Source organism: Lytechinus variegatus, chromosome 6 (genome assembly GCF_018143015.1).
Source record: "Lytechinus variegatus isolate NC3 chromosome 6, Lvar_3.0, whole genome shotgun sequence".
NCBI classification, from domain to species: Eukaryota; Metazoa; Echinodermata; class Echinoidea; order Temnopleuroida; family Toxopneustidae; genus Lytechinus; species Lytechinus variegatus.
Window position 1 is genome coordinate 15,404,502 of NC_054745.1, and position 144,179 is coordinate 15,548,680.

At 36.8% G+C, this 144,179-nt stretch overlaps 6 protein-coding genes and 1 long non-coding RNA gene across 7 annotated transcripts; 3 read left to right on the plus strand and 4 right to left on the minus strand.

Annotated features, from left to right (window-relative positions):
- Positions 1-15,025: 15,025 nt before the first annotated feature.
- Positions 15,026-20,581, minus strand: LOC121417082. The gene is made up of 4 exons (XR_005970308.1): positions 19,283-20,581; positions 18,486-18,642; positions 16,666-16,791; positions 15,026-15,126 (listed from the first exon to the last, which is right to left on the minus strand). It is a non-coding gene; the product is annotated as an uncharacterized LOC121417082 (long non-coding RNA).
- A 3,294-nt stretch (positions 20,582-23,875) lies between these two features.
- On the plus strand, positions 23,876-42,105 carry LOC121417083. Its single transcript, XM_041610648.1, has 6 exons — positions 23,876-23,984; positions 36,791-36,947; positions 38,053-38,109; positions 39,751-40,446; positions 41,767-41,842; positions 41,900-42,105. The coding sequence occupies exons 2-5, from the start codon at positions 36,792-36,794 to the stop codon at positions 41,839-41,841; spliced, it is 984 nt and encodes a 327-aa protein (XP_041466582.1). The 5' UTR covers positions 23,876-23,984; position 36,791; the 3' UTR covers position 41,842; positions 41,900-42,105.
- Positions 42,106-67,784: 25,679 nt separating this feature from the next.
- Positions 67,785-69,071, plus strand: LOC121417084 (somatostatin receptor type 5-like). Its single transcript, XM_041610649.1, has one exon. The coding sequence runs from the start codon at positions 68,094-68,096 to the stop codon at positions 69,000-69,002; it is 909 nt and encodes a 302-aa protein (XP_041466583.1). The 5' UTR covers positions 67,785-68,093; the 3' UTR covers positions 69,003-69,071.
- A 306-nt stretch (positions 69,072-69,377) lies between these two features.
- LOC121417574 lies at positions 69,378-79,241 on the minus strand. The gene is made up of 5 exons (XM_041611309.1): positions 79,224-79,241; positions 75,400-75,709; positions 74,620-74,864; positions 72,129-72,261; positions 69,378-69,464 (listed from the first exon to the last, which is right to left on the minus strand). Exons 1-4 carry the CDS (start codon positions 79,239-79,241, stop codon positions 72,157-72,159), a joined length of 678 nt encoding a protein of 225 aa, XP_041467243.1. The 3' UTR covers positions 69,378-69,464; positions 72,129-72,156.
- Positions 79,242-83,428: 4,187 nt separating this feature from the next.
- LOC121417085 (BET1-like protein) lies at positions 83,429-89,702 on the minus strand. The gene is made up of 4 exons (XM_041610650.1): positions 89,594-89,702; positions 87,419-87,525; positions 85,764-85,820; positions 83,429-84,913 (listed from the first exon to the last, which is right to left on the minus strand). The coding sequence occupies exons 1-4, from the start codon at positions 89,625-89,627 to the stop codon at positions 84,743-84,745; spliced, it is 369 nt and encodes a 122-aa protein (XP_041466584.1). The 5' UTR covers positions 89,628-89,702; the 3' UTR covers positions 83,429-84,742.
- Positions 89,703-119,672: 29,970 nt separating this feature from the next.
- Positions 119,673-124,072, plus strand: LOC121416529 (delta-like protein B). Its single transcript, XM_041610020.1, has 3 exons — positions 119,673-119,883; positions 121,341-121,436; positions 123,529-124,072. Exons 1-3 carry the CDS (start codon positions 119,721-119,723, stop codon positions 123,678-123,680), a joined length of 411 nt encoding a protein of 136 aa, XP_041465954.1. The 5' UTR covers positions 119,673-119,720; the 3' UTR covers positions 123,681-124,072.
- A 15,935-nt stretch (positions 124,073-140,007) lies between these two features.
- Positions 140,008-141,932, minus strand: LOC121417575. The gene is made up of 2 exons (XM_041611310.1): positions 141,354-141,932; positions 140,008-140,061 (listed from the first exon to the last, which is right to left on the minus strand). The coding sequence occupies exons 1-2, from the start codon at positions 141,786-141,788 to the stop codon at positions 140,008-140,010; spliced, it is 489 nt and encodes a 162-aa protein (XP_041467244.1). The 5' UTR covers positions 141,789-141,932.
- Between the last annotated feature and the right edge of the window lie 2,247 nt (positions 141,933-144,179).

A 144,179-nucleotide genomic window follows, 5' to 3' on the forward strand; every position in this document is an offset into this window, starting at 1 on the left:
CGGATTAATCCACGGAGTTTGTTGAGTCCACCTTTGTGAATTCGGGCCAATGTGATTAACATAGCATACCAACATCAACATATTACAAGGCGTAATATATGATATAGAAATAACGAACACGATTACACAATGAATAAGAATATTGCATTCAAAAGTAAAACGGAAGTGCTTGCTGAAAAAAGGCAAAGCTTGGCAATGTATGTATTAAAGGCTAGCCCCTAAACTTAGATAGGTAAGAAAACAGACAAAAAGATGAAAGTCGCAATTATGTAGGTGCAATTTGCAAAACATCGGTAACTGAAGGAACCTGAGTTGTAGGGCTATCGTTCACCATTTTTTATTTCGATTGTTTGAGGGTGTTCGATTTTTCCCTCAATTTTGTGAGCGAAATTCGACTCTCTTTCCCTTCCGCTCCACGACCGCTCCAACAACGCTCGGGCGGTGTGACCATATAGTGTACCGATATCTCAATATTTTAAGGTCAAGTCCACTCCAGAAAAAATATTGATTTGAATAAATAGAGAAAAATCAAACTAGCATAACGCTGAAAATATTATCTCAATCAGATGTAAAATAAGTAAGTTATGGCATTTAATGTGTCTGTCGATGATGTCCATCACTCATTTATTTTGTTTTTTGTTGTTTGAATTATACAATATTTTTTATATAGATTTGACAACAAGGACCAACTTGACTGAACAATGCTAATTCCACATGTTCAGTGAGGAAATCGTTGTATCATTTTACAATGAGGAGAAAATTAACCTGTTTCATATAATAAAATACAAAAGAAATAGTGAGTGGATGACGTCATAGTCTCCTCGTTCGCATACCAGCCAGGATGTGCATATAATTGTTTTATGAAATTAAGCGAAAGTTTAAAATGTTATAACTTTTTTATCTTACATTTTCAGTGTTATGCTTGTTGGATTTTTCTCTTTTTATTCAAATCAACTTTTGTTGGGGTATATAGACTTGACCTTTAACCATGGATGATACCCTCGCTCGCTCACACACTGAAGTTGAATTTCCAACTTCTTGAAACTTTTAGGTTTAAATTTTCTGATCCATTAATGAAAGGCATGGAATATGTATACTGTGTTCCCATTAAGATTTTTTTTTTCAAATCACAAAAGAGAGTTATTCGCATTTCTTTGTGCAGGATATCGCATTTCTTAATTGGCTCACATCGTTCCTATATATTTATCACAAAAAATCTAAAAGTTGCCGACTTGTATACTCTTCAAGTAGCTATCATTGTGTTTAAAGGTCAAGCCCCCCAGAAAAAAAAATATTGATTTGAATCAATAGAGAAAAATCAGACAAGCATAATGCTGACAATTTCAGCAAACGGGTGTAAAATAAGAAAGTTATGACATTTTAAAGTTTCGCTTATTTTTCACGAAAAGTTATATGCGCAATCTAGTCACATGCAAATGAGAGATTCGATGATGTCTCACACTCAATATTTCTTTTGTTTTTTATTGTCTCACCTGCGAAGCAAAGTGAGACTATAGGCGCCGCTTTTCCGACGGCGACGGCGGCGGCGGCGGCGTCAACATCAAATCTTAACCTGAGGTTAAGTTTTTGAAATGACGTCATAACTTAGAAAGTATATGGACCTAGTTAATAAAACTTGGCCATAAGGTTAATCAAGTATTACTGAACATCCTATCAGAGTTTCATGTCACATGACCAAGGTCAAAGGTCATTTAGGGTCAATGAACTTAGACCATGTTGGAGGATTCAACATCGAAATCTTAACCTGAGGTTAAGTTTTTGAAATGTCATCATAACTTAGAAAATATATGGACCTAGTTCATGAAACTTGGACATAAGGTTAATCAAGTATCACTGAACATCCTGCCTGAGTTTCACGTCACATGACCAAGGTCAAAGGTCATTTAGGGTCAATGAACTTTGGCCGAATCGGGGTATCTGTTGAATTACCATCATAACTTTGAAAGTTTATTGGTCTAGTTCGTTAAACTTGGACATTAGAGTAATCAAGTATCACTGAACATCCTGTGCGCGTTTCAGGTCACATGACCAAGGTCAAAGGTCAATGAACCTTGGCCGAATTGGGTGTATCTGTTGAATTACCATCATATCTCTGTAAGTTTATTGGTCTAGTTCATAAAAAGTGGACATAAGAGTAACCATGTATCACTGAACATCTTGTGCAAGTTAGAGTAGTATTCAAAGTCAGCACTGCTGCTATATTGAACTGCGTGATGCAGGTGAGACGGCCAGAGGCATTCCACTTGTTTATTGTTTAAACTACACAATATTTCAATTTTTACAGATTTGACAATAAGGACCAACGTGACTGAATCATAAGATGTTAAACAATGGTAACTCTACATGTTGAGGGTGAAATAAAACTTTTTTTCACAGAACAATGAGGAGAAAATTTTAAAATTTGATATTTCCTACAAATGAAATACAAAAGAAATAGTGAGTGAGTGATCAGTTCCTTCTTTTGCATACTGACCCGGATGTGCATATAACTATTTTGTGAAATTATGTGAAAGTTTTAGAATGTCATAACTTTTTTATTTAACATCCGATTTTGGTGAAATTTTTTAGTGATGTGCTTGTTGAATTTTTCTCTTTTTACTCGAATCAACTTTATGTTGGGGTGGACTTGTCCTTTAAATATATCAATAATCTATTAACTTCGCCATTTGATGACATGTTTAAGTTCAATATAAGTCTGTCCATAACCTATTTACACAAACTCGTCCATTTGGAACTTTCGTCTCACAAAATTATATATATATATTTTTTTTTCTGGCCTTGCCAATTTTTCCAAAGGGCAGATAGGTCTGGAGAAAAACTACGCCTACCATTTTTCTCTTCATCCATTTCTTTCACAAAATATTTATATAAAAGAGTGCCAAAGCTGTTTTTTTTTTTTTTTTTTTTTTTTAAATTCCCAATTGTCGGTATGGGTCAATTAATCCTTAAAACAAATTATCACGCACAATTTTTTTTTTTTTTTGCACACCTAGTACCAACAATGCATACAGCATTTCCATTTATTTGAAAGCAGGATAAAAGAGCATTGTAGATTAAATGCCTTGCTCACGGGCATAGGTGCCGCGGCCGGGATCGAACCCCGGACTCTCCATGTATAGCCAGGCGCCTTAGACCACTCGGCCACGGCACCTCCACTTGTACATGTACATGTATAATTTCACACACACACACACACACACACACCCTCACACACACACACACACATATATATATATATATATATATATTCTACTGTTCCCTGCATCACCCGCAACATTACTGCACCTGCATTGCACCCACTTGACGTAAATAGAAATCTTAGTCACGAACCCTAATGAGGCTGCCATGAATTTAAAGGTGAATGCCAGTTTTGGTAATGATATCAAAATGAGTTCGCACAGAATCCAATGAAATGACCACCAGAGTGTCTGTTTTTATAAATAAAGGATATGTGCCAAAGGATTCTGGAAGAAATTGTGTAATTGCTGAGAAATTAACAAATAAGCACAGGATTCGGGTCAAGCGTCCGACACGACATTCGTGCGCTTATCTGTATTGGTGATCTTCAGTGTGAATATTTTTCAGCGTAGATTTCAAGATTTCACAAAGTTCAGTTTATGTGACTGTACCAGATCTAGATCCTCGATGATATACTGACAATTAATTAGCCTGGTTTTACAGACTTTCTCATGAAATCAGTGTTTACTGCAACTACTGGCATTTCTCTTTATTTATAACCGCTCACGATGGCGGTCTCCTGCGTTCCTTAATCAATATTTGATTATTGTTATTATTATTATCAATAAGGGAAGTACAATTATGCTCACATATTTTTTTTGTTCTGATTATGTTTTTTTTTATCTGATTATATTGTATACATTAATTATGGATTAACTTGTATACTGCAAAGAATGTTAACACTTTTGATAATGTGAAGACAGGAACAATAAAACAAACAAATAAACAAACACACCTGAACATCTACGTTCTTCATCTGTATAATTCTTGATAAATAATCAAACATTGATGTAATAATTATATAGCATATACTTTCGAGACTCTCACTTTGGTTCTCAAAGACGTTTAGATTCTATGCTCACAATACATGTAGATTCACGATTTCGGCACAAAGAAATTCGACCTGCATGTTGACACTTTTTATAGTTTACTTTGGGGCTTTTCTTTTAGTACTTCATATACACATTCGATTACTAATAAACTTTAAAATGTGAAGAAACTCCATCACTGGACTCTCTAGTTAACAATAGAAGTGCAGTGCAAAGCTCATGATCAAGGCAAAAAAAAAATCCCTAAAGGGGGTACGTGAAAAGGCGGGAAAGAATTAGCCAATGAGCAGAGAGGGAAATAGTAAAGGCAAATTTGGCTTTAGTAGAGAGGGCGAAGACTTCTGTTTATATAGAAAGTTGGCAGAAGTAACAAGTGAAACAGATACATTATGTACATTGTACTGAGAAAAAATTGCAATATACAGAAGTGGGTAATTAGAATTTCAAAATGAAATATATACACTCGTAATTATGACTTCAGTAAAAACTTGTATTACAATATCGGACAAGTACAAAAATAAGACTCATGTCACATATACACAGCAAAAACTGTGGTGTTAACCGGTGTACATAGAGGACCACACCAGTCATTTTACACAGGTGTTAAATTGGTGATGTTAGTTTTACACCTATAGGTGTTATTACAACACCTTTGGTTGTTATATTTGCACTCTATGGTGTTATGTTCAATCTTTAGGGTGTAATTTTAACACCTCTGCTGCAGGATGTGGTCCTCTATTAACACCAATTGGTGTCTGTTTTAACACCACAGTTTTTAAAGTGTACTTTCGGTAAATACTTATATACGATATAATAATATAATATATGTGATTTGTAATGCGCCAAATCCAATAGTAGTAGATTCAGGAACAGAGTAGGAATATACCAGCCCAGTAACACAAGTCCAAGAATACACACGACAAGATTTATATATATATATATGACTCATGAGATAGAGACACATATCTCACCGACAAATTAATGCGAGCGCGAAGCGCGAGCTGAACTTTTTAATGTGTACTGACCTGAAAACAGGGAAAAGGTGCTTGTTTAGGACTGTTTGTAGTAACTCATGTGGAGGATTATGTCACTACACAGATAATGCGAGTGCCGAGGGCGTGCTGAAATTTCTTAATATTCTGACCGGAAAGCTTGATATTCTAAGCTTTTTTGGTACCAATGATTAAGATGGGTATCTAAAAAAAAAAATAGATGCGAGCGCGAAGCGCGAGCTTAATATTTTGATATTTCGATCTGTAAAAATGACAGTTTAATGGACGTTTTTAATAAAGAACAGTTCCTTTGAGGTTCAGAACTGAAAATGGGACATTCTATGCACCTATTTAATGATGAAAAGTATGGGGTTTTGCTACAGAAATTCTTGACCGGCACCGATTTAAATCTAGGTGGTGCCGGTTAAGACAAACTGAAGGCAGCGCCGATTTGTCTTGACCGGCGCCGATTTAAACACGTAGTGCTGATTATTTTTACCGACGTCCCGTAAGATTCAGGCAGCGGCAATTCATAATCGATTTAGAACCAGGAGGCGCCGATTATTCTTGACAGTGCTGATTATTCTTGACCAGCCCCGATTTAGATAATAGGTGGCGCTGATTATCCTTGATCGACGCCGGTTAAGAACTCAGGCAGCGCCGAATTTTCTTTACCGGCGCCGATTTATAACCAGATGGCGCCGATTATTCTTGTCCGGCGCCGATTTAGATTTAGGTGGCGCTAATAATTATCTTTGATCGGCGCCGGTTAAGACTCTGCATGGCAGTGCCGATTTTTCTTGACTGCATGGCGCCGATTTTTCTTGACTGCATGGCGCCGATTTATAACCAAATAGCGCTGATTATTCTTGTCCGGCGCCGATTTAGATTAAGGTGGAGCTTATTATTCTTGATTGGCGCCAGTGAGATGCAGGCAGCGCATTGCTACCGGCGAAGTTGTTGGGGAAAAGGTAGTTAAAAGAAAAGATAAGGAAGATGATATAATTGTGCTTTGCTGAGGGGTGGTCTTTCCTTTATTGTTGCTAATGTTATATCAGTGTATAATTTTTTCAAGCGGCGCCTTTTCTTTCTTTTATTTTTCTTTTATTTTTTATTTTTTTCAAATATTTTTGGGGGGCCCCCTGCGCCACCCCCTGGATCCGCCGATGTATTCAACTCCAATAATAATCATACACGAGCAGATGCTCCTTTAATTTTCATTCATATTTGATTTAATTTTTTCTCAAAATTCACACCCATTCCTGATACGTCTGATCTTTTTTTTTTGCCCTGCTATCTAAAAATATTCTTCAGTTTGATATAAAGAAGATTTCCTATTATTTTCATCATATAAATTGCCGACTCCCTATACACTTCCCAAAGAGAATAGACATTCCAATTGGTCTATTTATGGGAATCATGGTAATTCTATCCAATCATTGAGCTTGTAACATTGCCCGCAATTGTCGAGATGGGAATGGGATCTTACTAAAAGACCCGGTTACGATACATACAAACACCTTACGGAAATCGGGATGTGTGAAGGCGTAGATAATTGGGTTCATTGTAGAGTTGCTCCACAAAATACAGAATCCAACGGTGATATGAAACGGGTTTGAACTGTTGATCAAGACGAAAAAGGGAAGGAAACAGCAGACAAATACGATGGTAATCAGTGCCAGATTCTTTGTGACCTTGATTTCACGAGCCCTGAATCGGTTAGCCGGGATTTGATGAGGTGGGCGAACTGGTCTTGCAGGTGGTACTTGGTTCTCTGGTCCTCGGATTGGTCGGGACTCGTTCCGATTTCCTAGCGCCACTCGTGCCTGAATCGGTGGGGGCTCGTTCTCATTTGCCATTTCTCGAATTGGTGGGGTTACATCTCCAGCAAAATCTGCCACCCTTCGCGTGCTAGCTCTAACATATATAATTATTTTGATATAGGAGACCAAAATAAGCAAACTCGAGGAGACTACCAACGTTCCGTCAACTACCTGGTAAGAAAATGCGTAGAAGTTCAATTTATTGTACATATATAACTTAGCTCCTGGATCATAAATAACGAAATTATCGGATCCCGTCAAGTACAAAGCAATGTTTATCATAACCGGCAAGGCCCATGCACCCAAAATGAAGAGTGCTATTTTCGGCCCTGCGAAAAAATTGTCGAAGGTTGTCGAGGTTTGAGTGATCTTAATACATCGAATAAATGCGATCGTGGCCAATGTAAGAATTGTAGTGTAAGTTGAAACTGCGATCACAAATCCCAAAGCGGCTACATAAGCTTTTGATAGTGACGGTTCATTGGATGATAGTAGAGTCGTAACTTCGAGAGGAATAACCAGACAGGTCACCACATCACAGAATGCCAAGTTAACCACGAATGCATTGGTTTTGGTTTGTAGTTTAGTTGACAGGAATACCGAGATGACCGTCAAGCTATTCCCCACTAGACCAGTAACCAATATCAAGATCAGAAATGACGCGGTGACAATGTACCAAGCGCTGTGTACTGATGCCAAATCTCCTGAAGTTATATTCGATTTGAATATACCATCCATGATTGCTGAAATTAGGCGAATCTTTAGTAAGGCTACTCTTTTTTTCTAGATTTCAATATAAATGTGTGATCAGTTATTACAACAAGCAAGCAAACAACCAGGCGTGTGTGTTCCTCAACGATCCGAAGGCAGCCTACAAATGAAATATTGTCAAAGAAAGTGTTGGAAAGGTACCGCTTTTATACATTCAGAAAGGTATCAGTATAAATAAGTCACCGTGCTATACACTTTTTTCACTAAGAAGTAGCATCATGTGACAAATGTTTTCTCCTCTGAAACTGAGAAAAAGAAATCGGTGCATCCCAGCTTGGGCGCTAATTGCCAAACGGCTAGGTCAACATAGATGCATTAATGAAACATGATTATGATAATTTACCTGAAGTTTTCAATTTTCTTTTGAATATAAATGTTGTTTTCGAAAGACCTTCTTGTCGACAAATTTGCCACTGCAGTTTATAACAAAGAGAGATAAAGAGGGAAGAAGATATTAGAAGAGAAAAACATCAAATAGAAAAAAAAGGAAAAGATAAGCTACGAAGAGAAAATAGATGGTTTTCTTCATCACCTTGTCTATTCCGTTGCTTCCCTGTTTTTCTTTTCAAATTGATGCTAACGGTGAGGTCAAATGCATTTTAAAGAAACATGATATGATCATTTATTATTTACCTCAGGTTTTCAATTATAAGTGTTTTTTCGAAAGACCTTCTTGTCGGCAAATTTGCCACTGCAGTTTATAACAAAGAGAGATAAAGAGGGAAAAAGATATTAGAAAAGGAAAACATAGACACCCACCTCCAAAAACAGAGAGAGGGAAAAAAAAGATAAGCTAAGAAGAGAAATGAGGTTATATCTTTTCTTTATTTCATCACCTTTTCTATTCCGCTGTCTCCCTGTTTTTCTTTTCAAATGCATCCCGGCCAGCTTGGACAAACGTTGGCCAACGGCGAGGTCAAAATATACGTATTAATGAAACATGATATGACCATTAATTCAATTTCACCTCAGGTTTTCAATTATAAGTGTTGTTTTAGAAAGACCTCCTCGTCGGCAAATTTGCCACTGCAGTTTATAACAAAGAGAGATAAAGAGGGAAGAAGATATTTGAACAGGAAAAGGTAGACAAAAGGAAATAAAGCTATATAAGCTAAGAAGAAAAATGAGATGATTTTGTTTCATCACCTTTTCTTTTCCGCTGAGCACTTCCCTGTTTTTCTTTTAAAATTGATGCATCCTAGTTTGGATAAACATGATAAACGTTGTTAAACGGCGAGGTCAAAATATATGTATTAATTAAACATGATGATTGATCATCAGCTATTTGAAAGAATATGCCCATTCTGCTTTATCAATGTTAAAAATGTATTAATTCAATTAGTATAAGTTTGGGATTGTCATTTTTTTCAAGCAATCTGCTTATGATGAAAATCCTTCTCCTGCAAATTGTGAACATCATATAGTTAATCATTTTTGTCTGGAATTATATTTTTAGTAATCTTTATTTACAATTTATGCCAAAAATGCTAACATATTATGTTTATTATGTTATGAAAAATGTATTATACAAATGTTACGGATGCAGAAGAAAACAATAAATCAAATCAAATAAGTGTTGTTTTAGAAAGACCTCCTCGTCGGCAAATTTGCCACTGCAGTTTATAACAAAGAGAGATAAAGAGGGAAGAAGATATTTGAACAGGAAAAGGTAGACAAAAGGAAATAAAGCTATATAAGCTAAGAAGAAAAATGAGATGATTTTGTTTCATCACCTTTTCTTTTCCGCTGAGCACTTCCCTGTTTTTCTTTTAAAATTGATGCATCCTAGTTTGGATAAACATGATAAACGTTGTTAAACGGCGAGGTCAAAATATATGTATTAATTAAACATGATGATTGATCATAAGTGTTGTTTTAGAAAGACCTTCTTGTCGGCAAATTTGCCACTGCAGTTTATAACAGAGACATAAAGAGGGAAGAAGATATTTGAACAGGAAAACGTAGACAAAAGGAAATAACGCTATATAAGCTAAGAAGAGAAATGAGATGATTTTTCATCTCCCTTATGTGTTCTGGTGATTCCCTGTTTTTTTCTTTCAATTTTTACCACTTCTCTCATTTTTGCCCATATAAGTTAAATTAAGAATAAATATTATACATATTTTGAACTCTACACAGAAAAAACAAAATTATACAACCTGTATAAAATTTTATACAACCGCTGTTTACTATATGAACCTTACAACTGTTGTTTGAAAATTATACAACCCTCGGTTGTTCAAAATTTAAACAGCAGGTTGTATAAATTTTTTATACAAATTATGTTTAAAACTTGGTTTTATACAGCGGGTTGTAAAAAGATTTTTATGCAATACTGATTAAATTTTGTGCAACTGTATAAACTATGGTTGTATAAAAAAAAACTGTTCAAAAATGGTTGTATAAAAGAAGGAGGCAAAGAAGAAGGCAAAGGAGAAACTTTTATGCTTTCAGTTTCATTCAAGATATTTATTCTTGCATTTCACACATGCACAGTAAAGTATGCATGTTTTACATTACATACATAGGAGGCAATACTCCCAAAACTTTTTTTTACAAGGTATCACTTAAAACACTATGTAACACTGTGGAAGACTCTGACATACTATATCGGAACACGGACGAGTAGATTCAATCCTGCACAGGGAAAGGTAGAAAATTTTGAAATGTGTACAAAATATGAAGAAATGTCCATAACTTATCATTGACGTATTTGCTGCCCTCTTGTTATCAATATATATTTTTAAAAAGCAGAAATGTTATTACTTGTTTCAGTAACAGTAATTTATTTTATTCCCCCCCCCCCGCTTTTTTTACAAGAAAATCAGACACCTGTGTGCTTTCACAAATGCGAAAGATTAACATTATCCTAAAAAGATGGGGATCCTTGTAGTGATCTTAAGTATGCAGAAAATCTCAATCCAGGCATTATATCTAAGAAGTACTCTGATAACTAACTTGCAACAGTGAAGAATTCACATTTTTTCATATTTCAAATAGCTATTTGATACATAAATTAATGAAAATTACATTGAATATTGGCATGATAACTTTAGACAAAAATGTCATTACAATTTCATGAAACATTGCAAATAACAAGACTCATAAATATTACATCTATTTCAACCTATTTTGATGCCTAAGACTGGGGGGGGGGGGGCTGATAGTCTGATACAGCCCCTCTTATGATCTCGATCGCAACAAAACTTGGTACGAGTGTTACCCGTCACATAATCTACAAAACTACAAGATCATTTTCTGCGAACAAGCTCATTGCTAATTAATTATGCTAATTTATGCGTAGAATCAAAATTTTGCTTTAACTAACTAAATAATGCCCCTAAAATGCAAATTTGGGGTACACAGACACTTTATATGAATCTGATCAAATGTACAAAAAAAAATTCAAAATCACATTTAATTTTTTTTATGTATTTTATTGTTTTCTAAATTTCTTATGTATTTCTCAATTTTTTATTGTTTTTCAATGGAAATTGTCGGGGACTTATTTGGACCATAAATAAGATGGAATTAATAAATTTCAATCAGTAAAAGGAAAAATAATGATACATTTGCCTAAAAACTCTATTTGCATTGGATTTGTACACAAATTCACATTTTTGTTAAATTTTGGGTCTGCAAGCACTTACGAAATGCGTTATTTCGGAACCGCGTATCCGGGGGTCGGAAATTTGGTCTCAAAAGTTGCGCGAGACTTGAATGTAAAGAGTCGGTGAGCGACGCGGTCAAAAAACTTTACACGGCAGCTTTATTACGAAAAAAATGTCGAGGGGGGGACCGATTCAGCTCCCCTCAAAATTTTTTGACCATGTCGCTCACTAACTTTTTACTTTCAAGTCTGGCGCAACTCTTGAGACCAAAATTGTGACCCCCGGGTACGCCGTTCCGAAATTACGCAACATTTCGTAAGTGCATGCAGACCCAAAATTAATCAAAAACGTGAATTTGTGTACAAATCCAATGCAAATAGTGTTTTTAGCCAAAATTCATAAATGTATCAATATTTTTCCTTTTACTGCTTAAAACCTATTAATTTTATCTTTTTTATGGTCAAAGTCTCCTACAATTTCCATTGAAAAAAGTAGATAAACAAAGAAAAACAAAAGAAATTTAGAAAACAATAGAACACATAAGAAAATAAATGTGATGTTGAAATTTTTTAAAAATAAATTTGATCAGATGCCTATCTAGAGTATGTGAAACAAAAATTAGCAATTCAGGGGCATTATTTTATTAATTAGAGCAATCTATGATTTTACGCATAAATTAGCATAATTAATGAGACATGCAATTTTTTGCAGAATTTGATGTTATAGTTTTGTGATAATGCCATGGGTAACACGTGTGCCAATTTTCGTCTCGATCGCGCCATCCACGGCGGAGATCGTAGGGGGGCTGAATTAGCCCCCCCCCCTCCCCGTCTTCTTAGGCGTCGAAATAGCCCAGTCTATTTAGGGTGTAGCCACTGAATACTATGTGAGCAAAGCAAATATGAAATATATGTCCTATTACAGACCCAAGCTCAGCATTACTGCAGGCCAAAGTGAAATAAGTGTGCAATGGATGAAAAATTAGAGGGTGGTATCCAATTATGGTACAAAAGATCCTTCGGTTTTAATGCATTGAGCAAATGTTCAGTTGCTGAATATTTAAAGGACAAGTCCACCCCAACAAAAACTTGATTTGAATAAAAAGAGAAAAATTCAAAAAGCATAACACTGAAAATTTCAACAAAATCTGATGTAAAATAAGAAAGTTATGGCATTTTAAAGTTTCAACAAAATAGTTATATGAACGAGCTAGTTGCATCCAAATGAGAGTTGATGACATCACTCACTCACTATTTCTTTTGTATTTTATTATATGAAATATTTCATTTTCTCATCATTGTCATGTGAAATGAAGTTTCATTCCTCCCTGAACACGTGGAATTCCATTATTTTAACATTTTGTGCTTCAGGCAAGGAGGTCCTAATTGCCAAATTCGTAAAAATTGACATATTGTATAATTCAAACAATAAAAACAAAAGAAATAGTGAGTGACATCATCGACTCTCTCATTTGGATTTTACTGGCTCGTTCATATAACTATTTTGTTGAAAATAAGCGAAACTTTGAAGTGTCATAATTTTCCTATTTTACATCTGATTTTGATGAAATTTTCAGCATTGTGCTTGTCTGATTTTTCTTTATTGATTCAAATCAACATTTTTCTGAGGTGGACTTGACCTTTAAATAAATTCAACGATGGAACATTATAATTAGCATTGAGAAAGTATCGAAATGAGTCAAATTTATCCTGGCACAAGTTGGAATAAAGATTGTCATCTAAATGTTTCAGACATGCCTTAGAAGATTCTTTCTTGTATTTGCATGAAATCTGGAAAGATGATGTGTACTGGACTTAAAGTTCTTACAACAAAGATAACAAGAACTGTTCTTCTGCACCAAAAGGTGAAATTATTCAAACAACTCTTTAAATTAGCCAACCGTCATAAAAAATGCCATTTGACCTAAAAATATTTACATGTGATCAATAGAATAACAAACGAGCACTCCTCTTAACCCCAACTAGACCAGGCTTTTTTGGCTGCTCTGTGGGGGGGGGGTGCCCCGGGAGCCACTTACATTGACGAGTGGATACCATGCGCGACCTAAAAAACAGGTAAAAAGGATGTCTTTTTAATGACATGGCACGTTGCGTACGTAACGTGATAATGGTGTAAAAAACACAAATATAATGAAAAAAGGGTATCTATTTCGCTAGGAAAATCATGTGTTTAGGGTCAAATTTGCGGGGACGATAAAACAAAATAAAAATGTTTCATAAAGGATGTCCTTTTTGCCCTAACACTTCGTGTTTAGAGTCTGATTTGCACGTAGAGTAGAAGATGGGGTCGTACCAAACCAACTAAGGTAAAGCAGACAACCGAAGGACCCGTAACAATAAAACATTCCTGTACTTGTTTAGGGGTTCATTTCAGGGAATATTTGCCAAGAGTATCGTTTTGTTTCCAATAGTTGTTAAGGGTAGGGTTTCACACGCCAATACTTGTTAAGGGGTGCATGTTCCGAATATGGAAATTACGTGTTTAGGGTGCTTTTCGAGACCCCATGGTCGCGCATGGTATCCACTCGTGAATGGAAGTGCCCCCCCTGCCGATCACGCGAGCAATTTGCACGCTGGTAGTGTGCGATGTAATCTACAAGGCTGTATGGTAAAATTTTCCAAATAATGATATTATTTTATATGAATTAATTTATGGGTAAATCATATTTTTTTGCTCTAATTCACTTCATACCATAAAGCTCCCAGAATGCTAATTTTTGGTAAAAATATTCTTTGTAGCATTCTTAACAATCGCAATTGAAAAAAACTTCAGTTTGGAAATCAATTTCTTATGTATTTTATTGTTTTTCAACCTTTTTTCACCAGATTTATATTATAGCACAGCCTGTTTGAAGCATATAATTATGCTAAAATCAATTGACTTCTGCTGTTTAAAGTAAAAATCATAGCTTTATGAATAAGATGAGAAAACTCAATTTGCATTGACTTTGTGGACGAAATCACGTTTTGGAACAATTTTTGGTCAGACATGAACTTACGAAATGTTGCATAATTTCGGGACAACGTACCTGGGCATCGTAAATTTGGTCTCAAAAGATGCGCGAGACTTAGTATAAACTCTGAGAGTGGCAGGGTCAACAAATCTCCCGCGGAGGAATGATCGCAGATAATGTTGGGGGAAGGTTGTTTTAAACCCCCCCCCCTGCCTGTTTAGGGTTAAGAAGGGGAAGTAGGTGTTAATTAGCACCTTTTTCATATACTTGCTCACAAAACCTAAAATACTGTATGTAAATGTCAATGAAAGGCTGCCAATATAAGGTTTAAAGGCAAGGTTCATCCTGACATTGCATGTTAGTTGGTGAAAATCCACCAAGAATAAGAGTTATGAAGTTTTAAATTTGTGACTTCACATGCGAGCAGCTCCCCATATTTTATGTGATATCAATTCTATACAAGTGCCTTTTCTAGGGAAATTGGAAAATGATTTTACCTGTGGATTCAATGTTATCAGAAACATTATTTCATACAAGCTCCTGATAAAAACCCATTTAATTATCATGAAAACCATTAAAAAATGGCAATTTATGGAATTTATATTACATGATTGACATATTGGGAGCTGCTCGCATGTCATGTCACAAATTTAAAACTTTGAAGCCTCATAACTCTGTTATTCTTTGATATTCAGCAAACTTTAATTTATTAATTTCTCTCATGGTTCTCCTTAAAACCAACTTGATGTCAGGGTGAAATTAGGTCCGGGTGAAATTAGGTCCAAGGGTGCCACTGTGCAATCACTCCCAGGTATGGAACGCGCCATTGTCAATTCCTGTTCATCTTCTTTTTCTTCATGCTCCTTCCTAAATAAAGTGCAAAACAAAGAATCGAAGGGGGTAGAAGACCAATCACACAGACATCTAGTTGGATAATCTGTATTATACCTTACATACTAAGAGCAGGGTTGGTAATACAGGAGTGGGAAATACAAGATATTTCGAAAATCATAATGACAAGGGTTCACAAAACATGACAATTACATCATTCTACCAAAAAAAAGAAATATCCAATACAATGACACTTTGGCTATATCACTGAAATTAAAGATCTAAATTGTTCTATTCTTTTTGGGCCATCATGTATAATGAAATGGGCAAGTGAATCTGGTCAACTTACGATTTTCAGCATGGGAAATCATGCAGCTCAGATTTTTTAATTGTGGTATTGTTAGCCAATATCTTCAAAGGGATGGTCAAAAGCTGAAAATATTCATGTCTTAAATACATAGAGTAGAATTCACTGAACAAAATGCCGAAAATTTCATCAAAATCGGATAACAAATAATAAAGTTATTGAAGTTTAGCAATATTTTGTGAAAACAGTCGTCATGAATATTCATTAGGTGGGCTGATGATGTCACATCTCCACTTTCTGTTTTCTTATGTTATTACATAAAACCATATTTTTTCATTATTTCATACTTGTGTGAATAATACAATGTATGTCTCCTTTATAATGAAATAAGTTGCAGCAATCAATATCTAATGCACTAAATGAAATGTCAATCCAATTTTTCTAGTTCTTGGAAGAAAAAAATTGAATAAACCTATTTTCATACAATAAAATACAAAAGAACAAGTGGAGATGTGACGTCATTAGCCCACTTAATGAATATTCATGACGACTATTTTCACAAAATATTGCTAAACTTTAAAATTCAATAACTTTGTTATCCAATTTGATGAAATTTTTGGCAGTTTGCTCAGTGAATTCTACTCTATAAATATTTTCAGCCCGGACCATCCCTTTAAGAAGGACTTCTATTGCTCCCCCCCACAAAATAAATAACATGAATCAGCGTTGATCTCATTACATTATTGAGGTAAAACCATAGGAGGTATTTTTCTGAGTTTAGAGAACTGCATTTAAGGAGATTTCAAGTCTTCGCAAGATGTGCAGTTTTGCATAGACATCCAACAACCATGACATACATGCAGAATAGGTATTGACTAAGTCATTGTGTGAACTTATTCCGTTGTTATGATTTGCGCTACAGAATTGAGATACTTAATTTAGTATCAGGATTATTAGATAGAACAAATACAGTCAGATAGCTGCCCTGAACAGATTTCAATGTTGGGGTCAAAATTTTACTTGCCCACATTAATTTTTTTTTTTTACCTTTTTGGGTAAGCAACTTAAGCACTTTGATATTTTCACTTGCCTTGGTCAAGTGAGCATGCGCTACAGTCAAACCTAAGTGCTCTCAAAGATTGCCAACAGTAACGTTCTAATATTGTTCAGGAAAATCAGAGCTTTAACCTAAATTGGCCAAAAAATAAATAAATATATAAATAAATAAATAAAAACTTTGAAAAAGTAAGATGATAATCAATACTTACTAATTGGAGATTGATGAAAGATTCAAGACTTTGAAGTACGGCACATTTAATTTGCCTCATTCCCCTTTCGTTCTGCCGATCAAAATCCCAGGAAGTACTGAAAGCCAAATTTTCTTCATTGTTGACCTGTATAAATGAAAATACGGTTTGAGCAAAGAAGTGACCGGTGCAGGGAAAACAAAATAAGAATGGGAGCAAAGAAAATAGGAAAGAAAGATGAAGGTGAGGAGATATCAGCATTTTCAAACTAAATGTGTTTGCCTGCAAGTGAGATTCAATCTTACAAGTGGAATGGGTACAAGTATATAATTGAGATATTTGAAGGTAATAAAGGGATTCACCATGGTGATTTCAGCCAAAATGTGTATCACCCATTAATATACAACAAAATCATTTTATATTCAAAAGGCTTGTTGACCCCTGCCTGTGACCTTGGAACTGGAGGTGACCTTCAAATCTCTGAAGAACATCATCTCTCTTAGATTGGTAACAATTTATGAGTGATGATAGAAATTTAAACAAACAAACAAACCAAAATCCTAACAATGAGCTCCAAAAGTTCTTCAACCCCTGCTGTAACATTTGACCTGGAGGTGACCTTCAACCCCCCCCCACTCCCCCGGGGACATCTACCATCCAAGTTTGGTAAAAAAAAATGGGCATACACTGTACATGGATCAAACGTTATGAGCTGTAATACAAAACTTGCCCTAATAGGCTTAACTTTGACCCATGCTCATCATCAGCCTGACCCATGAGGTGACCCTCATGTTTGGTAAAATTGAAATAAATTTGCATATAACCATGCTTCTCTCCAAGTTTGATTAAAAGCCTTGAGTACAAAGTTATTCATGTTATGTCAGTGTTCCCATTTGAAATTCCTGCAATGCATTACTGCTACACAATCCGGGGGGGGGGGGGGGGGGGGGGCACTCGACCCAAAAATTGGTGGGGGTGTGCCGCGGGCGAGACAAAAAACGGGGGCCTTGGAGTGGGCTAATTGTAAAAAGGAGGGTCCTCGGAACGGGCTTCAGAACTACAAATGTTTGTGAAATCGGGGGTCCTTGGAACGAGTCGCCTGCATGTGAGTGCCTTCATGCATCCCTATGGAACGGGCATACGTGCATGCAGCTAGACCGGCAGCATGGGCGGCAGGTGCGCTAGCACAGAGGCAATGGTCAGACAGCGTTCATTGCAGCGGCTGCTTTTTCAAAATTACGACTCATTGTAGCAGATCGATCGAACGGCATAACAGAAAATATGCGAAGCTTTGGAGCGGATTCCTTTTTCACGAGAAGAAAATAATATGCCTTGGAGTGGCTTTCTTTGTTCTTTTTCTTAATAGGCTAAAAATGCTATGCCTTGGAACGGAAATTTGAGTGTAAGAATGAGTGCCCCCCCCCCCTACACAATAATGCAATAATGGTGAATAATGCTGATAATGCTGTGCGCAGTGTTCAGCTGGTATTATGTTGAGAGTCAATTATCTCTCTTTAATGGCTTGTGCAACACGATAGTAAAAAAAAAGGGTCTGTGTTACTTCCTCTTCAGAAATCATTACTCTGAATTGGTGTATGTTACTGTAGAACATCACTTGCTTGTTTCGATGAGGTCCATTAACTATACTAATTATGTTGGACAGGATTCGGTGTACATAAGAACACTGATTTCACTTTAAATTGTAAGCATTGTTATTCTTACACACCTGGAGAGGAAATATCCTCTTTTGCAGTTTAAATGCTACTTGATGCAGCTTTGTAAAAGTCTTCGCACTGCTACTGTAAGTTTGAATTGAGTATAACTATAAGACTAAAACTTACTCTGCGTCATTTTCTGGTCCACTCCAGCCCCTAGGATCTTTCTATACCCTGGATTAATCTTCTCCGCAAATTCCAAAGTCTGCCTGGACAACTTTGGCCACATGGTGAAAAGGGCACCAGGAGCTGCATCAATTGTTAAATCAAAGTCTTGATCAATCTGAAAATGAAATAAGTATTTATATATAAGCTGTATAACACATAATACAATTACCAGCAATACCATGTTTTCATACATTACCGGTACATTGTAATTAAAGTCATGCTAAATATTGCTCATTAAATAAAAAAATAAAACTTATCAATGTTTGTAACAAAAACCCTAGGTCACATGCACACACTGCACAAATCAAGTAAAGTCTAGTGAGCTTTGACATTGACCTTTCTATTTCTAACCATTTATCACATTTCAATCACTATTGGAGTAATTAACCACTGGAGAAAAATACTTAGTATTTGCAAAATGAGGGGGGGGGGGGAGTTAGGTGGGGAAATTAATATCCTCCCCCCCCCCGCCAGAGATTGACATTCATGGGAAGAAGACATAACTTAATCTTTCCAATCGGATTTCAGAACAACTTTTCCACTAATCATAGAATTATGACAACTAAGATGCAACTGAATTTTTAACACTGAGGCAGAGTAAGTGATCCTATGATCTTGCACTATATTCTCAAGCAAGAAAGAGAATAATTTTGGAAATTCATAACCAAAAATGCTTCGTTCAACTTCGAACAATTAAATTTAATTTTTTTTTTCATAATGCGAATCCACTGCACTAAGTAATCAAGTTATTTTACCATTCCCAAAAGCTGTAGATATTTGTCAAGAATTTCTGCTGTGCTTGGTCGCGGGTTTCCTCTAGTCAACTCATATCTCGGTACCGAGGTTCGTCACATTAACAACAATGTTGTCAGGTGATGAGTAATATTGCATCCAGTAGGTGTCTTCTTCGTGCTCATTTTCTGCAACATTTAACTGTGATAAACATGAATCAAAGATCAAGAATAGTAACATTAATTATTACACAAGTTATCTGACTATTCTATAGAGAACTGATGGAATAAGTGGATAAATTGTAGAAATTCTCAATAAAAAATTCCCCTGTGCACAGTGGGGAATTTACATGAAGTCAACCTAAATGTAATTCCTGTATCTCAGATTCAAAATTAGTTTCTGATCATTCACAAACTGTACATACATCTGCAATTACAATGTAACATTTAGATCTGTTGCTATTTGCATGTAGGCCTGTCCTCGCTAGGCTGGCCAATAATAAGGGACTATTGGCCAAGCTAGGCCAGGATTTAGATCTAGGTTTGGACCTATAGTATAGACCTAGATTTTAATGGGGTTTAACATACACATATGTAGACGTACAAAATTGAATAAAGTTGACTAGAAATAGATCTAGCCAGGCCTACATTACACGTAGGCTATGTGCTTGAGGACGGCCCGGTCCGAGCTTGTACCGGACCCGGTACCTCGCGCATATCGCATCCGCATGCGATCATCGGCAGTGAATTATTTATGTGTGAGGATCTTCATCACAGTTCATGTAGGCTATAATTCAAATCACCAATTTTGAGACTAATACTAATAGAAGCATGGAAAGAAGTGAAACTTTGTGTAAAGATCGTGATGTTGCATGAATTTCATATTTCACCCCCATAAAATCCCACCTTTTGTCACTCAGAATATCAGATCGAGTTCATGGTCTCGAAGTTCGTGTAAGTGGAGCATGGTGTAGGCCCTAGTGGTAATTAAGTGGAGTGGATCCTGCACGAACTTCGCTCAAGGTACCATAGTCTGCGCACATGCGTATCTGCGCAATTCTAGTAGAATCTATAAGATACGCAATGCAAACTTTACACATCTAATGCATAGACAGATATTTATTGCAAAATCCGACTCACAAAGGTGGAAAAATAATGAAATTTGGGTATTTCTTATGACAGCCTCAAAATGCAGCCTTTCTCATCAAAATCTCCAAATCACGTGCAAAAGTGAATGGGTGCGCAGACTGGGGCACCATTTTTTTTTCAATCTCAAAATGACTGCCGGCCGAGCCGAGGTTTTTCCAATAAAATCATAGGCCTATATTTCTGACTTGGCGACCATCATATAGAGTTACACACGTACATGCACACAATAAAACCACTGCAACAACGGTAACAATGCATCGACTTTTGAGATTATTCATGAACATTCACTCGAAATCAAGCACTGAATTTACCTCTAAAGATTGGAACTAAATGTGGGAAGTCCCACTCCTGAAGCAGGTTTGTCACCCCCAAATCTTTCATTTTCTAAAACGGAGATTAAACACGATTTTTCCAGTGCACTGCAGCAGTCTCCGAGTCGAACATACTCAACGCCATCTTCCGACCACTAGCAAAGCACTGCGCACGCGTACGCATGCGCTTTACATGTGCCGGTATCTTGTACAACCCCCTGTTCAAGCCTTCTGTCTACGGACCTTAAACAGGTCAATTCGCCGTGTTTTATACCGATATTTATCAAAGCTTAAACATGTGCTGTTCAAAAAATTATACAGCACCTCTTATACAGCGATATTTTGTACAGCGTTTTTACTGTGTAATTACTACAAGGTGGCTCAATAAAAATTAATGCCGGCCATGATTATGCTGACTTATTTACTATAATTATACTTCCCGCTATTGTTTGCCACTTTGTCATCTTTTAATTTATTTCCCATCATGCTATTGCATTACATAGGCCTATTTTGGAATGATTTTTCTTTCTCAAATGTAATTCTTTCGTTCCTTTTCCCGCTTAATTCCTTCCTTTTTTCATTAAATTTATATTTTTCTTCGTTTTCTTTTCACTTTTCTCTTTCCTTTTCCTCCTTTCCTTCCCCTTTCCGTTTCTTTCTCCCTCCCTTTTCTCTTTTCCCGTTTTTTCATTTTCCCCGGGTGAAATCCGCCAGGGTGCAGAGTGCCCCCCCCCTGCACCCCGCCTGTACGCCACTGAAGCGGGTGAAAAGGTCAGGAAAAATTAAAAATAGATGGATTAAAAAAATCATGAAATAAGATGAAAAATTTTAAAGAAATTTATGAATTTTTATAGTGTATTATGTGTGGAATTAGTTCGAATTTAATTAGGTATCTTGAAGAACAATTTGGAGCATATATGATTATTCTTTTTTAACAAAGGGAAGGTACATCCAATGAAAAATGTAGGTTACTAAGTTTAGGACCAAGTGGATTACTCTACAACTACTACTACTACTTCTACTACTACTACTACTGCTACTACTGCTGCTGCTGCTGCTTCTACTTCAACAACTACTACTACTACTATTTCTTGTTCAACTACTACTACTACTAATATTACTACTACTACTACTACTACTACTACTACTATTACTACTACTACTACTACTACTACTACAACTACTACTAATACTCTACTACTACTACTACTACTACTACTACTACTACTACTACTACTAATACTAATACTCTACTACTACTACGACTACGACTACTACTACTACTGTACTACATCTACTACTACTACTAGTAGTAGTACTACTACTACCGTATTACTTCTACTTCTACTACTACTTCTACTAATAATAATGATGATAATAATGATAAATAGAATTGCAGATACACAACATGTAATATATATTTATTGTTTTTCTGTTTTTTATTTTACATCAGATCATAAAATTTTCAGCGTTATGCTTGTTTGATTTTTCTCCGTTCGTTGAGATCAACATTTTTTCTTAGGTAGACTTAACTTTTATAAAAGTAAACATACACACATTATGATTGAATGGAAAAGTAAACTAACATGGACTTGATCTTACTAAAATAATTTAACTTGATCTTGTCTTAATCTACTGAATAACTTTCCTCGGTGAGCTAGTATCGTTATGAACTGATATCAAACCCCATTCTCATAGATAGGTCCTATATGTCAAATCTGACACGACGTCACAAAAAAAGCTGCACTATATGACTGAAGCCAGTGTGGAAAATACTCCATATATGTAACAATTAAAGACCTTGTATAGGTGTGTGTGGGTGTACCCAGTACCGGTAAAAAAGCCAACAAGCATGACACCGAAATTTTTTATCAAAATCAGATGAAAAATAATCAAGTTATGACATTTTTAAAGATCAAGTCCACCCCAGCAAAATGTTGATTTGAATAAGTAGAGGAAATCAAATTAGCATAATACTGAAAATTTCATCATAATCGGATGTAGAATAAGAAAGTTATGGCATTTCACAGTTTCGCTTATTTTTCACAACAAAAAAGTTATATGCATGCACAACTCAGCGACATGCAAATGAGTCAGTGATATGGACAACTAGGTGAGTCAGTCGATGATGTCCATCACTCACTATTTCTTTTGTTTTTTATTGTTTGAATTATACAATATTCAACTTTTTTGTAGATTTTACCAACTTGACTGAACCGTATAGTATTGCTAATTCCACATATTCAGGGAGGAATTTTTCGTTGTATCACTTGTCAATTAGGAGAAAACCCATATTTCATATAATAAAATACAAAAGAAATAGTGAGTGGCTGACGTCATAGTCTCCTCATTTGCATACCACCCAGGATGTGCAGATAACTGTTTTGAGAAATTAAGCGAAACTTTAAAATTTCAAAAAAAAAATATATATTTAACATCCAATTATGATGAAAATTTTCAGTGTTATGCTTGTTGTATTTTTCTCTTTTTATTCAAGTCAACTTTTTGTTGGGGTAGACTTGTCCTTTAATCTGTTCTTTGCGTATAAAATAGAAACTTTACCAAATGGAGGCAGCACTAAGGGGGGGGGCACGGGGGACTTTGTCCTCCCCGTCAGGCCAGGATCGTTGTCCCCCACTTTCCCCCAGAAATTTGGAAAAACTTTAATAAAAAAAATGTATACATGTAGTAAATGTAGCTGAATAAGCATAGGCCTACATCAATACCACATTTTCACTCTTCAAATTGTAAACATTTTCTCATCCATGCAGTCACTGTTGGCACAAATCTTTCGAGTCATTCAAAATTTAGCTTGCGCTTCGCGCTGGCAGTGGCTGTTAATAATAGCTAATCTGTTCCATTGGATAACACGGGGCTAAAAATGGTACGTGTTTTAGCTCAATATATGCACAAATTATTCTTCCCGTGATTCGAGTTTTCATTATTTTTTAGTGAAATACGCACCCTGCTTACTGACAAAGAAATTAGTGATAACGGAATATTCTAACTCGAGCTACGCCTCGCATCAATTGTTTAGATAGACACCCAATTTATGGTTAAAAACGTGATAAAAAAATCATCATCATCGAGCAGGCCTTAAAATAGTGATAGGCATCCATTATTGTAACCACTCGTCCGTGAAAACCCTTCCATATCAGCGCACTAATTCCACGTATGCAGACAAGGGGTGAGGTATTACTGTCGTGTGTAGGTCTACCACTCCTGCTTCTATTCCAGCATATAGACTAGCTAGACACATATACTGAGTAAGTCTTGAACTCATTCATAGATTTTAATTGTAACTCTTATTGCCCATATTATTATATTCATGTTTAATAGTAATCCAGTACTCCTGTACTGTAGAAAAGCTGCTAAAAATTTCATACAGCGCTGTTTATACTAACTTTACAGTATAGTTAAACAGTTTAAACAACTATGACTAATTTATTGAGAATTGAATATTGAAATTGAACTTTGTTTTCTTAAGATTTTAAGCACTTTTTTAACCGTTTAAACAACTCCTGTAACTTCATTTAGTAAACTGCGTTGAATTAACATTTTAAACAGAGTTTTACGGGAAATATTAAAAATACGGATATGTTTCCAAACTAACTTTCACAAAAATGCTTGCATGGTAATAAGGTCAGGGATTTGTTATTCCCTTCCAAGAGTACAAATACGATAGTAGACGATGTCTGAAATTACCGTTAAAATGATATTACTATTATTTTTTTTGTATTATAATAATACTTAACCGAAACCTAAAAGAAAATAGTGATATTATAAAGATTTTTGTTTGTTTGGCCTTCTATACATGATTTTGGTTTTGAGAAATCATTTTCAGTACATTCATTTCATATTCGTTAAAATAACATTTTGGTTGACGGATATGGTTCACTTTAGAAAGTGGGAAAAATAAAACACAGTGAAAATGTGTTTTGACAATTGAAATTAGAGGATTTTTGCATACTTTGGTGAATTTTTGGTGGAAAATTTTCAGTAAAAACACACGCATAACACCTGCAGGTCCCTTTATGCACGTGAGGATAGAATACACTACCGATTGATGTATTCCCATCGATAAAGAAGGCAGAAACATAAACTTAATAAATGCCCATGCAGCTAACACTAACATGATTAATACAATATAGTAATTAACTAAAACTACGAGAAAAAAAGTGATTTGATCATCTGAAAATAAGTCGGTTAATTTATACCCAAAACGGGCAAAAAGAAAAATGGGCAGTTGTTTGTTCACGCTTAAATGTAGAACTAAATTTTTATCAACATTTTAATTCAAATTCACCTCTTTTTGTATTCATAGATCAATTTATTCAAAGGAAATGGCCTATAGATCCTTTTAATTAGCCTTTGAACTAAGTGATGTCTGCTGTAAAAAATATTTTAAGAAGGAAGTGTGAAAAAATAGTGTGATGGAATATGGGCAGTATCCTCAGATAAATATTTTTCATACAATTAAAATTGAATTCATTCTGTCAATTTTACCAAATTATTGCTATCAATACATTCAATAACTGTAATGCCCTTTTCATTACAGCTCCATGTACTATACTATTGGCATGCTGTTTACACTATAAATGCTCTACTTTGAGACCTACCTTTATAGGGACCTTAGGCAACCGAAACTTTCAAACTTTTCATTTGAACACAATAGACGCTCTATACCAAAACGACAATTTTGTATACGCTATTGTAGTAATTTACAAGAGTTTGACTATTTTCTTAAGAAATCTGGCATAATCCTCAATGCAATGGTGAAAGGGGCAGATCTCCATTGACTTGCAAAATACAGATTTTAATCTGGGAATACTAAGGGTTGTTACGTAACTAGTGATAATAGTTCAATGCACTCCTTAATAAGTGAAAGTATATTAAGGTATGGATAATGTGGCTGGCTCCCGTCTTACAAAGTGTCCCGCCAAAGTGTGTCACTTGATCCAATCAACCACAACTATGGAAAGCCAGCAATATCTAAAAGACATGTTTGTTCAAAAATATTTTCTAGATATTGTGCTTGCCAACAAATATTGGAATAGATTACCCCATAAACTTAGACAATGTTCTTCTACTGATGTGTTTAAGAAGATGCTTAAATCTCATTTGTTTTAACATATTGCAAGTTGTGTTTCATTTTTCAAGTTTTCACCGATTGTATTTGTTTTGTCGTTTGTAGCGCTTTTTGACAAAGTGCTTAATAAGAAGGAATTATTATTATTATTATATTATGTATATATATTCATACTTTCACTGAAGATTTCTTCTAGAATTCCAATTAAATCAAAAGTGACATAAAAATGACTTATAGGGAGGAAGGAGTGTTGCGGAAGAGAGTAACTATAAGTGTTAGTCACAATTATAATATGGAAATTCAAACGACTCCAGTGATAATTATTCCAAAATGTGATCATGAAATCAGAGTTTTGTTTGAATTTAATCGTGCGAGTGGGATGCGACTGAACGGTGCAATTGTAAATTATCATGACTCTGTACCATATGCTTCAGAGGCTTCAAGATTATTTGGTGGAATATATCAATATAAAACTTCAATACAATAGTTTGTTTTATTTCACTGGGCCTTGAATTGGTGGAATTTGCTTTCTATTTCAAATATGAATTATCAATTACACTCTAAAAAACGAAGTGCTAATTCAGCTCTTAAAGAGCGTGTATAGTGACTGCACTTGTCTCGTTCAAATTTGAACTAGACAAATCAGCACTCCGAAGCGCAGTCACTATTGTACCGGCCGTCACCGTCGCCCTCTACGGTTTCGACCACACCACCCCCACTCCCTTTCACTCTTGACCGGGTATTGGTGGCCATATCACCCCTTAGCAGAAAATAAGATGTTTAATATTTTCAGGATAGTCCGAGCGGTAAGACAGTTAAAAAGGGTGAGGTGGAGGGGAGAGATGAAGAGAGAAAAATAGATGGAAATATGAAAGGAGGTGGTGTTTGTGATAAATTATTTTTGTTCGTTTCAATCAAAGTATATGATTTTAGAATTACAGGCAATGGAACACTTAAGAAAAGAAGACACAATGGTTTGGAGACAAGATTTCAGGTTCAACAAGAAAAACAAAAATTATAATTTTAATAATTCATCATTCTGTACATCAAACAATTATTTCGCCACTGTTACAAATTGTTATTTCAGATTTATGTATTATCATTAATCAACTCTAATACATGTATTTCATTCTTTATTAATTCTTTAAGATAGGGGACTAATATTTCTATATTTCAAATAAACTTGATAATAAATATCGTTGTTGGTGATTAATCAATAGTTCAATATTCGAATGATTTATTCGGGTATATTCTTAGTTGTTAAAAAGTACTTGGGAATTAGTTAATTACCTAATTTGTTTAGGCAATAATAAAGAAACAAGAGTTCCGTCTGGCTAGTTTGAGTTGAGTTGTGTACAAAGGTACGTTGGCCAGTTTAAGTAGTTGGGGCCGTGTCAGAAACTAGTCTGCCCGAATTATGAAAATTCACTTCTATATATGCGCTCAATGCGTACGTGGGGGAAAGCTCCAAACTATGCGTACGTGGGGGAAAGCCTATGCGCGTAGCCGCAGTGCGATGCTGTACAGGAGAGCGGCGCGCCTATAGAACCAACGGACCTCGAAAGTTACAAAATCCAATTAAAATGCTTATTTATACAAAAACTGTAACTGCTATAGTAATAAAAACATAGCAAAAGTTTGCATTATTATTTTATACAATGTAATAAGACATTTTTATTTCAATCTCTTATTTGTAAAGACATTTAATTATAATAAACAATTATTTAAAGAACAATATGAGGATCCGTAGTCATCTTTCTTAGTTTGCGCGTGCGCTGTTTGAACTAACAATCCGATCCTAAGTTAACGGCAAAAGAAGTGTAAATTCAACTATTTCGACTTCTTAAGTAATCACAAGTGAGGGATAGCATAATGAAGGTAAGTAATTTGTTCTCATTTCTGATACTATACATTTATCATAGGCACATATATTTTATAATAATTCTTTTTGAAGTATTTTTTACGATTTATAGTTAGATTATGTGAACCGGAACGGCGCGTCGTTCCGCGTCCGCTTTGTTTACATATAAGAGTGTTCATACAGTGTTTCCAAAACCAAGCCTTTTTGCACTAAGCAAACACGGCTGAATAAAATTATACACACAATCCAGACCATAGTTCGTGTTCATACTCCAGACATAAAGATAATCAGAATCTCAATTTGGTTACCTTGAAAATATAACTTACAAAGTGAAACTGGTATAGCACAATAGTGAATTACTCGAGTGAGCAGGAAGAGAAAGAGAGAGGGAGACAGACAAGATAAAAAGGTAAATAGAAGTAGAGATATAGAGGGACTCGAGTTGATTCTTAATATAAAATTAGGTAAACTTCAAATCCTAGTTTGAATCAGGGAGAGGCCCGTTACACAGCCTCCTTCCCTCTAAAAATGCGTCCTCGCATTTTAAAACGTACTTGTATATAGAATGCTCACATAATAGAGACTTCATATATAAAAAAAAAAAAAAAAAAAAAACCTTACAGACAAAACTTTCATTTTTGGCAATTAACAAACTCGAATCGCCAAGAATTCCAAATGGCATATTGAACAGTCTATTTGGCAGATACAAGAGATGCTTTTAAGTACAACTTCTTAATTTCCTTATATACAAACTTACATATAACATCACCCGATAGGAACCGTCCTATCATCATCATTTCATCAATCAATCACCGCCTCACAATCAATCAATCATTTATTCAAATACTCATTAGCATTTCTTCTTCTGCCAAATGTTGACCAATATTCTCTGAGGTGTCAATTCACCTCGAAAAATTATGTCTAATATTTTCGGCCTCCCAATGAAGTCTTTATCAAAGTGTGCAATAAACTTAGAAATAACATTTATCATCACATTCCTATCAGTGGCGTTACAAAGTTTTAGTTTTGTTTGAGAAAGGAAAGGAAAGAATTAAGAGAACAGCAGGAAGAAGGTGATAGGAAAAGAAGATGACAGAGAGAGCAGAAAACATTCATATATATATATTTAAATGTACATAATAAAATTGACATGTAAAAACTTCACTCGAATTATTGAAACGGAGAGAAAAGAACGAAAGGACAGAGATAGCGTGCGAGAGTGCAAGGAGGAAACGTTAGAGATAGGTTGGAGGAGGCTTCAGAATTTGCGTACCTTATACTCAAAACGAGTATAAAAGCCTCCTCCGGGAAGATGAAGGGTTTCAACAACCCGAGTGACGCTTTCTTTATTCTGTAAGTTATGAAAATAGCTCTGGGACTCGCCGCAAGAGTGGGAACTATTAGGGTTCTTGGACAAAGAAATCCGACACTTTTCCATGAGCTTAGAAATGTGATCTTCAGGGTCGGTAGTTTGCGTGCTCACATCTTCGAAGACCTCCTCCCACTCGGTCTGTGCTACGAGGCTGATGGCGTCTTCTTCGCGGGCTGGGGTCGGATTCAAGTTAGTGGACTTGGCGACTGCTGGAACATCAGGGAGAGAGGGAGTCGGATTAGTGGATTTGGCGACTGCTGGAACATCAGGGAGAGAGGGAGTCGGATTAGTGGATTTGGCGACTGCTGGAACATCAGGGAGAGAGGGAGTCGGAGCGTCTTTCTCGGGTTCTGCGGGGGTAGGAGCATGGGTGTTGGTGGGTTCAGGAGCTGGAGTGTCAATATGAATGGACATGCTATCGTCGTCGGAGTCATCTAAGGAAACCGGATCTTTGATGGGGGAAATCATCCTGGGAGGGGTTAATGAGGGGAGACGGAGGGCTCTTCGGAACTTTGGGAGGGTGGGACGAGTGGGGTGGCGTACTGTAGGATCTGGACTCAAGCTGGTTAAGCGGTTTACTCTTGTAAAGGATCTGGACGTGTGAGGAGGTGTCTTCCTGTGTGGGGATCGGCTCCTGTGATGACGGCTAGCCTTGCTGCCTTTTACTACTTGTCGTTCATGTTTCCTCATCATGTGCCTTCCCAGGACTTCTTTGTGGGCTGTTTTGTAACTGCAAAATTCGCAATCAAACGTCATGACGATCTAAGGTAATGACACAAAGATTTATTCAGTGTTTAATAATATTTTAGTAAAAATAATCTGGGGGTTGTCTGTTTCTTTGTGGGTAACGCCTATTTCCGTCCAAAGTTCCTTGTCGGGGGTATCTGTAGCGACAGAGTTCTGAGTGAGAGTTCTTGGGGTTCTTGGTTTCTTCCAAGCGTCGAGTTCAGGTCCATTGTAGGGTTTCAGTCGATCATAGTGTACGATCTTCTGAGGGGTTCGTGGAGATCGCTGAATTCGATAAGTCACATCCGATAGTTTGGTCATAATCCGAAACGGTCCGTCCCACCGGTTTGTTAGTTTCGGACTTATGCCTTTCTTTCGAGAATCATGTCTAAGCCAAACGAATTGGCCAACGGTGTATGTTGCACTATCAGTTCGCCTGTCATAATTTCTCTTTTGTCGTCGCAGGTTTTTGTCACTTTGTTCTGTTACCCTAACGTACATACTGTCCATTCTATTCCTTAGATCATGAGCGTAATCAGTGTGTAGTTCTGAATCAGGTTGCTCAAACGAAAGATCTACAGGATGGGTAACTTCACGTCCAAACATCATCATGTTTGGGGTTTCTTGTATTGTTTCATGTACAGTGCTACGATACGCGGCAGCAGCAAAAGGAATATATCTATCCCAGTCTTGCTGGTGTTTGTCAGGGTCTATCATTGTTACTAGCATGTTAAGCAGGGTTCTATTGAAGCGTTCGACCATCCCATCCGATTTAGGATTGTACGCAGTTGTCCTAGTTTTCCTAACACCTAGAATCTTACAAACCTCCTTGAATAGGTTCGATTCAAAGTTTCGACCTTGATCCGTGTGTATCTCTATTGGTACACCGTATCGGCAAACAAATTCTTCTACCAATTTCTGAGCCACCGTGTGGGCTTGTTCATCACGAATTGCATATGCTTCTACAAATTTTGTGTAATAATCCGCTATTACCAAAATATATCTGTTTCCATCCTCGGTGATGGGAAGTGGACCTAGAATGTCCAACGCAATCCGTTCCATTGGGCTACCACAGCGTCGTTGCTGTAGAGGTGCTTTTCGTTTCGGTCCGTGCGACTTTCTTCTATTACATGCCAAACATTCACGAATAAAGGACCTAACATCCGCCTTCATTCCTACCCAGTAATAGCGCAACTGAGCGTTCTTCAAAGTTCTGGTGGACCCCAAATGTCCACCAAATACACCCGAGTGCAGTTCCTCTAACACTTCACGAATACTCTTACTTGGCAATACTAGTCGCTTCCTAACAGTTCTACCATTATCCGACTCCCATCTTCGGAAGAGAATCCCGTCGTGGATCTCTAACTGTTCCCAGTGTCCTAATAACACCTTCGTTTTGTACGAAAGAGGCGACATTTCCTCTTTAGTCGGTTTTGTACTTTGTTCTAGAGCTTCGATTACCGGCTTGATATATGGGTCTTCAAGTTGAGCCTTTCTAATCTCAACGTTACTTGTGTTTGTCAATTCAATAACGCAAGTCCGACCGATATCCGTATCCGTTTTCACAAGTTCTACATTACAATCCGATTCCCTACCGCATTGTTTACAAGGTCGTCGCGAAAGTGCATCTGCGTTTGCATGGCTTCTACCAGCCCTATGTACTATTTCAATGTCATATGCACATACAACTTCTAACCAACGCGCGAGTTGACCTTCCGGTTGTTTGAAGTTAGTTAGCCATCTTAAGGCTCCGTGATCTGTTCTAACAGTTACATGTCTCCCGTAGAGGTACTGTTTGAAGTGTTTCAAGTAAGTAACTACTGCCAAAAGTTCCCTCCTAGTTACACAATAGTTTCTTTCTGACTTGCTAAGGACTTTGCTTCCGTAAGCTATCACCCGTACATACCCGTCTTGGACTTGAGATAGTACCCCACCGATGCCGTCGTTACTAGCATCTGTGTCTAAGATAAATTCTCCATCCGAGCGAGGATATGCCAAAATCGGGGCAGACGTTAATCTAAGTTTCAGTTCATCAAAAGCATTTTGACAGGCGGGACTCCATCCGAACCGCCCGGCACGGTGCTTCTCAGTAAGTTGATGAAGCGGTTTCGCAATTGATCCGAAGTCTTTCACAAAACGCCTGTAATATGAAGCCAATCCGAGAAAGCTTCTTACTTCTTTCACATTTGTGGGAGTAGGCCAGTTCTTTATAGCCTCGGTTTTTTCTGTCTGAGTAGATATTCCAAACTGGGACACTTCGTGTCCAAGATAGGAGACTTTGGTTTTGAACAAATGGCACTTTTTCGGTTTCAGTTTCAAGTTTGCTTGCCTAAGTCGGTGAAACACCTGTTTAAGCCTAGCGAGTTCTTCAGGTATTGAACTGCCAAAGACGATCACGTCGTCTAAGTATACCAGGAGTGTTTCCCAGTGCAAACCGGCTAGTACCTTGTCCATTAACCGTTCAAAGGTGGCGGGAGCGTTACATAATCCGAAAGGCATAACGTTCCAAGCGTAAAGACCGCCACCCGCTAAGAAAGCGGACTTTTCTTTTGCGTCGGGGTCGAGTCCAACTTGCCAATATCCGCTGGCCAAGTCAAGTGTTGAGAACCAACGAGCACCTGATAATGCATCAAGTGTCTCGTCGATGCGTGGTAATGGGTACGCGTCTTTGATGGTTGCAGCGTTAAGTTGACGATAGTCGACGCAAAACCTCTGTGTACCATCTTTCTTCCTAACAAGAACTATGTTGGAGGCCCAGGGACTATCCGTAGGTTCAATTAGACCTTTGTCTAATAGTTCTGATACTTGTTCGTTAATCTCAGTTCTCTGACCTAAAGGATGCTTCCTAGGTCGTTGTCTAATGGGATGCTGCGTTCCCGTGTTGATTGGATGTTCAACTAGATTTGTTTTCCCAATATCATTGTCTCCTTTGGAGAAGACGTCCTGAAATTCTATTAGCAAATTTGCTATGTCCTGATGATTTTGTTCAGGAAGTTCTTGGGTGCTTCTATCTAGTAGGTCTTGTAAGTGCTCTGGCACTTTGTCGAAATTAGACCTTGTGTACTTTGGTACAGTTTCAACTTCATTCTCATCTACTACTGTTATTGTACCAAGATTAGTGTCTTTCTTAATCACCTTGTTTGACGGTGATGGATTGAAAATTCTAACAGGAATTTCTTCATTCCCTGTTCTCACCAAAGTTCTAGCAACAATTAAACCACTCTGGGTTAGATGGTTTTTGGCTTTGTCCATCTCTACAATACCCAGTCTATTTGGTTTCAATCTATCTTTTATTTTTCCTCTAATTAGGACTTCACGTCCTGCAGGAATGGTTACTGTTTCTGACGTACTTATACGACAGAATAGGGTTTCCCCGTCATCACGTTCACATTCTATGTCTCCCCACTTAGTGGAAAGTTGGAAAGTCGTAAGATCTAACTTGATACCCATTTTGCACAAATTATCTAGGCCTATAATTCCATCATTGCCTATGTCTGCGACTAACAACTTAGTGAATCCGCAAGTGGGGCCTATCTTTAGTTCAAGTGTTACAACGCCGAATAAGGGAAGAGGGGCGTTATTAGCAAGTTTTGCCCTTTTGTTTGATTCTTGCAATAAAGGCCTATCCTTACTTGGGATATTCTCATACACCTGTTTAGATATATAGGACTCAGAAGCACCAGTATCAATCAGAAATCTATAATCATTGTCATGGATCCTAACTTTAACAAATAAACCATTACAGTTTGAGCTGTTGAAAGGAAGTTTTTCTGCGGTCATTCTATCATAGTTCTCACTCGTAGGTGTTGGGGCCGGTTCTAACGTCGGTTTGGGCGCGCCAATGCCCCCATGGGTGGCCCTATGTCGTTTAAATGACCTCGAGGTTGACTTCGTTGTTGTTCATTAGATCGTGCCTGATGAATGTCAGAGGGCTTCATAAAGCAATCCCTTGCAATATGACCAGGTTTCTGACAAAAGTAGCACGTGATTGTTCGAGATTGGTCATTAGTTCTGGCCCGTCTGTTGCCAGAATATTGCGGTTTATCATGCTTAAGCAAAGCTTGTTCTACAGCAATGTCGATTTTTCTCTGCAAGTCATTTTGACTTGTGTCTTCCTTTCCTACAACTCTATTATGAGTGTTCTTTTTCCAAGAACGCTCAGATTCTGTTATCAGAAACGTTTCTGTTGTGATTGCAGCTTCAATCATTTCATCCAAAGTTTTTGATTTGGCATGGAAGATGCCGGTTCGAATTTCAGGGCTCTGAATTGAATCCATGAAGTGGATTTTAGCAAGACGGTCTATTCCGTCAAAGTCAAAATCGGGGTAGGCTTTTGTTGCCAATTCCCTAATATTTCTCCCAAGTTCTTGGAGAGATTCATTTGGTCTTCTTTTGCGACCACGCAGTTCCATTAGGTAACTTTCTGATTGCTTAGAGGAAGAGAATCTTTGGGATAGCCTATTTTTCAAAGCATCATAAGTCCAGTTTGTTGGCTTTCTTTCATTTAGTAACTTCAGGGCTGGTCCCCTAAGACTAGCGGACAAGTATTTGACTGCTTGTTCATTGTTCCAGTCATTGATCAATTTGCACGAATCGAAGTGAGTTTCATACTCGTTCCAATCCGCACTACCGTCATATTTATCGGGCATTATGTTGGGACGTGAGCTGTTCGCGGTTTGATTAGGTTTTGGGTTAGAATTCTGTTCCAGTTTAGGTTTAGTAGGGCTTGTTATGTCCTTTTGAAGTCCAGAAGACTTCGTTTCGTTTTCTTCGTTGGTTTTGTTGGTAGTGGGTTTGTCGTAGTTCAAGGTTATCTCACTATCAATAGAACTCGTATCACTCATTTCTTCACTAGAAGCGTCAGAATCAATGCTTCGCTTCGTTTTAGTTCTTCTAGTCAAAGTAGTCATTTGTTCCATTAATTGGGAAAGTCTTGAGAGAATTCTACTTTGCATACTACGATTATTTCTTGACTTAGCTTTCCTACGAGTGGCTTTTTCAGTCTCAGAATCAGTTGAGTCACATTCTGACTCGATTTTCTTACACTCATTCAAATTCTGTTTAAGTTCAACTTGTTCTCCTGAATTATTTATGATCAATTTGGTAGCATCTTCTTCAGTTCCATTACTTTCTACCTGTATTTCTATCCCACTTCTGACACCAGTTTTGTACCGGCCGTCACCGTCGCCCTCTACGGTTTCGACCACACCACCCCCACTCCCTTTCACTCTTGACCGGGTATTGGTGGCCATATCACCCCTTAGCAGAAAATAAGATGTTTAATATTTTCAGGATAGTCCGAGCGGTAAGACAGTTAAAAAGGGTGAGGTGGAGGGGAGAGATGAAGAGAGAAAAATAGATGGAAATATGAAAGGAGGTGGTGTTTGTGATAAATTATTTTTGTTCGTTTCAATCAAAGTATATGATTTTAGAATTACAGGCAACGGAACACTTAAGAAAAGAAGACACAATGGTTTGGAGACAAGATTTCAGGTTCAACAAGAAAAACAAAAATTATAATTTTAATAATTCATCATTCTGTACATCAAACAATTATTTCGCCACTGTTACAAATTGTTATTTCAGATTTATGTATTATCATTAATCAACTCTAATACATGTATTTCATTCTTTATTAATTCTTTAAGATAGGGGACTAATATTTCTATATTTCAAATAAACTTGATAATAAATATCGTTGTTGGTGATTAATCAATAGTTCAATATTCGAATGATTTATTCGGGTATATTCTTAGTTGTTAAAAAGTACTTGGGAATTAGTTAATTACCTAATTTGTTTAGGCAATAATAAAGAAACAAGAGTTCCGTCTGGCTAGTTTGAGTTGAGTTGTGTACAAAGGTACGTTGGCCAGTTTAAGTAGTTGGGGCCGTGTCAGAAACTAGTCTGCCCGAATTATGAAAATTCACTTCTATATATGCGCTCAATGCGTACGTGGGGGAAAGCTCCAAACTATGCGTACGTGGGGGAAAGCCTATGCGCGTAGCCGCAGTGCGATGCTGTACAGGAGAGCGGCGCGCCTATAGAACCAACGGACCTCGAAAGTTACAAAATCCAATTAAAATGCTTATTTATACAAAAACTGTAACTGCTATAGTAATAAAAACATAGCAAAAGTTTGCATTATTATTTTATACAATGTAATAAGACATTTTTATTTCAATCTCTTATTTGTAAAGACATTTAATTATAATAAACAATTATTTAAAGAACAATATGAGGATCCGTAGTCATCTTTCTTAGTTTGCGCGTGCGCTGTTTGAACTAACAATCCGATCCTAAGTTAACGGCAAAAGAAGTGTAAATTCAACTATTTCGACTTCTTAAGTAATCACAAGTGAGGGATAGCATAATGAAGGTAAGTAATTTGTTCTCATTTCTGATACTATACATTTATCATAGGCACATATATTTTATAATAATTCTTTTTGAAGTATTTTTTACGATTTATAGTTAGATTATGTGAACCGGAACGGCGCGTCGTTCCGCGTCCGCTTTGTTTACATATAAGAGTGTTCATACAGTGTTTCCAAAACCAAGCCTTTTTGCACTAAGCAAACACGGCTGAATAAAATTATACACACAATCCAGACCATAGTTCGTGTTCATACTCCAGACATAAAGATAATCAGAATCTCAATTTGGTTACCTTGAAAATATAACTTACAAAGTGAAACTGGTATAGCACAATAGTGAATTACTCGAGTGAGCAGGAAGAGAAAGAGAGAGGGAGACAGACAAGATAAAAAGGTAAATAGAAGTAGAGATATAGAGAGACTCAAGTTGATTCTTAGTATAAAATTAGGTAAACTTCAAATCCTAGTTTGAATCAGGGAGAGGCCCGTTACACAATGCTCTTCAAGAGCTGAATTAGCACTTCATTTTTTAGAGTGTACTATGATAATTATTGTAATAATAATATATGCCATTGTTGTTTCGGTGATTGCTGTATCTTGAATAAAAACCCATAAACACTATAGTTTCTTTCCCTTTAATCACATACAGGATGGCAGGATTACGTCATACTTACGTCACAATTTTGGGTGTGATCCTCATTTCTTATGGCATCATACTCAACGTGCTTGGCGCCATAGCTTCCTTTATACATCCGGGTTCTTACCATCATGGCGCCGTGGGAACACCGATGTGGGGAGGGCTAGCGGTAAGTTCGCCTAAAATTTGTAACATTCAACGTGTTCAACATCAATGGGTGATTTCAAGTCCGGTGTTGGCATTGGTGTTGGTGTTTGAATTTGGATTGCTTCCCCTAGCTCTAAAATCTATATTCTGAGTTTGTAAAACTGATACAGATCACATTATTGACTCAAAAACTACTCTGGTGTTGATTTAACACCTGCCCGTATTCCTGCAATCTACACTCTAAAACAAATCAGTCAAAAATGACTAGTTAATATAGGGTCAGCTGGGTGCAACTGTTATTCTAGTCATATGACTATTTTCTAGTCATATTTTACCAGAACAGAGTTAATTCTGACTAGAATGTATGTCAGAAATGTGACTCTCAGTGATTGCCATATCAGTTGCACCCAGCTGACTACAGGTCTAGTCAATTCGACTGATCTGTTTTAAGAGTGTATATATATGTCCACACCAGAGAAGTGTTAAAGAAAACCAGTTTCGTTTTGGTCTAACACTTAATAGGTGTGATTATACAACACCAATTATTATCAAACAACATCGGTTTGATTCCAAACTGGTGTTGTTTTAATACTTCTCTGTGGACATAGATTCCGGGCTGGTGTTAAATCGACACCGGAGTTTTTGCAGTGTAACGAGTAAAATTGACAAGCCAAAGAAAAGGTCTTTAACAGCAAGTAAGGTACAAGAAAAAAAATTGACAAGCAAAAAATGAAAAAAGGAAGAAAAAAAGTCTTCAGGTTAAAAACGTCGGTTTTCTTTGCATTTTTACACTAAAAATTATTATTTTGTCTTCTCAAGGGGGGACGTCCCCTGGATCAGTTCTGACTCGTCAGGGGGGCAGGGGTACGTCCCCTGCATGTGTTGTGACTCGTCAGGGGGCCCTAGGTACGCTAGTGACTCAATGTGTTACATTTTGTCAGGAATTTGCTTCGGTATTTCAATTTTTCTTAATAATCGCTTGTGATGTTTATTCCAAATTCCTCTTTTGTCAATACCCCCGCCCCTTATGTAGGTTGTTATCCATCCCATTATTATTATTTATTATGGTAAAATCGTTGATTGTTTTCTGATTCATTCCTGGTTTTATTGCCATTCTTTTTTTTCAGTATATCATATTAGGAGCAGTGAATGCTGTAAAAGGACTGAAAAGAAACAAAGAAAAGGTAAAATACATTGATTGAATAATTAGGTATTTAATAGAAGTTGTGATTGATCCAATCAATCACAACTATGGACGGCCGGCAACGTCAACATCTCTAATGCACAAAATATTTTCTAACTTTGATGTATATTCATGCATTCATCGTTGTCTTGAAAATTCACTATGCTTCTCTTTGGTTACAAAGGACATTGTTTAAATTTCCTGTGAAAAAAATTATGACGTTGATGGATTTCCATAGGTTTGCGATTGATAGGATCAATCATAACTCTTTGTAAGACAGGGCGAAGTTTTATTGCGTATTAAAGGCATTGGTCCGGTTTAACTCAGGTCAGATTGCTCAAGTAAATATGGAAAGCTAATAGTCTCATAATTTTGCTTTAACTGTGCGTTTATTATGTTTACTTTGCTCTTCTCTCGTAATATCACGGGGAAGAACAATTATTTTTAGTTATTATTCCCAAACAGGGCTGAGCGAATTGGTTGTAAAACGAGAAGATTAATGAAGGGACAAGTACAACCCAACTAAAAGTTGATTTGATTAAAAAGAGAAAATCTAACAAGAATAACACTGAAAATTTCATCAAAATCGGGTGTAAAATAAGAAAGTTATGACATTTTAAAGTTTCGCTAAATTTCACAAAACAATAATATATGCATATTCTGGTCGGTATGCTAATGAGGAGACTGATAACGTCATCCACTCACTATTTTATATCAATTTTTATTAAATGAAGCATGAAATATTCTAATTTTCTCATCATTTCCAACGATTAATTCCTCGCTCGGCTGAACATATGGAATGAGCATAATTTAATACTATATGCGTCAGTCAAGTTAATGGTCCTTATTGTCAAATCTGTAAAAAATGAAATATTGTATAATTCAAACAATAAAAAGCAAAAGAAATAGTGAGTGATCGACATTGATCGACGGTCTCATCTGCATGTCACTCGGTTGTGCTTTTGTGAAAAATAGGCCTACGCGAAATTTTAAAATGTCACAACTTCCTTATTTTACATCCTATTTTGATGAAATTTTCAGCGTTATGCTGGTTAGATTTATTCAAATCAACATTTTTCTGGGGTGGACTTCACCTTTAAACCTGTATACTGTTCGAGAATTGTGCCGCAATTTACTATCCATACTGTCTTAATCCACAACATTACACCAGAGTTTAAGTTAGATCCGACCTCAGAATGCGGGACATTATCGTCCTTGTCTTGGCACAGTATTTATGTCCTTTCAATGAATGCTTTATCCCGCGAATTAATGACTTTTATTTAGTCAATGATACCACTCGCTGATCATGCGCCCTCTCGTGTCTTTGGCGTAAGTTCTGACAAAACAAAAGGAGAAAACTGACAGGGCCACAGCTCATGACTCATTATTGAAATGTATGATTTGATTTCTAATATAGTAGGCCTTATTAATTAAGTCTGAAATATGCATTTTTATTAACTGTTTTGATACAAGCATACATGTTTCCTATGCTAGCTAGAGCTATAGAACCCTCCCTGTGCGAGATATGAGGAGAATAAATTTATATTTTCATTATTATTAGTAGCAGTTTTAATCATTTCAGTAATATTAACGATATCATCAAATTGCATTTTCTTAATTTTTCATATATTTTTTTTTACAGGGCGGCATATCTTTGCTTCTCTCTACTACCAACTTTCTCGCCGCGATCGTATCATTCGTAGTCATAGCGCTGACGTCATGGTCAATGTCCGCATCAGGTATCATCACTGATAACTCCGTCACTGAGCTCACTGTGACGTCACAAACGAATGCTACTAATGACAATCTAACTGGCCTTCAGCTCTCATTGACACCGATATATTCCACAGTAATCTCGTCATGCGTTATCATCATTCTCATGGTGTTCATTAGCTTGTTTTTAGACTGTGTGCGTATCATCTACGCGAGACCTGCGATTACTGCGCAGGTGCATCATGGGAAGGGATGGGATGAGAGGGATGGTCCGGGGAAAGCGTACCCCATCATCGAGGAGGAAGCCACGCCTCAATATCACCACGGCGACGCGGTGGGCGAGGTCGTGTATGGCAATTCTCCCCCGTTGCCGAGGGTACAGGTCGTTAAAACCATCGAAAGGCCCAGTTTTCATTACCACATGGAACCAATAACGGAAGATAACCGTGTTGCAATTCCATACCACGCCCATCATCCAAGCCACGCCCATCATCCAGAGCACGCCCATTATCCAGACCACGTCCGTCAACCGAGCTACGAACGTTCAAAGAAGAGACAAACAATCACCACACACCAACCTCATACGATTGAGAGAGAAAATAGAAACAGAAAATATCCTTACCAGGTAAACAGACAATATTATTCATGCCCGGGATGGAATTTAATTTATCGGTTTATTTCCCATTCGTCCAATTGTCAACTCGTCTACTATCTGGTCAACCATCCACTCACCACATGGTCTACTTTTATTTAGTTTAATGGCATTCCGTCTAATAGCGAGTTTATCCAATAGCCATATACTATCGATCTGATTGGACTAAGTGCTAAATTGTGCAAAATGAATGAAAATGAAATGTATATAATAATAATAATCATGATATGCAACATTTATATAGCACTTAATACAAATGTTTCTAAGCGCTGCATACTATTACCCCGGCTTTAGCACGGCTACCCTGATCGGGCGCATCGAGCATTCAAGGAATTTCTTCCTACTGGGTACCCATAACACCTGGGTCGAAAGTGGCAAATGTAGATAAACGCTTTGCCAAAGGACGCTAGTGCTGCGGTGGGATTTGAATCCCGGACCTTGTGGTTCACAGTCTGGAGACTTATCCTCTGAGCCACAACACCTCTTCTTATTAGATACTTATTAGGATATTACACCAACTGGTTATGAGACGAAATGGTCATCGACGGAAATTAGACCACGGATCCTACCATGATTAGACAGGCGAAGTGATGATTGGACCAAATGGTTAATGGACCAATGGTTGTTAGACGCAATTTTGATGGACATGGATGGAATGGCATTAGACTAAATAAAAGTAGACCATGTGGTGGGTGGACGAGACGGCAGGAGACGAAATGGCAATTTGCCTTTATATCGTTAAAAAAATAAAATGCCTACGTATACCATGCCCTTACATTGAGTTGACTTTAGAAAATGCTCCATTTAGATAAGAAACATGATTTTAAAAGGAAGGAGGACAAGCTTCCTCTTAGAATCCCCCACCCCACCGCCGCATCAAACTCAGGCTAACTGGCTAGGCTCATGTACTACATCATTTACATTTAAATTGATCTTTATTTATTTGTCATGATCTCCCCCCCCCCCCCAATGCTTTACAGGTACGCCACTAAATAATGCTCCCCAATGTTTCTTGTACGAATCTCTAGTAATCTGGGGAGCGTTATATCAACATTTTCCTTGATTCTGATTGGCTGAGAAGCACTGTTACTATGGTAACTGTCGGAAGTCTTTTCATGAAGCGCTCGCCAGGAACCAATGTTTATAATGCCATGTCAATTGTTGCTTTGGTGAAATAAATTTGAATTGAAATTTAATTTGAAAAAAAGTGATAATTTAGTAATGTGATGCGTATAATCCACATGATGGGACGATCATCAGCTTAATATAATTTTTTGTTCAATTTCCTTTCAGTCTAACCCGGGACCGGAAGTCAGGGAAGTAGCAGAAAGGGAAGACAGACGTCCGAAACCATACTTCTACCTGTGATATTCTCATAGCGGATTACAGATCACTATTCTGATTTATTCAATTTTTATAAAGGGAAACTTTTCATTGACTCGATTCGTATGTCCTGACTTGTTGAACAGCGCCCTCATATAGCGGCACTAGCTAGTTTCCCCCACCAACACGCAGAATGAACTCGAGAACACAATGAATTGCCCGTCATATCACAATACACAGCTGCACTAGCGTACCTACGGGGGGCATACAAAAGACATATACCTGCCCCCCCCCCCCCTGACGAGCTTGAAAACCTATTTTGCTACCCCCCCCCCCCGACGAGCTTGAATACTTATTTTGCCCCCCCCCCCTGACGAGCTCAAAGACCTTTTTTATTCTTATTTTCTCTTTTTTTTTGCTTGTCAAATTTTTCGACCGGTTTTGCCCCCCCCCCGTGGAAAATCCTAGGTACGCCACTGCACAGCTGGGAGGTCTTTGTCGAAAATCTGTGAACCGGATTGGCATGATCTTCCTACGCATTTTTCGGACCATACGGAAAACATGTCGCAAATCAAGAGTCCCTTGCTGGCCGCACAGAAACATTGTTAGCCTAACAGAGCGCTACCAGCATGACCATTAAGCCCAATCATATCTTTCGGATTGTTAAGTCAAAACATTTATTTCAATATCAAGCAATGCATTCTTGTAACATTTAAATAGACATCGCTACCATTACCGATTGTAACAGGAGCTATGTCGTGCACTGTTAGCGCTAACAACGTTTCTGTGCGGTTAGTACAGGATTAATCTTTTTTTATCACAACTTTCGACAAAGGCCTCATTGTCATGAAGGACATTTGGCAATACATGCATTCTCTATGTTCGAAAATGCGTCGTTAGGGCAAAGGGGCAGAAAGACAAAGCTTAGCAATGATCGTAGAACATTTTTTTTGACGATTGAGTGAATTTGACCATAATGTACAATCATTCTTGAAAATCAAGCATACGATTAATTGCTAACCTAGATATTCACCACGAAGCTGTGTTTGCATCTTCATGCGTTCACGGTATTCCAAAAATGCATTCATGTTTGTTACAAGCTCGTCTGAACGATAAGCGATTCATTATACATTCATATCAGAGTTAGATCGTTGAAGCTGCAACACAGTAATATAGTCTGCAACTACAGACTCGAATTCGACACTTTGAAAGAAAAGCCATGTCTCGAGTAAAGACTTAATTTAGAAGTCGCTGTCTGTGTCAAATAGGCAGCTACGGTACAATAGTGAATAATCTTGTCTCACGACCTCAGACTCTTTATAACGCTGCACGCATTATGCGAAAACTTAAAGGACAAGTACGTGCACCCCAACAAAAAGCTGATTTGAATAAGAATAGAAAAATCCAACAAGCATAAAAATGAAAATTAAATCAAAATCGGAAGCAAAATAAGAAAGTCACGACATTTTAAAAAAGTTTCCCTTAATTTCACCAAACAGTTATATGCACATCCTGGCTGGTATGCCAATGAGGAGACTATGACGTCATCTACTCACTATTTCTTTTGACTATTTTATTATATGAAATATTCTAATTTTCTCCTCATTGTCAAGTGATAAAACGATTAATTCCTCCCTGAACATGTGGAATTAGCATTGTGGTTCAGTCAAAAAGGTCCTTATTGTCAAATCTATAAAAAAATGAAATATTGTATAATTCAAACAATACAAAACAAAAGAAATACTGAGTGATGGACATCATCGACTGACTCACCTAGTTTTGCATATCACTGTTTTGTGAAAGATAAGCGAAACTTAAAAAATGTCTTATTTTAATCCGATTTTGATGAAATTTTCAGCACTATGTTAGTTTGATTTTCTCCATTTATTCAAGTCAGCATTTTCCTGAGGTGGACTTGGCCTTTAAGTTCTGTGCATACAGATTGATAGGTGCTACCGATGCTGTTTCCTTGTGGCATGTATTTGTATCTCTTATTGCACTTGCACTGGTTGAAATATTGTACACCATAATATTGTATGCAGATTGATCGTATTTTTTTTCTTCATTACATGGAAATAGCCATAATTACAAATGTATCAGGGGCGGATCCAGGATTTTCCAAGGGGGGGGCACACATTTTATTCCAGGAAAATATGACGAGCAAAAAAAGGTTTTTAAACTAAATATTGAAGGCCATTTCGTCCACGTACACAGCAAAAATTGTGGTGTTAACCGGTGTACATATAGAGGACCACACCAGTTATTTTACACCAGTGTTACATTGGTGGTGTTAGTTTTACACCTATAGGTGTTATTACAACACCTTTTGTTGTGACATTTATACTCTTTGGTGTTATGTTTAATCTCTAGGGTGTAATTTTAACACCTCAGGGTCTGGTTCTCTATTAACACCAATTGGTGTCAGTTTTAACACCGCAGTTTTTAGAGTGTAAAATTTGCAGAGCAAAAAAAAAGAAATCGATCTTCACTTGTGTGTGTATGAGCGACATATTACCATAAAAATATATAATGTGATTTTCATAGGGGGCACACTGGTGTAAAAACGGCATTATTTACATTGAAAATTGTGTTATGGCTCTCAAAAGGGGGGCGCATGAGCCAAATGTGCCCCCTCCCCCTTGGATCCGCCACTGAATGTAAAAGTAGCTTAATAAATCCGTTCAATCCTCAGGACCTGAGTTTTGTAAGTTGATTTCTATTAGTACTTGTTTTACCATAATCCCAGGGCACTAAAAGAGTAGGAATGTTAATTAATAAAGGGCTTACAAGTTAGATGGCCCTCTGCAAACGGGGACTATGAATTACTGTAAGTAAACATGAAATGTGGGTCTCCAGAGCTGATGCCTGAAATGAGGGGCTCGAGGACAGGGGAGAACGGGTTGATCTTTCGAAAATGGTGAAAATGATTATGAGTGGGAACTGCTAACGGGGCGTAAGCCCCCCCCCCCCTCCCCTCAACACACATAAAATATTATAAATTTCTTGGGATCTGATCATTTCACTCATGTCAATAAAAACTTTCACACGACATTCGTCATATTTTTCTATATAAGCACCTTCAAAATGGCTCTAAAACTCTGGCTATGCAGACAAGTTTTCCAGTGGGACCTCACCCACGTTTTTTTTTTCTTTAATAGGCCTATATTTTTCTACTTACTTTATTTCTTACGCCATTAGCAATGCTCAGCATGAACCAATGCTCATAATGGATATGACGCACTTAAAGCCTGGTCACACCGACCGACCTTTGTTGGAGCGGTCGTCGGGCGGAAGGGAAAGAGAGTCGAATTTCGCTCACAAAATTGGGGGAAAAAATCGAAAACAAAAATCGAAAAAAAACAACAACAATCGAAATCGAAAATGGTGAATGGTAGCGATCGAGCGGTGATGATTTTTTTCTCTTCTCTCCACGACCGCTCCAACAACGCTCGGGCGGTGTGACCGCCTTTAGTGTTCATAGTTATTGTCTTGACAAAAAACAGTACTTTCCAAATCTCTCGACGAAAGCCAATGTACTACATGTACATGAAGCGAGTGGACGTGTACATGTATCTTTTATTTCTACGAGATAAAATATCGGCATGACTAATGGTCGTAATAATTAAATTTGAATTCAGTTATAACCTGCATTTTATTATCCACCACCTTTAATTTCTCGTTCCTTATTAATGCTTTATCATGTTTATTCCCAAACTTATAATTATACCAGATTAATGAAAAATACACCATATATCCCATCGCTATTGTTCATGATCCATTTAAAATGTCAACTTGATTACTTACATAGTGTATACAAAATTTTTATAAATTGGCAATGTGAATGAAAAAAAATGTACCTATAGTAAACTTATTCTGAAACGATGTTTTAAAGTCTGTTTCTGTTTCTGTTTGTGGTAACTCCCGTAGGAACTCGACAGGACAGCATTTTGCTGGTAAAAGCCAAGCTGGTATATAACCAATTACCTATGAAACGTTTCACGTCATAGGTTTATCAGTCATAGTGGCTGACGTTATAGACGACAGATATCACTCTCGGGCCTTTTTATCAAAGTGGAGACAATGGCAGAGTTGGGGTTCGAACTCACAACCTTGCGATTATGAGTCCAATGCTCTAACCACTGGACCACACGACCCGCTATATATATATATTCTAATTTGTGAATTTATTCTTATTAAAGGGGTACAGAGTGAAACCGGTTTCCTTCGCTTTTATTTTTTAATGGTCATTGGATCCTTTCATGTAAACGTCTTGTATGAATATTTGTTATAAAAAGAAATTCAACGGAATTAATCTCTCAATCTTTTAATTCATTAAATACTGTTTTTGTAAAGATTCAGATTTGTCATATTCTTCGGTCTTCTTCTTTGTTTAAAATCTGTGTTTCTTCTTCATCTTCTTTTTTTTCTTCTCCTTCTTCTTCTTTTTCTTCTGTTTTCTTCTTTTTCTTCTCCTTCTTTTCCTTATTCCTCTTCTTCTCTTCCCTTCTTCCTTTTCTTTTATTCTCTTTTCTTCATCCCTCCCCCCTCCTGCTCTTTCTTCTTTCTTTTTCTTCTTCCCCTTCCTCTCCTGTCTCTTCTTCTTTCAACAGTTCAATACGCCCGTCCTATATACGGGACGTAATTAATCACGCTCGGTCTCCGTCTGTCCGTCCGTCCGTCAGTAATCTGTCTATCCCCCGCCGTTAAGTTTTCTTTGTAAACGCGATAACTTCACAAACCATGACTTAACCAATAGGCTCATATAATTTGGTGTGTATGGATCTCATGAAGCCTATAATTTTGAGGTCCAAAGGTCAAGTCACCACCTTCCACTTTTCTTGCTTAATTGACCAATATCTCCATTTTCCGCTTTACATGCAGGCGGGCGTATAATGTGCTCGCCTTAGCGACACTCTTGCTTCTCCTCTTCTTCCTCCTCCTCTTCTTCCTCCTCCTCATCCTCCTCCTGGCCTTTTCCTTCTCTTTTAATCACCGTACTGTGTCCTAGTTCCATCCGTGGTAGTGCTGCGTACCAACCTCCATGTCGTCGACAAACATCGATGGTAGAAAAATACTACTTTGTGCTAATTATCTTCCTGAATCATACTAAGAAAATTGATTTTCACAATTTTCACGAGAGATGAAGGTTAACACAAATAACAACCTCAAACAAGTATGAGTCCGCGATCACGTAACATCATCCCGGGGGGCCACTTACATTGACGAGTGGATACCATGCGCGACCAAACAAACGCAAAGGATGTCTTTTTCAAGATAGGGCACATTATATTACGTACGTAACGTGATAAGGGTGTCAAAAACACAAAAATAATGAAAAAAGGGGGTATCTATTTCGCTAGGAAAGCTACGTGTTTAGGGTCAAATTTGCGGGGATGATAAAACAAAATTAAAATGTTTTATAAAGGATGTCCTTTTTGCCCCAACACTCCGTGTTAAAGGGGAAGTTCACCCTGAAGAAAACTTTGTTGTAAAAATAGCAGAAAAAATAGTAAAAATTATTGTTGAAGGTTTGAGGAAAATCCGTTAAAGAATAAGAAAGTTATTAGAGTTCAAAGTTTTGGATTTGTGACGTCATAAACGAGCAGCTGCCCCATGTGTTATGTAATATAAAATGCATGAATTTCAAATTTTTTATGGTTCCTGATGACTTAATTATGTTTTATATTCATGATCGGGTGTGAAATGATTTGTCTATTGATATACAAAAGGTACAGTGAAAACCATTTTCAATTTTCTGAGAAAATGACATTTCATTGATTTTTTACCATTCGCTATGTAGGAATGCTGCTCGCATATGACGTCACAAATCAAATAATTGACATTCTAATAACTTTTTAATTATTTGATGAATTTTTCTCAAACCTTCGTCAATATTTTTTATTATTTTTTCTGCTATTTTTACAATAAACTTTTTGTCAGGGTGAACTTCCCCTTTAAGAGTCCGATAAGCGCGAGGTGTGGAAGGTTGGTCGTACCAAGGAGGTCATAGAAACTTCTTGGTCGTACTAAACCAAATGGTGTGTAAAGGTAAAACCATGGACCTACTAGCAAGTAGGTCCATGGTAAAACCGACGACCGACGGACCCGTGACATAATAAAATATCGCTGAACTTGTTTAGGGGTTCATTTCAGGGAATACTTGCCAAGAGTATCGTTTTGCTTCCAATATTTTTTTTTTGTAAAGGAGTGAGTTGGGGCGCGTCACAGCTGCTCCAACTTTCTCCTCGATTTGGTTGGACCTGAGTTCTATGTTACTTTTGATTTTGTTACTGATTTGTTCATTATGTGTCACTCATTATGCAGGATCATTTGGAAGTGATATTTTTTGATGGATTTTCTGTATTTGTGTGAACTATTTTTGACTGTCTCCATTCTCAGTTTGTAAGTGGTAGCCATACTGTACAGCACAGGTTCAAGTCACTATACACTTTCTATTTAGAGTGTTAGGTGAAGTGTACCCATTCATACTGTTCCCTTATTTTGTAAAGGAAGATTTAAAGGTATTGAATTAAACACAATAGGTTACGTAACCTCATACAAATGGCATTCATTCATAATACCTTTACTGTTCAGGGCTGTGCTCTTGTACTGGTTTTAATTTCTTCTAATGTATTTTTCAGTATAGCTGGTGGCGATCAGTTTATTTGTACTCATTTTCTCACAGATTCCCCATCCACTGTGATTCTTAATTCACCATCTTATCTGAGATTACGATATGTAGGTAAAAGAATATCTTATTACTGTACTCCTACATGTACGTCAACTTTTCAGTTAAGTTTTATTCAGTGTGGGGACGTACATCCGAACCCAGGTCCAACCCCTAAAAATAATGAGGATACTTATGCCAACTGTAATTATACAAATAATATATCTAAGATGTGTGCCATTAGAATTAAGTATGACATCAATACCCTGTACCAATTAAATTCTAAGCAATACAATGTATCTTCTACCATATGGTCCACATTAAATGATTTGGGTATTTGTAGAGGTCGAACAAGAAGATGTCGAAAAGGGGGAAGATGTAGACGACGACGAGCGCATCAAGAGCTACCTGAATCCCAGACATCTAATGAAGTCACAAAAGATTCAGTGACCTTAGCCCTGTGGAACGCCAGATCACTGAATAATAAGACTCATATGTTCTGTGACCTCATGATCAACAATCGAGTCGACATCGCAGCTATAACAGAGACGTGGTTCACAGGTGATCATCGCGATGACATCCCACTAGCACAGATATCATCCACCCTCCAGAGCTATATCGTACATCATCAGCCAAGAAAGGGTCGTCTAGGAGGTGGTGTAGCTGTATGTATACATCAATCCTTCAAAGTCAAGGAGTTTAAATCAACCAATATCTTCACATCATTTGAATACATGGATGTACTCGTTACTGCTCATGGACATGTTCCGGTTCGACTTCTGGTTGTGTATCGCCCACAACGAACCGCTTCTGGACAGTCTACTGATCAGCTTTTTCTTCAAGAATTTTCTACACTTATGGAGCAGCTTGTATCTTCAACGCATCGGTTACTGATTGTTGGTGATTTTAATTATCACGTGGATATTGCTACGGACTCAAACTCTGTCAACTTCCTGAATGATATTGCAGCTCTTAACCTTCAGCAACACGTCCATTTCCCAACACATACAAATGGACACACATTAGATCTGGTTCTTACACGAGCAAATGAGGCCTTCATTAGTAATGTATCAAAAGAAGGTTATCTACCATCCGATCATGTAGCCGTCACTTGCTCTTTGAACATTCGTAAACCAAAGCCCCAAAAGGTACAGATCAGAACTCGCAAAATCCAAAATATTGATCTTGAGGCATTTCGTCAAGACATTCTTGTGTCTGAGCTATACTCTACCCCCTCGGACACCATAGATGGACAGGTTGACCGGTTTGAGTCTACACTTTCTACTCTCCTAGATAAGCATGCCCCGGTGGTTACACGCGTCATTACAAGCCGACCTGAATCTCCTTGGTATGGTGATGACCTGCGAGAACTTAAGCGTGAACTTAGGGTATTAGAACGTAAAGCTTTCCCACGTGGTTTGGAGATCGATCGGGAGCGTTTCCGAAAGGCAGCCCATCAATACAGTAACAAGCTGAAATCTGCAAAGAGTTTGTATCATCGAAACCAGCTTAAAGACTGCACTCCGCGTGAACTATTCAAGACGATTGAACGGTTAACGCAGCCTACCACTTCTTCAGTCATTCCCAGTATAAATAACTGTGACTCAGTAGCTGAATGTTTCGTTGATTTCTTCAAAGAGAAAGTAACAAACATAACCGATCAGCTAAAGGTTACATCTTTGGCTACATCTTCGCCGAGTGGCATCTGTGAGGAGCTTTCCAACTGCAAGTCATCATTTACACACTTCAAAACAGTGTCAGATGAAGAAGTACGTAGGGTAATCATGCAGTCCTCTACATCAACTTGTGATCTTGACCCCATTCCAACATCATTTCTTAAGCAATTACTACCTGAGCTTGTTCCTATAATGACAGAAATCATTAATGAATCATTTATATCTGGTTGCTTCCCTAGTAAATTTAAGTGTGCTAACATCATTCCCAAATTAAAAGGAAATTCTCTGAACAAGGAAGAGCTTAAAAACTACCGCCCTATTTCAAATCTAAGATTCTTTGCCAAGATCTTGGAAAAATTAGCTGCTTCTCAATTACAAGCTTATCTTAACGAATATGATTTACATGCCAAATTTCAGTCAGGTTATCGCCAATACTATGGTGTAGAAACGGCTCTTCTTAGGGTAACAAACGATATTTTGATATCATTAGACAGAGGTGAAGAAGTTATTCTTATATTACTAGACTTTTCGTCAGCTTTTGACACCATTAAACATGACATTCTCCTGAAACGTTTAGAGTATATATTTGGGATACGTGATCTGGCTCTACGATGGTTTCATTCATATCTTTTAGGTCGAAGCCATCGTGTCGTCATTGGAAGTGAGAAATCAACTTTCCACTCTTTAACTCAAGGTGTTCCTCAGGGATCTGTACTGGGGCCGATCTTATTTACACTGTACACTTCCCCACTTGAGTCAATCATTGATAAGTTCAAAATACAAAAAATGTTTTATGCCGATGACACACAACTGTATGTTACCCTTAAAAAGTTTAAGGATTCTGACCCCACTGCTGAAATTACACAATGTATTCAAGAGATTAAAGAATGGTCACAGATCAATAGCCTCAAACTAAACGGTGAAAAAACAGAGTTTTTACACATTTCCTCACGTTTTCGAGAAACAGAATCAATCCAAATGTTAAAACTTGGTGGAATGGACATACGCGCAAGTACTTCTTGTAGAAATCTAGGAGTTATATTTGATGATAAATTGACATTCGATGAATTTATATCCCAAAAATGTCGCTCTGCATCATATGCCTTATACAAAATTGGTAAACTTCGTGAATTCTTGGATAAACCCACCACTGAAAAATTGGTACATGCTTTTGTTTTATGTCACATTGATTTCTGCAATAGTCTCCTTTCAGGATTACCTATTAAACAAATTAAAAAACTGCAAACCATTCAAAATTCAGCTGCGAGATTAGTAACACGAACACGCAAGTATGAAGCAATTACTCCAGTTCTCAGAGAATTACATTGGCTCCCTGTCCGTTCCCGGATTGTATTCAAACTTCTAGTTTTTGCACACAACTGTTTTTATAAAATTGCCCCGTCCTATTTACTCGATTTAGTTTCATATTACCAGCCATCCCGAAATCTTAGATCAAGCTCAAAAGCATTATTTGTTGTTCCCTCTGTCTTTACAAAGTCATATGGTGAGCGTGCTTTTACTTATGCCTCTGCTGTCCTCTGGAATGCTTTACCGAATTCAATGAGATATCAAAGTGATTTATGTACATTCAGGAGATCCCTCAAAACATATCTTTTCAATGCATAAAAAACTAACTTTGAACTAATGGTCCAATCTAAATATCTCGATTACTTTATTCTTATATACCTTTCACTATTTCTTCTTTAAGCGCATAGGGACATGCTATGCTATGTGTGATGCGCTATACAAGAATTGAGCATTATTATTATTATTAAGGGTAGGGTGCATTTTCAGAATATGGGAAATACGTGTTTAGGGTGCATTTCGAGACCCCATGGTCGCGCATGGCATCCACTCGTGAATGGAAGTGCCCCCCCCCCCTCCCCCCGGAACATCATGCTGCAGTCACACAAACCAAACCAATTCCGATCGTATTTCATTAGAACGTAATGGCTTTGGTAAGTTTGATTGGGTGTATAGCGTGACTGTCAAAGCCCCGGTCAACATGGTCAAAGCATCTTCATTGGGAAGGTGAAATCGTACTGCGCGGCAGAAGACGATCGATCGTGATATCCTTCAACAGTTTTGTAGTCGTCTCGGTATGATAATGAGCGGGACCCTGAGGGGCACTTCTAGTCCGGCAGCCAAGGGGGTAAGGTTGCATTGGAATGTCATAGTTTTTTTTTAAACTGATTTTGACTGGTAAGACCTTCTATTTGAAGATTCTACATGCTGGAGCTCTGTCAGCATTGAGCAATTTGAGATATACGCGAAAATCCAAAATGTCCGCTGGCAGCCATCTTGGATTTTCTGTTTACTCACTTTAGCATACCTAGAAGTTTAAAAACTTGGCATTTCCAGGTTTTAGGGGGTGGAGAAACCAAATTTGAAGTTATTTTGGGGAAAAAACATGCATTGATGTCAAAATATATAGATAGCGGCCATTTTCCAAGCATTATGAAAAATACGAGACATTTGGCTTCCTCCTGCTCGTACGCACGGGCGTCCGTCGATATAACACATTATATTTTTATGAAAATATGCACCCTTTTTCTTAAAAGTTGATGGAGAGGGGGAAAAATTAATCGTCTTAAGTCGGGGTATTCAGTAATGAGTACAAGAGAAACTATATTTCACTGATTTTCATGATTCATTCCATTTGATTCACTCATCTATTCGTGTTTTGGGGCTAATCTTTCCCTTACGCATTGCTTTTTGGCAGAAGTTCTATGGAAAATGCACCTTTTTTCACACAAACTTTGAGACACTCTCTATTCATTCCCCCATTGCTCGAGAATGAACGGGCAGTTAACGATGGGCTGAAAGATTTATTGAAGAATGGAGTGTATATTTCACGAAAATGAAAGCCATTACCCCATTGGATGTTAGATCAATACGTGTTTTTTAGATGAAGTTAGTTGTCGAATAGGCTCTCCTGGCATTTGAGGTCTCTATCGGTGACGTCACTCAGGATCGTCATGCCTGAACCATCGGCCGGGCAGGGGTCGCAATGGTAGTATGATTTATGCATAATGCACTCGATATATACAATAATCTTGTCCTCCCGTTTGAATGAATGTGAAACTCATATAATTTTCATCAGAGCATTCAACAGGAGTACTGTAGTACACATTTCTTTGTTATAAGTGAATTAAAGTCCCTCCAGTGAGTTTGATCACCCCTATTTAGAAAATGTATCACCCCTAAGTTGTAACACAGTCAGCTGTTTGCACTCAGGGTCACTCCGTGACCTGTGTGTGCGTTCAAGAGTTGTACACGATTTTCTGTCTCATTTAGGCAGAAATCTTTCATAATGTGGCCGCCATATTGTTTATTTCCTGTATAGGGTACTTAGAATTTTCAAAACATGTAATATACTGGTTTTAGGGGATGGAGAGTCCAAATCTGAGGTTTATTTGAGGATATAACCATGCTTCGATGTCGAAATATACAAGTAGCGGCCATTTTCCAAGATGGCCGCCATATAACATGCATTATATCGTTTATTTCCTGTATAGGGTACTTAGAATTTTCAAAACATGGAATATACTGGTTTTAGGGGATGGAGAGTCCAAATCTGAGGTTTGTTTGGGGATATGACCATGCTTTGATGTCGAAATATACAAATAGCGTCCATTTTCCAAGATGGCTGCCATAGAACATGCATTATATTGTTCACTTACTTTAGCATACGTGCAATTTTCAAGCCTTGGAATATGAAGATTTCGGGGGATGGAAAATCCAAACCTGATGGTGTTTAAGGAATGTGATCATGTTTTGCTCTCAAAATATAAATAGCGGCCATTTTCCAAGATTTCCGCCTTGGAATATGCACTATTTCGTTTACTTACGAACCTAGAATTTTCAGAACATGGAATATAATGGTTTTAGGGGCCAGAGAGTAAAAATCTGTGGTTATTTTGAGGATAGGACCATGCGTTGATGTCAAAATATACAAATAGATGAAGAAGATGGCCACCATAGAACAAGTATTACAGTAGGCCTACCGTAATTATATACAAGCAGATACCTTATTTATCAATCATTTTCTTTTTTTCTTGTTGGACAGGGTGGAAGGATTGGGATAATGAACAATATTTAGACATCAATTGAATGAGGCAGTAATTAAATATGAAGATTAAGTGCAAAAAGTAGGATATCTTAGTTGTTATCGCTACATGTATGTGTATGATGAGGCATATTAATCATCTGAATCATTTCCAAATTGTATCTCTTGAATGACTATTTTGATGGTTGTATGGTTTTTACATATATCACTGTGATGATGCAATATAATATAATTACTCCTTAAGATATCTTAGAGTAACCTAAAGTATATGGGAAGGGGTGGGCTGTTTATCCTCTTCTGAAGTAATGGCTTGACCTTGACAAAACAATCTTTTAATCCTCCTGAAGTGATTACCACATTGCCAAATTTGCTGTAAAATAAATTTAGTTTCAAATGCTTGATTATTTTGCATATCACTGCAACTATACAGTTAAATATTACATATGCATTGCACTGACACTGTTGTCGAAACAGGATTAGAATTGTATGCTGAAAGAAAATGCTTGAAACAACTGACTGTCTTCATTTGAGAATATAAAAAAGGAAAAATCATGTTTCAATATTAATCTCCATTTCCGGGACCACTGAAAACATCTCTGATTTGGCCACTAGCAATGAGCCAATTGAAAGCTCTAGTTTACTCAGTTCACATATGGCATCATAATGTCAGCAACAATGATTCCTATCGACTGCAGCCCTGAATTTATTTCTTAGGACTTTCAACACCAATAATGAAAAACGCCCAAATTGTATTGTCTAGTCAATTACTTGGTACCATCATGCTGTATTGCACTATGAAGAGCATGAAGCGTTTTTCTGTAGCTCTTTTCCAGACAGTAGCCTAAACACAACGGCATACCATATCTAGCACTCAACTGATTCCTTTATAGTCAGGTCCAGATTTAAAAAAAAATGTGCTCAGAAAAAGTGCTTTAGGCATTTTGTGTTAAAGTTGATTTATCAATTGTTTTAAGGTAATTCAGGGGTGCTGAATCCAAAAATGCTGTTTGCCAAACTTGATTCAGACGTTTTCATCCTCAAATCGGCAAAAAACAAAATGGCGGCATTTTGAATGCAGTTTTCCATATTAAACTATTGGTAATGGTTATCATATTTCAGAAATTGGGGTCTATGCTTTATTTTTGATACCCTGGGTTGCAAACACAATATTCTAATTTGGCTGCCGTGATTCACAACTGCTGATTGATGAATAATCAAGATGGCCAATGATGTTTGAGAACTTTGGGGCAATGCTGGAATAATCACATAGTAATATCCTGAACATGTCCGCCATTTTTCCTTGCCTGCAAGGCAGAAGCAAAACATAGACGTTGCTTTTCCGACGGCGGGGATGACCATGGAGGCGGTGAAGTCAACATTAAAGTTTTAAGTTTTTCAATTGTCATATTAGGGTATAGATGTCTATTTCATGAAACTTGGGGTTAAACAAAGTCTATTAAGACAGGTTATAGTTACAAAAGGTCATCCAGGGTACCTGGAAATCCAACATAGCGTCCATAACCACGGTCGTCGTAACATCAACTCCAAAAATATTAAAAGTAAATCATCAAAATTAAAATCCCAAAAAAAATTTCAAGGCAAATAAAAAATTAGGAAATGTTTACAAGATAGTCAGTGAGTGTGTCAGAGACCTTCCAAAATGCCATCTATAATGGAGGTTGCAACTTTAAAATGGTCCAAATTCATATAATATCCACCTGGTAGAAAATTTTGGGGTCTACCGAGAAAAAAATAAACAAAAAATCATGGTTCAAAGGGGAAATTGCATTGGAAAATTTTCAAGGTTTATCAGTGGTGCAGTTTGACAAAAAAAATCATGATGGCTTAAAAATGGCTGCTATTAGTTAAAAATTTGGCTACAAAGTGCATATATTATCTACCTAGAGACATATTTGTGTCTTTCTTATGATTTCAAGGGTCAAATAATATAGGTGAAGACGAATTACAGAGATACGCTGTTGCCCATTCTGTAAAAAAAGGAAGAACGCTCAAAAACTTTATAATTTATACTTTATAATTGGCCACCATTGAAACAAAAATGGCAATACTTCATATCCCACCTAGCGCCACTATTTTGGTGTCTCTGCCATGTTTTTAAGGCTCATAAATATATGTTTTACAAGAGTTAGTGACATAATTAGATGATGGTGCAACAATAAGTAAACATCCAAAAAACAAACTTTAAGAAATGAGGTAGGCCTACACTTTCACCTAAAAAGTATCATTATTCACTGATAAGTATTTCAAGACTCAATATTTTAGTGCCTAGGACTCTCTTATGCATGGTTTCATAATTGGGAAAAGCACTAATTTTTACGCAATTTTAGAAGTCCTTTTGGACTTTTTACGACGAAAAGGAAAACTGACCATTTTTGTTATTTGTCCCAATGTATTATTTTAGCCTTCAAACCACAATAGTGCAGATTTTTTTTCACCTAATTATGACTATGTTTGAGTAATGAAGTCTTTTTAGACTCATTATGAAAGCCATCTTTGAATAATAGGCAAAATAGACAGCTTCATACCATGTAACTAATCCAAAAGTATCATTTAACCCTTGAAACCATCGTGTACACATCAAAATCATATTTCCCAGATGGATTCTGAATGGATTATGCAAATTTTAAAGTATCAGCAGCCATTTTGGACTCCTTTATTGGACGCAATCTTGGATTTTTAGACATACAAGACCATTGACTGCCCTTGTAACTTATTCTAATGTATTACTTGAGCCTTTAAACCTAGGGTTATAGACAACACAATCATATACCCCAGGCGAATATTAAACAAACTACGATTTTAGATTTAGATTTAGATTTATTCATTTTCCGTTCACAAAGCAAGCACAACAAAATCAAACAATACATAGTCAAATTTAAAGTACAACATCAATCGAAATAAGGTATAAACAATGAGAACTAATGCAATTTAAAGTAACTTCGACTATATTAACTATATAAAACAGAACGGAGGGGCTTGCCAAGAAAAGCGAAGCTTGTATGGGAGGCAAGCCCCCGTAACTTAGTTTCTATACGTATATTACAAAAATATAGTATAAAGGAGAGACGGAAGACAGTTTAAAAGGAGGCTACACAAAATATCGAAGGTAACAACGAAAGAGTGAACCAAATTATGTCAGTTTATTGGTAACAATAGCCATTTTAGACTCTAATTTTTGAAGCCTTTTGGATTCTTGGACATGCTGGACCTCTGAATGTCCTTGTAACTTGTCCTAATTTATTACTTGACCCTTTAAACCATGGGTTAATCAGTCAAAATCGTATATACCCAGGCTGATATTAAACAAACTGTCGGTTTTTTGGTAGGGACGGAAAGTTTAGACTCCATTTTTGGAAGCCATTTTGGATTTTTTGACATTCTGGAACCACTCACCGCCCCTGTAACTTGTCCCAATGTAATAATTGACCCTTTAAACCATGGGTTATACGAAAAAATCACATTCTCGAAGCGATTATTAAACAAACTATGTCGATTTGTAATTAACGACAGTCCTTTTATACTCCATTTTTGCAAACCATCTTGGATTTTTTTTACATGGAGGACCACTGATTGTCTTTGTTACTTGTCCCAACTTATTTCTTAACCCATTAAACCATGGGTTAGACACCAACATCATATCCCAAAGGCAGATAATATACAAACTATGTCGGGTTTCAGAGTTTTTTTTTGTTTTTTTTTTAGATAACAATAGCTATTTTAGCCTCCAATCTTGAAAGCCATTTTTGGACTGTAGTAAACCATTGACTGTCCTTGTTACTTGTCCCAGTTTACTACTTGACCCTTGGAATCACCAATGAATAAAACCCAAATAAAAGACACTAAAATGTGCAATGGATGACTTGTGAATTTTTAGGCCAAGGCAGCCATTTTTACGTATTTGTTATTTTCAGGTAGCCTGGAGAGCTTATGTTCACTCTTTCCTTTAACCCCCACACCACTGAATACATGTATGCACTGGAAAAGATGTCTAGGGTAGATAAAGAGTCGGTTATGTAAATTTTCAGTGAATGGCGGCCATCTTAGACGCCATCTTGAAAATAACCACTTTCCCGGATGCGGATTTTGGTAGATTTTTAGTATGTTATTCCTGACATCAAATAGTACCAAAAACAGTTGACAATCATTTTTGTTACAAATTTTGGGGGTTCAAAATAGAGCAAAAATTGTGTAGAATGGGGGCCATTTTGTTTTTGCCAATTTGAGGATTTTAACATCAAAATCAAGGTTGGCAAACAGCATATTTGGACTCAGCACCCTCAAATTATGCTAAAACACTTCTCAATTCAGCATTAACACGATTTGCCTAAGGCAGTCTACTTTTCTCAAATCTGGACCTGACTATTATGTAGGCAAGATATCTTTACCTCTCGAACTTCTTTGTTAATTGAACTATGTAATGAGCACAGACAGAGCAAGCAATCACCTCACAGCCCCTAACATGATGTCTCTTAGCCGGTGGAAAATCTGAAGTCCTGGGATATTGACCCCGCTGCTGAATGGCCAGCAAAGACAGACAACTTATGACACCTACAGAGTGTTATCCAGGACAAGGAAGTATGAGAGTGGCATGCCATGAAAAAGAGTGGTATGCCATGAAAAATAGTGGTGCAATGTCAAAAGGCTGTTGGTCAAGAGATCTTAAAGTGGGGCCTCCTGACAGAACCTTAGCGTTCTATAGCTGAATTGGATATTAAAGTGGGAAAAGGAGAATGTTGAGCCAAGTTTCCACCAGGGCCTGCAAAGGTCGGGACCCTGCTAGTAATGTTATGGCGGAATCATAATTACACATCGGGAGCAGTTAAGTAAAAAAATCTCCTTGCCCAGAATGGCGATGAGGAATATTTACAAGTATGTTTCGACATCAAGCATGGTCATATCCCCAAACAAACCTTAGATTTGGACTCTCCATCCCCTAAAATCAGTATATTCCATGTTTTGAAAATTCTAGGTACCCTATACAGGAAATAAACAATATAATGCATGTTATATGGCGGCCATCTTGGAAAATGGCCACTACTTGTATATTTCGACATCGAAGCATGGTTATATCCCCAAATAAACCTCAGATTTGGACTCTCCATCCCCTAAAACCAGTATATTCCATGTTTTCAAAATTCTATAGGAACCCTATGCAGGAAATAAACAATATAATGCATGTACGTATATGGCGGCCATCTTGGAAAATGGACGGTATTTGTATATTTCGACATCGAAGCATGATTATATCCCCAAAATAACCTCAGATTTGGACTCTCCATCCCCTAAAACCAGTATATTCCATGTTTTGAAAATTCTAGGTACCCTATAATACAAGAAATAAACAATATAATTCATGTTATATGGCGGCCATCTTGGAAAATGGCCGCTATCTGTATATTTTGACATCAATGCATGGTTTTTTCCTCAAAATAACTTCAGATTTGAATTCTCCGCCCCCTAAAACCTTTAACTCCCAAGTTTTTAAACATCTTGGTATGCTAAAGTGAGTAAACAGAAAATCCAAGATGGCTGCCGGCGGCCATTTTGGATTTTCGCGTATATCTCAAATTGCTCAATGCTGACAGAGCTCCAGCATGTAGATTCTTCAAATAGAAGGTCTCACCAGTCAAAATCAGTCAAAAAAAAACTATGACATTCCAATGCAACCTTACACTGTGAAAAAAAAGAGTAAATTTACGTTGGTCACTTTTTTGTTGGGTAATATATACGTTGGTTATTGTTTTGTTGGGCATTATGTGCCCAATACTTAGGCAAATTTTTACTCTGCCGCTGCCAAAATACAGATGTCCAATTGTTGGGCTAGTAATTGCCCTGCTGAGTGGTAAATGTTGCGAAACTTTACGATCACGAGTTGCGCTTGCAGCATGCTACACACGGTCGATAAGATATGGAGGAGCTGGGGGCTGGGGAGCCTCGCTGAATCTTTCATAGATGAGTTGCTTAAACGTTTTTTTAATTTTTTTATTTTGGACTTTACGTTAAGCATAATTTGTAAGGAATTTGTCAGAATAGGCCTACATACATGACATATATCTGACGCTGTTTTGTTTTTGCTTCACTCACTTGAGAAATGCACTTGCACTTGTATGCAGCGTTATTGTGCATGCAAAGCACTTTCGGATAAGGTCTCCGGATCGACACGGACCAGGTACACGAAGTGAGTGTAGGCCTTGCCCAGATGTTGGGTTAATAACTTTATTAAAAAGTTGGGCAAATTAATGTCCCCCAAAATGTAGTTCAAAATATTACCCAACAGTTGGGCACATTAATGCCCCAACAACGTTGGGTAAAATATTGCCCAGTAGTTGGTAGGGTTGACTATCGGCCCAACGTTGGGCAAAATATTGGGTAAAATATTGCCCAATTTTTTCACAGTGTACCCCCCAAATCAGGGTTTGGCTCCGGACTATTCCATTCACGAGTGGATACCATGCGCGACCACGGGGTCTCGAAAAGCACCCTAAACACGTATTTTCCATATTCAGAAAAACACCCCTTAACAAGTATTGGCGTGTGAAATCCTACCCTTATCGAGTATAGGACACAAATACTATTGGGAAGTATTCCCAGATTCGAGCCCCAGAACAAGTACAGCCATGTATTTTCCATATTCTGAAAATGCACCCTTTAACCTGTTAACGAGTATTGGAAACAAAACGATACTCTAACTTTGGCAAGTATTCCCTGAAATGAACCCCTAAATAAGTCAGCGATATTTTCTTGTTATGTCACGGGTCCGTCAGTCGTCGTTTTTACCTTTACACACCATTATTTTGGTTTAGTACGTCCCCACCTTCCACACCTTCCACAAAAGGGCATCCTTTATAAAACATTTTGATTTTGTTTTATCATCCCCGCATATTTGTTGCAGAAATTTGTATAATATAAGTCCCGAGCGAGCGAAGTGAGCGAGAAAAAAATCACTCTTTCATGAGAATATCATTTTGAGTTAGATTTTTACGTGATATTCAGAAAAATATCTTACACTTTTCCTTTGCTTTTCTGTTTTTTTTTGTTGTAGAACTTTTGGGGGGCAATGGTCCAATCTTATCAAATCGGGTGTGGATGTATATAGCTTTCACACAACACAATAATTCAACGCAGTATGCGAAATCATCCAAATATTTTGAGAGGGCAAACCATTAATGTGGGAAAATTTGAATAAAAAAGTAGCGGCCAGTGAGCGAAGCGAGCCAGAAAGAAAATGACCTTCTGAAATGAAATTCTAGTTATGTAATAGATTTTCAAATCATAATATCAAATAACATGTCATATTTCATAGTTTTCCATTCTTCTCACTTCGTTGCCTCCTTTATTTTTATTTCCCCTTTGCTGTGGAACCACCCCCCCCCCACCTCCCTGTACGCCAGTGCTTTAATGTAAAGTTTCATGCAGGAGGGGTCAATGCAGGGGCCGTTACATATCCCTTTTAAGGATACCGATGAAGAGCCCCTACTCACTGGGTCTTGGGCAGAACCCCCGGTAGCTTTGGATATTTAGCAAGCTTAATATGATAGACCCCATACACAACGATCATGATTTTATATTCCATCCATTTTTCTTCCCGTTCTTTATTTTCAATCCTCGGCAGCCCGGTCGTTATTTGTCCATTTCCTTCATTTTCCAATTTAGATTTTGGCTCATTCCATTCTACCTTCATTTCCCGCATTTGTTTGCTTTTTGTCATCTTATAATTGATTTCCCTTTCTTATTAACCATGCTAAAGTATTAGTATTTTAGGAAGATTAATTTTGTTATTTCTCACATGCTCTTCTTTCCTCCCTTTTCCCGTTTCCCTTCTGTTTTTCATTAAATGCCTTCTCTTAGTTTTCTTTTCACTTTCCCTCCCTCTCTTTCTTTCTTTCTTTATTCCTTCCTTCTTTCTTTCTTCCTTCCTTCCTTTATTTCTTTCTTCCTTCCTTTCTTCCTTCCTTCCTTTCTTCCTTCCTTCCTTCCTTCCTTCCTTTCTTCCTTTCTTTCTTTCTTTCTTTCTATCTTTCTTTCTTTCTTTCTTTTTCCCCGGTGATATTTTAGAATATGGACATAAATGAGCTCTCGATTACTACGCAAAACTTGATCTATTCAATAAAAAATGTACAACTTCATCCCAATGACTTCGTGTTTTTTTTCCTTACTGTTCACTCTTAAACCATTTTGAAAAAAACATTGTTTCTATTATTCTATGCAGTTGTAAAGTATATTATATCAATGATAATTAAAATAGAAATAAACTTTCACAAAAAATAAATATATCCATGTCAATCACTCACAGACGTGTGTGTCAAGACCATTATGATGTAAGAATAACGTATATGCATGCAAATAAGTTTTGGAGAATCGCGCATGCGCAGTATAGCGAGTTATCTCAGGGGCATTTAAAAGGGGGGTCGCATCAAAAGCAACCAGATAATTTTCTTTGTGTCGCACCAAAAACAACCAGATAATTTTCTCTGTTGTCATACCTATATATTACTTCCGAAGAAGCAGCAATAAAATATCAATCAGATAGTGTCTCCTGTTTCTAGTGTCGAAGAAGCCTATTAATAACATCGGTAAGTGCAATTTTCATTTTACGCCATTTAATGAAATATATTTTCTTCATCAAATTATTTTCTGTTTTAAAATGGTCTTATTTAATATTTAGTCAATAACGAATTATTTTGATTTATGAATATGTTTCTTTAAGTGATGAGCCCCCCCAAAAAAAAAATGAAGAGGGGGCACAACTCAGTTGACATTGGTAAAAAAATGTCTTGAGAGTTATGATTATGATATTTGATCTTAACAAAAATCTGAAGTTTTTTATTTGATACATGACCTCTATAGCTTCAAGCTTTTCCCTTTGGTTCTCTGTCATTTCCGATTTGTTTCTTGGTTATGGTTATAGAAATATAGCGGCCATTACCCTCATTGAGCACCACTCCCCCCCCCCCTTTATCCCTGGTCATAAGAGCTCCCAAGACACCACTCCAATATATTATACACGCCAGTGCATTTTTTATATATCTCAGTCACGGCGGCCGCAAGGCGAGTATAGAAAGCCGAACTTTTAACGTTGTTTGTAATAGCTACATAATACTTCTGCCGTAGTGGAGCAAAATGTGACTGAGGTACATACATTTAAGATAATGCCTATTAGAAATGATTTAGGAATGTACGGTGACTTTTCGAAAGTAATAAATTATTTTAAAATATAAACTAGGCAGCCTCCTTGCATGAATATCCTTTTCTGAAATCAAAACTAATGAATGCGTAGGTATACTGATGATGCTGTAGGCCTTTTAGAAGTATTAATTTTCCGTTTATCGGTGCAATACTATAGTGTTTGATACGCTTAAAGGAATGGTCCAGGCTGAACGTATGTATACATGTAGCTTAATAGAGTAGAATTCACTAAGCAAAATGCTGAAAATTTCATCAAAATCGGATAACAAATAACAAAGTTATTGAATTTTAAAGTTTAGCAATATTTTCTGAAAACAATTGTCATGAATATTCATTAAGTGGGCTGATGAAGTCACATCCCCACTTGTTCTTTTATATTTTATTATATGCAATTAGGTTTATTCAATGTTTTTCCTCCAAGAACAAGAAAAATTGGATTGACAACTGATTTAGTACATTAGATATTTATTGCTGCAACTCATTTCATTATAAGGGAGACATGTTATTCACACAAGTATGAAATAATGAAAAAAATATGATTTTATGTAATAACATAAGAAAACGGAAAGTGGAGATGTGACATCATCAGTCCACCTAATGAATATTCATGATGACTGTTTTCACAAAATATTGCTAAACTTTAAACTTCAATAACTTTATTATTTGTTATCCGATTCTGATGAAATTTTCGGCATTTTGCTCGGTAGATTCTACTCTATGTATTAGGATATAAAAAGTTTCAGCCCGGACCATCCCTTTAAAACACATAGGGCGCCAGTGGAGGAAACGGATGAAAGTACTTGAGACCAACGAACGTAGAGGGCAGCAACACTTTGCAGTTGCTTGAGACCAAGGAGTTACATCGATTTCCAGGAGCCTTCTTAATATAAACACGCTGTCACTCGGCCTTTATCATGTTTATAGCCTTCATAATTATGTTTTGTACACACAGTAAAATTGTTGTTTAAAATGTTTGTACAACGCCGTTTACTACATGAAATCCACAGTAGTTCTTAAACAGTTTAAAACAGGTGTTTCAAATCTTAAACAATAACAGTTTAATTCTTAATTAATTTTCAATAAATTAACATGATTGTTAAAACTTTTAAACTCCTAAACATTGTATAGACAGCGTTGTATGAAATTTGAAACAACGTTTTTACAGTGCGGGATTCGACAGAAAAAATAAGTATCTTTTCTCTTGATAACTGTCAAAAATCTAAACTTTTGTTCAAATGCACTCTCCTAGTAGAATAAAATCTGGCGCTGCATTTCGCCCAAAGTTTTTTTTTAATTCGGTTGCAGACTAACGACTCATTAGTTTTGCTCTACGTCCATTTATACAACGCTCAGTAGGAATGGTAAGCCAGTCATATGCTAAAATACGGAAGTATAAAAAGTTGTATAAGATTATATTGTTAAGCCATTTGAGAACCAAACTCGCCAAAATATTACACATAACGAGATCGTTTGAAATAAATAGAACAAACAAAGATTTTATTAGCTATATTTATTTTACATTATTGCAAAGACCAGGCTTTCTATATACATGTACATTATGCACCTATACAAGTCTGACTTAAATGGGTTACTCCAGGCTGAAAATAATATAATTTGAACCAAAATCAGACCAAAAACACATTGAAAATACGATTAAAATCGGACTAGAAATAACAAATTAATGACATTTTAAAGATTAATTTTGCACTCTGCATTGAAACAGTGCTAGCCATGTCATGAATATTCAATGAGCAAACTAATGATGTCATATCCCAACTTGTTCTACCGTATTTTATTATATAATATCATTGTTATTCAAATCTTGTCCTCCAAGGATTAAAACAACCACAATATGGATTGACAACTTATTTAATCCAATGAATACCCATTGCTGCAACTCAGAAGATGGCATAATCATCATACACACATGAAATAATCATGAATTCAAATATTAGGAGGGGAAATGACCATCAGCCCACTTAAAGGACAAGTCCACCCCGAAAAACAGTTGATTTGAATAGAAAGAGAAAACCCAACAATCATAGCACTAAAAATTTCATCAAAATCGGATGTAAAATAAGAAAGTTATGACATTTTAAAGTGTCGCTTAATTTCACACAACAGTTATATGCACATCCTGGCCAGTATGCAAATGAGGGGACTGATGACATCACGCACTCACCGTTTCTTTTGTACTTTATTATCTGAAATATGAAATATTCTGATTTTCTTACCCATGTCATTTGAAATCGAGCTTTATTCCTCCCTGAACTAGTGGAATTAACATTGTTTAACATTATGTCGTTCAGTCAAGTTTTACATTATCGTCAAATCTGTAAATTGAAATATTGTATAATTCAAACAATTAAAAAACAAAAGAAATAGTGAGTGATGGACATCATCTATAGACTCTCGAATTTGCATATCACTGAGTTGTGCATATAACTGTTTTGAGAAAAATATGCGAAACTTTAAAATGTCATAACTTTCTCATTTTACATGCGGTTTTGATAGTTTTCAATGTTGTGCTTGTTAGATTTTTTTCTATTTATTCAAATCAACATTTTTCTGGGGTGGACTTGACCTTTAATAAATATTCATGACGACGTGCAAACATGTTATGTATATCTGTTTTGGCAAAATATTTCTTAGTTTTAAAATTCAATAACTTAATTTTTTTCATCAGATTTTGATACAAATGTCAGCATTTTGATCCGTGAAGCTCGGTGCCAAAAAGTTAGACGATCATACCCCGCTACAAAATGCAATCCTTCATGTCGAGTGTTGTATGTAGACAACAGCACTACAGCGTTCGGCGAGCCGAGACCGAGAGAAACAATCCCTAATGAATGTAATATTTTGTCACCTGACTTTACAAATGAATATCTAAAACATGGCAGGAAGACCTGAAATATTATCATTTTCTGGTGGGATTCACCAATCTTTGAGAAACACTAGATATAGAAATAATTATTTTTCGGCATGGAGTACCCATTTAATTGCGAAACGTCAAACATGAATGTCAAATCAAATCACGATAGCATCTGTAAATCTGTAAAGTATCAACTCCGCAATATTGGGCTAATCAGGAATTATTTGTAGAAAATCTAATCTGAAATATAAGTTCACCCCCTAATTTCTTCGCGACTCAATTTTTGGAATGCTTTTCCATGCAAATACCATACCAGTTTTCAAAATTCCAAGAGCTAAAAAAACACGTACTATAGAACGAATGCTCATGATATATATCACCCATTCTGAAATCTTTACTTTGGTTACATGTCACTGACTGCATCATTCTCTTTGCATTCTATTTGATCAACGGTTCTGCTTCACAATACAATAACATACACTCCTATCTATGGCCAGTTTCATGAAGAGTTACAACGGTTGTGACTCTGTCATTATTATGGCAACTACCATGGTAACCTTGATATTGATTGGCTGCCGAGCCCTGTTTTCATGCATAGTTGCCATAATGGCAAGGTAATAACAGTAATAACAATTATTTATGAAATGAGCCCCTTGTCCCCACGTTCATCCAAATCGATCCCTAGTTGTTCTAAAATCTTGGGGGCGGGCTTTGCTCAAGTTGGTACTGTTCTCTGGAACGATCCTCCTCTGGCTGTCCGAGAATGCTACCGCTGACAAACTTTACCTTAAAAAAATACGCGTCTTTTCAATGCTTCTTTCTCTTAAAAGGATGCTCCAGGCTTAAGATATTAATTTTTAAAACAAATAGGGTAACATTCACAGAGCAAAATGCTGAAAATTTGACCAAAATCGGATGACAAATATCAAAGTTATTGAATTTTAAAGATTTACATTATTCTGGTGAAAGAGTTCTAGGCATGTCTTCATGAACATTCATCACGTGGGCTGATGATGGCACATCCATGCTTTCCTTTTTTTATGTCATGTTATAACATGAAATCGTGATTGTTCATTATTTGTTATCCCATCTTGATCAAATTTTTAGAATTTTCCTTTGGGAATATTTTACTCTATTTATTGAGATATCTTCAGCCCGGAGAATCCCTTTAAAGCTAAATCGGATAGTAGTTGCAGTAAAACACTCGTGAGAAAGTCTGTAAACCAAGGTTAAGTATGACTATATCATCGTGGATCTAGATCTGGTACAGTTACATAAACTGAACTTTGTGAAACCATAAAATCTAAGCTGAAATACGATCACACTGAAGATCGCCAACACAAATAGGCACACGTGGGACAGTGTGTTATTATTGCTGGAATAAAGACCCGACGGAAATGACCGAATCCGCGCGTATTTTGCTTATTTCTCAGCAATTACACAATTTATTCCAGAATCCTTTGGCACATAAATCATATACAAACAAACGGTGGTCATTATATTAGATTCTGTAAAAAGTCATTTTGAGATCGTTACCAAAACTGGAATTTATCTTTAATGATAGCTAGTTCTGTTTATCAAGGATATGAAGGAAGTAAGAATTTCTAAATTCCCACTTCCCTGTTTTATGATTACTTAAATATGTATATACTTCCTTTCACCCTCTTTGTTCCTTTTTTTCTTTTGCGCCTATAATAGGGCTCTTTGCAGAAAGGATTTGGCGCACTACAAAGTTTACCTATTAATATGCATTATTAATGTTATCAACACATATATACTTTTTGTTTTGTAATATTTTAGGTATAGATGTGTGTTTTCTCTTTTTTTTCGATTTTGGCAGATTTCGTTTGGTGCTTCAGACTGCAAGAACTCATCATGAAAAATCAAGTAGCTTTGATTTTCTTCCTGATCAAACTTTATGGGAGTATGGCAGACGACATCTCCTTTGAAAACAGCCAAAATACAAGTTCCACCGTAGAGGGCGTCACACTGACAAGTGAAAGAGCTGTTCTTAACGATGTGTTTCTCAATTACACCATGACGACGGAAGGTTACGATGCCTTCGCATGGGTAACAGCCAGAGGGGGTATTGCGATGGATAGAGAAGAAAGTATGTTTATTGAAAGGATAGAGAGAAACCTGAGCAACGGAAGTGACATGGACCACACCACAAAGTCCTGTGATGCTTGGGAATGGAATGTACTAAGATGGGGAATATTCGACTGTATCCAGGTACTCATCGGTGTCTTTGGCATCATCGGGAACCTTCTTGTTATTGTCGTCCTAGCCAAACGCCGTGAGGCCTTGAACTCGATGGATATCATGGTGGGTGCGTTGGCCATTGCCGACTTGGTCAGCTCCGTCTTTATCATCCCGGTGCCGACATCGAAGAGGATACCGCGCTCGCCGCTAGGGTTCTTCTTCTGCAAGATGATAGACTCTCGGTATTTCCTATTTCATGGACAGCAGACATCATCCTACATTCTCATGGCAATGGGAATCGAACGTTACATGGCTGTAGCGAATCCTCTTTACCACAGGTTTGTATTTACCCCTCGACGCAGCAAGATGGCCATCATGCTTATCTGGGTGGCTGGCATACTTTCCGCGTTGTTCATCCCCTTTGTCTTTCTGATAACTCCCCAGTGCACCTGCCACTATACGGAGCTGTCCCAAGCGCTGTCCTCCCCATTGGAATCTTCAATTACCTGGTGACCGTAGTCCTACCGATCACGACCCTCCTCATCACTCAAAGTCTCACGGCATATTCCCTTCACAAGAAAGCACAGATCCAGAAGACCGACAGACCAACGTTCCATGTCGTCGCCAGGAACCGCGTCCTCAAACTCATGCTACTCGTTGTCAGCGCCTACATCATTTGCATCTCCCCGAACATGACAGCCTATTTCCTGGTGAACCTGGGCGTCTTACCCATTACTTTCATTTGGAGTCCCTTGAGTTCTAGCTTGATCCTGCTCATGTTCCTCAATTCTTGCGCTAACCCGATTATCTATACCATCCGTCATCCTCCGTTCCGGAAGGCGCTTAAGGAGTTATTCTGTGCAGGGGCGATCGGATCACCTTCGAGTGGCGCTCCGCTATTTGGTCATAATTTGGAGTGACCAGTAAACGTGCAAAGTTCAAAGAATCGGTTTCGAAGGTCAACGGATCCAAGGCCTAGAGTCAGGAAAATAAATGCAAGGTAATATTAAAGAATGATGGAGTTATAAATGTCAAATTTTCATCGAAATTTGCAAGTAGGGGGCCAAATAAATTGAAAATCATCTATCAATAGTGGGGGATATGTCTGTTAACTTAACAAGGTATGAAAAAAAATGTGATAAAAAGATCGTTGCCTCCCGGGGTTTGCCTCCTAATAATAATTTATGATATGGAAAAAAGTGATAGTGATCGTTTGCTTCTATTAATTTTTTATTGTAAATTTCAATTTTTTTATTGTAAATTTCATTCAGTTTAATCAATGTTGAGTAATAAATTTTCTACATAACTATTGTATGATTTTGTGAATTTATATTGGTTATAAAATAATGGTTAATTTTTGTTATTGAATTTATCCATTGTATATGATTATGTTAATACCATGAGTATTTGTACGATGATTTGTATTGAACTGAATGATTAATAAATACTATTACAAAACAAAAAAATAATATTGTTGGGAATAACTTTGAAGCAAATGATATAAATATTGCTGGCAAGATTCTGCAACTCTAGCTTATTTTATTGTCATGTCACGCTCACAGACTGTCTGTAAGTAGGCCCGGAGGGGCCACTTACATTGACGAGTGGATACCATGCGCGACCAAAAAAAAAACACGTAAAAGGGATGTTTTTTCCACGATAGGGCACGTTACGTACGTAACGTGATAAGGGTGCCAAAAACACAAAAATAATGAAAAAAGGGTATCTATTTCGCTAGGAAAATTACGTGTTTAGGGTCGAATTTGCGGGGATGATAAAACAAAATTAAAATGTTTTATAAAGGATGTCCTTTTTGCCCCAACACTTTGTGTTTAGAGTCCGATTTGCGCGAGGTGAAGAAGTGGGGTCGTACTATATAAAGCCGACGACCGAAGGAACCGTAACAATAAAACATTCCTGTACTTGTTTAGGGGTTCATTTCAGGGAATATTTGCCAAGAGTATCGTTTTTGTTTCCAATACTTGTTAAGGGTAGGGTTTCACACGCCAATACTTGTTAAGGGGTTTATTTTCAGAATATTACGTGTTTAAGGTGTTTTTCGAGACCCCTTGGTCGCGCATGGTATCCACTCGTGAATGGAAGTGGCTCCCCGGGTAAGTAGGCTATTTTCAGCAAACGGGCATGATGGTCCGAGCGCGTTTCATCAACATTAGTCGTCTAACACCAGGGGCCTGATGCAGAAAGAGTTGCGATTAAATGCAAGTCAAAATACCATGTGCGAATCCTGAATACGTGTGCTTCGTTGGCTGAAAATCAGGTTGCGCGATTTTTTTAGTTGCGTTTGATCGCAACTATTTTTTACAAAGGGTTACGATTCAATTCAATCTTTATTTCGCAAAATAGGATAAAAATACAAAGAAACATCAAATAACGTGATTAGATAATAAAATACATTGCGTGGCTTTCCATGAAGGTTATTAGAAACCTGTAAGGCTGGATCGCCAAAACTAAACATAGTAAAAAGACAACAATATCAATAAAAAAGAAAAACCAGAATATCATATCATTATAGTAACTACAATGTAGGAAAAAGGAGAGAGAAAGAAAAAAAGAATACAAAAAGACACGAATCGAAGGGGGGGTAGAAAGGGTATAAGTAATGCATTGATATCAACTGCGAAAATTAATAATCATTCACTAGAAAATGTTTGTACTGTTTTCTAACGGAAGACATAAATTGTGAATTAGTTATTTGGGGAATCTCATTCCATTGTTTGGGACCTACATAACTAAATGATTTAGCTTCGTGACAAGACTTGATACACCATAGACGAAATTTATTGGAAAAACGGGTATTATGGTTATGAATTTACTATATTGAAAAAGATCTGAAAAAAAAAACGATTGAATCGATCAATCTCAACTATATGGAAATCCATCAGTGTCGTAATATTCATGCCGAAATTTTGCCCCAAATTATCTTGTAAACAAGGAGGAGCACATCAAAATTGTCAACGCAACAATGAATGTACTTCCAGGGGCGAACCCTGGATTTTCCAAGGGGGGCGGGGGGCACGTTTTCCCGAGGAAATTTTGACAAGCAAAAATAAAGGAAAGAAAAATAGAGGTCCTAATTTAATTGTGTTTAAATGGCATATTGACATTATAAAAATATATGGTATGACTCTCAAAGGGGGGCACACTTTTGTAAGAGCGGCACATTTACATCAAAATGTTTTACTATAGCTCTCAAGAGGGGGCACAAGCCAGATGTGCCCCCCACCCTCCCCTCCCTGGATTCGCCAGTGATCTTATCTAAAAAAAAACATTTTGAGCAAACGTGCCTAAAAAGTTGATGTTCGCGCGGCCGTCTTTCCCTAATTGTGGTTGACGGGATCAATCACAGCTCTTTGTGAGATGGGGAACTAATATCTGTATTTGATTTTGAGTGACTGTGTAGCATATAGGTGTCAAGCTAATTCCATTTATTTTCATATCCAACAAACAGATATAATCCAAGTAATATGATAGTAGGCCTATTTGCATTGGTAAACTATATACAGCATTCATTAGATGATAAGTTCACAATGTACAAACAGCAGTTTGTATTATAATAACGGAATACATCATTTACGGCCTTTCATAAAAAACAAATTTCTGGTAAAATTATTGACTGACCTGTTTCGAGCTAGAGTGCAGGCTTCTCTTAAACCCACCGGGATAGTCTTATAGCTGGCTTTGCTGGTATTGGTGGTTTTCTTGACCCATTCAATGTTTCGAATCGTTGATCATTCGAGTAACGGGCGTCTTGCTGATAAAAAAACAACAACAAACAAACAGATAAGAACTTTTATTGGAGCAGAATGAAGCCATTGGATCGGAAAGAGTAAGCATTAAGTAAAACAGATGCATGAAATATTAATATCAATAGGTTGATAATAACTGAACAATCATTAAGAAATCTATGAGCGTTAAAAAGTTGAGAACACTAATATCAGTGGCGTACAGATGGGGGGGGGGGGCTTGGGGACGCTTGCCCCCCCCCCCAACATATCTAGAAAAATTTCTTAAACAAACATGCATTTCATATGTTGACTTTGCTGGCCGTCCATATTTGCGGTTGATCGGATCAATCGTAACTCTTTGTAAGACGGGGTCCTGATATCGTAAATAATATTTTTACTGCGAGTTTTATGTTATTGAAGTACTTTCATTTTTCATCAGTATTGATATTTTGTCAATACCGTCATTATGAATCCGATTTAATATTGTGTTTATTCTATTTTCATCATTATCGTCATTATCATTATAATGTAGGAATGGATTTTAATGGAAATTGAATTAATAACTCATTCGCTTTCTTCTAATGTAATGTATATACACAGTAAAAAAAGATATTCAACGCTGTTTACTATTATGAACCTACTGTTTAAACAGTTTAAACAAGTGTTTAAATTTTAAGCAACATAGTTTAATTTTCAATATCTAATCTTCAATAAATTAAACATGATTGTTTAAACGATTAAACAAATACTGTAAGGTTCATATAGGAAACAGCGTTGTATAAAATCTTAAACATGTTAAACAGCGTTTTTATTGTGTATAATAAATAATTCAATTCATCGGTAAAGCTCGTAGAGACCATGAATTAATGCGCTATGTAAGCACCATATTTATTAAGTATTATTATCAGTAGACTAGCAAAGTTTTAATATCATCGTTACTATTGATTATTGTTGTTATATTTCTTGTCGCACTAATTCTGCTGTCATTATAGTATCACCATCATCAGTTGGTTTCTGAATGTGTAACACCAATCTTTTCACTAACGTATTTATGTCCATTGCTACATGTTGTTCCTTTTACTTTCATCGCGATTATGAAAATAGCGAGTCTTCGAGATTGCAACGGGGACAGATTCTACGACATAGTAAATCTATTGAAAGTGCCCGTTCGATCACACGATTTACAGGTTAGAGGACTTTGTCGATACACTCTAAAAAATGAAGTGCTAATTCAGCTCTTAAAGAGCGTGTATAGTGACTGCACTTCGGAGTGCTGATTTTTCTCGTTCAAATTTGAACTAGACAAATCAGCACTCCGAAGTGCAGTCACTATACACGCTCTTTAAGAGCTGAATTAGCACTTCATTTTTTAGAGTGTATTGGTGAACGGGGACATCATCATCCCAAGATTCGGAGCTTATGAAACATTGCAAATAATTCGTTTGTCAAAGGACGAACACCTCGGAAATGTGGAAGCGTTGGTATGACAATTTGTTAGCAGAGTAATAAGTAACTAATATTAGCATGTATCTTTGTCTCTTTCGAGACAAAAGTTACTCATTTGCCATCTTTATATGTAAATACTTCCTTTGTATTATTCACTTACTGCTTATCCACTTGTCTTAGGTATTCATTGTTTGTTCCTAGTTATTAGTGTGATTTGTTTTTCTCATTTTCGACTGTTTATACTTTATTTGTTCTTTGTTTATTCAGTATTATCTTTGTATGTTTGTCTTGATGTATATTACATGTATGTTATTTGTTGATATGGACCTCTGCATATGCAGCTGTGTCTGGATTAAAGTCTTGAATTGAATTAAATTGAACTACTATTTTGATTTACCGATTTTCGACAAAGGCTGCTTTACCATGAAGGGCTTTTGGCAATGGATTATCTACGTTCCTCTACGTAGTGGTTGCGAAACTCCCTATTTCATCGAAAGTGATTAGAATCGCAAAGTATGGAGCGTTATATGGAGGTGCCGTGGCCGATTGGTCTAAGGCGCCTGGCTATACATGGAAAATCCGGGGTTCGATCCCCGGCCGCGGCACCTATGCCCGTGAGCAGGGTATTTAATCTACAATGCTTACATAATGTAACTATTATTTTCATCATCATCGAAACAAAGTAGAATGGGTGATTTCAAGTTCAGTATTTATATTGGTGTTGGTGTTATAGGTCAATTTTAACACAAGTATGACACCAATAATAACAAGAAGATGGTCCTGAAATGTCACCCACTAGTTGTTGAGATGTCAATAATGTGATCTGGATCAGTTTTACAAAGTCAGAATAGATTTTTGAGCTATAGGGAAGCAATCCAAATTCAAACACCAACACCAATGTCAATACCAGACTTGAAATCACTCAATGTCATCCAAACCTTTAGCCTTGATATTTCCTCTTGTCTCTTTCTCCAATCCTCACAAATCTCGTTTATTATATTTTTAATTTTGGTCGAGTCCTCTTCGTGAATGGTCCCTACCTCGCTGCAAAAGAACACATTGCCCGATGTGTGTCGAATGAGGGCGGGCTGGTCTCTCTTCAGGATTTCGAATTGGCGGGCTCGCATTCGATTAGTTATCTCCTCCACTACGTCACAAACAATGAAACACACTGATTTATTGCCTGCCAAGTAGAAATAAAGGTGGAATTCGGAGAGTGTGAAGAGCATTGGGATTAATGACGATAAGAATGATCGTGAAAATAAATGAAATAATGATAATAACAATAGTCATAACAATAATCATATTAATGATAATAATATATTAGCAGGTGTTTATTCTGCAATCATTGATAATTCAAAACCTAAAAATCACAGTAATCATGTATATACTTTAAAGAAAGTACAAAATTGATCAAATCACAATTTGTGACATTTGAATAATAAATGTTGATAAACATAATTATGATAAAAATACAAATAATGATAATAACAACGATAATAACAATTGAAAACATAATGATAAACAATATAACTAAGTTAATAATAATATTAATGATGATTTTATCAAGCAATACAGAATTAATGATACATTAACAATGAAACATTATGCTTATACGTACCAATCCTACTAAAAGCATACTGCTGCCGTGATAATTAAGCCTACAAAGTTCTACCAACTCTATAATAGATATTATAGAAACCTTTTTTCAGCCTTACCGTATGCTTCTGCTAATTTCGGAATCAAAACATCGTACTGATTCGAAATGATGTCTGATATTCTGATTGAAAATCTCCCATGACTGCTCTGATGGCAAAGGAACACCGCTTTCCACTCCCTGGGAGGCCTAAATCCCGGAACCTCCGCCGCGGAGATCCGCTTCGAAACCGGTGTCAGTCCGCTACCAGTAATGTACTTGGCGATTAATGATTGCTCAATCTCCTCCATCATGTCCATGGCACTTAAAGAGATAAGTCCTATAGCAGGTGGATTCTCATCCATCGTTATATATGCCTTTTTCAAGAATTCCTACAAGATGAACGTTTTATCATTGGTTCCAGTGAGGCGACCAGGTTATATTTCAGTTAGAAATATATTTTCAGTGGCATGGTTGGAAATCCCCATTATTGTGTTGTTTATTCCTCGTTCGTCAAGAAAAGTAGTAAATAGAATCTCCCCATAGCGCATGTATGCAAAATATGCTTTTGTCATTATGTTTCGTGCATGCTTACACGGAAATACCCAGGATTGATTCTCTCTCTCTCTACCTATCCCTCTCTCCCTCTCTCCACATTTTGAATTTACTTCCTGGTAAATACATGTGACACTCTATAACGAAAGTCCAATGTTCAAACGATATTAAATAATGAATTATTGGCAGGATTATATGACCTAGAATCTCGCAAAATATTATTAGGGAGCATTAGTAAATCATGAACAGTGAGAAGGGGAGGGGACAACCCTTGTAAAAAAAAGAGTAGCATTAAAGGACAAGTCCACCCCAACAGAAACTTGATTTAAATAAAAGGAGAAAAAATCAACAAGCATAACACTGAAAATTTCATAAAAATCGGATGTAACATAAGAAAGTTATGGCATTTCAAAGTTTCGCTTCATTTCACAAAACAGTTATATGCACATCTCGGTCGGTATGCAAAATAATGAGGAACTGATGACATCACTCACTCTTTTTTATTTTATTATATGAAATTTGAAATATTTATATTTCCTCGTCATTGTCATGTGAAATGAAATTTCATTCCTCCCTGAACACGTGGAATTCAATTATTTTAAAATATTTGTGCTTCAGGCAAGGAGGTCCTAATCGTGAAATTCGTAAAAAATGGAAATATTGTATAATTCAAACAATAAAAACAAAAGAAATAGTGAGTGAGTGACATCATCGACTCTCTCATTTTGATGTAACTGGCTCGTTCATATAACTATTTTGTTAAAAATAAGCGAAACTTTGAAATGTCATAACTTTCTTATTTTACATCCGATTTTGATGAAATTTTCAGCATTGTGCTTGTCTGATTTTTCTCTATTGATTCAAATCAACAATTTTATGAGGTGGACTTGACAGGTATTATAGCTCAATGATCATAGTACACATCGTAAATTAGTTTGCATAATAGTACGACCACAGAAGTACCATACGGAATAGGAAAGTACTATTTGAAAATACAAAAGTACCATAATGTACGTATCATAGTACATATACCATGACTGTACCATAGATGTTACAATGAAATTACAATATTTGTTATATGGTTGATGTTAATATACTGAACAGAGTGCCACATCCTCGCACATGATATACTTTCATGCTTCTCCATAAAATACTTTCATGGTTCTCTGTAATACTTTCATAGTACTCCATCATGGTACTTTAGTTCTCTCGGGCACTTTCATCGCATTTCGTGGTACTTTCACAATTCTCTGTGGTACTTTTATGGTACTTTATGGTACTTATTTGACAAGCATAGTACTGCTACCAGTCAAAACACCATTAAGTACCATGGTGTTACTATGGTATTACCATAGTAACCATGGTATTACTATGATATCAGTTGATCTGGGGCCCGTTGCAGAAAGAGTTGCAATCAATCGCAACTCTAAAAATCTTGCGCAACTTGATTTTCAACCAATCAACAGCGCGCATTTGGGACTTGCGATTGATTTTTTGACTTGCGTTTAAGCGCAACTCTTTCTGCAACGGACCCCTGGACTTCACTCATGAATATTCATTACAAAAATAAATTACCAAAATTTTAGCTAATATACAGGTAGCTATAACAATTAAATGTGTTTATGTTTATGCCATGATTCCACCACGAAATTTTTCAGAAAAATGCTCTAGGTTTATAGAATTATTCATAATCATGACATTTAATTTCGGAAGAATGTTTTAGGGTTAAATATGGAAAATTGTTAACCATAATTTGTCAAGTTTTGTGAACTCACTCAATGTTTAGAAGTCAATGACAGGCTTTGTGGATAGGTGTAGGATAGGATTAGAATTTAGGATTTTGTAGGATTATAGGATAGGATAAGATGGCATGGCTTAGAGTATGGATTTGTAAAAATATGTTTCATTGAACTTGACCCTAATAATACATATTCCTTTTCTCACCATGTTAAAATGTTTATGTGTTAACTTGAAACAATTAAGTTTTAATGATGTCATGTTATATATATATTTTTTTTTTTACATGTGATATGAGGAAGAAATAAATATGATTTTAAAAAATAATAATAATTTTTTTTCAATGAACTTACATGGGGCCCATATCTGACCCACATGGAACCAAGATGGCCATCCCACGCGGATCATGAAAGAAATATGGTACTCATGACTCATGACATGAAAGTACCATGGTAATGAATGGTACAGTCAAGGTAATACAATGGTACAACCATGGCAATATGGTATTACCATTGTATTCTTACCATTGATATACCATGGTAAATGTACTGCCCTCGTCTGTCAATTTAATAATCCTATGGTATTACCATGGTATTTTTACCATTGATATACCATGGTAAATGTAATGCCTTCATCTGTCATCTGTCAATTTAATAATCCTATAGTATTACCATGGTATTTTTACCATTGATATACCATGGTAAATGTAATGCCTTCATCTGTCATCTGTCAATTTAATAATCCTATGGTATTACCATGGTATTTTTACCATTGATATACCATGGTAAATGTACTGCCTTCATCTGTCAATTTAATAATACTATGGTATTACCATGGTATTTTTACCATTGATTTACCATGGTAAATGTACTGCCTTCATCTGTCAATTTAGTAATACTATGGTATTACCATGGTATTTTTACCATTGATATACCATGGTAAATGGACTGCCTTCTTCTGTCAATTTAATAATCCTATGGTATTACCATGGTATTTTTACCATCGATTTACCATGGTAAATGGACTGCCTTCATCTGTCAATTTAGTAATACTATGGTATTACCATGGTATTTTTACCATTGATTTACCATGGTAAATGGACTGCCTTCATCTGTCAATTTAGTAATACTATGGTATTACCATGGTATTTTTACCATTGATATACCATGGTAAATGTACTGCCTTCATCTGTCAACTTAGAAAATACCATGGTATTTTTACCATTGATTTACCATGGTAAATGTACTGTCTTCATATGTCAATTTAGTAATACTATGGTATTACCATTGATTTACCATGCTAAATGTACTGCCTTCATCTGTCAATTCACTATGGAAATACCATAGTACTTTTTTATAAGGGAAAAGGGGTGCCTAGTGCCTCTATCGGCAGAAGATGAAACATATTTAATCTGTGCCCAGGCTGATGACACTCATAAAAATTATACCTGCAATTATGTGACAGTATATGGGATGCCATGTGATTTATTGTCAACTGTTATCTCATTATTCATGTATACTTCATTTATTTGTAAACGATTACGGCATATCAGGTATGGAAGGGTTTATTTCCAATTCGTCTAATGCCAATTCGACCATCAGTTCGTCCACTCACCACATGGTCTACTCTCATTTAGTCTACTGCCATCCCGTCTAATAACCAGTTGGTCCAATAGCCATTTAGTCAATATACAATTTGGTCTAATTGGACTAAACCACTAACACTAAGCATGCCAAGTGTTAAATTGCGCAAATGAATGAAAATGAAATGGATATTAGACAAACTGGTTATGAAACGAAATGGTCACAGACGAAATGGTGATTAGACGAAGTGATGATTGGACCAAACGGTTGTTAGAATGCTGATGGACGGAATAGACTAATTACAAGTAGATCATGCGGCGAGGGGAGGAGTTGGCAGAAGACGAACTGGCAATTAATTACCGTATGAAAGTCGTAATTTGTATTATGGCCTATACGCAAGTGAGATACGCTTTAAGTAATTTTAAGAGCTCGTGTATATATAGATAATACACGCCCATATGTGTTAATATTTAGCACTTTGTGTGCTCAATGTAATATTTCACATGCTGTTTAGCACTGCATGTGCTGCAAGCAGACACAAACATTAAAGTGTTGACTTAGCACCTTTGAAGACTTATTAGCAAAACGATCTTTGTCTAAACTTGATTATAACGATACTACATATAAAGATAGATACCTATACTGAGGTCTACAGAGATATAGACCTACTATTGAGATAATATTTAAGATATGTACATAGCGGTTTATGTAAATGAACATTTATGTTAGAACAAAGTGCACTTGTTGAGATATGATCATTGTATTGATCTATTCATCGTATCAATATCCATAGGCCAAAGGGCGTGGACGACCAACAATGAGTTCTGGTTGTTTATCACATGATTTTGGTTGTTATAACTGCATTGCTTCGCTAACAGAAAAAAAATTGTGTTTATCGTGATTCAGAAATTATCATGACATGCAGAAACAAATAAATAAATAAATTCTATGGAAATAAAAACAATTCAATCCACTGCATCATTTTGGAACTTCTTAATTGAGATTTCGATTCTGTCATTGTTTTGTTTTAAAGATGGTAATGTAAGAGGGGGCATATGATCCCTGATACAGAAAATTCCTATGAAAATGAGAGGTAGGGGGGAGGGGCAGACATGCCGACCAATAAGTAATTCCGAAAGTTCGTAATTCCGAAGTTGGTAATTACGAAGGTTCGTAATTCCGAAACACGTAAATTGCCTATACCTCGATGTTCGTTAATCCAAAAACGAAATGAGGTTCGTAATTCCGAAGGTTCGTTAGTCTGAAAACGAAATGAACGAACCTTATTTCGTTTTCGGCTTAACGAACCTTCGGAACAACGAAACTCATTTCGCTTTCGGATTGTCGAACCTTCGGAACAACGAACCTCATTTCGCTTTCGGATTAACGAACCTTCGGAATATCCGAACCTTCGAAATAACGAAGCTTCGGAATTACGAATGTACATGGAAATTTGCAATGTGAAAAACCAAACGGCTGAACCAAATTGTTTTCTTACGAGACAAAACATGTTAAAAGTTTTCCTCTCAGTCATTCAGCAGGGAAGTAAACACTGAATTTACATAAGAACACATCTCATTAATATTCCGCAAGGGTTGGCAATCCGGGGGGGGGACAGGTATGTGCCATTACGAGAGAAGATACATTTGTATTGAGGAGTATCAACCTCCACCTTTCCCTCGTGTTGCTTGCCATGTTATTCTCCCTCTCTCTCCTCTCTATCCATCAGTCCTTCACCATCTCTCCCTCCCTGTGTCTATCTTTTCTCATTTCCTCTTCCCGATGCCCCCCCTCCCCTTCTATCCCATTCCCTTTCCTCTACCCTGTCTCTATCAATTCCTAATGTACTCTCTCACTCCAACCCTCTCCCTTCCCCACCCCCCCCCCACCCGTCTCTGTCTAATGCTCTTTCTTCTACCCTGTCTCTCTCGATTCTCCATGCTCTCTCTCATTCCAACCCTTTCTCCCCCTCCCTCCCCCTGTCTCTATCTCATTCTCTTTCTTCTACCCTGTCTCTATCAATTCTCCATGCTCTCTCACTCCAATCCTCTACCCCCCTCTCTTTTCCCCTCACCCCCTGTCTCTATCTAATTCTCTTTCTTCTACCCTGACTCTCTCGATTCTCCATGCTCTCTCCCTCCCCCTCCATCTCTCCCCCCCCCCCTCCATCTCATTCTCTTTCTTCTACCCTGTCTCTCTCGATTCTCCATGCTCTCTCCAACCCCCTCAATCTCTTCCCCCCCTCCATCTCCATCTCATTCTCTTTCTTCTACCCTGTCTCTCTCGATTCTCCATGCTCTCTCCAACCCCCTCCCTCTCTTCCCCCCCCCCCCCTCCATCTCATTCTCTTTCTTCTACCCTGTCTCTCTCCATTCTCCATGCTCTCTCTCACTCCAACCCTATCTATCCCTCTCTCCCTCCCCTCCCCCTCTTTCTCTCTCTTAAATCTCCCACTTCCCTGTTCCTACCAATACCTGGCCCAAATGTATACAGACCATATCCACTGTCATACAATCTATCAAAAGCCTTTAGAAATGAGATTTTATACACTAGTAATGGATTATATTATAGTAATTTATTCTTTACATGCACATAATAAAAAATATATACCATTTCAAGAATGGTATTCTGCTGAACGATTGTTTCTATTTTATTGTATCTAAAAAAATATGGGTGTCAAAAAAGGCCTACTCTTGAATGCCCGCTGTAAATGAACAGAGTGTAAAGTGAAAACAGCATGGAATTTATTTATTCAATAGACCTACATCTGTCGAATGGGAATTGAACTAAATGCCAAAGATTGTTGCTCTCAATGAATTTCATGAGCTAGTCTGCTAAGCAAACCCTTTACCAGTTGCCCACATCAAAATTAAGTTAAGTGCAAAAATGATTTGGAATGAGCCTTCCGGTTAATAAAAAAAAAATTTGATGGCTAAAATATGTCTGAAATTACTAGAATTTTGAATTCATTTGTCAGAAAAGGAGAATCTTTCAACCCCATAACACAATTTTTTTGCAAAGAATTTCAAATACAAAAGAACAATTCTGATTGGTCACTGGTCAGCGTTTGCAACAAAGTGAGCATGCAACAATGATTTTGATTGGTCAATCGAGATTGATTGCAAACTTTTGTCTTACAGAAGCCAGATTAGAAGTGCAAGTCACCAAAACAATTACAAATCAAAGCAAATTCATAGCACAATCATACAAGTAAATGTTCATAAGAATAAAAGGTATTGTGGTGTTAAGTTTGGGTTTAGTGTTTCACAGAAAGGAAGCTTACAGTGAATTGTTACCATCATTTCCACAACACAAATAACAAAAGTAATGATACCTTAATTGTATTCATGTAGGTGCTTTGTATGAAGTTTGACCATTCCCCTGGGCATTGCCCCACTGGCCTTACCGACTGTCATATGATCTTTGCACAAATCCTGTGAGTACCCAATAACAAAAAACTAGGGGGCGTTTCATAAAGCTGTTTGTAAGTTAAAGGTGACTTTCGGAATGACTGGTGATTCCTTCTTACGCGCTAAACCATCGCCAATGACGATTTGTGGTGTATACCATCTACCACAAGAAAGGATCACCAGTTGTTCTTATAGTTGCTCTTAACTTACGAACAGCTTCATGAAACGGCCCCCTGGGGTGGGTGCAGCACAACATGGATGAATCGCTTGCTGAAGGGCATTAATGCCTTGCTCCTCCAATTGAAAATGAAAGACGAGAAACACTAAACAATGACACTTCCATTAAAATGTTTACAGGTGGGCATTTCTCAATGCTGTTCACAAATTACAAGTGACTGTATGAATGACTAAATCAACACCAATGAGGGCCCCCCTTTTACAAAGAGTAACAATTGATCCAATCAATCGTAACTCTGTGAAAATCCATCAGTGTCATAATTTTTTCTATGTAGGAAATTTGCACAATGTCTTTTGTCAACAAAGGAGAACACATCAAATTGTCAAGACGTCAATGGATTTATGGATATACATTAACATCTAGAATTTTTTTTAACAAACATGCATTTTACATTTTAACTTTGCTGGCTTTCCATGGAAAACAATCACAACTCTTGTAAGACAGGCCCATGCCCCGTCTTACAAAGAGTTACGATTGATCCAATCAAACGTAACTTTATGGAAATCCATCAGTGTCATAATTTTTTCTACAGAAAATTTGCCTTTGGTAAGGCATTAATCCAAATTACCAGGTCCTTCGGAGAGGACCTTTAGCCGTCGGTCCTCTGGTTGCTTGCTTACAAGCATTCATGCTTTCTTAGCAATCAGGTAAAAAATCCCCACCAATTAACCAATCAAGTGCCAATTGGCCGAAATGAATGAAAAGAAAATGGGTTATTCAACAAAATGGTCATAGGCGACCTGGTGATTAGAAGAAGTGATTATTAGACCAAATGGTTATTGGACCAAATGGTTGTTAGGCAAAATGTTGATGGACAGAATGGCATTAGACCAATGAAGGTAGACCAAGTGATGAGTGGACGAGTTAGTAACAGAAGAATTAGCAGTTTACCACCCGCATATATACAGAATCAGCCTCCAACAAGTTACTACTTGATAGCAATAAATAGGAAGTATATGTTGCTATGTGGTGCTACTCAGTAAATGAGAAAAGGATAAGAATGGACGCTACTAATCCTTTCCATGATCTCAATCTTCCGCGTACAGGATCCGTCAATGATCGCATTAACACTTGACACTAGCAATGAAAAGAATGTATGTCTCTATGAGATGCTGACGAGAACAGGAGTCAAGTGTAAGAATGGATGCTACTAATCGTTTCCACGATCGGAATCTTCCGCGTACATGTACATGAGCCATCCATGATCACGTTAATACTTGATTGAAATAAATAGGATGTATGATTTTACCTGCTGGAGATAAGTGCAGAAGATAAGGCTAATTACGGACCAGAGTCACCATAATTAGCTTTTCCACAATCTGAATCTTCCACGTACAGGATCCGTCCATGATCGCAATAAAACTTCATAGCAATTAACAGGATAAATGTCTCTTGTGATGCAGATTAGTGCAATAGAAGTACTATAACCATTCTTTCCACGATCTGAATCTTCCGCATACAGGATCCGTCCATGATCGGAATACTTCATAGCAATTAACAGGATGATTGTCTCTTGTGAAGCAGATTAGTGCAGGGGAAAATGCTATAAAGAATACCATCATTTCCACAACCTGAATCTTCTCTGCACAAGAACAGGCATTGATTGTATTCATACTCGATAGAAATAAGCAATAAATAGAAGGTCAGTCTCTATATGCCACATCTGTACAGAAGTAGAAGGACTCAGAATGGCAGAGCCATATCCACCTTTCGAAGTTCTGCAAATCTTCAGCGTACAGAAGTTCACAGAGATCTCCGCACAATGATCTCGTTCAACTCCATCGCAGTAGAGAAGTCTGTCTCTAGGTGCCGCTTCAGAGTCCCACTAAAAAGAGCAAAGTAGTCCTGAAAAAATATAATCATATCTGATCCTCAATCTCACTGTTCGACACTCATCCGTTGTCAGTGCCCAGTCACTCGAGATAACAGGAGATACGCAAAGACGAATAATAGAACGAGTCCTACGATCATGTAGCACATGAGCTTGCGATTCCCGCGGCCGGACGACAGCATGCCGTCCAGCCGCTTTACCGTTCCGCTTAGGAGGCCTTCTGAGCTGGAGAAATCATCACCCTGGATAGGAAAAAAGGAACATAAAGACACATTTTGGACAAAAAAGCTCAGCTCTTGAAAAAAAAAACTGTTGCATTAACAATATAAAGAGTAAAATCAAGATTCCTTCTGGTGGGCATGAACAAAATAGCGGCCAAGGGCCATGGAAACAATTTTTTTTAGTGGGGGTGCTAATATCAATTTTTCAAAAAAGGGGTTTCACTACAAAATTAAGGTCTTATGGGTCACACCTTCCAGAATTTCAGAGCGTGCTGCCTATGTAAAATAACACATTCAGCACCCCAAAGGAAAATATCTTGGGAGTTCAGCACCCCTAGCATTCGCAGGGCCATGTAGCAGCCACCAGTCTACAAAATAAATCTGTCTTTAGTGGCCACCACATGCTTCTAAACCTCTCTAAACTTGCCAAATCAATACTCTATTTACATAATTTACTTCTGAATACTTTCTGTAGTTTTTTTACCGCCCTACACAAGTATAAACTGATATAGCCCAGATCAAAGACTTTTTTTTCACTTAGCAATGTATAACAATATCAAGAAATGATTCCTAAATATGGGGGGGGTTCACAAAGATTTTAGTATGACTTAGAGTCGCTCTTAAATACCGAGTTGTGTACGGGATGAAAGGCTTGACCGTATTGGTCAGATCGAGTATTAAGGACGCACACTACTGCGTATCTATCAATAAGATCGCGCATTGCAATACACGTCAGCATTTAAGTGCAATTTAAGTCATACTTAAATCTTTGTGAAACACCCCCTGGTCATGTACCGGGTATGCGTCTCTGGTGACTGTCCCTAACTCTACCCCCCCCCCCCGACAAACACTGACAAACATCTTGTCTTACCATTCCATCAAGATAAACATTTTGGTCGTTTGTCTCGTTCTCCATATCCTTGGCAAGCTGAAAAAAAAGGTAAAGGCCCATATCCTTAAATCAGTGTTAAAATTATGAAAAGCAAAAAATGTCGAGATTTTGTTTACATTGTATCCTTTTTATGTTTACCGAGTTCTGTATCCATGCATGAATGGTAAAGAAAGCTATATTATTCTTACAGTTTTTAAAGGTTAAAGTGCCAAATTATAAGCTGATATATTCAAAACATTGTCCTTTTGTATACAAAGGGCATAATGAATTGCCCCAAAACATATGAAAGCGTGAAGATACATCATACGGGAAGACATTTTGAACAAACATGCTTTTTTGTTGTTGATGTTGCTGGCTTTCCATAGTTGTAGAACGAGTGTATTACTGCCAGTTTGCCACTGCCAGAAGTATACATAAGCCAAAGCTGATTGATAAAATGATTCTTCTTTAAAAAAGTATAAAAGAAAAGGACTTTTCAGGCATCCAGTCACCTATGTGACCTTCAAACTTAAATGACATTAAAGGAAAAGTACACCCCAACCAAAAGTTGAATTGAATAAAAAGAGAAAAATCCAACAAGCATAACACTGAAAATTTCATCAAAATCGGATGTAACATAAGAAAGTTATGACATTTTTAATTTTTGCTTAATTTTACAAAGTAGATTTATATGCACATGCTGTTCGGTATACAAATGAGGAGACTGATGACATCACTATTTCTTTTGTATTTTATTACATGAAATATTTTAATTTTCTCCTCATTGTCCTGTGAAACAAAAGTTTTATTTCTCCCTGAACATGTAGAATTATCATTGTTTAACACGTTCAATATGGTTCAGTCAAGTTGGTCCTTGTCAAATCTGTAAATGATTATATTGTGTATTATATGTATAACCAAAAGAAATAGTAAGGGACATCATCAATTCTCTAATTTACATGTGACTAAATTGTGCATATAACTATTTTGTGAAAAACAAAAAAACTTTTAGAATGTCCTGACTTTCTTATTCTACATCCGATTTTGATGAAATTTTCAGCATTATGCTTGTCTGATTTTTCTCTTGATTCAAGTTAACATTTTTCTGAGGTGGACTTGACCTTTAAGTGTATATAGGGGCCTCTGTGCATTAAACTAAACAATAATTTAGATTATAGACTACATGGTATTAGACCAAGTGTACTGCAGGACAAACAGCAATTCAATTTAATATTAGACCAATTGCATGTTTAATAATTTGATTTAATTAAGGTTGAAGGTCACATAGGTCTTTGGATGCCTTAAAAGTCTTGTTCCAACTCTACGGAGATCCAGTTATAATAGAGATAAGCACAGTGAATTTTTAAGAAAACAATGGATAATATACATCATAGTTCAAAACATTTTGAACGAACATGAATAATAGATGACGTTGCTGGCCGTCCATAGTTGTGATTGATCGGATCAATCACAAGACGGGGTCCCGGCAGTGATACAATCAACCACAACTATGGAAAGCCAGCAACGTCAACAACTAAATTGCATGTTCGTTCAAATTTTTTCCAGATATGATGTATCTTCATGCTTTCATGTTTTTTGCAACTATTTTTTTGGCATTCAGCCCCAAGTGATTATAAACCCATTAGACTACTTACAGATTTCAAAGTTGAGACCTTAGCCGCTAGACCGAGTGTCATTCGGTCATTTTCGGCTTCAAGCATGTCCTCTGTACTCATTTTACCACCGTGGTTATTTTGTCCACCTATTAAGAAAAATTAACAAGGAATTAATTCAACCCTTTATATAAAGCACACACACAGGTCAATAGGGACCCCGTAAAATCTTCTACAAGTTAAAGATAAATTCCAGTTGTGGTAATGATTTCAAAATGAGTTCGTACAGAATCCAATGAAATGACCACCAAAGTGTCTGTTTGTATAAATAAAAAAAAAGCCAAAGGATTCTGGAAGAAATTGTGTAATTGCTGAGAAATTAGCAAATAAGCATGGGATTCGGGTCAAGCGTCGGGCCGACATTCAAAGCAATAATACACTTTCCCACGTGCGCTTATCTGTGTTGGTGATCTTCAGTGTGAACATTTTTCAGCATAGATTTCAAGATTTCACAAAGTTCAGTTTATGTAACTGTACCAGATTTAGTTCTTTGATGATATCGCGACAAGTTTCAAACACTTTCTCGTGTAATCAGTGCTTACTGCAACTACTTTCATTTACCTTTAAAGAAATAAGGAAATAATCAAAGTAATTTTGAAATGGACTGAAGTTGGCGACTAAAATCATGCATACAAAAACGGGCGAGTCCGAACAGTCCCAACAGAGAACAAGATTATATCATAACGGCTTAAAGTGGGTTGAATCTGAGACTGAGTGAAGAGCTTAAAAAGCCTCAGGCCCAATATTGAATTGCATTTTCAATCTACTTCTTCCTGATTTGGACAGACTAATGGGTAAATGGGCATTATCCTGAAATTGGAATCACCGTTTACTTCGTACAGTGCTCAGGGATTTTATAGTTCAGTCACAACGCATGGTTCCCTATTTTCCATCTCCATCTATTTTGTACACACGTACACATGTACAAATCTACAAGGGGTTCCCAAAACCATGATTTGGCCGGTAAATGACTCGAGTGAAGTGTCAAAATATTGGACAGAAAAAACTTTCTCCCCACAACTATATAGGGAACTGCAATCTCGGGGAACTTGCATACATGTGATACATGCACTAATGAACTGCACACACACACAGTAGATCCAGGTTGCTGCTCAGAAAAGCTATTCCACAGGGGTTAAATCCAGGGGTTAAATCCATGATTTTGATTTACAAAGATTCTCATGACCCTCACTAATTTTTAACTCCATAAGATCAATGACCCAAAAAAAATCTTGTAAGGATGAAGTGATTTTAGCAGGAAATATTGCCCAATATATATGACACATATTCGATCTTTTGCAAAAAGATCTGCAATGGCCAACGTGAGGTTTCCACACGGCGGGAAATTCAACTACCTCCCAAATATGGCACACTCTCCCAAATATCAAACATCAGCCGATTGCATTGGAAATGCGTGCTGTCCACATGCGCACGCTCGATTTCAAAACGAAGCCAAGTGGAGCTAAGTGAAGACGTCCGATATTTAGAGCCGAAAGAGGTCCATTTGGAAAGTAAATGATTATCATTTATCAATGTCTACATCAAAATTAATAGTAATAATTCAAAATCGGCATTTGCGCAGCTGAAATAAAATGTTTTCTCAACAATCAAGCGATTATTTTGGGGTTTAGAGTGCAGTGCAGTTTAAATTGCCAAAATTGATCACGGAGCACAACTTTACACTTCTGGTATTGGGCAGAAAAAAAACTTCTGGTAGTATAACTTATACTGTATAAGTAAATAGTTTCCATAGTTTTCGGCCTACCACATTTTTTCTAAAAGTAAAACATTCAACCACAGAAATAGACACGATTTCATTTGATTCAATGCCAATGATAATGATTATATTTTTGAATTGGTCCAATCATGCTTGAGTGTCCTATATTTGAGCACTTTATTCTATAAAGTTACATACATATGATATAGAAAAGAGTTAGAATGAGGAGTCGATCTGTCAACGAGTGAGAAACCTACTGTTGATTTATGGGGTCGATTATGAAGAGTTTACAAACACAAAATTGTACGTGTGGGGCACGTTGCAGTACTGTTTTATGAAGAGTTTCAAGAAAATAAAGGAAATATTTCCATTCACTTATTTGTTAAGCAATAAAGTAAATAGAGTTAAATAAATCAGTACAGTAATTTCAAAATATTTACCTGTTTTCTTCGATCCCCAGTCCCAGTCAGACATTGTTTCAGAGAAAATAGTGAGTTTAATTCCAAGCTGCCGATATTTGTGTTTACGTTTTCAATTCCACGTAGATTAGCACCGACCGCAACGTTGATTCAATGCCCAGTTTCTTTATCACGTTGATTTTGATTCGAGTAACTGAAAATAAGAGGGCTCTATTATCTCAATTTATAAATAATTGTTTGTGTATTTATAAGTCATACTTATTGTATTCCTATTATTTATGCTGAAAATTAAATGAACATGAACCTGATTCTAAAATTCGTTAATGATGCGCAGGAAGAAAGAAGAAAACTAGGCTATACTGGAAGAAGAAAAAAAAAGTGAACACGTCTATAGGGAATGAAAAAAATAGGCCTAATAGGTAAAAGGAAATGCAAATATAGGATGATGGGAAAATGAGAGAATATTTCCTTTTATCTCATCTTTCATTTTCCTTGTCATCTCTTTGATACTATCCTCCGTTCCTTTGATTTTCTTTTTAATTACTTTCTCGTGATGATCCACGTACTATTATGGTATTCAGATTAGCCTGAGCAAAACAATTTTTTTATTATATATTATTATTTACATATATTTGTTCTTTTAAATATTATGATGACTTGTAAATAGTTCAATTATGTTTAATTAGTTATTTTTGTTTATACTTGGTGTGTGTTGACCGAATAAAGCAGATGAAAACAAGAAATATAGGCCTATAGTCATCGAAAAATTGACTCTGACATCAAACTAGTTTTAATAAAAACAGACTTAGACTCATTGAAAATGGATGTTGGCGAAAATTCATTGCAGCATAAATTAGTTTATTTTCAATTTCAACTTTGGTTTTGTGATGTCACAATATGAATATCTACTCCATTTCGTTATGGTGAATTCCATAATCGTTTATGCATACTTAACAAAATTAATGATAATCTTTTTTTTTCCAAAAGGGTAAATCCATAAAATATTTACGTCCGACTTTTTATATGTGGGACCTTTTAATTCATGAAATTTTTGTCTCTGATTTCGTGTTCTTTTGACAGTGAGTCAGTAATGTTCATACACTGTAAAAACTGTGGTGTTAAAACTGACACAAATTGGTGCTAATAGAGGACCACACGGTGTTAAAATAACACCCTAGAGATTGAACATAACACCAAAGAGTGTAAATGTAACAACCATAGGTGTTGTAATAACAACTATAGGTGTAAAACTAACACCACCAATTTAACACCGGTGTAAAATAACTGGTGTGGTCCTCTACGTACACCGGTTAACACCTCAGTGTGTACCATGACTCGGTTCAGTTCATGAAGTGCAGTAAGACTTGAGAAAATAGGGTGTATAAATTGCCCATAAGTAAGGCAAAGTATTACTATATAAGCAAATAATAAACTTTATAAAGATCAGAGAATATGGAGGGATCCACTAAAAGGCAAATGCTTGTGTATGTAGACTCCGCTAAATAATTGTTGTAGAATTGCTTACAAAGATGGACACATTAGTAAAATAATGATTAAAAATAATCTAAAAAATGTTTGTCTAGTTTTAGATAAAAGCATTTTATTGAATTTATACTAGTATTTAAGGATGTATAGTATTGCTTGCAACAGAACCTTAAAGGAAAAAAAGTCCACCCCAACCAAAAAGTTAATTCGAATGATAGGAGAAAATCCAATAAGCAAAACACTGAATATTTCATCAAAATCGGATGTAAAATAGGAAAGTGACGACATTTTGAAGTTTCGCTTAATTTCACAAAACAGTTATATGCACATCCTGATCGGTATGCAAATGAGGAAACTGATGACGTCGTTCACTCACTATTTCGTTTGTATTTTTTTATTTGAAGTATGAAATATTCTTATTTTCTCCTCAATGTCAAATGAAACAAATACACCCTGAACATGTGGAACTACCATTGTTTAAATACAGTCAAGTTGGTCGTTATTGTCATATCTGTTAAAATGGAATATTGTATAATTCAAACAATAAAAAGCAAAATAGTGAGTGAGGGACATCATCTGTCTCATTCGCAGGTTACTGAGTTGAGCATATCACTGTTTTGTGAAAATTAAGCGAAACTTTAAAATGTCATAACTTTCTTATTTCACATCCACGATTTCGATGAATTTTCAATGTTATGCTTGTTTGATTTTTCTCTATTCATTTAAATCGTCATTTTTTGGGGGTGGACTTTTACTTTCAATTAAGTTGTTTTTTTATGGGCCTTTGCTTTAATCAGTTCTCGCTCTGCGAGAATCGCCCTCGATACCCGCCCCCTCCTCCAGCACTGAACTGATGATGACTGTAACCGTATGAAGGATTAATCGTTAAACTTCGCTTCGCATATCGCATGCGCAGTGCAGTATCCTTACTGTTACGTAATAATGGTTTCTGTGGATATGCGCGTTGCTATGCGCATTTAGGTAAAGACAATTAAAAGGCGAGTTAAAGTAAAACAGAGAAAACAACATTCAAACAGGGAAGAAATGGTATTGGCGTTAACCAAATATATATACGTATAAAATGTTTTGAGCAATCCAGTAATTAGGCCTTCTTGAGTCAAGCGAAAGTGTTCCATTTTAGCTAGGCTGACAGACGGATTCAAGCAATTTTGACTTTGTAATTTATTTAGGGCGAAGTAGTACTGCAAGGATCATTAAGTTTTTCTGCAATTGACAGGTAAGGTTGTACAATTAGTATCCTACCAGGGGCCTGATAAAAATGATTTAAACATATCTTTTAAAAATTGATAAGCAAGAAAAAAGATTATCACAACAATTATAATGAATTATATTTTGGTACAAGAAAAAAATATCATTAAAAAATGGAGAGGATTTTGAGATTTGGGTCAAGTCTCTACAGTTTTAGCATACCAATTACCTTATTTTAAGAGGATGTCTCACATGGTTTATAACATACGCGGCTCTCCAAGCACCCCCCCCCCAAAAAAAAATGATTGCTAAGAAAGCATATAAAAGGGATAGTCTATAATACTACTGCAGTTTGTCATTATCCTGAATCCTTTATAGCATTATTAGAAATCACGCAAATGAAAATGTACATAAAAACTGAAACCATTCACGCTACCTTATGGTGCTGTAATATCAATCCTAAATAAAAACTGTTTAACTTGAGCTAATCATAATCATAGTCATTGTACACACTCTGAATTCACAGATCAATGGAAAAAGAAAAAAAAACAACCAAAAACCCAGAAATTCACAGATTAAAAATGTCAATTGGCGACCTTTCAGTAAATTCATCTTTTTAGTTTAATGATTAAATTTTTGCTCATATTTTATTCATTTTTATTTTTATGGTCAAATTATGAAAATTAATAAAAAATCAATAATTGTCAATTTTACGAACAAGATGATCAATTTTGACCATACAAACGCTGTTCGCTCCACTTTATATAGGTCTACATCGGAATAACAAAGGTAAAAGAACATTATGTATGACACTTTTTAATCATAATTTTAATATTTTCAGGCTGTTTGGTATAACCGTTTTTTAATGAGTCAAACCAATGCTTTGAAGATAAAAAGTGTCGGAAAAAGTGCAACTGAAACACTCCCAAAAATAAACATCAACAACGCTCCACCATGCACAGTACACTGTAAAAACTGTGGTGTTAAAACTGACACCAATTGGTGTTAATGGAGGACGTACCACACCCCGAGGTGTTAAAATTACACCCTAAAGATTGAACATAACACCAAAGAGTGTAAATGTAACAACCAAAGGTGTTGTAATAACACCTATAGGTGCAAAACTAACACCACACATTTAACACCGGTGTAAAATAACTGGTGTGGTCCTCTATGTACACCGGTTAACACCACAGTTTTTGCTGTGTACAGTATGCGAGCTCAATGTGAACACTTACACTGTGTAAAATTATCTTCACACTGTTAAATTTGATCATTTTTGCCAGTGTAGATCAATGTCCACACATTACACTATGTAGACACACTGTGAAAACACTCGTTGTAGATGTCCACCGTGTTGAAGATATCGTCACATTGCTAAATCTTCTGTAGATATGAACACATCTCTGGCCCTGAACACCAACAATGTCTGCATAGGTTGCATGCGAAGGGTGACATACATCTTCACATACCAAGGCCTCGTCTTACAGAGTTTTGATCAACCTCAAATATATATGGAAATCCGTGTCATAGTTGTTGTTTTTTCCTTAGGAAATCGCAGTGTCCTTTGAAAACAAGAGAACCATTCTAAATTGTAAAAAAAAAAAATGAATGTATGAATATTCATCATATCTTAACTAGAAAATATTTTGAACAAACATGTATTTTAGATGTTGACGTTGCTGGTTTTCCATAGTTGTGGTGGTTGATATAAAAAGACAAAAAATGTACTTTTACGAGATAATATCATGCAAGACGTAGGGTTGCGTCGCAAATTAGGAATATACATGTATATTGGAATAAACGTTTTGTTGAAACTTATAATGCATCATCTCACAAAGATGTACTCTCTGGCCCTTATTCTGAGGTCGGGTTTAAATTAAACCCTGGTTTGAAGTTGTGGTTTAACTATGGATAGCCATTGGGGCACGAATCCCTTACAAGTTTAATGCCTCTGGCGGTCTCACCTGCATCACGCGATTCAATATAGCAGCAGTGCTGACTTTGAAAACTACTATAACTCGCAAAAGAACGAGATAGGATACGGTCATATTTAACTATCACAATAGAATGTAATTACAGACGCTTCTGACGAAGTCTCAATTAAAAGACGAAAGCTAAAGCAAATAATGGTGTCCTACGTCATCTGTTGAATTGGCCTCGCCTCATCTCATTATATATATATTTATATATATATATATATATATATATATATATATATATATATATATATATATATATATATATATATATATATATATTGTGAAAAAAATGGATGAAGAGAACAATGGTAGGCGTTAAAATCAAGGTTCCCCAGAGCTATCTGCCCTTTGGAAAAAAATTGGGGATGCCGAAAAAATGTCTCTGCCGGGAATTGAACCCGGGCCTCCAACTTTGAACGCTGGTGCCTTAACCACTAGACCATTGAGACGGGTTAGTGACGAGGGCGACCCCGATCCGATTGACCGTCAGATAGACACATATTCGACACTATTTATATACCAACTATAATTTTCCTTGTCGGATGAAGGTGGGTTTTGAACAACGACAAACTGAAGCTGTTTTACATGTATAATCTTAATATTTATAAAATGTAATATATATATATATAAATATATAATTATGTATATTATAATATATAATTACGTATCCTCCTCCCCTTCACACAGAGATAATAAGAAAACAATGTTTGCAACTACCTATGGCATCGTATCCGTTGTATTTCTCCTGATGGCTTCATTCTCCTCGACGAATGCCTGGCTTGGCAGTCCACATTACTCACAAAGTAAGTACACTCATATAGCATGAATAACCATATTAATCATAATTATATAATATTGACTAACCTGAGGGAACTTTAAATATATTGCCCGCAATAGAATCGTATTGGCCCGAGTCTTTTGACGAGGGCAATATATTTCTTTAAGGGCAATATATTTGATGTTCTCCGAAAGAACATTTCTACAACATTTATATTACTATCCAACTCAGACATCTAGAGCAAAATCGTGAAAATTAATATATCTTAACCTTTGAGAATGAGAAAGTATTTTGTCATGTCCAGGGGCGGATCCAAGATTTTCCAAAAGAGGGGCAAATTTTTTGAAAGAAAATTTTGACAAGCCCCCCCCCCCCTCCCCCCCCCCCCAAAAAAAAAGGTTTTCAACCACAAATTAAGGATATTTCGTACCTGAAAAAAAATTGACAAGCCCAAAAAAGAAAGAAAAAAGGTCTTCAATTTTAAAAGAGGGCCACACCTCAGCTTCAATGACAATTTTACATTAAAAATTTAAATTTCTCTTCTCAAAAAGAGGGGAAGGGGCATATGTCCCCTGTCCCCCCCCCCTGGATCCGCGCCTGGTCATGTTGAGCAGACCGACCCTCTTTACTTAAACTTTGTTAGGTCTTTCTCAATCCCAGGCTGTTTACTCATTCAAGCTTTTACTTACGATATCCGGCCTGGGGCCCGTTGCAGAAAGAGTTGCGTTTAAACGCAAGTCAAAAAATCAAACGCAAGTTCCCAAATGCGCGTTGTTGATTGGTTGAAAATCAAGTTGCGCATGATTTTTAGTTAATAGAGTTGCGATTGATTGCAACTCTTTCTGCAACGGGCCCCAGTACATTCATATTTTAATTATGTTTATTATCTATATTGTTATTGTCTATATTGTTATCATGATTTTAATGTCACTTTGTAGTTTGATCAATTATTTTTTTATCATTTTTTTATGAGTTTGTAATTTATCAACGAATGCTGAAACACTTCCTTAGAAAAAACAATAATGATCATTTATCGATCATTATTATTGTTGGACCTATAATTTAGAATTGTAAAATAATAATAACAATGATGATGACAATAATAACAATAATAATAATAAACAAATGACGATAATTATGATATTAATAATACACAATAGTAATAATACTAATGATAATAATAATAATAAGAATAAGAAGATGATGATGATAATAATAATAATAATAATTGGTACTTAAAAGGTAGTACCAATAGTCATCGGAGGAACTGTGACAACAAGACACAAAAGCTTTCTGGTTGTTCAGGAGTCGAGGTGTCTATTAAACGATACAGAAGGCAAACTTGCTTGGAACAGCTCATATCCCACGAAAGGTCTTGAATTAGAAAGAGAAGTGAACAATGAGAAGAGGACACATTTGATAGCATGTAGAACAGTCGCCCTAGATTTTCTGGAAGAAGTCTGATCGCTGTTTAATATACCAACAGAACATGAAGTTGTGGACAAAGAAATATCATACACAGTCCGGGGTTCAAATCCAAAACGCAGTACTCGCGTCCTTTTGGCAAAGGGCTTATCTACAATTGCCACTCTCCACCCAGGTGCTGTGACTGTGTTCCCGGTAGAAAGAAATTCTTTGAATACCCGTTGCGCCCGACCATGGTATCCGTGCTTAAGCCGGGGTAATATGCAGCGCTTAGAAACATTTATCAAGCCTCGGGGGAGGGTGGCACTTACGTTGACGAATGGATACCATGCGCGACCCCCCAAAACACGTAAAAAGGATGTCTTTTTCAAGATAGGGCACGTTACGTAAATAACGTAATAAGGGTGTAAAAAAAACACTAAAATAAGGGGAAAAAGGGTATCTGTTTTCGATAGGAAAGCTACGTGTCTAGGGTCATATTTGCGAGGGTATAAAAAAACAAGACTAAAATGATTTATAAAGGATGTACTCTTTGCCCCAAGAGTCAACACTACGTGTTAAGAGTACGATTTGCGCGAGTGGGGCTGTACTAAACCCGTTGATGTAGGTAAGGTAAAACCGACGACCGACGTCCGTGACATAACAATTGAAATATCGCTGTACTTGTTTAGGGATTCAATTCAGGGAATACTTGACAAAACTATCGTTTTGTTTCCAGTACTTGTTAAGGGTAGGTTTCACACGCCTTTAATTAAGGGATGCATTTTCAGAATATGGAAAATACGTGTTTAGGGTGGGTTTTTTTGAGACCCCATGGTCACGCATGGTATCCTCTCGTCAATGGAAGTACCTCCCCTTACCCCCGTTATCAAGCGCTATATAAATGTTGCATATTACAATTTTTATCATCACTTTTGTTCGTTCTTGTATGCAGATAAAGACAGTATACTGGTGTTTATTGGCGACAACCATGCTAAATCAATATTCATGGCAAACGTCACAGATGCTAAACTTCTTACAGAAGTTAAATACGTCAAACTACCGATGGGTGAGGTCTTTTCTCTTTTTGTCGATGCAATTTCAATTTAATTTAGTTACCATAATTATAATAATATTCAAATCACTGGCTTATCCAGAGGGGGGGGGGCACAGCCGGCTGGTGAATTATATTCTGGGCCCCGTCTTACAAGGTGTTACGATTGATAGGATCAACCTTAACTGTATGGAAATCCAACTGTGTCATATTTTTTTCTACGGGAAATTTTCGCACAAGGTCCTTTGTAAACAAAGAGAACAAAACTGAAGTTGAAGAAAATGATGAATGAATGATTGAATATACATCATATCTAGACCTTTTTATGGAACAGGCATGCAATTTAGATGTTGACGTTGCTGGCTTTCCATAGTTGTGGTTGATCGTATCAATCGCAACTCTTTGAAAAGCCTCTTTCACAATTGACGTAAGACCATTTGCGACCTTTTGGTCGTGTACGTGACAGGCTGCAACAGGCATGAATCGCTAGTCATCTCATAAGATCGCACAGATGCACTACAAATGCAACAGCTATCGTATAACAAAAACAACCAGTAAACCCCGTTGCACGAGTAAGTCGCATATGCTCGTGCGGTGGTCGTGTTCGATCACATGCGAGTGTTGCACGATGGATTGCGAGTGGTTTCATATCAGTCTCAATAGTTGCACGACTGATTGCATATTCGTACGTGAGAGTCGACGTGAGACAATGCGATTGCTCGTACGTTTGAATGAAACCAGTGCGAGTGTTCTTGTGATTGATGTGAGGTATAGACCAATTCAAACTCGGAGCAATGTAATAGCAGCCATAGCTTGCGGGTTCCAATGGACTGTCGACCAATCTGCGATGAGCTATATAGAGGTGCGCGTATATCTACATATCCTTTTGTTTGAATGAGCTAATAAATTAGACCTGCAACATATACTTAACAATTAGCAATCCATAATTAAACCACAATCTCAGAAGATATTACTTTAAACTCAAATTCAGTATGCGGTGTTTTTTTTTTGAGGAAGGAATTCCCTTTATCCTACTATCTCTTGGTTTTATTTCGGAAATTTCGATTTATGTTTTAAAGACGAAAATATTAACTTATCTTCCCTTTTAATTTCGTGCAGTTTATATTACACGTTTTCTTATATTTTCCGCCCTCTCTTAATTATTCTTAACTCCTATTTTATAACACGCGGAAATGGTCGCATACATGCGAATGTAACGGTAGTGAATTAAATGCAAGCCGTGTTGCGATCGGTCTCGCAACAGCCTATTATTATCGCACCCAGTCACAAGACTGGTCTCTATAGGTCGCAAGCTGTGCAAGTGTTGTACGACCTTCAGTCGACTCAATGCGACTACATAGTTGCCATCTCTCGCATCAGGTCGACTGTACAACGTTGAACAACACTCACACGGTGATCTCCAGACCACTAGCGTACCTAACGGGGGGGGGGGGGGCGCAGGGGGCAGACTGCACCCCCTGACGAGTCACAACTCATGCAGGGGATGTATCCCTGCCCCCCCCCCTTGACGAGTCACAGCTGATCCAGGGGACGTGCCCCCCCCCCCCTTTGAGAAGCTAAATTAATAATATGTAATGTAAATATGCAATGAAAACAGACGTGTGCCCCCTCTTTTGAATTTTGAACGTGAAGACAACACATGCAGGGGACGTATCCCTGCCCCCCCCCCCCTTGACGAGTCACAGCTGATCCAGGGGACGTGCCCCCCCCTTTGAGAAGCTAAATTAATAATATGTAATGTAAATATGCAATGAAAACAGACGTGTGCCCCCTCTTTTGAATTTTGAACGTGAAGACAACACATGCAGGGGACGTATCCCTGCCCCCCCCCCCTTGACGAGTCACAACTGATCCAGGGGACGTGCCCCCCCCCCCCTTTGAGAAGCTAAATTAATAATATGTAATGTAAATATGCAATGAAAACAGACGTGTGCCCCCTCTTTTGAATTTTGAACGTGAAGACAACTCATGCAGGGGATGTATCCCTGCCCCCCCCCTTGACGAGTCACAGCTGATCCAGGGGACGTGCCCCCCCCCCCTTTGAGAAGCTAAATTAATAATATGTAATGTAAATATGCAATGAAAACAGACGTGTGCCCCCTCTTTTGAATTTTGAACGTGAAGACAACACATGCAGGGGACGTATCCCTGCCCCCCCCCCCCCTTGACGAGTCACAACTGATCCAGGGGACGTGCCCCCCCCCCCTTTGAGAAGCTAAATTAATAATATGTAATGTAAATATGCAATGAAAACAGACGTGTGCCCCCTCTTTTGAACTTAGAACGTGAAGACCTTTTTTTTTTTGCTTGTCAATTTTTTTGGGGGTAAGAAATCCTTTTTTGGGGGGTTGAAGACCTTCTTTTTTTTGGCTTGTCCAATTTTTTTCGCGGGTGAAATATCCTCCAATTTTGGGGGGAAAATCCTAGGTAAGCCAGTGCTCCAGACCGATGGTACGATCTGATGCTAGTGAATCGATCGTATTTGATCGCGTTTGGATTTTGAACATCTTCAAAGTTCAGATGCGACCAGTCACGACCACCTCCAGTTCGTGCGATCGTCTACAACGACTGCAAACAGGTCTTTCGGCAATGTGAAAGGGGTTTAAGACGGGGACTTTTGTTTCCTTTACTATATTGAATTTTGAATTTGAATTTATTAACAGATTTCATTCATATGGCATGAATATTTTGTTTCTAGATATAAACAATGATAACATAAACAAAAATATTCATATCTGTATGTCGTATAAATCAGTAATACATCAATACATAGATTCCCAATTATTATAAATACATCTATATACAAAGAGACATGACGTATTAAAATTTTACATAAAGAAGGTGTAGCGTAATGCAATATACATAAGTTATCTAATAATCGAATACAAATCAGGAAGTAAATGAATGTATGATATTAGATATATATCGTTGGTATGGTGGCTTTAGTGGATTTTAGATAGCTTGAATTAAATTAAAAAAGAAAAATCTACTTGATGTTAAAACTCACCCCGTTTTTTATAATCAGTTTGAAGAACTTACAAAAGTTACCAATTATGTTTTCATTATCAAGTCTCATTATGAATATAAATTTGTCTTCATCGCTGAGGTTCTTAAAATGTTTAAAAATTTCAGCTATTTTGTCAAAAAAACCCACTCTTTTAGTTGTGTGTACATTCTATTATCGCGTGATACTCATCCCCAACCCTTCCTAAATTACAATTATTGCACGTTCTTAAATGTGAGGGTATTTTATCTGGACGTCTATGTCTTGAGCCCGTCAAGGGGGATTTAAATTTTCTTAATTTATCTTTATTTTCAAATTACAGGAGCAGGTCGTTGTGTTACGACTGTTCTTTACGACGTTAGACATCGTTGGTTGTATTGGAGTGAGGGACCATATTATCATACAACTGAAGTCCGGAAGGCTGATATAGATGCAACCGGAACTACGGGGACTCTTGTCGTAAGAGCAAGTAAGTAGTTCCGCTTCTGGGGGTGTTTCACAAAGATTTAAGCATGACTTAAGTCGCACTTAAATGTCGACGCGTACATGATATGCAACGCGCAATCTTATTGATCAATACGCAGTAGTGCGCGTCCTCTTGGCATGATCTGACCAATGCTGTCATGCCTTTTATACTATGCGCAACTAGACATTTAAGTGCGACTCTAAGTCATACTTAAATCTTTGTGAAACACCCCCCATGTTGCACCCACAAATGTAATAACGCCCACAAATGTAATAACACTTTACCCACAAATGTAATAACGCCCACAAATGTAATAACACTTTACCCACAAATGTAATAATTTTTGATCGCCCACAAATGTAATAATGACTTTACCCACAAATGTAATAAATTTGAAGGGATCTTTGGCAAATCCGTTCTAAACTAAAATCCTATAGTGAGCGTTCATATAGCACAAAAGTGCAAAGTCTGTTTTTCAGACCGGGTTAATAAAACATCAAAGTACAAGTCCAAAGTCTTTTTTCCAGACCCGGTTGTTTCAAAAATTATAATATAAATCCAAAGTCTTTTTTCCAGACCCGGTTGTTTAAAAAAAATATAATAAAAGTCCAAAGTCTTTTTTTCCAGACCCGGTTGTTTCAAAAATTGTGATATAAGTCCAAAGTCTTTTTTTCCAGACCCGGCTGTTTCAAAAATTATAATATAAATCCAAAGTCTTTTTCCAGACCCAGTTATTTCAAAATTTATAATATAAGTCCAAACTAAGATACGATAATGATATTCCTGTGGAAAAAATGGGAATCGAGCTTAGTCTTGTCTCCAGACCCAGTTAATTAAAACTGGTGGAATTAATGTCTTTGTTGTTGTTTCAACTTATACGGTGTATATTGTGAATATATGCACTAAGAGTAAATTGAGAATCAAGCGTAGTCTTTTCTCCAGACCCGGTTATCTGTTATTTAAACATTATGAATAACAGTTACGAAACAGTTACGAAAAAAATCTTCTAACATAAGACCTTATATTCTTATTCTCGTGGAATAACACGAGTTTTAAAACGTACTCTTTCCTCCAGACCCGGCTATTAAAAAAAGTAACTGAAAAACTTCAAATCTAAGACCAAATTTCCAAAGTTTCACCCAGTAAAAATATGTCTTTTTTAGATAATACTACTACCCCTACTAACGCGTGGGTAAAGCAGACATCCTTTCTCCAGACTTGGTTACTAATTGAAAAATAAAATAATTTTTACAAATATTCTAAAACGAATACCCAATAATCTAATTACTGTGGAACAACATGAAGACCGATTGTCGAAGATCGACTTTCCTCCAGACACAATTATTTCAGGAATAAAAAATCAATAAAACTCAACCCCCAACAACGAATCTAAGAACCAACAATCCTCCAAATTAAGACCATGCATGTAGAAAAGCACATATTTATTAAAGACCCGGTGATTTAAAAATGATTTAAACAATCCTAAAAACAAAAGACTCATATTCTTATTCTTGTGGAATAACACGAGGATTATGCTTAGTCTTTCGTCTGGACACGGTTATTTAAAAGATAAAAGAAATATTGAAAAAAAAATGACAGCTGAGACCAATCTTCAAAATTAAACCCACTTAAAATGCTTGGGCTTAGAGTGTTGTCTTTACCCCCCACCGACGTATATTATAACTTTTGAAACGACCGGGTCTGAATAAAAGACTTTGGACTTGCATTATAATTTTTTAATTAACCGGGTCTGGAAAAAAGACTTTGGACGTATATTATAATTTTGAAACAACCGGGTCTGGTAAAAATACTTTGGACGTATATTATAATTTTGAAAAACCGGGTCTGGAAAAAGATGGACTTGTACTGTAATATTTCATTAACCGGGTCTGGAAAAAAGACTTTGAACTTTTGTGCTCTTTGAACGCATTACTATAGGATATTAGTTTAGAACGAATTCGCCAAAAATCACTTCAAATTTATTACATTTGTGGGTAAAGTCATTATTACATTTGTGGGTAAAGTGTTATTACATTTGTGGGCGTTATTACATTTGTGGGTAAAGTGTTATTACATTTGTGGGCGATCAAAAATTATTACATTTGTGGGTAAAGTGTTATTACATTTGTGGGCGTTATTACATTTGTGGGTAAAGTGTTATTACATTTGTGGGCGTTATTACATTTGTGGGCGATTATTACATTTGTGGGTGTAACAAACACCCCCCAGGTTTCATAAACAAAAAAATTGTTGTTTAGTAATCTTTATTATTCATTCAAATAAAACTCATACATGCATAATAAAGAAACAAAAATGATAATTTCAGTTGTGAATACACAAATCAAATTACACTGTAATATACATACCCGGGGGCCACTTACATTGACGAGTGGATACCATGCGCGACCAAAAAAAAAACACGTAAAAAGGATGTTTTTTTTTCACGATAGGGCACGTTACGTACGTAACGTGATAAGGGTGTAAAAAAACACAAAAATAATGAAACAAGGGTATCTATTTCGCTAGGAAAAGCCTTAGTGTCGAATTTGCGGAGCTGAAAAAAAAACAAAGTTAAAATGTTTTATAAATGATGTCATTTTTGCCCCAACACTTCGTGTTTAGAGTCCGATTTGCGCGAGGTGTAGAAGGTGGGATCGTACTAAACCAAATAAGGTAAAGCCGACGACCGAAGGACCCGTAACAATAAAACATTCCTGTACTTGTTTAGGGGTTCATTTCAAGGAATATTTGCCAAGAGTATCGTTTTGTTTCCAATACTTGTTAAGGATAGGGTTTCACACGCCAATACTTGTTAAGGGGTGCATTTTCATAATATGGACATTACGTGTTAAGGGTGCTTTTCGAGACCCCATGGTCGCGCATGGTATCCACTCGTGAATGAACGTGGCCCCCCTGTTATACATAGCAGTCAAAATTCAAACTGTATCAGAACAGAGACATAATCCGAAATCATGCCAAAAATAACATTCCAACAACTAATGTATGCAGCAAAAGTAATATAAAAAAGGACATAACGTAACAGCTACGCAAAAGGAAAGAATGAATGAATGTGTAAATGAGCATTCTCCCACCCCATGAGCCCCCCCCCCCTATCACACCGCGAAGCTGAACAAACTAACACACCAACAAGAAAAAAGGAGATATAAATAAAACATAAAGGAGAGAGAAAAAAAACACAAACAAAAAGAAAATAAATACAACAATGAACCATTAACAGGCAGAACAGAGGGCAGAGGAAAGGGGGGGGGGGGTATAGTAATAATATCAACCGTAATAATAATCATCGTCATTAAAGGACAAGTCCATAACCAAAAGTTGATATGAATAAAAAGAGAAAAATCCAACAAGCATAAAGCACTGAAAATTTCATCAAAATCGGATGTAAAATAAGAAAGTTATGACATTTTAACGTTTCGCTTAATTTCACAAAACAGTTAATATAATATGCATATCCTGTTCGGTATGCAAATGAGGAGACTGATTACATCTTCCACTCACTATTTATTTTGTATTTTATTATATGAAATATGAAGTATTCTAATTTTCTCTTCATTGTTAAGTGAGACGATGATTAATTCCTCCATGAACATGTTCAACTAACATTGTTTAATATTATATGGTTCAGTGAAGTTGGTTCTTGGTCAAGTTGGTCAAATCTGTATATAAAAAATGAAACATTGTTTAACTGAAACAGTATAAAACAAAAGAAATAGTGAGTGAGTGACATTATCGACTGTCTCATTTGCATGTCACTAAGTTGTACATATCACTATTTTGTGAAAAATATAAGCGAAACTTTAAAATGTGATAACTTTCTTATTTTACTTCCGATTTTGATGAAATTTTCAGCGTTATGCTAGTATGATATTCTCTATTTATTCACACATCATCTGCAGTTTTCCGGGGGGGATTTCACCTTTAAGGTGGAAGTACGTGGCAATGACCATTATGAAGACAATGGTGATTTCATTGATGAAAAGGAGGAGGGGAAGAAGGCGGTGGCGGTGGTGATGATGATGGTGATGGTGGTAATGGTGGTGGTGATGGTGGTAGTGGTGGTGGTGATGGTGGTAGTGGTGGTGGTGCATGGTGATGATGGTGATGGTACTGGTGGTGGTCGTGTTGTGGTTGTGGTGGTGCATGGCTGTCTACTTCCGCTGTAAGTACACTGTTAGAAAAAATAAAAGAAGTTCCTGCAGCAGAGTCTCGAGAACACCTGTAATCTTACCGAATTGCGTAATCTTACAGGAAATTGGTATTTGATGTATGGAATCTTACAAATTTCCTTGAATAAAACACCCTTTTTCCCTTTTTAAACAGACCTGTTCTGTTAAATTGCAGAAAAATTCTTGTTTTATGAATTTACAGAATGATTATTACGCAATTCGGTAAGATTACAGGTGTTCTCGAGACTCTGCTGCAGGAACTTCTTTTATTTTTTCTAACAGTGTAACACAGGGGCTTGTTGCAGAAACAAAGCGAAATCTAGAATCTGAATAATATGCCTGTCAAGGATTGTTTAAAAAAATGTGAGCTTATGATAGAATAGCCCGAGCAAATACTTCTCACGAACATACATAGATGGCGTCAATACTGAAAGGTGTCAATTGCTGTTCGTTGTTTCTCACTTCGTATCGGTCTTTTTTTTTTCTCCTTCAGCTGTGTGGTCGATGGATCTAGACGAATCTTGCCATACACTGTACTTCACGCATCGATTTATTACTGCTCCCCAAATTCGCAAAGCTGACGTCACAGACGGAGGACCAAATGCCGCAGTGACAAAAGGAGCATCTTATATTGACACATGGTCCCAGCGCGGCTTGAAATACGACAAAATCACCAGGTATAAGTCTTAAAATGTGACGCCCCCCCCAAAAAAAAAAAATAAATAAATAAGTGAATAAATAGATAAATAAACAAATAAAATAAATAAAAACAAACGAAATCAAAATAGGAAAGATTCAAACATTCCCTGGCAAGCAAATTATGTGTGAATTGTATATTAATTTTTCAATGTATATACAGTCATTCTCCATAAGACCAGGGGGCCGTTTCATAAAGCTGTTCGTAAGTTAAGAGCGACTTTAAGAACGACTGGTGATCCTTTCTTACGCGCTAAACCATCGCCAATGAAGTATTACCATGTACTACAAAAGGATCACCAGTCGTTCTTAAAGTCGCTCTTAACTTACGAACGGCTTTATGAAACACCCACCAGGTAGGTGTTTCATAAAGCTGTTCGTAAAGTTACGAAAGACTTTACGCACGACTGGAACCTGTTCTTGGGTCATAAATCAATTACATAGGGATATCACATAGCAGAAGAAAGGATCACCAATCGTGCGTAAAGTCATTCGTATCTTACGAACAGCTTTATGAAACACCCCCCTGGGGTGTTTTAACGTATTTCTTTCAGTTAACAGCGGTATAATTATAAACATAACTAGATTTTAATTCGTCATGCACATGCGGACGAATTAGGTGGTCTGTCTTTATTTTCGCCATCATGATCACTATTACCATGTTCATGCAGATAAATATGATCTTCATGATGACAACGGAATGTTCATTATGGATGGAATACTTGTGAAAGACGGGAGGCGATAAAGCACTGTGGAAAGGGTCCCTTTATAAATTGATGTATGACAATACATGTGATATGAAAAAAAGTAATTAAAATATGTTTTATCTTGCTAAACTTTAACTTTTATACCTTTTAATTACCATTAAGAATCATGTACGAGGTGGCAAAAAGAAAAAAATGGAAAAAAATCATCTTGTTTACCCCAGGACTCGAACCTGCGCCCCCGAGAAAGAAAGTCAAATGCGTTATTGAGCCACGATATTCCCCATAGAGATTACACGTAAGCAATTTTGAGAATTACAATTCCAATTTTGCAAGTGAAAAACGGGCATGATCCCGGCATCTGATCAAAAAATGGAGGGCACACCTGCGAATGCTTAGAATCTCAGCTACAACATATTAAAAGCTCAGGGAAAACTGACAAGATAAAATGGAGATATGGCTCACGAAATAGAGGAATGTCGAATCTAGTTTTGAGAAAAAGTCATATCCCATAGAGATTACACGCAAAATGAGGAAAAATGACTGCCTTTATTATTTGCTATTTTTCAGGATGATCCGTTTATCAAAATGAAAAATAAAGGCAATAATTCAGAAAGAGTAAGACCTAATATACATCATATCGAAAATTGGGCGAAAATTGACCAACATTCACGGAGTTAAAGCCTAATTTGCATAATTATTATGATGTCATAACAAGGAAAATTGATATTTTGACTTCCGACGCCATGATCAAATTGAGGGACAATGGTGACATGAAATCAAATTTACAACTCATACTCTATCGATATAGAAAAAAAAATTGGGGGTCAACGGACTATTTAAAGAGCTACAGTGAATTTGCAATAGGCATGTTTTTGCCCATGTATGGCCTATAGTGAGAGCTCGCGCGCACACGTGCTGCAAATTTTAACGGGTGTTGATTTCGTTATTAATGGTTGTAGAAGGTTGATCAAGGTTTCCAATTGCTCAGAATTTTATCATCAATGCAATGATATAAAAAACGGTGTTTCTGTGTTGCGTTAAGGCGTTCCGCGCGCAGTGCGCGCGCGCAAATTTTTGAAATGCTTAAAATGACCTGAAACGTACCCAAAATTTTTATAGGCCATTTGGAGGATTTTTTAGCTTTGATGCGCGCGTACGCGCGCGTCATGACCCTTACATGACTTTTGATGACATTGACAGTTGACCGTTTGACCTGAAGTTAATGTGATGTAAATATTGTTAATTTTTGATAATTGATAATGAAGATATGATCAAATTAAGAATTTTACAAAATGGCGCGTAGATGCGTCATCATGACCATAAGACCTTCAATTGAAAAGCTTAGTATGCCGTCTCTTTGATAGACTCTGTATATGACAGAAAAATCAGCCAAATTGATTCAGCCAATTCGGAGAAAAATTGGCGACAAACATAGGTGATAAGAATAAATAAAGAAAGAAAGAAAGAAAGAAAGAAAATTCTGACGAAATCAAGAGGTGATCTGTCATAGGCAGACCACCTAAAAAGTAACGTATCATCGCATTGGTCATATCATGCGGACGGGACGAGCACTATACCCTGAATCGATTAATCCTATCACGCATTAAACGACAACATGTGGCGTTTTATGAAAGATGGCGATCCTATTCAAATGATCATTTGCTGAAAGGTATCACGTGACCACTTATTTATTTCATTTCGGCAATGGGGCCGTTGCAGAAAGAGTTGCAATCAATCGCAGCTCAAAAAAATCACGCGCAACTTGATTTTCAATCAATCAATCAACAGCTTTTTTTTTTTTTCAAGGTCAAAGGTCAATGACCTTTTCATATATACTGTATAATGGTATCTCTGAGATGGAAAGGCGCAGGTTGGTGATAATGGTGTCAAAATGCACAAATTCTTACCACAATATCAAATAAAATGAAATTAAGTACCCAGAATGCACATTAAACGAAAACTTTCAAGGTTAAAGCCTTTCAAAGGTCATTGACCTTTTTACATTATATACCATATACGATATAATGGTATCTCTGAGATGAAAAGGAGCAGGTTAGTGATCTTGGTGTCAAAATGCAGAGTTTCTTACAGGAAGATCAAATAAAATGAAAATAAGTACACAGAGTGCATATTAATCCATAAAGTTCAAGGTCAAAGGTCAATGACCTTTTTACATATGTTTTATATATATATATATCGTATAATGGTATATCTGAGATAAAACGCTGCATGTTGGTGATTTTGGTGTCAAAGAGCAATTTTTGCAAGAAGATAAAAAGGCACTGACAAAATAATATTAAAGAATTATCCTTCACCTTTGATATCCAATGTCAAAGGTCAAAAGTTAATAAATATCGATATATCCATTCATGATTCCAAAAAAGAAATTAATACATTATATTCACATTTTATTTATTTATTTATTTATTAGAACATATTTAATCAGGTACAAAAGATCAGTATAAAACTGTTTTTCATCAATGACCTGATGAAAACATAAAGAATAACATAAATCATCACATCATACATGAAAATATAGTCAAAATCTAAATCAAAGATAACAATACTTAGTAACATAAATAAACAAATATTGTTACTTAAATGGTAATATTAATCAAACTAAAATATTTCAAATTATTAAAAGGAACAGTAACTAATTTTAATACTACTAATTGTATAATTTATTCGCTGATAAAAACAATGAACAATGAAATAATCCTGGCACAATAGAAAATCGAGTGAAAAATTATTTTAAAAAATGGCAATCAGTTATAAATGTATGTTTAACTATAAGATATCAAAGGGTTAGGATCATTACACATAAAAGCAATGTAACATCAATATTAAATAGGAATAGGGGAATTGTATGTTACAACAAATGAAATATAAGTAAGGATTATTATGGACAAAATCATTGGATTACTAATACTATCTGAAAAGATTTAAAAGTATAGGAATATCTGTATTAACCATGGTAACATAAAAGTAAGGAGAGGTGAAGAATATAGAGATGCAGTCAAATGTTCATAGTGATTGTGGCAGCCATTGTGAGTCGAAAATTGACATGATATCATAGGAAATACATTTTTTTAAAGGATGATTTAAAAGAATTTACTGTAACTGCATTCTGAAGTGAGTATGGTAAATTGTTCCAGACCCGTGCGGCGGAGAACATAAAAGATTTTTTGAAGCATTCAATATTTGGTTTAGGGGGAACAACATTTAGTGTATTATAATTACGTGTTCTAACATTATGCCTTTCACAAACCATTTCAATATTATTACATAAACGAGATGGGGCCATTCCATGAATACATTTATACATTAAGTTTGCTAAAAAATAATCCCTTCTTTGTTCAATAGATCTCCATTTCATATCCTTAACAATCTGTTCCCCACTCTAATTTATAAAGTCGAAATTACTAGTAACGTATCGGGCAGCTCGTTTCTGAAGTCTATGAAGTTTTGAGAGGGCATTATAACCTATTTTATTTCCCCAGACCGATATGGCATAGTCAAAACAGGGTTGTATATTGGATTTATATAATATATTTAATAGGTTTTCATTAAGGATATGACGTAATTTACCAAGTGAAAATATCTTATAAGCTAAACTTTTAGACAACATAGCAATATGTGAATTCCATTTTAGATTTTCGTCTATTTCTACCCCAAGATATCTAATAGTTTTAACTTGTTCTACTGGCTTATCGTCAATGAATAGGTGAAGTTTATCAGTGGATCCATTTTTAAGCAACATGACTTTTGTCTTATCAACATTAATTGTAAGATGATTGGCGTCATACCATTTTTTTATTTTATCTAAGTTATTTTGCATATCAATATTTATTGTTGTTATGTTTGGACCAATATTATATATGACAACATCATCCGCAAATATATTACATGTGCCACTTACACTTTCAGATATATCATTAATCATTATGAGAAATAAAATAGGGCCCAGAACACTTCCCTGTGGGATCCCAACGGTTACATTTTGATAGGATGATAATAGACCGTGGCAATATACAGTTTGTTTTCTGTTGCGAAGATAACATTTGAACCATTCCAAAGCGATATCATAAATTCCATATTTCTCCATTTTAAAAAGAAGTAGATTATGGTCAATTGAATCAAAACATTTTGATATATCCAAAAAGCATGCTCCAACAACTTCATGTTCATTAAATGCTTCATACCAGTCGTCGACGACTCTGTGTAAACAAGAGACTGTAGAATGATTTGGTAAGAAGGCAAACTGATCAACGCTAAAAAGGTCATGATCAAGAAAATAATTAATGAGTTGTTTTTTAACAATCTTTTCAATTAATTTTGCAATATGACAGACAACTGATATTGGCCGATAATTTGTCTTGTCCAATTTGGACCCTTTCCCCTTATATATAGGAGTCGTTTTAGAAATATTCCAATCGTCGGGGACTGACCCAAGAGAAAGACTTATATTAAATAGTCTACATAAAGATTTATAGATATAAGGGGCAGCAAGTCGTAAGAGCTTTGAGTCAAAATCAAGAATATCTAAATTACTAGAAGATGAGAGTTGACGGAGCAATTTAAGGACCTCATCAGGTTGAATATCTGTAAACATAAATTTATACAAGCATTTTGGGTGTTTCCATTCCCTGCGTGAGGCGTATCATCTCTATACTTTTAGTATCCAATATGAAATAAACTAATGTGTAGAGTCATGTAGTCCCAACATTGCCATTCTTCTATGGTATACACACACTGCAAAAACATCGGTGTTGATTTTAACACCAGACCGGTATCTACATGTATATCGGAAAACACCAGACAAGCACGGGAAACAACACCAGGGGGGTGTTTCACAAAGATTTAAGTATGACTTAGAGTCGCACTTAAATGTCTAGTTGCGCGTAGTATAAAAGGCATGACAGCATTGGTCCTGAAGATCATGCCAAGAGGACGCGCACTACTGCGTATTGATCAATAAGATTGCGCGTTGAATATCATGTACGCGTCGACATTTAAGTGCGACCTAAGTCATACTTAAATCTTTGTGAAACACCCCCCAGCTCAGTATCAGACCGATATCGGTTTAGCACCCTGATTTTGCTTAAATATCAAATTGGTGTTAGCCTAACGCCAAACTGGTGTTGGATCACCTCGATGGACCAGGCCGGTGTTAAATTAGCGCCGACTGTTCTATAAGGATCAGAGAAAATTATTCATCTAACTTCATTCACAGTACCTCTCTCACGCTTACATGTCATCAGTAAATGTATTGAAAATATCAGTCAAAATGACAATGAACGGCTCAGAGGTCTTTGTCGAATATTGTTGAACAGGAACAGCAGTTTCCTCCTAAGTTTCGGAGCTGACGAAAATGTTGCAAATAATGTCGTTTGTACAGAGTCCAGGATAAAACTGCAGTTTGGATTTACCGGATTTCGCAAAAGACGTTTAGTAATTCTTCATTGCCGTAAAGGCCATTTGAATCCGCCGTATGGTGTGGATCGAAAACTCTGTTCAGTAATATCGGATTTGAATAGTTTTACAACACAATAGGCCCGTATTCTGAAGTCAGGTTTAACTTCGACCATGGTCTCACTCTGTGCTGAAATTATGGGAAGCCAAAAGTGTCATTTTTTCTTGGATTAAATTGTATGTTTCTCATATTTACTGTGCTCTTTCCCGATTCTTCAATGGTGCAGACAATCATCTTTTTTATTCTTCCTAGATAATTGTGAGTGATTTGACAGCCAAAATGAGCTGAAATATGATATCTCTACTGTTAGTGATTTTTGTAACAATTGGCTATCCATACTTAAACCACAACTCTTTAAACCCGAGTTTAAGTTAATCCCGACTCAGATTACGGACCATTAAGTAGAATGTCAATCTCACAACCCTTAAGGCCCTTGTCCGCACTGAGAAATTATTAAGTTCAATCACGAACATGACGAAGAAGGACGTCCTTTTCTGTACAGCTGCACCTACTCTATAAATCCGGACTTTTCGCATTTACTACGGGGAAACTTTCTACAACGCACCAAGTGCTGTGAAAATACAAGTCAACTCACATTATAGAGAGCTGAGAGGCTTTTATTGGTGGAACGGGACAGCATCGGAATCTCTTGACTCTGGACAACGACATATTTGCAATTGCTCGACGGGTGTAAATCTTCGAAGGACGTGCTGTCCCAGTCCACCAACTTCCGATAAAAGACTCTCAGCTCTCCATTGTAAATTCAATTACAATTTCAAAAGAATCAATGCGTTGTAAAGAGGTTCACCGTAGCGAATGCGGAAACTACCTATTCAAGAAATGTAGACACCCTGCATGGGACAAACAAATTATGTGTTCAACCATTTGCTAGTAGTTCCATGGTTTAACCTTACCTGCTTCCATGGTATGACACCAATGCAATTAAGGTGTGTTGCTGCCCTCTACGCTCGTTGGTGTGGTACTATTATGGGGTTTTTGCTCGGGGAGTCAGAACGCTTTCCTGAGCAGAGAAACCACTACAAACCAAGACGTATTTGTCGCAAATTTGTGAATCGCGAAACGGCAATTTCGTCCTTGACTCTGGGCAAACGACAAATCTGCATTTTTTTCGTCGGCTGGTTAACTTAGGACGTATCTGATGTCGCGGGTTACCACTTTTAGACAAAGACCTCCCAGCTGTTCATTGTCCTTTGATGGGCATCTTCAATATAGTACCGTGTTCTTGAATTCGTAGCGTTTGCGAAAACTCTCTATTAGCAAAATTTTCTATGTGATTGTTATCTTTATTTAGACGGGTTGTATGGACGGATAAAGTGAAAATTTGGTCAAGGGATACGGACTCATGGATAGGCGAGGACCGCTATACAAGGGAAGAGATCGTCCACGTTGGAGAGGAGGCCAACCTCTTGGATATAGAATTAGATTTCGCAGGCAAGTAATCTAGATCTGGACCTATTGGCGAATTAGGGATTTTCCCCAAAGGGGTCATTTTTGTACAGGAAAGCTTTGACAACGACCCCCCCCCCAAAAAAAAAAAAAAAACAATAATAATAATTAATCAATAATGATAAGATTTCAGCACCAAATCGAGGCTATTCCAGGAAAAAAATTGACAAGCATGTGATAAAAGGTCTTCATTATCAAAACGATGTCATTTTGTTCCACGAGAACAAATTAAAAAAAAACAGTCTTCACTTTCCTATACATTTCACGCATTTTTAACTAAAAGATTGGTGTCTCTCAAGGGGGTGGGGGACACAGGCTAGATGTGCCCCCCCTGGATCCGTCGATGATCTTGACGTTAGCAGTTATTTTTCGGAAAACCCTACAATCACTCACAGCGTCCTTTTACTTCCTTTCACTAAGACAGTGTATGTATTCTTTGACTTAACGTTTAGATCTAGACTAGGAGACAGGGGGGGGGGTGTTTCACAAAGATTTAAGTATGACTTAGAGTCGCACTTAAATACCGAGTTGCGTACGGTATGAAAGGCTTGACCGCATTGGTCAGATCGTGTCGTGAGGACGCGCACTAATGCGTATCTATCAATAAGATCGCGCGTTGCCTATCATGTACGCGTCGGCATTTAAGTGCGACTGAAGTCATGCTTAAATCTTTGTGAAACACCCCCAAGGTATATGAATAGGGAGCTGTAAGAAACTTTCGTTTAATTCTAAATCAAGGGTAAGCCCAACTATCAGTAGTACCGCTAGTACGTCCTTTGATTAAATGAATTTTGGGGTTGATTTTCGTTCAATTGCTAACAAACGTTCTTGCAAACACCTACGCTTATTCACTATGGGACTTGGGCTTTAATCGCACGCAAGTTTCTTAAAAGCACACCCCGGAAGGCAGAGAAGATCTAGAAGTTGGAAGTGCTGGGCGAGAGAGGTATGAAAGGGAGAGAGTTAGAGAGAGAGAAAAAAAATAGTATCTGGTTGGTTGATTGCTCGATGGCATTAAATGTTAAATAAGAATAAGATAAAACGTGTCAACAGGATAGCACATGAATGCCGAAATTGATTATTACCGATGGAGTCTGTATTTGGATTTCCATCTTTCTTGTGCCGCTCATCTAAGCGATTAATTCTGGCAAAATGTACCACAGCCTTGGGCATATGATAGGTCCCTCTAGTATGGAGAAGTGGGTTGTACACACACTGGCAATGCACCCACACACACCCTCACGCACACACGAGCAATGACGAGACACATTCACATTCGCACAGTCATCTACTCACCCCCACACCCATCTACTAAAACACACACACCCTATTCTACACTGATCCATGTCTGGATGAACATCAATGCTGCATGGTCAGGCAAGATCAAAATCCCCAGGGTCTGAGAGTCTTGTCTTCAGTTCTCGATAATGTTGGATGTGTGCGAACTACTCTTAAGTATTTCTACTTGGTCGGCAGCATTGTGGACTTAGTCGGAATTCGTGATGACTTCGCAGTTGGGAGCGAAGTTGGCTCAGTCGGTAAAGCATCTGCCTGTCGAACCAACGATCGTGGGTTCAAGTCCACCCCGCGGGCGGATGACCAAAGCCAGTGCGATCTTATTGGTTAAAATTAATACGTTGTTTTTTTAATAGCATATTTTAGTTTCCTTTTGATGATCAGGTTAAACGAAAAAAATCTCTCGATGAAGGCCAGCCCTGTTCAGAAATGGTGCGTAACAGTTGACCTTTATTTGACACTCCATCAGGTAATCTCTTCCACCATGCTCTCCGCAGGATGATTCGAGCAACCTTTCCGCTTATTTTCGCTCAGACTCCTTTAGCCATCAGAGACTTGCAGAACATTCATTAAGTAAACTCAAAAGTGATCAAGAGTTCCCCCGTAACGTTCGGAAATTTTTTAACGTTGTGATTTTACGTTGCCTCAACGTTTGCAGGCAACTTTGGACAATCGATAGTCGTACATCATCCGCATAGGCCTATATCGTCAGTCCAACAATAATTGCAACGTCTGTCCATCGTTGTCCTGCAACAACGATCAAATGTCCTGTGGTAATTCTGGTCCATTTGCTGAACCGTCGGTTATGACGTTGCTGCTCTGTTGTTGGGAAACGTAGACAATAATAGGATGAAAACTTGTTTCATCAACTTTCCGACCGAGCTGCAGTTTCCAGCCTTGCCAGCACCTAAACAGTATTGGTTGCCTACACACTCACCGTATCAAATTAGTTTCTTACGATCTCATCATCACCTGTCATCCATTAACAATCCAACCAAAGCTTTTTCGACCTTACCAAAACATATCAACCTGACATTATTGACTGTCCAACAACTTTCTATAAACCATTTCCTCTGTTAGTGTCATCTATCCATCAACAATCTTATAGTTTCCAACGTCACTTGTTCTCAAACATCCCTTCAACAAATCAATTTTTAATGTTGCTCCCATCTGAATAAAAAGTTTTCTTCCAACGTCCGTGTTTCGAATTTCCAACGATGGCATGCTACATGGGCTACGTCCACTGCGACCACGTCCTTGAAGTTGTAGAACATAGACCTGTCCCAACACAGTGGGAGCTTTCCTGAGAACTAAGTAATGATGCATTCCTTTGATCTGTAGGTAATGAAGAATGCGATGTATCAGGGAATCTCAAAGAAACTGATGGTAAAATGTTTAGTGATAAAAGTTCACACTTTTGGAAGAAAAACAGGAGCAAACGCTGCCCAATTTTTCTATACCGCTACTTATCTTATTAATGTCATCTATGTGGTGTTATAGCCCCTGTAGCTCTATGTAGCTCTTTATCGCGTCTGCCTTCCTAAATGCTTGCTGAGTAAAACATTCTGGAGAAATGTAATAGAAGTAACTATTAATTGACTTGCATGGTCCTTATTTATTTGATGTGCTTTAATTAGATAAAAAATGTATTTAGCAAAAAAGTACATTATTTTCTTTTTCTAATGGGCGTTTTAGATGAAGTTCTTTAATCTTGGCTTACATCTCTCCTATACAGAATGTAGAATATACTGGTTTACGGAACAAGGTCTGATCGAATCGGTAGACTTTAATGGAACCGACCGTCGCGTTCACTTCAACTCAACATCGCAAGCTTACCAGATCGTGGTTCTCCGAAAGGTTGGTGACGTCATGTACTTTGGCGACACGGTGCGCGAAGGACTAGGAGCCATCAATTTAACGTCCGGAGACGAGGTTTCGTATGTGGGTGAACTGCAGAAAGAAGGGGGAGGGGTCTTGGACATACAAGACGTGTTTGGATTGGACATTGTTTTTACCGACTTTGGTAAGGATTCCAGGGTACCGTCATAAAGAGATGCGATTCATCCAATCATCCAGACCCACTTCATTGATTATTTTCAAACGTAAACTTGAACATTCCCTTTTTTCTGAATGATTATGCAGTTCAGGCAGCAGCAGACATCTATACATAGCACTCCAATTCTATTTGTATCTTCTACTACCATGTCTCCCTCAAAAACATTATTCTTCTTTTAGGGCGTGATACAGATGTGTATAAACCAACTGGTTCATTTAAACTACTTGTTTTGATTTTACATTTTCTTGATTCTCCTAGCCTACCAATTTTTATATTCTCCTCTCACTGGGGCCCATTCTACCTCACATATATATATATATATATATATATATATATATATATGAATTATGGAAATAAACTGAACTGAATGATGGAAAGCCAGAAAATCCAACATCGAAAATGCACGTTTGTTCATTTTTTTCAAGATTTGATGTAGATACTTGGCCATTCATCATTGACAATCCAGGGTTCTCCTTTTTTATTACGGATAATTGTGCTAAATAGGAACTGATGTGATCTCGTTTTTCATATAGGCCTAGTTGAGGTTAATTGGATCAATCAGAGCTCAAGGACTCAAGTCCGTCATTCAAAGGCGGAAGTGAGGGGGGGGGGGCGTGGATCCCACTCACCTTTATCGCAGTTTAAGGTGCAAAATTAATGATGAATAAATGTATATTATTGAAGAGTCTCCTTATTCCGCTCACATTTCAGAACAAAAAGGGAGTTATGAACGCAAAGCCAACGCACAAACATAAAACCCAGACTCATGCGCGCACACACACAGTGTCACAGCCTCTCAAGTGCAAATTATCTCTCCCACCCCCCCCCCCCCCCCCCCCCCGTTTCTCCCTCATCTCTTGTTCCTCGATATCTGCATCTCTCGCAGACAAATTAACACACACAATCACGAACCCGCACGCGTGCGCGCACACACGCACAACCACAAATCCATATACCTCCTTTCGATCTCGTATTTATGTATGGATTTTTTTATCATCATTATTCCTCTTTCATACACATACACCCACTCTCCAACACATTCACTCCCCTTTGTTATTTTTTCTCCCCTCTCTCTCTCTCACACGCACGATCTCTCCCCCTCTCCATCCTGCTCCTTTTAACTCTTTCTCTCTCACACACACTCTTCCTCCCACACACCCTCTGGCCCTCCCTATTATTACTCCCCCTCTTTCGTTCTGTCTTTCTCGCACACATATTCACATCTCCATTACTTTTTTCTCTACTATATCTCACACACACACACACACTCTCTCTCTCTCTCTTGCTCTTCTCTCACTGTCTCTCTTACCTGTTACTAATTTCTCAGTTGATTATTGCTGCATGGTGACATGTGAAGGGGGAGGTACCTGCGTCAACGAGGAGACTGGAGCTAGGTGTATCTGCACACCCAATTTGAACGGCACACGATGCGAACTCGGTATGTTGATTACACTTACTCATAATACTGGTAACACAAACATTTTCGATGGATTAAAGCGTGTGAAAGGACCTTTTTTGTCATTTGATTTGATATGATTTAATTTCCACACTTCAAGAACAAAATTGATTAGCGCTCAGTACATCGGAACGACGCCTCTAAGCGCTTTTACCCCGGTCATCGGATCCTGGCATGACCGCATACAGTATATGCACCTCTCCACTCCCTGGGGAGCATTTCAACAAGAGTTCCAAGACCCAGTTGCTAGGCATACTACATATACAAGTAGAATTATTTCTAAATACCCCCCAAAAATAGGAAACACTTCGTGACATAATGATCAACATACATAACATCACTCTCATTGATATATTAGTTACATGAATACTTGAAAAAAAAAAAATTAACATTCATGGTAGGAATGTCATACAATTTCACACAAATATATTTTCATGCACGTAGAATAATTGTGATTTTATTGTGAACTTTGAAATGAAGTACTGGTATTGTTCCGTGACTTCATACTATTCAGAGGGGGGGGGTGAAACAATAAATCACCCCCCCCCCCCCGAACAATAGCTTCACCTCTTGGATCGACACCAGTGAAATGAAGTAAATTCTTATCAAGCAATGAATAAAAAGATATTTTCATGCACGTAGAATAATTTTGATTTTATTGTGAACTTTGAAATGAAGTACTGGTGTCGTTCCGTGACTTCTTACTATTCAGAGAGGGGGGGGGGGGGGGTGAAACAATAAATCATCCCCCCTAAACAATAGCTTCACCTCTTGGATCGACAACAGTGAAATGAAGTAAATTCTTATCAAGCAGGATTTCCCCGCCACTACCAATAATTGTAGAGAGCGTCAACACTATGCTGGAGAGGTGACGCCCTCTACGTCCGTTAACAACTTCTTACTGCTATTCTATATAATTTTTTAAATGTTTTTTATTTATAGATGCTGACGAATGTTTGTGGGACCCATTTCCATGCGATCTATCACACGGAGTTTGCAACAACATATACGGGTCGTACGTCTGTGGATGCGAAAGCGGCTATTGGATAAGATCGGGAATCGAATGTATTAATGCAAGTAAGCTAGATCCTGTTCATGGGGATGATCTATTGTTCCGTCCCCCCCCCCCCCCGTTTCCTCTCTTCACGACGTCACTGATTCATGCCTGTGGTATAAGATCCCTCTTTCATCTAAAATAATTTCGTTAATAAACTAAATTTCCTAATTGCCTAGCATCTTTTCAGTGTGGTCAATATCAATGAACGTATAGGACGTCAACACTGCAAAGGTTTGACGCCCTCTACGTTCGTTAATCTTTTTTTATGTCGCAACACCACTGATTGCTTGTGTAGACTATAATATTCAGATTAGTGCATAACACTGATCTGAATACATAAGCGTGTCATAATGATATGTGTTTTGTTTTTCTTTTATCTTCTTTCTTTGTATGTTTGTTTGCTTTTTTTTACAGATATCTGCGATGGAGACGATGCGTGTCTGAATGGAGGAAGTTGTATTAATGATTCGTGTACCTGTATGTATGGGTTTATCGGCGATAACTGTGAATTAGGTAGGTCTCTTATCCTTAAAGCAAGTATTCTGAACCCGGCTATAATTTAAACCTTGGTCCAAAGTTGCAGTTTAACTATGGGTAGCAAATGGTGATGTAATATCTAACAGTAGAGGTAAAAAAAGATCAAGTCATTGGCTTCCCATAATTTAGCTCGGAGATTGACCTTGGTCTAAGTTAAACCCCAGTTCAGAATACAGGCCTTTATTTATGTCATCATGAACATTCTTTATTTCCTTTATTTTATTAGTCAGGTGCATTGTTATTCCATGAGCTCATTGAGCTGCATGGCCCTACCGACGATGCAGATAATGCTGATATTGATGTTGTTGATTATGATGATGATAATGATGACGATGATGATGATAATGATGATAGTGATGATGATGATGATGATGATGGTGATGATGATGATTGTGATGATGATGATGATGGTGGTGGTGATGATGATGTTAGTGATGATGATGATGATGGTGATTGTGATGATGATGATGATAGTGATGATGATGATGATAGTGATGATGATGATGGTGATGATGATGATGTGGTGATGATGATGGCGACGATGATGATGATGATAATGACGATGGTCATTGTGATGGTGGTGGCGATGATGATTGTAAAAATGGGTTAGTGGGTTGGATAATAATGTTAATTTCGAGCAATTTGTACTTTTTCTGTATTCATACAATTATAGACAATGGGTGATTTCAAGTTCGGTGTTGGTGTTGGTGTTGAGAGTGTAAAAAGTCCGCTGAACCGAGCTCCTACACCGAGTTCAGAGGAACGATACCGGTTGCGTTTATCGATAGCACATGACGTCACGCTGCGCTGCTAAATCATCTCAACTTCACGCGAGAAGTCTCGACGACGAAAATAAAATCGGAGAGAAATGCATCAAACTCTCATCGTACAGAAGACAAATGATTTAATTGATTCAAGAATTCGAAAGAGAGAACATTATTCTTCATAAAAATATATAAAGCTCAAATAATTTGAACTCATCTTAACGGTAAAAGCAAATTTTACGGGGATGTTTCATCGTGTTCGCCGCCTGTTCACGAGCTTGAGATTGCCAACACCAACACCGAACTTGAAATCATGATTTTCCCAATCCCTAGGGGTTGGTATTGGTGAATGGGGAAATTGCACGTAGATCGTCAACACCAACCGCGGTGCTGGGTTTAGCAGACGATATTCAACATTATTCTTCAACACGAACTGCCGGAAATACGTCATATTTTTCGAGGTCAATCCCAACACCAGCCTGATTTCAAGTACGGTGTTATGGCTGGTGTTGGTGTTGTCACAACACTAACACCAGCTTTCAACACCGTACTTGAAATCACCCAATGAAATTGTATCGAATGAAATAGACCTTTAATATCAACAAATCATTCACTCAAGTATCACAAGCGCCCTCTATTTTTATAATTAATTTCATTTTTAAATTCCAGTTGACTGTGATATCAATCCGTGTAAAGTTGGATCAACGTGTAGCAACGATTTATGCCAATGCCAACCAGGGTTTAAAGGCAGTACATGTGAATCAAGTAAGTATTCCTGTGGAGCGTTATGGCCCAATGGATTAGTCTTCTGACTTTGAAACAGGGGTCTTGCGTTCGAATCCCAGCCATCGCATAATTTACTTCGGCAAAAAATCCATCCACATTGTGCTGCACTCGATCCAGGTGAGGTAGATGAGTACCATGAATGCCACCGCGGTGTAAAAGTCTGCGGGGCTAAAGCCAAGGTATAATGATATCCAATTAAGCGCATAGGGACGCATTTGGCAGTGATATACTATATACAGGCATTTTTTTTTACTATTTTTATTATTTCATTTATTGCTAGAGTCTTCTGTATTATAATCAAGTGTATTTCTTTTATTGTGTTATATTTTGTTACATATTACGTGAAGTATAAAAATTGTATTACACGGGAAAAATATTTGTTATAATTTCAATGTGATTAAGAAGGTGTTGATCGGATACAGAACTGACCCCCTCTCCCCTTTATTGCATGTCCTTGGGAAGCGGGGTGCTGTTTTTTTTTTCTTCTTCATATGCAGCACCCCCCCCCCCTGGTTTTCTGGAAGATGCGTTAAAATGCTAAAATGTAACCTTCATTCAATGACCTTCACTTTGTAGTGAAAAAAAATCATTCCAGGGCCCTGCTTTCTTGGTGACAAAAAAAGATGATTGGAATTGGAATAACAGCCTAATTAGTTGGGGTTTTTTCTCATTAATAAAAAAAAAACATTATACGTTACCCCCAAAAGTATGATCGAGTAGTGAGAATATTAATAGATATAGAAAAAAAAATAAAAAAGAATAACAAAAGGAGTTGTCTGCTTAGTTAAACTATATATATTGTCTCACCTGCAAAGCAGAGTGAGACTATAGGCGCCGCTTTTCCGACGGCGGCGGCGTCAACATCAAATCTTAACCTAAGGTTAAGTTTTTGAAATGACATCATAACTTAGAAAGTACATGGACCTAGTTCATGAAACTTGGCCATAAGATTAATCAAGTATTACTAAACATCCATTTAGAGTTTCATGTCACATGACCAAGGTCAAAGGTCATTTAGGGTCAATGAACTTAGACCATAATGGGGGAATCAACATCAAAATCTTAACCTGAGGTTAAGTTTTTGAAATGTCATCATAACTTAGAAAATATATGGACCTAGTTCATTAAACTTGGACATAAGGTTAATCAAGTATCACCAAACATCATGCACGAGTTTCATGTCACATGACCAAGGTCAAAGGTCATTTATGGTCAATGAACTTTGGCCGATTTGGGGGTATCTGTTGAATTACAATCAAAACTTTAAAAGTTTTTGAATCTGATTCATGAAACTTTGGCATAATTGTAATCAATTATCACTGAACATCCTATGCAAGTTTCAGGTCACATGATCAAGATCAAAGGTCATTTAGGGTCAATGAACTTTGGCCGAATTGGAGGTATTTGTTGAATTACCATCATAACTTTGAACGTATGTTGGTCTAGTTCATAAAACTTGGACATAAGAATAATCAAGTATCACTGAACATCCTGTGCGCATTTTAGGTCACATGACCAAAATCAAAGATCAATGAACTTTGGGCATGATGGGGAATCTGTTGAATTACCATCATAACTTTGCAAGTTTATTGATCTGACTTTTGAAACTTGTACATAAGAGTAATCAAGTATCACTGAATATCCTGTGCAAGTTTCAGGTCACATGATCAAAGTCAAAGGTCATGTGAGGTCAATTAATTTTGGTCACAATGGGGGTATTTTTTTGAATTACCATCCTATCTCTGTAAGTGTATTGGTCTAGTTCATAAAACGTGGAAATAAGAGTAACCAAATATCACTGAACATCTTGTGCGAGTTATAGTAGTTTTCAAAGTCAGCACTGCTGCTAGGTTGAATCGCGTGATCCAGGTGAGAGGCATTCCAGAGGCCTTCCACTTGTATATGTATATATATATATATACACACACACAAGTGGAAGGTCTCTGGAATGCCTCTCATAAGCACATTTTACCTTTGGCTTGACTCCCCTCCACCAAATATTCTGGCTCCGCCTCGGGACTTAACTGTTACAACTAATTATTCATATTTTCTCATTCGTTTTCATTTGCAGTTGATTGCAACATCGACCCATGCACGAACGGGGCTGTTTGTGAAAACCACTCCTGCACCTGCCCCGAGGGATACATAGGCCTCACGTGTTGGTATAAGATCCCAGCACGGACAGTTCACAACGTGACGTTCTTCGACGCGGATCCTCATTAATCTGGCTGAATGAATCAATTAATGATAAATGAAGATCATATTAGAACCGACAAAGTTTTTCTTCTCTCTCTCTCAAAGGAACACCATATTCTAAACAGAGTTAAACGGTAGTCTGAATATCAAATTCGGTTTGTCAAATAATTATGATAATTTTCATCTTAATAGATAAAACAAGAATGTCTTGCCGCATAGGCCTACTAAGACGTGATATGTCTTAATTGGCAAGTTATTATATGAATGTTATAAGGATGAAAAACTATCGTAACTCATCATTGTAGTTAATATTATAACAATACATGAAATAATAAATATTGAGATGATACTGTTATAAGCTGGATGTGGTATAGGCTATTAAAAATAAATGATAAAGATTCTGAGGCCAATGGTGTGCTTCTCTATCCAAAGGTTGCCTACACTATCATGAACCAATCCTCATTGCCACTTTCAATAGACCAGTTCGTAGTTACTTCATGGACAATTTTGGTCAAATGACCTTTCATTTATTTCATTATGATAGACAGATTTCAAAGCAAGATATTATAAGCTTGCCTTACATAGCAGGATAAAGAAATTGAATAAACCAGGTGGCTAGAAAAGCACACCAATGAACACTTTATGAAGGTATTTGTTGCATTCCTACTCTGAATGCATATCATAGCATTTTGCACAATGTACTTGGCAAACTGTGAAATACCAGTCGTTCGTACACATTGTTGTTTTTTGTGGATGTAAATGAAAACCACAATTCAAAAGAATATATGAATAATCAAGATATCAGAGTTGGTGCTTATCTCATTAGATTTTAAACCACCATGTCACTTTAGTACAAATGACCTTCCTCTGATCATGCGCAGAATCTTTTGATCATGCGCAGAAAGGAACTACGAACTGGCTTATTGGATCACCTCACGTGGCTGAATGTCTTTCCTATTTGATATATCGATTGGAATAAGGAACACGCAGACGGTTTCAGTCAGACCGCAAGTCCCTATCCTAATGAGCAAAAAGGCCAGATTCATCCAAATCATCTCGTGGCTGAATCCTGAATCAATAGAGATCTAAGTTTCATATCAAAATATGCTTGAAGGAAAAGGCCCGGGAAAAGGGAGTTACCCGTTACCCCTAGTAACAGGTCTAGTTCGTTATTTTGACCAATCAGAAGACCAGATTAATATATGCACTAAACGTCTCAAAGTTAACGATGTGTTGAAATAGATTTAGACACATCACTTCCAAGAGTTCCTGATTCATGTATTTTAACAGTTTTATAGACTGCAGGCACGAAAGGGGTCAAATATCCCTTATAAAAATCGCCAATGGTATTTGAATGGTGCCGAATGGTAGTTGAATGGTGATCTGAATGGTAAATGGTACGCGAATGGTATTTAAGTGGTGTTTCAATGGTAAGTTCTTAATGGTAATTGGTAGTTTATTTAATGGTAAATGGTATACCATATACCCAATGGTGTCTCAGCGGTATGTGACTAATGATATGATTGGTATGACGAATGGTATACCATTACCCAATGGTGTCTCAGTGGTATTCAATGGTGTCTCAGTGGTATGTGCTTGTAATGGTATGACTGGTATGATCATTGGTATACCATACACCAATGGTGTCTCAGTGGTATACAATGGTGTCTCAGTGGTATTCAATGGTGTCTCAGTAGTATGTGCCTGTAATGGTATGATTGGTATGATCAATGGTATACCATACACCAATGGTGTCTCAGTGGTATACAATGGTGTCTCAGTGGTATTCAATAGTGTCTCAGTAGTATATGCCTCTAATGGTATGACTGGTATAATGAATGGTATACCATACACCAATGGTGTCTCAGTGGTATACAATGGTGTCTCAGTGGTATACAATGGTGTCTCAGTGGTATTCAATGGTGTCTCAGTAGTATGTGCCTGTAATGGTATGATTGGTATGATCAATGGTATACCGTACACCAATGGTGTCTCACTGGTATACAATGGAGTATCAGTGGTATTCAATAGTGTCTCAGTAGTATATGCCTCTAATGGTATGACTGGTATAATGAATGGTATACCATACACCAATGGTGTCTCAGTGGTATACAATGGTGTCTCAGTGGTATTCAATGGTGTCTCAGTAGTATGTGTCTCTATAATGGTATGACTGGTATGATGAATGGTATACCATATACCAAATTGTGTCTCAGTGGTATTCAATGGTGTCTCAGTAGTATGTGCCTCTATAACATGTATAATGGTATGATTAGTATGGTGAATGGTATACCATTACCCAATGGTGTCTCAGTGGTGTCATATGGTGTCTGAGTAGTATGTGCCTCTAATGGTATGACTGCATGGTATACCATATACCCAATGGTGTCTCAGTAGTATGTGCCTCTATAATGGTATGATTGGTATCAATGGTATACCATATACCCAATATGGTGTCTTAGTAGTATGTGCCTAGTGTATTATAATCATGTTGGATAATTGTAAAGCCATAGTGGCTTAGTGGTGTTTGCCTAATGAATGCCATTAATGTTAATGGTGAATGGTATGCCCAGTTGCATTACCCATTATCATAATTCCGAAGATTTAAAGAAAATATATCAAAGATTAAAAGGTATTTAGAGTTAATTAAATATTTGAGCTGTGACTTTTATGCGAGCAGCTTCCCCAAATCAAGTGTAATCGCTCATGATTGTAAACATGGTATCTTGCATTCTTTTAAATTGTCTTTTTCCTTATTAAGTAAAAGGTCTATATGTGTTTAAATATTATTGATCCAGTGGTTATAATACAACATTATAAATTTGTTATATTTTACAATTGTACATGTTACTTTCTAAATTTAAATCTGATGCAATGAGTGCAAAAATAAAATCAATCGGTCAATGAAATCTTTTTTGATAATAAGGGTTTTGATTTTTAATTAATAAGTTTTATTCTATTTTTATAATAATTTTGCTTGTTTATGGCCGCTTTTTATAAAAAAAACTATATATTGAGTGTTCCAAGAAGATATTTGCAATCAATCCCAAAATTCGATCAGATGCAAATTTACAGGTGATGATAAACATTAAGTTTATCTAGAACATAACAATTTGGATTTTTTTATGGATCAGTTGCAAGTTTGCAATGAAAAGTATGACTCTCATGATTTTGGAGTCTGAAATTAATTTGCATTCGATTGCTTCGATTGCAAGTTTCTTGCAATGCCCCATATTTTGCTCAAAATGAATTCACTGTTGGTTGTCTTGGTCCCCCAACCTCTATCAAATTCCCATCCGCAAACCCTGATTTGGTCTGTCTGCAACGTCAAAAGCCCCCTCTGAACCCATTTGTACACTATTATAGCTGATTCCAATCATGAATTATTTCTCTCTTTTTTTTTACAAATGATATTTTCAAAATTCTAATTCTATTTTTTAGGCCCTAATTATTCTTTCCCCACTTGTGGACAGCGTTTATAAAGAGGAGAGATATTCTATAGGCCGATCATTACTTGATTGAAATGATTTATCCACATGGTCTTGCTCCCTCACCCCTATCAAAATTCCCTGCCGCCATCAGGGTATAGTACAATGTAACAGAAAAGAAATCTACTGAATGAAATCTCAATTTCTATCATTACAAAAGCAAATTAAAAGGGAAGATGAGGAGTGAGTAAAAAATATATATTAAGGGGAAAAAACAAGAAAAGAAAAAAGGCAATGAAGAAAAGAAAGATTAACAGAAAAGAAAAAAGACAACGAAAATAAAAAAGAAAATAAGAGAATACAGGAAAAAAAAGTGAAGGGATCGAAAACTTTTTTCATAGATTCCAAGATCCAAGGAAAACAGTGACACGCCATCATGGTTTCCAACCCAGAGCCAATCGAGAGGAAAAAGAAGACACCCCTGATTTGGTTTTAATTCACCCCCCTCCCCCCCCCCCCCCTCCCTTTCGCGTTGGCAAGCAGGGCCGCTTGGCTGCTTGTTAGCTAGCTCTATCGCACGCACGTACGCGCGCGCACGTCTAACCGCCAATTGCAATATTTGAAAAAGACCGGGACCGCCGTTTTGCTGTTGATAAGTCCGTCGATAATTCATCAAAAACTAAAGGAACACGGGTCAGATTCGGACAGCGACTTCAAAGTCATTTGTAGAAGGCTAAACAGTAAGTTCTATAACAATTTTCTTTGATTTATTTCTCAAATTGTCTCAAAATATTAGATGTCGGTGTACTGCCACGACCACTGCACTGCACTGCCACCGCCATTGCATGCCCCGTTGGCGCTGGCCGCTGCTCTACTGGCCGGGACGTGGCTATGACGATAGGGAGTGCTGATGCTTTGTGTTGGCTGAGTTGAGCTCGGCGAGCATGGAATAGATTAGTAATTCGCTCGTATTGCCTGATGTTTATTGTCAATGTTTTACAAAAACCATCTCTGAATACGTTGAATTCATGAATGAATGATTTGTTAATGCTAATGTCAAGACTGTCAAAGCGTTAATTGTGAAACACTGCACTGCACAACGTAATTCACTGAAATTGAAAACTTGCCGACAAATATTGTTTTGGAATTAGGTCTATAATTTGTTGTTGTTGATAGATGTTGGTAAATGAGATAAAATGGAGGTGAAACATGGTAGGGGTCCTAAAGTTTGAAAAATGATAAAGACTACGCAGCCCCTATAAAGTTACACTGTACACACCACTCATCGCACATAGGGTGAAATGTGCACTTTGTGTGTGGAACTGTGACTGGACAGAGTGACAAACGATTCCTATTCAATTTTTCTACAGAGGCTGCAATAATTATGCAGAGAAAAGTGGCGCTAATGCAGTTTTGCACCGGCCGATTACCAATTACCAGCATACCTCATCACCAAAATTTGTTCCCAAATGTCATGACAGGTCTCTCAGTCACATTTCGATGTTAATACCACCTCTTTTCAAAATATCGGGAACGGCTGTATTTAGTCTTAGATCTCGAGGCGTTGACAAATGGTTGATCTAATCCGTAGAAATCACTTCGCGGATTGGATTCGCTGTAATGTTTATTGGGACTGAAGTTAGCAAACAAATCATGCTAACATGTGGCGAACAAACAGCCAGCATGCCGCATGCGAATCTTTTGGTCGCATAACTTCGGTCCATTTCAACATGACGGCAAATCCAAGCGATCCGCAATATTTTGAAAAGTGGTGGGCATATTGTGTATTGACCTCAAAACGTGTGTAGACAAATACGATAATTTCTGGTGGGGAGTTTTGCTCGAAGTTGGCTGGTGTGAAACTTGTGAAGCATTAATGCGGGAGGTTATTATTAGATCATTTCATGGGGCTAGGCATATCAATTTTTAAAGTAAATTTTATCCTTTTTTAAGTTTGTCCTGTGATCACATTTTATCTGTTTTTATTTATTTACTGATCAAAACTTGCCTAAAACAATGTCTGGAATTCATCCACTGGCGTACGGTTGTCCATGAACGGATCCATGATTTCTCAAAGGGGGTAGTGGGGCAGATTTTCCCAAGGAAATTTTATATAACAAGCAAACCAAAAAAGAGATCCTCACTCTTGTATGAGACAATATTTTCAATATAAATATTTGCTGTAACTTTCGAAGGGGGGGGGGAACACTTGTGTAAGAAAGCCACATTTTTATCTTGCTCTCAAGGTGGGGCACAGGGGTCCATTGCAGAAAGAGTTGCGTTTAAACCCAGGTCAAAAAATCAATCGCAAGTCCCAAATGCGCGCTGTTGATTGGTTGAAAATCAAGTTGCGTATGATATTTAGAGTTGCGATTTATTGCAACTCAAAATATACAACGGACCCCAGGTCAAATGTGCCCACTTGGATCCGCTTCTGGGATTGTCAATACCAGGGAAATGGAATTTATGTCATCGATTACCCTCCTTTTGAAAATTGCTGCTCTGGAAATTTGATTTCAGATGACATAGCTATTACTAGTATAAAGCATGCACATTTATAATACAGCCTTGTCTGAACTAAGCTGAACAATATCACATTTTATTATTGTATTCCTGAATTGTGGGCTGGTAATCAGAGATCCATGAAAAATATCTCTAAAATTAAAGTTCTAAGATCATTCTTTTTCTATTACTATATTAGTATTCTATTTTTGTTTGTATCTGCACATACATGCAGATTTTACAACACTTAAATTGATTTTATTTCATTTTCAAAGTTTGGACGACGGATACACTGGATGATAAGGTAGATGGTCCAGCCTTACATGGGAATGACACGACGGGTGTTGAACACAGAAAACGTGCCGTGTACAAGAAAAAAAATGGAGTTTATGAAAGGTATGTGTGTAAGAATTTTCTTCAGTAGGAAAAATTGCAAAGCTTCATGAGATAAAACAGATTGTATTCCTGCAGTGGCATAGCTGAAAAAAAAAATCAGTATGTTGGCTGAGGGGTGGACACTTTGTCCTCATGTATTCATTTGTTGTGGTATTTGTCATCATTGGGGCCTCCCATTAGATAATAGGTTATTTTCTTCCCATCTATGGTTAAACATAAATTTATTTATCATATTTTACAAAATGTTGATATTTGTTAATTGGTACCGTTCAATTGAATGGTAGTGTATACTGCAAATTTCTCGATATTTAAAAAAATATAAGAACTTCTAAAGAAAGCTTAAACACACGACAAGCATTGATGTTTTGAACCTTTAGCTAATATACTGTCCTTTGCATTGTTTTCATCCAATATTTCTTATTACAGCTTCAAGGAATTAATCCTGCCGGGTACCCATTCACTTCACCTGGGTCTAGTGCAGCATAGTGTGGATAAATTTCGGGCTCAAGGAAAACACACCATGGCTAGGACTCAAATTCATGACCCTCTGTAAGGTGAGAGTCAGAACCACTAGACCACGACGTACCCAAGCTGATGTCATATCCCCTCTTGTTCTTTTGTATTTTATTACAAGAAGTCATGCTTATTTACACTTTGTCCTCCGAGGACTATAAAAAATGGAGTGAAAATTTATTTCAAAGACATGTCCACCCTAACAAAAAGTTGATTTGATTAAATAGAGAAAAATGAAACATAAAAATCGGATGAAAAATAAGAAAGGTATGACATTTTTAAGTTTCACTCAATTTCACTTAATAGTTATATGCACATCCTGGTCGGTATGCAAATGAGGGAACTGATGACATCACTCATTCACTTTTCTTTTGTTTTTTTAAATATGAAATATAATTTTCTCCCCATTGACCTTTGAAATAAAGTTTTATTTCTCACTGAATATGTGGAGTTACCATTGCTTAACATTATTTGGTTCAGTCCAGTTGGTCCTTATTGTCAAATCTGTAAAAATTGAAATATTGTAGAAGTAAAACAATGAAAAACAAAACAAAAAGTGAGGGACATCATCGATTCTCTCATATGCATGTGGGTAAATTGTGCATATAACTATTTTGTGAAATATAAGCGAAATTTTGCATCCGATTTTGATGAAATATTTTGCATGATGCTTGCCTGATTTTTCTCTGTTGATTCAAAACAACATTTTCTGTGGTGGACAACATTTTCTGTGGTGGACTTGACCTTTAATGTGAAGATATGCATTGCTGGAAATAATGATATGATACTTGGGACATATCATACACACATGTATGAAAATATGAAATAATTATGATTTCATTTCATACAATAAGCCTAGCAAATATTCCTGACAATCATGTGTACATTAGGTTAGTTTTTTACCAAAACATTGTTAAAATTTCAAATTCAATAACTTTGTTATTATTAGATGTTAACGAAATTTTCAGCATGATGTTTTTCTGATTCATTCTCTCCCTACCAAAATCTCCCCTCTTCTATGCTTTCTTTCTATGGTCCCCTTCATTCTCATAACTATTTTATGTGTAAAATGTAACCGGTCGTCCAACCCATTTGATTGAAGGGCTAGAGGTACTCGAGACTGAAAGTTATGTGATATAATTCAAAGTGTGCATCAGACAAACAAAAAGCACTGAAAATTTCATCAAAATTTGTTGAGGATTAACGAAGTTATGACGAATTAAATTTGTTATTTTTTGGTAAAACTGTTCTCTTCAAGTCCTCATGAATATACAAAATCACAATTTATATATTTTTTGTATTATATGAATTCAAATTTTGTCCAAGCTAGGTTGTAAAAGATTACAATTGACAACTGATTCTGTGTAAGACAATAATCATATTATTTCTCACACATAGTTGAGTTATTCATCTGATTCAGCACAGCAAAAATAGACAGAAAAGAAATAAGTGGGTATCTTGTATATATTATTTTCTATATATTTTGCAAAAAGAGGTCTCTATTTTTTCTGTTTTTTAGTGTTCCAAATTGAATAATTTTCTTTCCCTATTTTCATTATATTTTCTTTCTATGTGTGATATATTATTTATTTCTTAATGTATCTTTATTGTATTTATTATAAACTTTTGGGGTGTTTCTACAGTAAATCATTAAAAACAGTTTATCTTTTCCGGACTCGAATATTCTTATCGCTCTTAAACCAACCTGTTTCTACGGACCGAATAATCTGATTAACTTGCATTTCACTTAGCAAATAGGGCAGAAATCGGAAAATTCAACCTATAACATCAACATTGCATTTCGGTATGTCTCGTTAGGAAAATTTTCAAAATTCATGGTAGATCTCACTCATTGTAGCAGGTATACGTGTTTCGCGATCAGCTGGCGAGATTAAACAGGCCAGAATATATGTATACTGTGAGATCGCACTTCTGGGTTCAAGCACTTAAGCCAGACATGCATGCTATTTTGCCCTATGTTTTACAGAAAAGTTAAACGGATTAACATGGCAATAACCACCTCTCAAAGAAAAATGAGAAACCGTATTTTGTGCGATGCAATTTATCAATTAACCACATCGCGTCTGTTTCTACAGGAAACTTATCCAGGATTCTGGATACTTAGGCGGGTAATACTTTTTAACAATTCTTTGTAGAAACACGCCATTGATATATCTTTTTAGGTGAAAAGAAAAAAAGAGAACAATTTGGGGGTACTATTTTGCCCCCTTTTGGGGATATTTCATTTCTTCTAGGTGTGGTACCCTTTATTCATTTGGCCATGTGAAGGCTATCGCACATTTTGAGTTTAATCTTCGAAATTTGGTGTTCATTAGTTTGTTGTCCAAATTCTGTCTTACATGTAAATTTGTTTATAGGAAAATTAACATAATATCTATGTGGAGTGCAATCATTGATCTCTTGTAGTGTCGCGTAGTCACATGTATTCATAATATGGTGCTTTTATGCCATACCTGTCAATACTCTTTTGTACTTGAACTTATTAGTAAAAAAATGTTTATTAATGTTGTTGAAAGCAATTACACACAACAGATTTAACATCAAGTATCAGGTTTGTATGCAGAACAGTGGTTTTGCCAAGTACGCAATCCATGTAAAAAGCAATAAGAGAGAACAGGTTTATTTTTGGAAATGTTAGTCTTCATTTGTTGTGTTTTTCAAACTCGATCTGTCTTGATACATGTTTATTTTTTTCATAGCAAGATTGACAGAGATATCAACGAATAGCTAAGTCATATATATTAATAACTTATGTGCTTTAATCATAAAGTCTATACTTGTGAATACTCTGTGCCATTTATGCTGTACTTAAACTTCTTATAGTAAAAGCAATTTAATGACGTTCTTGAAATAACTGCTTTCATTTTTTTCTTGTGTATACCGGGGTACTTATTCCATTATTAAGCTTTCCATTAGCCCCAGAGATATGCTGTTCACCATTGGTCTACCATTCACTGTACTTTATTGGCTTACTATACATTGCACATCTTTGTTCTACTGTCTACCATTGGTCTACCATTGAATGTACACTTGTCGTCTATAGTGTATGACCAATGGTGTTATTTGAATGGTTGACTAATAGTATAGTGTATGGTATGACAGTATTGTATGGTAAATGGTAGGTCAATGGTGTACAGTGTATGGTAAGCCAATGGTGTATGGTAAGCCTACGGTGTACGGTGAATATTAGTTCAATGGTGTATGGTAGGCCAATGGTGTACTGTAAATGGTAGGTCAATGGTGTTCGGTGTATGGTAGAATGGTGTAAAGTGAATGGTCAATCAATGGTGAACGGCTTACGGCGAATGGTAGTTGAATGGTGAGCGCTCAATGGTACACGAATGGTGTATGTTGAATGGTACGCGAATGGTGTACGGTGAATGATACGCGGATGGTGAATGGTACATGAATGGTGTATGGTCAATGGTCAATGGTAGGCGAATGGTGTATGGTGTAAGGCAATTGGTAGGCCAATGGTGTCCAGTGAATGGTGGCTGAATGGTAAATGGTAGGCCAGTGAATGGTGGCTGAATGGTGAATGGTGGTCAATGGTAAACCTGTCTATAGTGGCCATATGGTAGATCAATGGTGAATGGTGTTTGATCAATGGTATATGAATGGTAAATGGTGCTCATGAATATGGTAATAGTAACGTCCCAATTATTTAAATTAGTTTGAATGGTATACCATTGAGGCTTGAATGGTATACCATTGGTGTATGGTGGGTGCTGTGCGAATGGTATTCCAATGGTATATCAATGGTGTATGATGAATGGTAGTCAATGGTATACCATTCAATTTTTTTTATAAGGGATATTATATCAGAACTTCAGTTACTTTCTAGAACTGTAGAAGATGCGATTTTCTTAAGTGCAGTAGTGTACAGCACTTGTATCAAAAGCCCTGCTCCCTTTAGCTGGCTATTTCATGTTCCATCTGTATGGTTGTAGAGTATATAATACGAAATGGAGTCATGATATTTTTGCGGGGGTATATTTTCAACTCGTATGCCGTAGGTCCTACGTGGATTTAAGCAGAGGAATGTTTAAAGGGATGGTCTAGGCTAGAGATATTTCAATCTCAATAAATAGTGAAAATTCACAAAGTAAAATGCTAAAAATTTGATCAAAATCGGATTACAAATAAAGTTATTGAATTTTAAAGATTTGCATTATTCCGGTGATACAGTTCTAGGCATGTCTTTATGAATAATCATTAGGTGTTCTGATGATGTCATATCCCCACTTGTTCTTTTGTATTTTATTACATGAAATTAGGTTTATTCAAAATTTTCCTACCAAGAACTATAACAATTGGATTGAAAACTGATTAATTGCATTAGTTATTTATTGCCGCAACTTATTTCATCATAATGGAGACACATCATTTACACATGTATGAAAAAATGAAACATTTATGACTTCATGTATAAATGACATATAAGAAAAAGGAAAGTGGGGGTGTGACATTATCAGTCCACCTACTGAATATTCATGGCGATGTGCATAAATCTTTGTTTTCACAAAATATTGATAAACTTTGAAATTCAATAACTTCATAATTTGTTATCTGATTTTGATGAAATTTTCAGCATTTTTTGCTCTGTGAATTTTATTCTATTTGTTTAGATATAAATATCTTCAGTCCGGACTATCCCTTTAAGTTCGTTGTGTGGGTGTTGGATATGTGTATGAGTAGAGACAGTGATTTTCCGTTAAAAAAAATGGTCTTTTCCGTTTGAGAAAATCTGTAATTCTGTTTCAACTTGATCTAAAAATGGAAATTCTGCTTTGTCACTGAAAATCTACAGATCGAAAACCTGAATTCCGTTTTGCGAAGGTGAATTCCATGAATTTTTACATGAAAAGTATAAGAACCAAACAGAATTTTTGTTTTATTTAACGGTAAAACGGAAAATCACTGTCCCCATATGAGGGATTGTGTGTGTGTGTGTGTGCGTGTACGATGATGGGTGTGAAGTTAGGTGGGTGCGATGTGAATTTGGTCCTTTTCACAAAATGGATTAACTTAAAGTTCACCCTGACACAAAGTTTGTTGCAAAAAAACCTGCAGAAAAAATAACAAAAACTATCGAAGGTTTGAGAAAAATCCATCAAAGATTATTTATTACAATTTTAAGTTTCTCATTTTCGACATCATAATCGAACAATATATTATGAAATACATGAATGAATTACAATTTTAATTTTCTGATTTTTTACATCATAAGCGAACAATATATTACAAAATACATGAATAAAAAAGATGGTTTAAGATGACTAAAAAGAAATGATTAAGGAGTGGTTGTGAAATGATTTATCTGTTGAAATACAAAAAGTACGACAACAAAAAATTTATTTATTTATTTATTTTTTATGTAAGTAAACTTGGTTACATTTCTCCATTTATCACACCTATATTTCAGAATTGAAGGGGATGCTGCCTACGGAGGTAAATACACGCAGCAGCACCCCCACACAGTAAAAACGCTGTTTGAGATTTTATACAACGCTGCTTATTATTTAAACCTTACAGTAGTTGTTTAACAGTTTAAACAATCATGTCTAATTTATTGAAGATTAGATATTGAAAATTTAACTTTGTTGTTTAAGAATTTAAACACTCGTTTAAACTGTTTAAATAATTACTGTAAAGTTCATATAGTAAACAGTGTTGTATAAAAAAAATAAACAATGTTTTTACTGTGCATGCAGGAAAATCCATTTGTCGATACTCAACATTAATGCACGCTATTTCATATCATTTTTAACGCACTGGCGTTTATTTATATTTTATTTTAATTTATTATCTTTGAACATATTCAAGATCTCGGTACACTAACAAGAGAAACATGATTATTCCGCTCATTTTATTGTAATACATATAATAATTCTAATTCAATGTTTAGACAGTAAGATTTGTTGCAAAAGAGAGTATGCGATTATGTCTAATTGGGTTTTCTGTCTTCGGTATGAAACCACAATCTAGGAGCTAGCAGAATGAGATGGAATATATCAGGATAAAATCTTCGAACTATTAGGAGGACACCAAATCTGATACGGAAAAATTATCCTTTTCATAAACACAGACAAGTGAAATTGAATTAATGGTTGCCATTTTTGTTTGTAAACTTGAAAATGTTCGTTATTATTCACAAGTTGATATTGTATTGTATTGTTTTGTATTTATTTCCCGTCAATTAAGAACAACAATTACAATGATATATAATTACGATTACAAAGAAAATATCAGTAAAAATAAAAGATAGACCTCTACTCAACATTGATACACATCAGCACTGTTTACAAAGGGTCTCTAATATACGAAAACATATAAAGCAAGAAAGGAAAACATATATTATGATTGACTTACAAATAAAAACATTCACAAAATGTAAAACAGTTAAGGAGAAACATATTTACAATATAAAATGTATATACATGTATTAAATAAAGAGTATAAAAAGAGTAAGTTAAAGGTCAAGTCCACCTCAGAAAAATGTTGATTTGAATCAATAGAGAAAAATCAGACAAGCACAATGCTGAAAATTTCATCAAATTCGGATGTAAAATGAGAAAGTTATGACATTTCAAACTTTCGCTTATTTTCAACAAAATAGTGAAAGAGCCAGTTACATCCAAATGAGAGAGTCGACGATGTCACTCACTATTTCTTTTGTTTTTTACTGTTTTAATTATACAATATTTCAATTTTTACGAATTTGACGATTAGGACCTCCTTGCCTGAAGCACAAAATGTTAAAATAATGGAATTCCATGTGTTCAGGGAGGAATGACACTTCATTTCACATGACAATAACGAGAAAATAAAAATATTTCATATCATAAAATACAAAAGAAATAGTGAGTGAGTGATGTCATCAGCGCTCTCATTTGGATGTAACTGGCTCGTTCATATAACTATTTTGTTGAAAATAAGCGAAACTTTAAAATGCCATAACTTTCTTATTTTACATCTGATTTTGATGAAATTTTCAGTTTTATGCTTGTTGATTTTTTCTATTTTTATTCAAATCAAGTTTTTGTTGGGATGGACTTGTCCTTTAAGAGATTTGAACTGAAAACTAGAGAAAATATGTGGCAACATTTTGAAGGCATTTTTTGTACGTGTCTACATTTTCAAATTAATTTACGTGATGAGGAAGAATGATATAAATAGAATCTTCTGAAAGGGATTACAGAAAGCCTTTATCAGATTAAGGCACATCATAAAAACTATAGTCATTGATCAAAAGAACCCTGAAGCTTTTTGACCTCTTAGGGATCTACTAAATACTAATTAAGGTAAACAAAAGTTACGGAAGCATTGACCGATTATTTTAATATGAAAATCAACGTTTGTATGTACATCTCCATTTTCGAAATACATGCGATACACATCTTTTCAGAGGAACATTGACAAATGTCTAACCCACAATATGTTGCCCATAAAATTAAAAAAAAATTGAATAAGATGAATTATAATTTTGCAACAAGAGTTCTACTTTATGTAACGGGGCCCAGAGCGACCAATGCCATTACCTTATTTAAAGAACATGTCCACTTCAACAAAGACTTGATTTGAATAAAAAGAGAAAAATTCAACAAGCATAACACTGAAAATTTCATCAAAATCAATTGTAAAATAAGAAAGTTATGGCATTTTAAAGTTTCGGTTCATTTCACAAAACAGTTATATGCACATCTCGGTCGGAATGCAAATGAGGAACTGACAACATCACTCACTCACTTTTTCTTTTGTATTTTATTATATATAATATGAAATATTTTTATTTTCTCGTCAATGTCATGTGAAATGAAGTTTCATTCCTCCCTGAACACGTGGAATTCCATCATTTTAACATTTTGTGCTTCAGGCAAGGAGGTCCTAATCGTCAAATTCGTAAAAATTGAAATATTGTATAATTCAAACAATAAAAAAATCTAAAGAAATAGTGAGTGAGTGACATCATCGACTCTCTCATTTGTATGTAACTGGCTCGTTCATGTAACTATTTTGTTAAAAATAAGCGAAAGTTTGAAATGTCATAACTTTCTTATTTTACATCCGATTTTGATGAAATTTTCAGCATTGTGCTTGTCTGATTTTTCTCTATTGATTCAAATCAACATTTTTCTGATGTGGACTTGACCTTTAACAACGGGAAAGGTTTGGGCAGTGTCATACATACGGTAGCACATAACTGTATAACAAGCAAAGTTACGAGTTACAACACCACCTTAAATTTAATTTAAATGGGAAGGTTGCTGTATATATGACAAAATATATATATTATAAAAAATTTGATGATTGTTTGAGGAAATTCCATCCTAGATTACTAAAGTTATTCGAATTTATATTTTTGTCGGTGACGTCATACACGAGCAGCAACTCTATATTAGGCTATGTTATGTGACATAAAATGCAACCTTTTTTTTCTTTCAGGTGAAGCAATTCGTCATGGGAAGCTGATCGCATGTGACACAAACAAAAATAAAACTCTAATAACTTTTTAATCTTGAAATCGTTTCCCTCATACCTTAATCAATATTTTTATTGTTTCTGCTATTTTACGATAATATTTTATTGTCAGGGTGAACCTCCCCTTTAGATAACGGTAAGGTTCATAATAGTAAGCAGCATTGTATAAAAAAAATAAACACTCTTTTTATTGTGTAACTTACGTTACCTTAGTTATATATTTTTTTTAGGTTTTGACTCGGTTTTTTCAGTGTCGACCACTTCAGCATAATATACCGAGTAAAGTTATGAAATACTGATAGCACACATAACCTTAACAGGAGCCTGGGGAAATTTTTGACAAGCAAGAAAAATGATATCTTATCACTCCTTAACATGCTTAATGAAGGAGACTGTCGCAAGAGCCTTTTGACATGAAAATAAAGGTTTAAAGACATGGTCACGCCGCCCGAGCGTTGTTGGAGCGGTCGTGGAGCGGAGATAAAAAAAATCATCACCGCTCGCTCCCGTTCACCATTTTCGATTTCGATTGTTTTTATTTTGTTTTCGATTTTTGTTTTTGATTTTTCCCCAATTTTGTGAGCGACCGCTCCACGACCGCTCCAACAAAGCTCGGGCGGTGTCACCGGGGTGTGACCAGGCCTTTAGGCTTTGTTGGAGCGGTCGTGGAGCAGAGAGAAAAAATCATCACCGCTCGCTACCGTTCACCATTTTCGATTTCAATTTTTTTTTCGATTTTTTCCTCAATTTTGTGAGCGAAATTCGGCCCTCTCTCTCTACCGCTCCAACAACACTCGGGCGGTGTGACCAAGCCTTTAACTCCTGTTTAACGGTTTAACTGAACGTGATTACGGTAAGGAAACTTAAAATTTGGACTAGCAATAAAGGGAGAGAGGGGTTCACTCTCGAATGGTGGTGATTGAGGTTAAATCCCGCTTCCCACACAGATCCATGAGATGATCACCGTATTGCTCCAGAGTGTCCAGACCAAGCTAAGGTTGCCATGGTTGCGTTTAATAGAATTGGCCCAGATCCAACGAACTCGCTTTCACAAAGTCCCCGTGTTTCTGTTGAAAGATCATAGGAAACAGAAAAAATGAGGAAAAGTCGACAAGAATAAGGCATTAAAATCAAAATTAGCCGAAATAGTATTTTCTTTTCGCGTTTTCTTTCAGAGGGGGCCCCCGGGTAAACGAAAAGGGAGCGCCAAAAAGGGGAAGGAAAATCGGGGTTTAAAAAAGGAGGGCAAAAAGGAGGGAAAGAATATAAGGAGAAAAAAGGGGGAAGAAGAAAAAAGCCGAGCTACGCCAATAACGAAGAAATTGGGATTGCATCAATTCCAAGTGCTCATTTACATGATCAATGATATTCCTGAATCATATTCTAAAACGACTAGTAAAGGAATTACATTCCCGTTTACAAGCACCTAGTAGGACCTAAAAGAACTGGAGATTAAATTTAACCCCAAAGTCTTTAAAATGTCATGCTTTCTGGTCGTTAAGTAAAGAAAACAGAAAATCGCTTGCGCTTCGCACTCGCTTTTGTTTCTTTTTAGTGGTATTTCATCATTTTCATGGAATTTTTTTTATGAATGTGCACATCATTAAAAAAGTGATCTTCAATTGTCTTTTTCTGATTTGTATGAAATAAGATAATTCAACATGCATTGAAGGCATCTATCTACATTGGCCTGGAGAGCGGAGGGGCGCCTATTTTCGAAAAGTGCACAGGGGTGCAAAAATCAGGTCGGTCCCCACGCAGTGCAAAATCCTGGACATACGCGCCTGTTATGGCTAAAAGGGCGTAGGCAGGTTTGAGTATGGGGAGGTGCACATCCTGGGGAGGGGCGGGTGCAAATTTTTGGAAGGTTAAAGTTTGGAAAATCAGCTTTTGAAAGCAGAAGAATTGGGGTACAAATTTCCTTTTGCTTTCCAGTATCGGAACATCTTTGCCTCAGGGAGAGGGTACACGTGCACCCGGTGCCACCCACCACCCCCACCCCAGCCTACGCCCTTGAAAGAACAGGGCCCTGTTGTACAAAGAGTTACGATTGATCCGATCAATCGCAACTATGGACGGCCAGCAACGTCAACATCTATTATGCATGTTTGTTAAAAATATTTTCTAGCTGTGATGTATATTCATGCATTCATTGTTTTCTTGAAAATTCACTGCGCCTCTCTTTGCCTAAAAAGGACATTGTGCAAATTTTTTGTACAAAAAATATGGCACTGATGGATTTCCATAGAGTTACGATTGATTGGATCAAAACAATCGTAACTCTTTGTAAGACGGGGCCCTGGGGGCCCTGGAGTACAGGCCATTAATTACGCTAAAATGAGAAGAAAAATCAACTCACATTGTGCGTCTTACAGGGCTCGGCCTCCCAGATCTTAAATTTCTTTGCTCGGACGAGCACCAAATCACCCGTCGTTGCCTTCCTTACGATGAAGTTGCTGTAATCGTAATCGCAAACTTCTGCTTCGTACGTCGGTTTGGTGCTCCTCTTCACTTTGATCGAGATCGATTTGTTGTTAGATACGGTGAACTTCATGGACTCTCCTGCCTCAATGACGGACTGACTTTTACCCTGAGGATGCTCCACAGCTACGGAGATCGGATGCGGCGTGTCGTTTGCAACGACGACGAACCGGTCCATGAAGCGTTTAACCAGACCCGCCGTTGCGCCCGCAACTCCAACCGCCGCCGCCGTAACGGCGCCGGCTATTAAGAGAGCCATATTACGATGCTGAGAGAGATTTGAGTGGATTCGGTCAACGTCAGAACACTGCATAGGCTTAAAGACCCAGAGACGATGGTCCGCGTGTATCTGCAGCTAGTGAACCCAATCTAGCTTTCACCGCAAAATAATGATTATATTGGTCGGCACCAGATAGAGAAGAAGTAGGCCCCTATATATCTGTTGTGTTCCCGAATTATGAAGACTGCACACGTAACGAAAAAAAAAATGTATAATGCGTGACATTTAGAGCAGGTGGGGGCCGAGGGAAAGGGGCTGACATTTATCTCAATACACAATGAAAGCGTACAAATCAGGCCATAATTATAACAGGGATTGAGGATGGATTGGGGTTAAAGGGCCATACAGTTATGGAGTCAAAGTTTTCTTCAAACTGAAATTAATTAAATAAGGGGAGACGCTTGGTTCTCCTACCTACTTTTGGACATTTTTTTGCCAAGTTATTCATCTCCAGTTACGCTGCCATACCAACCTCTGATGATGAGCAAAAATCACTTCCTGTAATGTCAACATAGTCGCTTCCGCCCGACATCCTATTTCGCAATATCTCGACATATTTCTTGTAAATTCCCTTGTTATTCGCAATAGATCGTAGGCTAGGGACTTTTTGTTGATAATGAAGATAACATGGAGGGGAGGATGGGGGCAAATTATGTGTCTGTCTCATGGCCCATGGGTTGAATAATTAAAAAGCACCCTTAAAAATACAACATTGTGCCGTTTCTACATGAATTAAAGAAGTTTTACTTGGCTTAAACTTTATTTTAAAGTACGATATACTTGTTTTCTTTAGAACTGAGTAATGCAAATGGAATGATTCAGTCGAATTGACTTAATCAAATAAAACGGAGAAGTAATGCAGTCTTCACTAATGCAATGGTTAGTGTCATACTGAGCCAAAATTTTGAGGGGGATAGATAATGTGTCGTATTGCATAAAAGTAATGAAAAGTTGCGAACGAGTGTCGACATTTTTATTACAAAAAATCAGGCCAATTTTGTGATAGATTTTGACATAATATTCAGAAAAAAAATGTCCTACTTCACCTTTCTATCTTTTTCTGCTCTCTTTCTTCTCGTGGTCGTGGTTCTCTTTTTGGGGGGATACGAAAAAGGAAATTGTTTTTAAAGTAAGCAAACACCTATGCTTATCTATTTTATCTTTACAATAGGACATAATTAATTATCTTCTTTTTTGTCAGAGGCAAGCAAAGAAAATTTCCAATTTTTGTGATGACATCTGCATTTTTTTAAGATGGAAATGGCGAAATAATGCATAAAAGAGAGGAATGAAGGGAAGAAAGTGTACAATAGGTGGGATGAGTCGTGTCACTTGAATAATCGTAAAGGTTTATAATATAATTGAGAAAAATATAATATTAAGTATATTTGGTCATCATGCAAAATATTTCAAGGTATCTATCTAAACATCCTGACGACGCTCCTAAATGTTAACCATATTATTATTTTTCAAAATTATATGATTTAGATTTTTACGAGAGACCCCAGCAAGAGGTGAAAATTGCACTATGATATTTTAAGGGCTTTAGAAATGTTGTTTAACAATCAATATAAGATAATTATGCCCATCATACTTTCAGAAATGGCATTCTCCCAAATTACAAAAAAAAATCGGAAACCACATAATATGCCCTTTTTTGTTTATCTATTTGGAGATCTATATGAATTAATTCCTCTTTGATTTCATTAACGCTTCGAAAAAAGTATGGAAATGAAGCAAGACCAGCTAATGACGAAAATGATCATTTTTTGTTAAATGATTACACCACAGGGGCCGTAGAATGGTTTTGAAAGAGGGAAGGGGGATGCTTTTGATGAATAAAAAAAACAATCAGATGGTTTTTTACATTTCTTACATGGTTTTGGAAGGGGGGCTAAGCTCACCCAGCCCCTCCCCCACCAGCTCCGCGGCCCTCGCACCAACTTAATATTACTTGCTAATTATTTTGTGCTCCAAATTATTTGTGCGCTAATTATTTTGCTTTACCAAATCAGGGACCGTTTCATAAAGCTGCAAGCTGCGACTTTAAGAACTATACTGGTGATCTTTCTTACGCGCTTAACCATCGCCGATCGATGAATATACCATTTACCACAAGAAAGGATCACCAGTCGTTCTTAAAGTCGCTCTTAACTTACGAACAGCTTTATGGAACACCCATCAGGATGTGCAGTGGCGGGGCTTAGCTGTTTTTCAGCTCGAAACCTTCACACAGTGGCGTACCGTGGGCCACGACATTGGGGGGCACCAGCAAAAGTTCGAGTCACTTAGCATGCTTAGGGAGCGCGCGAAGTGCGCTCAGTTTCCAGGTATACTGACCTAATAGAGACATTTTAAGGACATGCTGTGCTATTAAACGGATAAGTTTCTCACTGATTAAATGATGCGAGCGCAAAGCGCGAG

What these genes read in the sequence shown, in the direction of transcription:
- LOC121417574 (XM_041611309.1), bottom strand. An exon ending in GAAATTAGCAGAAGCATACG is followed by an intron (nt 74,865 to 75,399) that starts GTAAGGCTGAAA and finishes TCTACTTGGCAG; the next exon opens with GCAATAAATCAGTGTGTTTC. An exon ending in AGGAAATATCAAGGCTAAAG is followed by an intron (nt 72,262 to 74,619) that starts GTTTGGATGACA and finishes TTTTTTTATCAG; the next exon opens with CAAGACGCCCGTTACTCGAA.
- LOC121417083 (XM_041610648.1), top strand. Translation starts at nt 36,792, where the DNA reads ATGGCAGGATTACGTCATACTTACGTCACAATTTTGGGTGTGATCCTC. An exon ending in CGATGTGGGGAGGGCTAGCG is followed by an intron (nt 36,948 to 38,052) that starts GTAAGTTCGCCT and finishes CTTTTTTTTCAG; the next exon opens with TATATCATATTAGGAGCAGT. An exon ending in TGAAAAGAAACAAAGAAAAG is followed by an intron (nt 38,110 to 39,750) that starts GTAAAATACATT and finishes TTTTTTTTACAG; the next exon opens with GGCGGCATATCTTTGCTTCT.
- LOC121417084 (XM_041610649.1), top strand. Translation starts at nt 68,094, where the DNA reads ATGTGTGTTTTCTCTTTTTTTTCGATTTTGGCAGATTTCGTTTGGTGC.
- LOC121417575 (XM_041611310.1), bottom strand. Translation starts at nt 141,788, where the DNA reads ATGCAGTGTTCTGACGTTGACCGAATCCACTCAAATCTCTCTCAGCAT. An exon ending in AGCCCTGTAAGACGCACAAT is followed by an intron (nt 140,062 to 141,353) that starts GTGAGTTGATTT and finishes ATCTTTCAACAG; the next exon opens with AAACACGGGGACTTTGTGAA.
- LOC121417085 (XM_041610650.1), bottom strand. Translation starts at nt 89,627, where the DNA reads ATGTCTGACTGGGACTGGGGATCGAAGAAAACAG. An exon ending in AGGTCTCAACTTTGAAATCT is followed by an intron (nt 85,821 to 87,418) that starts GTAAGTAGTCTA and finishes CTTTTTTTTCAG; the next exon opens with CTTGCCAAGGATATGGAGAA. An exon ending in ATGTTTATCTTGATGGAATG is followed by an intron (nt 84,914 to 85,763) that starts GTAAGACAAGAT and finishes TTTCCTATCCAG; the next exon opens with GGTGATGATTTCTCCAGCTC.
- LOC121416529 (XM_041610020.1), top strand. Translation starts at nt 119,721, where the DNA reads ATGATATGTGTTTTGTTTTTCTTTTATCTTCTTTCTTTGTATGTTTGT. An exon ending in CGGCGATAACTGTGAATTAG is followed by an intron (nt 119,884 to 121,340) that starts GTAGGTCTCTTA and finishes TTTAAATTCCAG; the next exon opens with TTGACTGTGATATCAATCCG. An exon ending in AGGCAGTACATGTGAATCAA is followed by an intron (nt 121,437 to 123,528) that starts GTAAGTATTCCT and finishes TTTCATTTGCAG; the next exon opens with TTGATTGCAACATCGACCCA.